The following is a 107,732-nucleotide window of genomic DNA, read 5'->3' as shown; positions in this document are numbered from 1 at the left end:
CATTTTTAGAAACAAATCACAGATACTTTGGTATTCTGAACAAATTGATCCAATTAGCAATCACAGTAGATATCGATGTAATTATTGATTATACTACCTTTTATAGAGAATTAGGACAAATATTTCTTGCCCTTTGATCCAGTTTCTCAGCCTGTTCACTGCGATGGCTAGTTATTCTAGAGCAGGTTTAGTTTTCTTTACATTAGTTTCATTATTTCTCGTCACATTAATTTTCTTCACAATCCGTATCAATAAAAATGTAACTCATCGCGGGCATATCCCTTTTTGGAATAAAATTACGTAAATGTTGGGTACATTACATTTTCATTTCATTTTATTACAGAATGCGATGAAAGGTGCATTCGATATAACGTATAATAAATTTAAAAATATGCAAACCTAAAATAAGGAAAAAGTAACACTAATTGACACTTGAAGAACACAATGTAAAAAAGAAATGATCCTGCTTTTAATTTTTCGTTTATAAATTCAAAAACTTATATATTTAATGATTCTTCATAAAGCATTTCATACTGTTTAATAATCTTAAAAATGTGAAGTTCTAGTTTAAAGAGAAAACAAAACAAAAAAAAAATGACAAAAATAGATGGTTGACATTGTAAAATATTCAAATGTTGTAGTTGTCATTGACTGCAACTGAATTTTCGAATTCATATTTTAAATAATCTTCTGAATCAGTTACAAGTGAGAATGAATTTTTTTAAAAATTATTTGTGAAAATCGTTTTCTTACAATAGTTTAATGTAACTGCCTCAACTTCACTCTAATTAAATATGTCCTGAACATGATTGTTCCACTTTGTTCCGTTTTCCTGATTAGTCCTGATAACAGGATTCAACACGAAATCCAAAAGCGTTGCCATTTTGTTAAATATTGTATGAGAATTTCTTATTCATTGTAAACTGTAACGTTTTGTTCACAATAAAATTCATTTTATAATTTTCAGAACTACCAATACTGTTCTGGAATACTATTGACAGTGTCTTGGGGCATCCCTAGATATTTAAAAACTGTCATTGGAGGTGTCGATTTACTACTTGCACTGCCAGTAAATTAAAAAGATTAAACTAATTAATAGAGGCATTAGTAATTATTATTAACATAATACAATCATCACTGTTAATTTGTTCATGATACACGTTTTTATCACCTTTTACCGCCAGAACTTTTATTTTTTTTAATTAAAAAAAAAAAAAGGGTTTCATCTCCATTAAATACTGTTGATTAGTCTTGAAGAATTTTTTTTATTCTCACTCCTTTTTAATAATCAAACATTTCTTTAGCCCATCTCAAAATACTTCCTTTAACAGCCATTCTGCTACTTGTCAGGTTTTGTGCAATATTGGTGTTAAAACTTTCATTGTGTTTCAAGAATCTATTGTACCAGGGTTTTTGGTGAATAAATTTTCACCAATAAATGTTACTTATTATCGGCAGATACAACCACCCAGACGGCACTTACGTTTTGAAGCTTATCATCAGTGGATGGGTAAGTACCCTGGTGATACAATGATTGGGTTTCACTTATTGTATCACCGGTGTACCTACTCGCCCACCGATGAGAAGCCAACAAGCTTCGAAACGGTGCCGTCTGGGTGCTGGTATCCTCTGAGAATAAGTAACATTGGTGTTTTCTACTGGCGAAGCGTTGCTTATTCGAGGTAGTGCAATATTAAGGCAACTCTTTGTGAATGCATTCACAATATGAGATATAACAAAAAAAAAAAAAAAAACGATGCTATTTCACCTATTAATGTGATTCACTACGAACTAACATGACATGACATGGCGATATCCAGCTCAGGACCCTGGGTGTGCCATGCCCATACTCACCAGATGTGAGCCTCTGGGGTTACATAACACCCTAGTAGTTGACCCTACCACGTCAACTACAGATCTGACTATTCACTAGCAAAATAAACTTTGCTCAATAATAATGTACCTAAAAGACAACGTAAAATAAAGAAAAGAAGATTATGCATCACTAGTTGACATGGGTGCCAAGTGCTACATATATGAAGTCTTTACTGTGCTACCGCTTGACATTCCATATAGATGTAAATACAGAATAGATGTATATAGAACATATATAGATGTAAATAAAAAATTGATGTGTATATATAACCTATATAGATGTAAATACAAAATAGCCTATAATTATCTGTTGGCAATGCCAGCTTATAATTTTGATATTGTGGGGGGATTACCTTTTACCTTTATACTATCTTTATACCTTTATTTTATTCACCTTTCCTATCCTCCACTTTCGCATCTGACTTGTGTACCTCACAGAAGAAATCAGGCTCTAGGGAGTTTCTATATTGAGTATATTCCTCCTTCGGATTTGGCTGGGTGTTCAAAATGACTAAACACAACTTCATTTAAGGCTATGTACAAATTGTTTATTACACATATTTACAGAAAGGAAAATGATCGATATTTAAGCACATATTACAACTTGATAGCACAATCTATATGGTACATGGTATGGATTAATTGGTCATGTTAATTTACATTCATGTGCATCACCTTTCTCTTTACCACAAGGCCATTAACACTTTCATGAATTTCCATTATACTAACTTCTCTAAAGTAAATTAAAATTTTTTTTCTAATGGATCACACTCAGTTTCCACATTCAAATCTTCTTTTTATACAATACTACTTCTTTCTTATTTAGCGATACTAATGACAAACCTTCTCTAGCTAGATTACCTTGATACAATTGAAACCATCTTTTAAACTAGCATTTATCTTATTTATTTGGTTTATACCAGCACTAGACAAAAAAAAACTTCTGACTTGGTCACCACATTACATCTGGATCATCATATATGATAGCATTCATCTCTATTATCCCCTTTAATTACCCCGTCCAAAATTTTTACTTTACATCCATTTATTCAAAAGTAAATTCACCATATCTATATATATTCTTCATTCTTTACCATATTCCAACAACATTATTCTACTCATCTACATTTACATGCATATACCTTACTGTATATTTCCCATATGACCTCTCCTAATAATTCTCTTATCTTTTATCTAGAGTCCTTTAAATTTGTAAAGGAGTACTTACGCTATCTAGGCACTTACTTCTAGTGACTGGCTGGACGTCTCCATTAGGGTCTTCCGTCTTTCCTTATTTAGGGCTGCTATCCTCCGCCATCTAGAGCAGCCATCTTACGGCTTCCGGGGAAATATCGTGCGGACTGTAGGACTGCTACTCAGCTTTCGGGATCTGCTATTCTGCCTGTCGGATACGCTCCTTCTGTTCCAGGGCTGCTACTTTCTATTCCGGGCCTGCTATTTGCCTTCCAAGACCTTTCCTGGATATCATAGCCTTCATCAGTGGACTTGGTCATCTTCTTCTCTCACTTTACTAATTTTTGCAAACTCCCTGACATTCCGACAACCTCACTTTGACATTATTTCTCGTCGACCACCTCCTGACTATACTTCTCTTTAAACCTTCCAAAACTCCTTCATCCTTTTTCTCTCTAATTTTCCCACACTTTCTCTTTTTGTTCCCCGAACTCTACACCGCCCCTAAAGCCTGGCACGCTTACGTTAGCGACGCCAACCAATCCTCCCCTTACTATTTAAATTTACATTACGTTTCATTCGTTAATACCTTTCTCCCAAGCTGTCTCCTTAGTGCGCAAACCAACCTCCTTTTCGAACATTCTTATTTTTTTCTTCCCAGGCAGTATGGCCCTTTGATATCCACCGGCCACCGCCACAAACACTCATTTTCATTTTGCACCTGGCCTTCTAAAGCATCAGAAAATTCACATCTCAGTCAGCCTGTTGCAGGTCTTAATTTGGAACCGAACACTCGACGTGCACCCACTTCCTGTTTATGTCTTACGGTGTTACAGATCAAAGGAGGCGCTTCGTCTAATCCCGTCTCCCGTCCTATTGTTCGTTCTCAAGCAACCCTTTTCACGCCTATTCACAAATGGCCTCCGTTACCTAGTCCTGCTGTCCCTGTTTGCTCTCGTGTATTATGGGAGTTGATAGTTTATCCCTTTGCTACTATTTATTCTCACGCTTAACCCATCACATCACTAAATCTAACTTTCTTCTGATTTAATCTTACCTTGCGAAAAAAACCCAATATCTTTATTTTATTTAATTTGTAACATTTTTCATCGTACAATATCACTATATCTAACGTTTTTCTAATTTAAATCTTACTTTGCGAAAAACAAACCCAATATCTTTATTTAAATTAACTTCTATGATCTTACATCTTACAGTATCACATCAACGCGTAATTTTGAGTAATGCTCCTTGATTATATCATGATTTTTTTAAAGCAGGATTTTCATATTCATATTCTTATGGTTGTTGTTATGGAAATTACTTTAGCAAGGGCCACTTAGGCCATATTGCACCTACTTCTTATTGAGTCTTCCGTGTAGCATAGTGGTTATAATCACCATCCTTGCCACACCAAGTGAAAAAAGCCCGGATCCGAGTCCCGTCAATGATGTGAGGAACTCTTATGGGTTTTGTTTTTTTTCACTTCATAATGTGTAAAGTAAAGTAAAGTAATTAGGGTAAAATTACCAGGAGTGGTAATTTTACCACTCCTGGTAATTTTACCCTAATTACTTTATATACAAATTATTGACTTAAGTTCAGGTCACTCGTAGTCCGTGAAAAATCGTTGACAGTCAATATGCAGAGTTTCATTTAGTGAGCCATATTCTAGAGTAACGGTATTATTTTAATTGTATACACAGGGCGTTTAAAAGATGGATATAAATACTAAGCTTAATACAAAGATGGAGATAAATTTTATGAGGATGTTTGCCCGAAAATTCCAACAAGTGTAGAGATATTTTAACATTTAATGCATCGGTATTGAGTCAATCGATCCCAAACTTTCTTAATGTTAAATGACATTATGAAATATCACGTTTACATCGGTTGATAAATATGACCTAAGGATAGGCAATACACGAAAAAAGTGTTCAGAACTTCGACTTTAGTGAACTACATAGATAACTTTATCTTCCTGTACAATTCAAAGCATCCCGTTTGGAGTATGATCCCATTCCCACTTGATGGCCACCTGTAGAAGCTACGGGAATACAGCTTAAAATATCCATGGTTCTCTTGTCTATATCGACAAACTAGGATGCCCAGTAAGGGTATAAGAGCTTCTAGGATGCCTCATAACAACGCATAGTTTTCCTAGGGCTCCAACTGCTAGAAGTTATTCTAGATCTGCCGTACCGAAATCATAACTTCTGTATTGTACACTTGCCACTTCATGTGTTCCTGCAGACAAAAAAAAATCGATATGGTTTAGATTGAGTGAGCGTGGCTCTCGACGTGACGAATCTTCTGCAGGCAAATCAGAGTTGTTGGAAGTATTCGTTTAACCACACTCTGACCTGATGAACAAAATGAGAAAATACAAACAAAATCTCGTTTTATTCAAACTCGTCAAATGGGATTTTGACTCGCTCTCGTTGTTACCATCATCGACTCTATCCGGAATACTGATGGAGGTGTTGGTAGACACAGTGTTCGGTAAGGTTGGTTCCAACTCTGACTGCCGGTTGACTATAAGGCACCACAGCCACTTCTCCCTGTTGGGAACATCGTTCCTTGAGAATGTGGTATACTGACACACACACACACACACACACACACACACACACACACACACACACACACACACACACACACACACACACACACTAGATATAGACTGTTCTGTACCCCGGAAATCGACAGTAGTGCTTGGTTGCTGTACCTGTAGCGTATCTTTGTCATGCCTTCTACTCAAGGTCATATCGACTGCGTGAATATTCCACTAGCGACATCTTTTGTGCAATCTCTCGATGTCGCAATTCCTGAATAGCCTGTTATGGCTCTTTCCTATCATGTTAATTTAACTGACATAGTCACATTATCGTCCAATAACGACACCACACACAAATACTCTTGATCGTAAATACGTAGTATAAGCCAAGTATTTTTGCAATTGACAGTGACAATTCAGCACTAATTTTATTGTTTATAGAAGTACTGGCATGTTATCTGTGTGTAAAATGATAATGGCTTGGGCAGATGCCTCCGATAACCAAATGACGTCAAAAATTTGAGGTCATGACACGGATGAATGGTGCTAGTTAAGGAAGGGAAACACTTACTCCATAATTTAAAGTTTAATTTACTGAATTACAAACTGAGTGTCCCTGATAGTGTTACAAGTGCACACTTATATACACGTAATTGTATCGCTGATAATTACGAAAAGTTAACATAAACTGGAATGTTGGCAACGTTACTGTCGAATCCTGTCATCAGGCAGAATAAGGCGATTAAATTGTTAACTAATTAATTACCGCAAGCCATGTGAGTTGCAGCCATATATATGTTGACTTGTGAGAATGGGGCGGGAGTGATTCTCCCTTATCATATTCATACTGTTAATATCAGTGTATATAATATGACCTGGCACAATACGACTAATGTAATCAATGAGCCAAAAGCCTCCAAAACAACAACAACAACAATAATAACCCCGTGAAACACTGACATCCATTTTTGAGCAACCTTGTATAGTAGGCAATGCCAGGTACCAATGGTATTCATACCAGAAGAAGAAATCTTTATTGTACAGTAAAAATACAATATATGCCCGCCACGGCCAGGAAGTCAGGGGCTTGACAAGGTTATGGGGTAATATAAAAAACATGTATTACAAATAAATGAGAATTAAACCATGACATTAAATTAAATTAAAACATGCTAGAGATCAATTAATATCCAAATATATAGCTATGAGTACATACATAGTTCTGAGGCAGACCGTACACCAAGGTATACGTACATTTCTACAAAGTAATTACAATACACATATATGCTCATAAAGTCAGCATATTTCACAGGCGTGCATTAAGTTGGTCTGTATATAGTTTCGCATTTTCTTGTGAAAGAGTTCGTCAGAGTAATTCCGAGATGCCGTTCGGCTCTTCATAGCAGATAGCAGGTGGGGATATCACTTTGAATCGACATCAGGGGCCACACAATAGCGAAACAAATTCGGATAGCGAACGCCTGTAATTGCGCTCACAAGGGAATTTCTGGAGTTCTACTCCGATCATTAGCAGGGCTTGTATTATGAGAAGTATTTGGCCGGATAGAAATCTGTCACCAATCTTCAGCCTGTTCCGCTGTAGCTGAAGAAGAGTGGCTCTTAGGGGAGGATGTGGTAGATACCACTGACGTATGTCCCAGAAGTCAGGGGAGTTGGTTTTGCCAACCAGCATTTAGATAGTGGTCGCAATTCTCCTCATGAGGATTATTTGGGGCAGCAGTGGGATTTGAAGTTGATCAGCCATGCTGGTGGTCCTCTGTTGTGGAGAAGCGATGTTTGCGGGTTGCCCACTTCACTATCCAGTATTTGCTGGCGAGGATGGCTTCATGAGAGAAGGTGGCGCGGAGGCCCATATTTCAGAGGCAAGCAGTGCAGTGGAGTACACAACAGTTTGCAGATATCTGATTGTAGTTTTTAAGTTGTTTAACATGTCATATTGAAAGGGTCTGCAAAGGAATGCCCCAGGCCAGGTCAAACTGCACGAGTTAAATCGGCCGTCGAAACGGATTATTGTATTAATTACTGTATTTCAATTATTTAAAATAAGAAAACGCCTCACTTTTCTTCACTTTTTCCTTTTGTTTTCAATAATGCTGCTTATACTACTTACACAATAGGTATCGTACTTATTGTGTAATTCGGCATTGATCCCCTTGGATTGAAGTATCCTCGTCAATATACATGGGGAGGGGGACAGAGTATCAAATGAATGACTAACGTCAATGGCAGGGATGATCACGAATCTATTGTCAAAGATGCATTACAAGGTCATCTTGAAATATAATAAATGGATTACAACGTGGTATTTGCAAAGGGCAAATGTTTAACGAACCTGAAAATTACTATGATGTGATTACACAGGAGTTGGATGAAACATTTTGACAGTATGTAGTACAAGTAAAGGGCAACACAGTTTTGACATTGTAAACTTGGATTTTAGCGAAGAGTTTGACACAGTTCCCCGACTCTATTGGAGTAACGTGCAAGATCCCAATTGATGGCTGAAGGACGGGAAACAAAGTTATTATTAATAGTAATTTTTCAGAGTGGGCCATGGTTATAAGCGGGTCTCACAAAGTTTAGTTTTAGGGGTATTCTCGTTTCTAATTTTCTTGAATGATATACATGAGGGTGATAAAGGGTAAGCGCATCTGCAGAAGTAAAAAAAAAAAAAAAAAAAAAATTTTTGTTTTTACTTCTGCAGCAAAAGGCAAGCTGCCTTGCATTTTTTGACTTTAATGGTGTGCTGTTCTCAATATCAGTAAGTGATTTCAGGAAATTGAAATTTCAGTTTCTGTTAAATTTACAGATGATATAAAGGTCGGGAGCTCAGTTAACAAAACAAGTCAGGATGATTTGAAATGGCTTTGTGGGATGGTCTGGGAAATGGTAGTTACGTTTTAATGCTTCTAAATGTAATGTTTTACCTTTTGAAAATAACTTATATTCTAGGTGAAGTACAGTTGAAGAGCCTAAATGAGGAAACAGACTTTGCTGTTTTCTCATTTAGTGGGCGAAGTAGTGCAATGTGGACAAGTAACTAGGAAGGCCAACAGTGTGTTCTATCAATCATTAATCGTACTTTTGTGCATCTAGCGAGAAAAGAAACTTGTAGTTTCTTTATACGAAGTCAGTTTGTATAAGTCGATTCTGAGGCTGCATTTAGAATATTGTATTCAGGTTTGGAGGCCGCATTTAAAGAAAGTCATTGTGCTTGTTGAACGGGTCTAAAGACGAGCGATTCGTCTGCAGAGAATAGCAAAAGTGGGGGTGGATGGATTACGAAGCATGTGGAGATGGATTACGATGGTGCAGATTACAGAATTTGGAAACGAAACGTATCATGAGGGATCTGTTGAGGCGTATAAGGCACTGATGAGAAAGGAGCAAATTGACTGACAGTAGAATTTTCACTGTGAAATGAAACACAAGAGTCTGAGATTTAAGGAGCAGCTGGATCGGTACCGCTAGTAGTCGGAAAAGAATGACAAAGACGGATACAGGCTGTACAGACAATTTATTTTATTTTTTGGCTTCTGCAGCAAAAGCCTAGCTTCCATGCACTCTTTGAATATATTGATATGTTGTTTACCATATGTTATACCTGTTCAATGAGTGATCGTTAATGTCCACAAACCTCCTTTACAAAACTAAAACACTATTTTATGAATACGGTACACAATATAAATTTGAAACCACGTCCAGGTGATTGAGGATATTGTCAAGATTTTATTCACCAACAAAAAAAAATGGAATGGTGCAGTTTGCCACCACTGTATGTATAAATTTCGAACGCGGTTATAAAGAAGCCACCGAGTAGACCTACAATTCTGCAACGATACGGAAAATTCATAAAGGATGCCTATCTGTGCAATGAAACCGTGCGTTTTGTGTGTTTTTCCGAAAGAAAGTCAGTGGAAGTGATTCGAGGAAGTTTTACTCGAAGCCGAGGGAAATCCATAAGACGTGCCAGTCGTGAGTTTAAAATGTCAAGGCTAACAAGGTCAAGTTTAACGTGCTACATCGTCATCTGAGGACGGAACCATACAAGTTACAGCTGGTAGAGAAGCTGTCTATCAAAGACAAAACCAAGAGGATGGAAAATAGTGAGTTTCTTGGAACAAATCACCTTTAACGATGAGTGCACTTATGGGAAAATAAACAAGAATAATGTGAAGATATGAGGCACAGAAAGCTATAGGAAAGTTTTGAATACGAGCGCGACAGTCCGAGGATAATTGCTTTTTGCGTGATGAGTTATCGCAATGTACGGACCTTTCTTCTTTGTATAAGCATTCTGTCACTGAGGTCGTGTATCTGAGCATATTAGAGAATTTACTTATGCCCAACTGCAGGATGACAATGATGGCGACTTGATTTTTTAACAAGACGGAGCTCCACCACATTACCAAAATAAAGTTCATATATACCTGAAATACACTGTTTCCCGAGAAGTGGAGTGGAAGAGGAGGGCCGATTCTGTGTAACCCATGATACCCCAATCTGACTCCTTTAAATGTTACTCTCTGGGGATTCATGGAAGACCATTTGTATGATTTTCCGATTGTGACACAATGCATTTCTGAGCAATCTGCCACGTTGACAGAAATATGTTGTGCCAAATACGGGATGGATTGGATGGTTATAAAGAACACTATCAAACACAAGATAGGTAGAACATCTGCAAAGTAACTAAAGGTACCAACATCGAACACTTCTTACTAAAACTTGAAATAGTCTCTATTAGCTGGAAGTGTTTTCAGATCAGTATCATGTACACAATGACGCTTTAGTTTTGTAAAAAAGTATTATTAAACTAACAAGCAAAAAATACGGTATTTGCTACTTAATTTAAAAATGATACTTCTCGGGTAACTAGTTACTATATTGAAGGCTAAGCAAAACTTACTATTGTAATTATAAAGGAAGCAAATCTTAATTAAAAACATAAATTTTATGATAAATAAAGACTTCACTGGAATATAGCTTGCCATGATGGTAACAAAAATAACCGTTTCTGTAGTGATTATATCGCACGAGATCGTTACATTTGCAGAGTCTTGGTCTTAATAGTTAAATTTTGGAATGAAGGCAGTGACACAACGGAAAATTGGCACCTCCCATCGCTAAATGAATAAGGGATTCGCTCCCCCAACCTGATTTTATGGTCTCTTGGGGGGGAGGGAAGAGTATCCTACCTTTTAACGAACTTACTGTTGTATTTTTAATGTTTAATGAAGCTTTATTTTCTGTGATATTTACGAAACTATTTGAGGATGCTTTCTTTTAGACGCAAGGATCCCTTCAACACGCAAGGGTCTGTGTGGCCATCTACTGTGCCAGTGAGCAAACTTCATCCAAATGTGAAACTCTCCTCTTCCCTCAGCCATGTTTACTTTTATGGGTTGTTGCTTTCTACATCATCGTTCATATGTTTACCCTTACATGCATTACTGCTTTTGTAGATAAACAGATATCTATAATATATACAGATTATAGATTTGTAAATCTGTAAATATATAATAGTTACAGATAATTATTTTATGCCCCTCCCCATACAACGAAAAAACGTGTTTTCCTGATATTGGGAACAAATACTGTATTGTATATAGTTATCTGAAAATGAGATGGCGTGTTTGTTTAAAAACCTACGGGAATTGTGGAATTTCTATTTAAAATCTGTTTTAAACCCAATTACAGCCTTGCACTAAGAATTCAATAATATAATGCATAATTAAATATTTAATGTAAAAATATATTGAACTATGCGTTGTTTATCAGATAGCCATGGTTTCGGAATTTCAAAACCAAGAAACTGTCTGACAGAAAACGCTTCGATATTTAAAGTTAAATTGTGTTAAAATGCATATTTTAAGATAAACTATAAGGTATGAAAGCCGTAAATATTTGAAATCCGGAATGAAAACACCATCTGCTTCATCCCCAGACAGTGAGTCATTTCCGGTTTTTTTTTTTTCCTTTTTGTCTGTCATAATTAACCCTAGGGACTCACATCTGGTGAGTAAGGGCTTGGCACACTCAGGGTCCTGAGCTGGATATTATCATTCTTCTCTTTCTTGGTGATTCCCTTCTTCTTCTGACTTTTGTTTAAGCCTCAGGCTTCCTTGCACCATGTGACTAATAATAATAATAATAATAAAATACCCAGCAAAATCGACATTTCCTTGCACACTCTGGCCATACGTCATAAGAAACTAATATACGAGTATGTTAAAAACCGTTTACAAATAAAAAATATTGGCAGTGGAAGATATAAGTATAAGTGGAGCAAATGGCTGTTTAGAGCCTCAGAATTTAGGAAGTGCCCGAAATTGCTAAATTTAAGATACAACGTCAAGAACAAGACGTTCTTGACGTTCATTTGCTTGCACTGCGTTTCGAAATTACTTTATTAAAAAAAAAAAAAAAAAATTGTTTATGCAAAGAGGTGTATATAACGTGTTTTCTACCATATAATGTCCCAAAGAATATTGGGAAGGAGATTGGCGAACTTGATGTTGAATTTGTCATGAAATCAATTTGTTGTCACCTTTGAAGATACTTGATAAGGAGGCCAAATGTTTGGCAGAAATTTGGCGCTGTTCTCAAGGTATTGACCAAATATTAAAATTAGCCAATTGCAGGGCATCACTTGTTCTACAAAACCACCTGATACTTCAGTGGATTACAAAAGAGACCAAAGGCCCACCATAGACAGCGACATCACTGTTCAAAGGGGACATAAAAAAAGTACTTCATCACAATCTCAAAAATTTTTTAAACACCCTTATGGACCTGTGACTTAGGTTTAATGTGTTGATGACGCAAGATTGTTTCAGGAATTTATAGCTGTTGAATATGCTCTACTGGAATTTTTTTACAGGTGCGAAATAATGCATATATTTATATTTTTTCTTTTCATGAGTTAATCAGAATAATTTAGAATTTTATGATTCATTATTGATAATCATTGGCGATGTTTCTGATAAGCCAATATGTCTTTCCTCTTCATGCTGTTACTCACAGTTGCCGATGAAGTCAACTACTTCCGTCAAAGTTATGATTAAGGTCCTTACTCAGCACATTTGTTCTCATCTTCGTCTGGTGAAGGTTTTTAATATGCAGTTCTAAAAATTTTTTTCAGCAATGAACGTTATATGCGTATTCAGTGCGTACTTAAATATTATATATATTGGTATGAATGGCCCTAGCACTCATGACCTTAAGTGCATTGCGTCTTAGATTTGTCAATTCAAGGGCCCATTTATATGTTGTGAAAAACTCAGAATAACTAATAAGGGAAAACCTACATCTTCCGCCTGAAATCGGCTAAATACACCTCGAATAAAGAGGACTTCAGAAATTCCTCCAGTCGTCAACGAAAATTGAACTCACACAAACGAGGGGGAAATGACGATGTAGTGTGCGGATTAGGCTGCCGCTGAGGGCATTCAATGTGGACAAAAAAAAAACACAACTAAACTATTATATTAGGGTCACTTGAAAAATTACTTTCACCTACCCACGTGTATATTGTGTCTGTATATTGCGTGTGTTCTCTGGTCGATTTGTCTGCTTTGCTGGACGATAATTCTCAGCTTTGGAGGGAACCTTGCTATCTACACCTGAGACCGACTAACTCGGTCACAGAATGAAAAACCCATAAGTTCCTTGTATCGTCAACGGCATTTCAACCGGGCCTTTTCCACCTGGTGTGGGGAGGACGGTGGCGATACCACTGTGCTACTGCTCAGACCATTCAGTGTGCACAGTATATTTTTTTAGCTTGTGTAGTTTTCGAAAAGAATAAATTTGACCACTTTTCGTTCCAAAGAAATAAAGGACATCAGCTTTCGCCCATATCGCCAACTCCTCGAGCAGGCCTGCGTTCACTTTCTGTCCAGAGTAATTTTAATGCGTTCTAGCAAAAGAAGTTTTTTATTTCTTTTGTTAAATATGAACTTGAAACAATGTTTTAGACTAAACACAAAAATACAGATACTATTACATTGAAAATACCGAAATGCAGAGGTCATGAACTGATATGAATAAACCGGAAGATTACATCATACCATCTAATCTAATCCCTGCTGTCAAACTGGTTTTCCAGTGCAGTTCTGACGAATCGCAACTCAAAAAAAATAATTACAAATTTTCCAATTTTAACTCTATTGATGATTTTACCGCTTTCCTCTCATTAAAATTTTTTTGGCAACGCCCATAATTTATGGGCGCTGCCTGGAGATATCGAAGATAGGAGGAAGAGTGATAAATAGTAGGCTTAAATCAGCACTGATTGAAACACTTACGACCTAGCCATTATAACCGTATATTTCTGTTTATACTCTGATATGACCACGGTCAGGGGAGTTCACAAGATACAGAGAATACTAAAAACAGCACCGTATTTAACAGTCACGGGTTTGAACTCCGGTCACTCAAGCCACTTGTACTTATGCACTCTCGCGCCTCGTTCCGAATACTGGTCCTAAACTAGGTTTACTTTTGAATCCCGAAAACAGGACATCTTTCCAAACAGAATTTTGGAATGATTTTTATGACGTCTAAGGAAATGACCTCACCTATGAATTTAGTATGTTTTTAAAGTGCAAGTAAAGGACTTCGCTAACCAGAACATGAAAATAGCACATCTGGAAAACTGTAAATAATGTAATGAAAACTTAATTCAATTTTAATTTAATTTAATAGTAAAATTTTTATTCGTTATTTGTTTAATTAATAGGTAATTAAAACTAAAGGAGAAAAAGTGATAAGAAAGATTTAAGTATATTTATCAAGCTTGAAGAAATATTAAGAAAGACCACTGGTTAGGAATTGGCTATTTGTAGGACCTTGCTGAGGCTTTCGGTTACATTTACTCACATCTCCAAAAAAAAAAAGAGCTTATTTTTTCTGGGGAATATCTGTACAATCTGAATCGGATATCAAGAATAATGAAGGATTTGCTTGACTCAAATAGTGGACTGTAATGGACATTCTTTATCCGTAGATCGAGTAATTGCCTTGAAGGCCAATCTTTTTTTGTGTAATGAGAAGACCATGCTCTACTGTCCTAATAACAAACAAAACAGCTAAATTTTTTGTGTTCCCTGCTGCATCCCTAACAAGATGGCAATAATTTTAAGTCACCGCAAATTTGCCATTGGCACTCCTTGTAGTTGATGGATTCAATAAGAAGCTTAATTTTATCGTATGATTCTTTCATATGAACCGCAAGACCTATTGGAATTGATGGTAGGATTTTGTCGTATATAATATGTCTGTAAATTGTGTGTTCTGTGGTCGATTTGCTCGTGAAATATCCGTTTCCGGAAATAAAACCATGCTGCCCTCGCCTGAGACCGACTAACTGAGCTACGTTGTGAAAAAAATATCCATAAAAATTGACGGGATTTTACTACCCGACGTGGGTAAAATTTATTTGAATATAATCAATCGAAAGTTATTATTTTAAATGGCTTCATTCTTGTCCAAACTTTTGAACCTTAGCATTTGGGAAGAGGTTACGAAATTCTGCCTGAAAAATATATTTTAATGGGGGGGGGGGGTGTCAACTCAGAAGTGTTTCTTCCTACTAGTCCTACCCCGAGAACTACAGTATTTGTGTTACTCGCAAATAATTCTCCGGGTAGGACTAGTAGAAACACAAATGGGTCTTGGGCGAGTAGATCTCGGGCCGTACTGATGTACACGCATCACACCGGTGAATTCTGTTAAATATTTTCGCATATTTCACCTTTCATAAAAATACGCTATCTTATGACTGTTAGTGTAGCTCATTATTTCTATATATGCTTAATCCTATTAAAGTTGACAACACTTAGAAGGGAGGCGTACAACAAATGTCAGAGAGACTGCCAGTTTTACATGAGTGATTTAAAATCGGACTGGAGAGAGCCAAAAAAATATAGTATTGGTTCATCCAATAAACAAATCGTGGGTATGACTATCCTCCATGTCATCAGTTCCGCAGTTATCGTCTGTGACCAATTATAATCATCTTATTCGAGATTCAAAATTTGAATTATTCACGTGCATGTCATACAGGGGTTTGTACCACTTTTATTTCTAAATCACAATAATTGCGTTATGCGATAATTCCCTTGTTAAATTTTTGGGGATTATCCCAGCCCCTTTAAAAAAAATAGTCTGATAAAATGTAACACTATTTTAACTGGGGATATGACCCTTATCTGAAATTCTTCTCGAGCGAGTCCCTGTTTGAACCCCTCCTAATAGAATTTTAATTCTCTGGTTTGGTTTCCATTACATGATCAGCTTGCTTCATTTATTTAAAACAACAGCTACTAACATATCAATTTGTTGTACTGATATGTTTTTACCATTTCTCAAACAGATATATGCAGTACGAGTGCGTCAAGTTGTTATGAACAATACCCATTTAAATAACATGAATAGCATGCCGCTTTGTACTGTTTTACTAACCATTACCGGTTATGAGGCTTAATACAAAAGAATGAGTCTTTTCGTTCTGACTCATTTGCACATCATCATTCCCATCAGAACTTAGTCACACGGGTGGACTTTCTTTGTTGCAGCTGTAAGAATGACAACTCAGGCTACTGTCTGCCTTTACCACTTCCCTTACACCGTGATTTCAATAACTGGTAATGCAGGTTGCTGCCCTACAGGTTATTGGTGAATTACGACCTTGACAACGCCTCTGTGTTGGCATTCACAGTTACAGAAACTTTCACTCTTCGAAACAGAATATTTAATTTATGATAAATAGAGATGCGATGGAAGATAAATGCAGGGAATAGAATTGTGCTGCTTTTACACTGCGCCGCGATAACTACTTCAGAAGGAACGTTTTTGAAAGGCACCATCAAGAGATCACATATTCTCGCTGAGACAATTTTGTCTCCTGTTCTCAGTGCATTCGACGAGCAAGAAAATTTGTAAAATGAAATAAATGAACACGGCATTAAACCCCCATGAGGACTGGATCATGCAGTTAATCCAGAAACAAAACATATAAGTATTAGTTTACAAAGTTATAGTAATATATATAACAATGGCACACAAATTTTTAGAGGGTGGGGCTAGTACGTTCTACATTGGTAAGAGAGAGAGAGAGATGGTCCAACTCTTATAAAGGAGAAATCAGAAGAAAATTCATACCCTAAGTCGGCAGAGTCTACCCCAGGACCACACGTACCCGAGTGGTCAGGAGCGAGAGTACTCAGCGCGCGTTCGTTTGACAATTTGAGTGGACTGAGGTTCAAGCCCGTGACTACTAAATACGATAAATATTTGTATTGACGATTTATTGTAAACTTCACTGACTAGGTACTCTTGCGGGAGAATAAACAGAAAAATTATTATTAATATTCACATTGGTTCTTCGCAGGATTACACACCATCTATCTACTAACGGGCCATTGTGCCATAAATGCCAAGCTAAATAATATGAGAACCGTAGACGACCCGAACTGTGGATGCGGAGAGTTAGAAACTTGGCAAATGTAATTACAATCAGCATTAGTAGAGGTATATGATGCAAGAAAGCAAGCTTATGCAGCATCAGCAAAAAAAAAAAAAAAAAACCGCACCTATTTCATCCCTCCGTTCGTTCCAAATACCTATCCAGCTCCGCAATAAATTTATTTAGGCTATCAACTTACACAACAAAGGATGGAAGTCTGTTCCACCAACCAACTGCACGCTGGCTAAAGGCAAATTTCGGCATATCTATCCTACATCTGTCTTTCCTCAATTTGAATTTAGGACCTCTCAGGAAGAATCCCATCAGCACTAAGCATGCTCAAACCATTCAAGCCTTTATACACCTCAATCAAATCACCTCGCAGGTGCCTAGTCTCCAGACACTGCAATTTGCAAAACTGAAGCCTTTCTTCGTAAGAGCAACCCTTTGTTCCATTCACTATTCTTGTTGCCCTTCTCTGTACTCGTTCCAACAGCTCTACATCCTTAAAATGAGGCCTCCAGACCTGTATACAGTACACAAGGTGTGGCCTGACCATTGCCTCATACAAGGGGATAATCACGCTAGAAAAATTCCTGTATATCATTGACAAGACACCATGAGCTACTCTTGCAGACCGTCTGCACTGCTCAGAAAACTTCATATTTGCCTGCACAATTACACCCAGGTCCGTTTCGTTCTCTACCACTGTCAGTGTAGTAACACAGACTTGATACGTTTCTCTGGGGTTACTGTTTCCCATATGTAGTACTTTACATTTGTCAATGTTAAACTTCATTTTCCACCTCTCAGCCCATCTGCTCAACTTTTTTAGATCCAGTTGCAGCAGCGTACTGTCATTAGTGTCCTTAATTACCCGTCTGACCTTCGTATCGTCTGCAACCGTTGACATTAAGCGTGATATACTATCATCAATACTATTTATAAATACAGAAAACAACAATGGACCCAACACTGAACCTAAGGGACTCCGCTAATAATATTAGTCCACGATGAGCGGTGCCCATTGATTACCACCCTCAGTCTTCTCCCACTCAAACATCCCTTTATCCATAACAGCAATTTGCCTCCAATGCTACACTGCTGCAATTTGTTCAGCAGTCTTCCATGTGGAACAGTATCAAAAGCCTTTCTAAGATCCAAATATATGATATCAAAGTTATTCCCTGCATCCTGTTCCTTTGTGACCACATCATAGTATCCAATCAAATTAGTCAGGCAAGACTTTCCCTTAACAAAACCATGCTGTGTCCGAGCTATAACTGAAGTCTTGTCTAGATGATGCCGCAGTGCTTCTTTAACCAGTGCCTCCATTAATTTTCCTGGAACAGAAGTTAAACTAACAGGTCCATAATTACTTGTGTCGCCCTTCGATCTTCGTTTGTGAATTGGAGTCACATTTGCACATCTCCAGTCCATGGGTACCTCCTCTGAGTCCAGAGAAGCTCTCATAATTATGGCTAAGGGTTTGCTTACTTCCTTTGCTGCCTCCTTTAATATAACTGGATAGATCCCATCCACCCCGGGTGCCTTTTTTATGTTTATCTTCAACAATTTCTCCTCCACTTTCTTCTCGTTATTACAAAATCATCTAACTCACTGCCAAAGTTTAACTCACCTCTGGCAATCCGCTCCCTGAATAACTCCTCATTTGTGAATGTAGATGTAAAATACTCATTTAGTTTGTTAGCCACCTGAGCAGAATCACCAACAGTTGTTCCATCAAAATCCAGTGGACCAATCTGATTCATCCCTTTCCTTCTAGAATTTACATAGGTAAAGGACTCTTTGCTGTTTTTCTTTGCATCCTTTGCCAAAGATTTCTCATAATCTGCCTTTGCCTGCCTAACCTCCTTTGTGACTTGGTTACAGACCAGCTTATATCTATCATAGGCTTCTGTGTCACGTGTTAATTTATATGTATCCTATGCATTTTTCTTCTCTGCCATGTGCTTCATTAGTTCATCTGACATCCATTTAGGCCTAAACCTTGAACAATATTTCTTAGTTGGTATGTAGCTTTCAAGTAGCCTAGTAGCTTTCAAGATGAGTTCTTTGAATGCTTCCAATTTGGAATTCACTGTTGGTAACATCATCAGTTCGTCACACTGTGTAGAATTTAAATACTGTCTCAGACCATCATAGTCGCCTTTACGAAAGCAATAACCCTTCCCTTTACCCCTGATGGTAGTTACCGCTTTGAGTAAATCCCACTTCAGCACACTGTGATCACTGCCACCTAGTGGTTCGTTTATCTGCAGATTCTTAATGCATGAAGAATCACTACTGATAATGAAATCAAGAGTGCTACTCCTCTAGTTGCCTCCCGAATATGCTGATGAAGAAAACAATCATCCAATAAATCCACAAAACCCTTGCTAGTGTGGGAGTGACCAACCCACAAATTGCAGTCAATATCTGGGAAATTAAAATCCCCCATTATAAGACTCTCTGATTTACTGGCCCACCCTATTTCCCTGTACAGTTTCTAATTATACTCATCATTGATTAGGCCTATAGCACACTCCTACTCTCAATTTTGATCTCCCAATGCTTGTGTCACACCAAACTGACTCGACACTGCACTGTCAATCGATGTCGACTGGCTTCACTTCTCTGGATTTTATGTGTTTTTTAACTAATAGTAGAACCCCTCCTCCCTTCCCATCCTATTCTTCCTGTACACATTGTACTCTCCAAATTCCAGTTCTGCATTCCTTATATCCGTGTGACAGCACGTCTCTGATATCCCAACAATATCCGCCTTTGATGCTTTGAGCAATACCTCAAATTCATCAAATTTATTTACCAAACTCCTAGGATTGGTATATACGCAAGTATACATGCACCTGTTCCTATTCTTAGCTATCCTAACACAACCCATGTGTTTATTTGTACCGCAATGACTCCCAGCAATCTCCTAAATATCCTGCATCTTGTTTTCCAGGCTGCTGCTCTTTCCAATAGGAGTAGTGCAAGAATCACTTTCACCTCTGCCAGTGGCTACTGTTAATCTATTGGTCCTTGTATACCCCCCCAAGCTAGCTGTTTTAGGACCCACCTAACACTGCCTCGATAGCATCAGCAAATATTCTTGCGCCCTTTGTATTTAAGTGTATACCATCCCTGTAGAAGCAGTCTCTCCTGTTAACAAGTACAGACCAGGCTGAAAAAAATTCTACCCCTTGAGCCTTGCACAGTCTTTCCAGGGCCGAATTGATCGACAAGGCTCTCATCATATACTCTCTCCTATCGTGTTTGGGCAGAATTGCAGACTCTTTCAAATTCAACCCTAATTCACGGCTTTTTTTCAACAGTGACCTGTACTTGTTAAGTAATTCTGCCGGTCTCCTATTCTGAATATTATTAGTGCCAACGTGTACAACTATATCACCTTTTGTGCCCTTAAAAGATGATATCCGCTCTACAACGTCATCAACCTTTGCCCCTGGCAGACATACCCTGGTCCTGTTCCACCTATCCTTTTTACAAAGCATGTTCCCCGTTTCCCTGACAATAGAGTCACCAACAATTACTAGTTCCTGTTGGACCAGCGCAATCTGCCTTGGGGGTTGCCGCTGTGTAGCGTGATGATCAAGTGGAAGCTCTGGCATTGATGTGGGCAGCTGAGAGCTTGATGGGCCCTTCAATTTAGATCCTTTGAGGGCATCCACCCTGTCCTTCAAGCTCTCATATAGGCCCATAACAACGCTGAGTTGTCGCCTGATTTCCTCACACTCCTTACATCGCGCACACACAAAGACATCCCCCTTGGCAATATCATGTCCAAGGGGGATGTCTGATTGATCTGATAAACAATATCTGATTGATCCATAAACATCAAGCAAGCAGTGCATTTTAAAAGGCTGTGATTCAGAGGGAAACTCTGCCCCTCCCCTCAGTTCTCCCCTGAGCCACACCACTCCATTTAGCTTGAGTCTTTTGCTTTGCTGCTCTGGTCTGAGTCATGATTTCGATTCAATTTCAATAAAATTTCAATTTCAGTACAAAATTATGACCCTAAACTTGTATCCCAACGCAATTGTAACACTATATATCTATATACATATTTTCAGTATCATGTATTATCTTCGAGTTTCGTTATATAACTTCCGTTTCAAGTTATGTATTAATTAATTATGCTACGTTTGTAAAATCTAAGTCGTTATATGTATTTAACTAAAAAGTACAATTTAATTGACAATGAAGGGTAACAAGATTAATAAATTTTACTGATTAATTGATAATGTTATATACTGTACTATACTATACTAACGCTATCTAGTTTGGGATATAACGTATCCTACAACAACGGCGACACATCACGAACGGTAAATCTACGGACAATTAAGTTTTAATTAACCTCCAAAGCTCGCTGTCTCAATTCAGAATAAACCAAGGATCTTGACTAGGTTTATAAGCTACTTATAGAAAAATAATTTAATATAACAATTAATCAATAAAGCGGCTAAATATAACTAAAACCTGTCCGTTCGCCGGCTCTGCAAAATTTGTAAAACACGTGGATTGGATACCCTTACCGATAGTAAGTAATAACTGACAAAATCTCTAAGTTAAAATTTAAACTAAGTATTGTAACTAGGAATATACAACTACTCTAGAAAATAAGTTAATATGCCAATTTAAGTTAATAAAACAGAAAAAAAATTTCTATTTTCCGGAGCCCGTAAAAACTTCGCCTGCCCAAGGCTACACTCGGTCCCAATGGTGTCTGAATGTGAATACTATGAGGATCTCCAAAGCGTCCTGATAACTAAGACTACGTACCTTCCCTGTTACCAGGAACGCCTTTTACAGGACATGGTATAAGAATACAAAGCGTTGACTAAGTTCGTGCAGAATCTTTTCGCAAGGTGGAGGACATTGATCGCGCTGCATAAGATTAATTAACAACGCAGGAGATTAATAAAGCAGACCATAGACCTGCACCAAACAAATAATTAAAGAGTACCAAGGAACCTAAGTAAGGGAACGGTGCCCCTATCAACAAATCCTTACTGACTGAACTCTCAGAAATGACACCTAAACTTGACGCTACTAAATAAAGAAGGCAATGAACAAAGAGGAGGATGCCTATGGCGACCCGACACTGATGACGGATACGTCCCAAATCAGCCTCATATCTGATGGACTGGAACTTACTAGCCACAACTGAAGTTTAACTTTGACAAATGCAAAGTAATGCATGTGGGTAGCAGTAATCCCAGAGTAGTGTACCAACTGTGCGGTACTACACTCAGGGTAGTGGAGAATGAAAAAGAGCTGGGAGTCATTCGGAGTCAGATCTGAAGTTCTCTGAATAGTGGAGATAGGCTGCCAGGACAGCTCATGGGGTTTTAGTAATAGTAATAGTAGTCATGGCATGTGGTGCAAGAAGTGATCAGGCGTGCGGGTGCATAAGTACACGTGCCTTGAGTGACCGGGGTTCAAGCCCGTGACCACTGAATACGCTGCTGTTTCTTGTATTCTATCTATCTTGTGAACGACCGTTTGGTCGTCCCGGAGTATAAACAGAAAATTTATTTTTTATTTAAATCAAGCGTATGAGCTTATGTAGCATCAGTCAGCAAAGAAAAAAAAATCACACAACAATTCCCTCCAAATGTTTGTCCAGTTCCTCCATAAATTTATTTATCCTATCAACTTCCACCACAACAGATGGAAGTTTGTTCCAGCAATTAACCACCCGCTGGCTAAAGGCAAATTTCCGCACATCTATTTTACAGCTGTCTTTCCTCAATTTGAATTTATGCCCCCTTGGATTCGTAATCTGAACAAGTGAAAGAATCCCATCAGAATTCAGCATGCTCAACCCATTCACGGCCTTCTACACCTCAATCAGATCACCTCGCAGATGCCTAATCTCCAGCCGCTGCAATTTGCAGAAATTAAGCCTCTCTTGTAAGATGATCTCTTCGTTCCCCTCACCAATCTAGTTGCCCTTCTCTCTACATGCTCAAGTAAATCTACATCCTTCCTAAAATGAGGCATCCAGACCTGTACGCAGTACTCAAGGCGCGGCCTGACCTTTGCCTTATACAGAGGGACAATCACCTCCTTTTCCCTGCTAGCAAAATTCCTGTATATCATTGACAAAACCCTATGACCTGCTCTGGCAGCCTGTCTGCATTGCTCAGAAAACTTCATATATGACTGCACAATTACTCCCAGGTCTCTTTCATTTTCTACCACCTTAAGTGTAGTACCACTCAGTTGGTACGTTCCTCTGGGATTACTTCTACCCATATGCAGTACTTTGCATTTTATGTTAAACTTCAGTTGCCACTTCTCAGCCCATCTTCCCAAGTTTTTTAGATCCTGTTGCAGTAGCACACTGCCATTACTGTCATTAACAACCCTGCCAACCTTTGTATCATATGTAAACTTCGACACTAAGCCTGATATACCTTCATCAATATCATTGATAAATATACAAAACAACAGTGGGCCCAACACCGAACCCTGTGGGACTCCACTAATAACATTAGTCCACGAAGAGCAGTGCCATTAATTACCACCCTCTGTCTTCTCCCACTCAACCACTCTTTTATCCATTGCAGAAACTTACCCTGAATACCATTCTGCTCCAATTTGTACAGTAATCTTCCATGCGAAAAAGTGTCAAAAGCTTTCCTGAAATCCCAGTATATGATATCAAACTTATTTTTTGCACCCAGTTCCTTTGAAACCACATCATAATATCCAATAAAATTTGTCAGACAAGACTTTCCCTTAACAAACACATGCTGTGTCTGAATTATTGCTGCAGTCTTGTCTTGATGATCCTGCAATGCATCTTTAACCGATGACTCCATTTTTTTTTTACCAGGAACAGAAGTTAAACTAACTGGTCTGTAATTACTCGTGTCACCCATCGATTCCCCTTTGTGAATTGGGGATACATTTGCACAATTAACATATTGTCAATGATATACGGGAATTTTACTAGCATGGATAAGGATGTGATTATCACATTGTATAAAGCAGTGGTCAGGCTACACCGTGAGTACTACAACAGGTCTGGAGGTCTAATTTTAGGAAGGATATAGAGCTCTGTAACGAGTACAGAAAATGGTTGGTGGAACAGACTTCTATCCCTTGTCGTGGAAGTTGATAGCCTAAATAAGTTTAAGGCTCAGCTGGACAGGTATTTTGAACGAACAGAGGGGTGAAGTGGAAGTGGTTTTTTTTTTTTTTTTTTTGGCTGATGCTGCATAAGCTTGCTTTCTTGCATCAAATGCCTCTACTAATGTTAATGCTAATGGCAATGGGATCGGTGAGTGGAATAAATGGGTGCTCTTACCAAAAATAAGCTTTAGTCTTGGAAATTGCAGCGTCTGAAGACCAGGCACCTGCGGGGTGATTTGATTGAGGCTTTCATTGGTTTGAGCAAACTCAATGCTAATGGAATTCAACCTATTGTTCGGATTGAGGGGATTAAATTCAAATTGAAGAAAGACGATTGCAGAATAGATGTGTAGAAATTTTCCTTTAGCCGGCGAATACCAAAAAGACAATTATAATTTTAAAAGAAAAGAAGGGATCACTGGACAGGGAGGAATGGAAAAAAAATGGAGTTTTGAATTTCTTTACTCACGTTAGAGAAATGTAATATTAGAATATGAAATTAAAATAAATTTCAAAGCTTAGACTACAGATGCCTTTAGAGATTTAAGTTGCTTCTTGAAGTGTCCAGGGGCATCAAACATCCCCAAATTTTTTTGTTGATTAATCTTGCTGTCTTGGTGTAGTAGTTAAATACCCATAATTTGCCCTTGCATAGGATGATTTTAGCAGTGTATAGTTTCTTAAAACTCTGGTCTGTGCATTGAAGTTTATTTTAGAGTAAATTGGGGGTATTTATGCTTCCATTTAACAGCTTGTTAAATAGGAGTAAATTGGCTTTATCTCTTCTTTCTTGGGCTTTTCAAGCCCAAAAAATTTACACTACTCTTGATAAGATTTCTCATTGTATTGTAATACAATTTTAAAACAAACGTATTGCATTGCTCTTTTTTTGGATATTTCAGTTTTTAATTTTTGATTGGCTGCATTGGGAGACCAGATCTGTGAGTCATATTCTAGGCCTGGCCTAACATAAATTTTTCAAAGTAAGAACGAAAACATAAAGTAAATATCCAGTTATATCGATAATAATTTTCGGATTTCTACTGGTACTATTTAAACAGAAAAAAAATGATGTGGGTCAACAAATCGTTTTAAAAGGCCAAAATATAAAATTCCATCAAAATTCATCCACTAGAAGCCGAGTTGTTGCATGATGTGAACGAACCGCCGGACGGACGGACATAGTGAGGATTATGCATTTTGCATATATCCGAACGCTTCTGAAAAGTTTTCATTATCCAAAGTCGTTTTTTTTTTTTTTTTTTTATTCCGTTTATAAATATTATTTTTGGAGGAAAAGGAAAATAAAATAAAAGTTGCTTTATTGCTTTCGCTATTCATAAAAGGTGGCGCATTATCATTGTCTACCCACCTGTTGTGTCGGTATATTGTACTGTGGTCTCACTTGATAATAGCGTGATTTGTTTCTTTCGTTTAATTGGCGGGTGTTCGTTCCCTGTAGGTATTACTTATACGAATACGCAAATGGGTGTGTGACAAACGCTTGGACGAATTCAGTGATTGTTTTTAGGATATTGTTTTTATTGTCCAAAATGTATATTTTTTTTTTGTGTTTGGTTTTTTGTTGACTAGGTGGAAGTAGGCGGCAACATTTGATTTATTTTTATTTTTTAATTTTGTTTCAGTTATAAGCTTTTACGCATTACAAAATGTAAGACTTGTTGGATATTTGATATAAAATTCACTCCTTCGGACACGAAAGATGAAATTGTGTTAAAGAGCTCTTCTATTTTACATAGAAATTTAGCAGAGAAGCCAAATGTCTGGAAGCCGTTTACAGGTAAGAGCTGTTTACGCATTTTTCCACCTGCTGGGTGATTTAAAAATTAAATGATTGTTGACATTTTGTGAAGAGTGAAAGAGAGTGATTCTGTTAGAGTAAACTGTCGAATTACTTAAAACTGAGATTTTTAAAATTGCAAATTAAAAATACTCATTTCGTTTACCCTTCGTTTTTACCAATAATTCATTCTTTGTAGATGTAAACACCGTGGAACAGTACTTTTACACTACATGAAAATATTGTATAAACTACATGTGGGAGGGATTTTAGTTCCAAAATGTATATTAATTAATGGAGAACGTAAACAGTTCATCTAAAACAGTCATTATGGGAGAGGGGAATGGGAATCGGCCATTAAAATTCTCTTTCTCGCCAAAATCAATTTTGTTAATGAAAAATCGTAATGCAGTTGTTTCACCGTACTGTATTGCGTGTCGCTGTTAGGTACAGTTGTACCATTGTGGGATTGGTAGACTAAATTTGCAGTTGCTGTAATATTGTTAAATATAGAACAGTATGAACTTCAACGTAGCATTGTCAACAGTTTTAAATACAATTTATTACAGGCAATTATATGAATAAAGACAAAATGAAGGACACCAGTTTGAACAGGGTTCTAGACAAAGAAAGAAGAGGAAAACAAAAAAAAAAGCATGATTTCAACCTGAGAATTCCTTAACTTCGGTATAATGCCCACAGAAGGGCTGAGAAAGTTGAATCACCCCTCCCCAGAAACGCCTTTGTTTGTTTTATTTTATGTAATTGTAGTACATCAATTTATGATTACACAAAAAAAAAATATATATATATATATACTTTATTTCTTATTTTATGTTTTTTGCTGCTATAAAGAAATAAACTATTAATTTTCAACTGGTGCTATTGCAATAGTTAACAATTAAACATTATATGCACATACATTATTTTACTTAGGGAATGATACTAATCATTTTTGGATGGATGTATTTTTCAGTGTTCTAGACTTAATGACAAGTGATGAGTGTAACTAACAGTTCATACAGACAGAGTGAACCAGTAAATTAGAATGTCTTATAATGATGGATTTTAACTTTCCAGATATTGATTGGAATTTGTGGGTTGGTCAGTCACACATAACAAGACATTTCTAGATTTGCTGAATGATTCTTTTCTACATTATTATGTTAGAGAAGCAATGAGAAAAAGCCAATACTTTTGATCTAATTATTAGCAGAGACTCTTCAATAAGAATCTGCTTATAAGATTTTTATCCTGAAGGATTTACTTAAGGGTATAACTGTTGTCAGTGGCAAAGGAAAGGGCTTTTGTTTTGTAAAGGCCTCAGACAGATTTTAAAAATTGTTCAGTGGAATCAATTGATGAAAGCAGAAGCAAATTCTATATAGTCTTACACACTACTAGGCTTATAATACCAACCAAATGGTACTGTTCAAGGTTTAGACTTGAATGGATATCAGATAAACTGAGGCTAGAGGCAAAGAAAAAAAAATACATGGGAAGCTTATAAATATGTCTTTTCAGGAGATATAGAAACCTATATAGGTATAATCTAGTTTGCATTCAAGTTACAAAGTGGGTTAGCTTAGGCAGATTACAAGACATCTCAGGCAAGTAATGCAAAGAAAACACTAGGAGGAAAGGGATGAAGTCACCACTGGTCTGCTATAGATATGAATAATGTAACTGTTAGTGACCCTGCTCAGGTTTCTGACAAACTTCACATATGAGGAATTTTTGAGCAGTTGGGATGAAGTAGTTCAAATTACAAGGAGTTAAATTATTTTGTGATAACTGAAAGGAAAGTGGAAGAGAAATTGTTGAAGGTAAATGTAAATGAGGCACTTATGCAGATGGATCCATCCAATTATGTTAAGAGAAGCAGCAAAAAAGGTAAGAAAGCCTTTAGCCATGATTTTGAGAACATCTTTCGATTAAGAGTAAGGACCCTATGGACTGGAGATTTGTGAATGGATCCCCAGTTCACCAAGGGAGGGGGGAATCAAAAGATGAAGTGTAATTATAGATCTGTAAACATGGCTTCTGTTCCAGAGGAGATAATGGAGTCGCTGGTTAAAGAAGTAATACAGGACCGTCTAGACAGAAATGCAGTTATATGGCAGTCACAACATGGTTTTGTTACCAGCTGATTTTCTCTGGCCAATCTTATGGTGCTGTAATAAAGTAAATTAATGCAAAAAATAATTTTGACACCATATACTTTGATTTCAGAATATCTTTTGATACTGTTCCATGTGAAAGGCTGCTGTACAGATTTGGTGCCTTGTGGCATTAGGGGCAAATTAATTACTGCAATGGATAAAGGGATGATTGAGTGGGAGAAGGCCAGGTGATTATCAGCGGGCACTGCCCAATCATGAACTGTGGAGTCAGGGCCAACACCAAAATTTGTGGGGCCTGGTTCAAGAATTACTTGTGGTCCGTGGGGTCCTGTGCAAAACTTATACAGGGTGTTTTGTAATAGTGATTTTTTAATGTTTTCAAATTTTACAGTAACTAAGAAATAATTACAATATTGTTTAACAATTGCAGTCATCTCATAAAAATAGGATCATGAATAAATAATAATAGGAACCAATAAGCACACACACATCACACAAGCAATACAGATATTATTGAAAGTGAGTATAACATAAAATTATATTTTTAAATAACTTCCTGTGTTTGATATCAAATGAAACATACGCATTGGGAATGTACAGTAAGTGCTGGTTATAGTGATTATGTTTTCAAATTCAATTTTGATTCTAATAAACGGCAATTATAATAAGTCAAAATTGACAAATTATCCACAGGCTATAAAAATTAAGATATAAAGCACAAATTTGCACTTTATTACCAATTAAATGATGCGTGAAAATTGGAAGAATATTTTCCACAGGTTAGCAAAATAAAAATGAATTTATACATACATGCGTAGCCTAATTAATATACTTTGTAATATGATTATAATTTTAAATAGTTACTTATTTTCGATTGCTTTAAATTATCACTACAAAGCCCACTTATAGATTTTTCGATATTGTATAACAGTCTATATTCACGATCACTTGTACCTGTTTCTTCCAACGCTCTCCTCAGGACAGCTATAACTTCACGAGTTTGCGTTTTGTAACTGGAATTTGTTCGGGTTCATCTTCATTTTCTTCCTCCTTGGCGAAATTATCAGTAATAATGCAAATTTTTTTTTATTGTTTATGGTTGTGACTTTCAGAAATGTGCTTTCAAAAAATATTACAGAGGCATTCAAAATTGACTCTTATAACCGAAGATGTGATTCTAATAAACGATAAAAGTGTAGTGTATTTTATTGATTTGAATCAGTTCTTTGGAATTTGATTCTCTAAAGCGGCCGATTCTAATAACCATTGATCACTATAACCGGCGTTTACTGTATATGCTCTACTTCTAGCAATTTTCACGTCAACTCCCACAAGCGCTCTTATAGTGACAATAATGTGGGTAAGATGGCAGTAGGCTCATTGATAGATATGCAGAAAAGACCACGTGGAGCCCCTGTTTGCCCGAACCGGTTAAATGTGTTTTTCGCCAGTCCTGAGTGGAGTCTCCCAGGGGTGAATTCTGTGGCCATTTTTTTCAATATGTATTAATGATATTGATGAAGGCATGTCAGGCTTAATGTCTAAGATTGTAGATGATACAAAGGTTGGCAGGGTGGTTACTGACAGTAATCGAGGTATGCTGCTGCAACAAGATCTAGAAAAATGAGGCAGGTGGGCTGAGAAGTGGCAATTGAATTGCGAAGTGTTTAGGGCTTTTGGACTGAATGAGCTAAATGCTGAGGCACCTTCCTCTTGCTCACCAGCACACATAGGTGGTATAAAAGTACTGCATATAAGGTACTGCAAATGGGTAGCAGTAATCCCAGAATAACATACCATACCATGTGGTGCAATGCTGGAGTAGTGAAGAACAAAAATGACCTGGGGTGATTGTGCAGACAGGTTGCTAGGATGGCTAAAGGAGTTTGTCAATGGTATACAGTAATTTTGTCATCAGGGATAAGGAGATGATTATCCCACTCTGTAAGGCAATGGTTAGGTCACACCTTAAGTACTTTGTACAGGCCTGTAAGCTTCATTTTAGGAAAGATGTCGATCTGTTGGAACATGTACATAGAATGACAACAAGATTTGTGAGTGGAGTGAAAGGGTACTCTTATCAAGACATGCTTCATTTCTGAAAATTATAGCAGCTGGAAACTAGGCACTGTGTGAAGGTTTGATTGAGGTGTTTAGGGCTTTGGACTGAATGAGGTAAATGCTGAGGCATCCTTCCTCTTGCTCACCAGCACACATAGGTGGTATAAATTAAGGAAGGATGATTGTAGAATAGATGTGCAGAAATTGCCTTAGTGGGTAGTTGATTGTAGGAACAAACTTCCAACTGGTGTTGTAGAAGTGGGTAATTTGAATAAATTTAAGGAACAACTAATTAGGTGTTTGATTTCAGGATATGCAATTTTTTTTTTTTGTTTATGCTGTATAAGCTTGCTTCCTTGCATTATTTGCCACTACAAATACTAAATACAGTGTCTTCAGCATATTCCATGTTTGTAATGCATTTTCTTGAAAGTATTTTATATTCTTTTAGTTGTTCTTATATAATTGATTCTGAAGGATGTAGAGTTGCTAGAATGAGTACAAAGAAGGGCAACAAGATTGGTGAGGGGAACAAAGGGGTGCTCTTACTAAGAAAGGCTAAAAGTTCTGTGAATTGCAGTGCATCAATCAGATCACCTGCGAGGTGATCTGATTGATGTGTATAAGGCCTTGAATGGCTGAGCAAGCTGAATGCTGATGGGATTCTTCCTCTTGCTCAGATTAAGAACCTGAGGGGACACAGATTCAAATTGAGGGAAGACAGTTGTAGAATAGATGTGCAGAAATTTGCCTTTAGCCAGTGGGTAGTTGAGTGGTGGAAAAGACTTCCATCTTTTGTCGTGGAAGTTGATAGCCTAAATAAATTTAAGGCTGAGCTGGCATTTGGAATAAATGGAGGGGTGACATGGGAGGTTTTTTCTTTTTTTTTTTTTTTTTTTTGGCTGATGCTGCATAAGCTTTCTTTCTTGCATCGTATGCCTCTACTAATGCTAATCTTAAAATTCCCTTTTACACTTTTGTATATAGATAACATGGTGTTGTTTTGCATGTTTTTACTTTTCTGTATCTGGTTTTACTTGTGTGTTATGTTTATTCAGTGCATTTTAATTTTAGTTTGAAATAAGTATTATAGTTATGTAACTGTAATGTAAATTCTTTGGTGTAATTAGCAATGAAATGCTTATGATGAAAATCAGGGAAACTTAATGTTAATTGTTTAGTCATGCATGGTGTATGTTTGAAGTATGTGTATATATATATATGTGTGTATGTACTTGTGATATTGATGTTAAATGTAAAAATTAGTTGAAGTTATTAGGAAGAGAGAATATAAAATGCTGAAATTCCCACTATTTAAGTCTCTACAGTTAAATAATTATCCTGTTGCTGGTGTAGTTGAGTTAATTATTACCATTAGTGAGTTAAAGGATGATGTCACATCCTTTAAAACTTTCTAGAAATTAAAACTTACTGTTGTTGCAGATGGTACGCATGTGCTCCACCCACTTGTATATCCCTATCATTTAATCTCCCTTAATCATACGCTTTATCTTGGTTAAAAAAAAAGACAAAAAAAAAAAAGAAAACATTTTATACAATTACTATTTGAAGTGTTGAAGATGAGTATATAATAAATGATGCAGGTCTGAAATGCTCCAAGTAGTTCCTATTCCATTCTTCCTGATAAGAAAGTTTTAATTTAAATTTTAACTTAAAAGAATGGTATGTTAATTATTCTCTACTTGATCAGTTAAGGTGATATAATAAATAAATCTTGTGGCCGATGAGTTAACATCTGAGTAAAACTTTTAGCAACTCTGCAAAGCTGTATAGAGCATCATGGTGACCAGCACTTCAAACTCACTAAATTGAGTTTTCAAGCATTGGTTAAATCATTAAATGCAGATATTATACGTATAACAGAAATATGGTATCACTCTAATATTGGGGATTCAGAATTTTAATTTGGTAATTATAATATGTATTGAATGGATGGACTTGGTGGTAGGGAGGTTATGCTTTTATTTAGGAAGTACATAAACTCTGAAACAGTACACCCAGTGGATATAGGTTGCCAGTATAATATTGAGCCAGTCTAGCATGACTTAAACAACACTGAGAGTTGGAGTCTGTTATAGGCCAAATAACTCTTGAGTATTATTTATTTATATATACAGACTTCTTGCATACATGGTACACAGGTGCTGAATAATGGTGAGAACACTAAGAGTTACAGAAAATACAAAACAGGAATAATCAATACAAAACTAGAATTAAAATATATACAAAATTTAGATTAAGAAAACAGATTAATCACAACATTTAAGTGTAAAATCAACGTTGTGATTATTCAATACTTGAAGGAAACGAAACAGAGGACTACCAAGTAAGTGAGAAATTAATTTTATAACGAGAATTCAAATGGGGTATAGTGAAAGGTATTTGTTCAAGAAGAGATGGAGAATCGATAACAGAGTTTATGATATTGTAGACAAAAAGAGACCCATGGAGCTGTCTAGAGTGAAGAGGAACAAATTTTTAAATGACTACAAAGAGCTCCATAATTTTGACGGTGAAAGGCAATGTGATTTCGTTAGCATAAGAATTTAATTTGAATTCTCTGAAGTCTGAGAAAGATATTCTTGTTGTGGGGACCAAATAATATCACAATAATCAAAAATGGGAAGTATAAGCTGCTTGTAAAGAATAATTATAACTTTGTCACGCTTGAAATTAGAGGAAGAATGCTTGATTAATTCAAGAAGTTTAGAAGCCTGAGATATTGCGTGATCAACATGGGAAGAGGGATGAAAGTCAGATCGAAAGCCTCCTTGTGGCAAAGTGTGGGCAATGGTTGGGCCCAATAGGGGCCCAAAGCTAAATGGTCAGAGAAATAACAGAACATAACACTACACAACATTCCACTCCCCATACACCTTTAAATCTCTGGCCTTCACAGAGTTCTGTGTCACACGTACAAAGAATACAATGTGGAGATGGGGGAATTTACAACAGGATCTAGGAAAGTTGAGCAGATGGGCTGAGAGGTGGCAAATGAAGTTTAACATTGACAAATGTAAAGTACTACATATGGGAAGCAGTAATCCCATAGTAACCTATCAACTCTGTGGTACTACACTGACAGTGGTATAGAATGAAAGGGACCTGGGAGTAATTGTGCAGGCAGATATGAAGTTTTCTCAGCAGTGCAGACGGTCTGCAAGAGTAGCTCATGGTGTCTTGTCAATGATATACAAGAATTTTTCTAGCAGGGATAAGGAGGTGATTATCCCCTCGTAAGGGGCAATGGTGAGGCCACACCTTGAGTACTGTATACAGGTCTGGAGGCCTCATTTTAAGAAGGATGTAGAGCTGTCGGAACAAGTACAGAAAAGGGCAACAAGATTAGTGAATAGAACAAAGGGTTGCTCTTACGAAGAAAGGCTTAAGTTTTGCAAATTACAGTGTCTGGAGACTAGGCACCTGCGAGGTGATCTGATTGAGGTGTTTAAAGCCTTGAATGATTTGAGCATGCTCAGTGCTGATGGGATTCTTCCTCTTGCTCAGAATAATCATCTGAGAGGGCATAAATTCAAATTGAGGAAAGACAGATGTAGGATAGATGAGCGAAAGTTTGCCTTTAGCCAGCGGGTGGTTGGTTGGTGGAACAGACTTTTATTCTATGTTGTGGAAGTTGATAGCCTAAATAAATTTAAGCCTGAGCTGGACAGGTATTTGGAACAAACGGAGGGATGAAATCGGAGCGTTTTTTTTTTTTTTTATTGGCTGATGCCGCATAAGCTTGCTTTCTTGCATCATATGCCTCTACTAATGCTAATTCCCTGGTGCCGTCAGACAATTAACACACTACGCTTTGATCGATATCTAATCAGGAAATGACCTATGTAACTATTTACCTGTGCATTTGTAGTGACGGAATTGCCCCGCCCACTTGTACCATGTGACCCACATTCCCTCTTCTCCCATTTGCTGTCCCACTCTGTGGCATTCTCAAGGTGGAATAAATATCACTATGTAATTATTTGCCTGCATTTGCTTAGGTCACTTAGGAAAAGGCCTTTTGCTTCGGGTTCCATAATGCATGAGGAATACTGTTGCATCCGAAAGAGCAGAACTAAAATATTTAACTAAAATATTTGCAAACTATAAAAATATTTAACTAAAATATTTACAAAATACTAAACTATTAAAAATATACAAACTATTTGGAGTCACTTCATCAGTTGACATTACAGTGGAACATCAGATGATGCCAGGACGTGGTCATGTATTAGACAGTGAAGCACTTGCACTAGGATGGTGAACATTATGGAGGCACTTGTCTTTCAATGCAAGACAATGTAATTATTTACCTGCGCATTTGTAGGGACGTAATTGCCCCATCCTCTTCACCCGTTGGTTCGAAAAAATACCAATAGGAGGAAAACTTTTTTTAATGTATAGAGAGATTATAATATAGTATAATGAACATATAGTATAATGAACAACTATACAGACAAAGAGAATGAGGAAGCAAATTACATTAGCATTAGTATTAATGGTTGCAAAGGATGCAAGAAAGCAAGCTTATACAGCATCAGCAAAAAAAAAAATAATAATAAACGAAACTTTCCATTTCACTTGTCCATTCCCTCCAGTAGTTCCTTGAATTTATTCAAACTATCCACTTTCACAACAATGGATGAAGCTTGTTTAGTAACTTTTCCCACACCTATTTTGCAACCATCCTTCCTCAATTTGAATTTGTTCCCCCCCCCCCCCCCGGCGCCTCCGTAGCCAGGTGGGAAGGAGCAGCAGTGCGTAGCACACGCTTCTTGATTGGACCGGGGTTCGAGCCCGTCACCACCAAATACGAAGGACGCGGAAAGGTCAGGGAATGACCACCGCATATCCCGGAGCAATATGGCCTTAGTTGCTAATGCTCCTAAAAACCAAATAACAACAACAACCCCCCCCCCCCCCTAATGTGGATAGTCTGAGCAAGAGGAAGAATCCATCAATATTGAGTTTGCTCAAGCCATTCAAAGTCTTAAACACATCCGTCAGGTCACCTCACAGGTGCTTAGTCTCCAGATGCTGCAATTTGCAGAACCAAAGCCTTTTTTGGTAAGAGCACCCCTTTGTTCTCCTCACCAATCTCATTGCTCCTCTATGTACATCCTTCCTAAAATGAGGCCTCCAGATCTGTATGCTGTATTCAATATGTGTCCTGGCCATTGCCTTATACAATGATATCGTCTCCTCCTTATCCCTGCAGCAAAATTTCTGTATATGTCATTGACAAAACCCTATGCACTGTGCTGGCAACCTATGTGCACTGCTCAGAGAACTTGATATCAGACTGCATAATTACCCCAGTTACTTTTCATTTTTCACTACCCTGAGTTTCACTATCACACAGTTGATACATTGCTGCTACCCATATGCAGTACACTGCATTTGTCAATGTTAAACTTCAGTTAGCATTTCTCAACCCACTGCCTAATTTTTCTAGATCTTGTTGGAGCTGCATACCTTTTATTACTGTCATTAACCACCCAAGATTGTCTTATGGGAGATTTTAAGCTTTCAGATATCATTTTGAACTTGTGCGTTGACAGCTCACTCAATAGCAAAACATTTCTTGATTTGCTGGATGACTGCTTTCTACACCATGTTAGAGAGGTAACAAGAGAAAGTAATATTCTTGATGTGGTTATCAGCAGTGATTCATTATGTATTAAGAATCTTCAAGTACAGGAATCTTTAGGTGGCAGTGATTTATTAAATATTGATGTGGGATTTATTCAAAGAAATTACTAGTGTCGAGGGTAATTGGAAGAGTTGTTTTTGCAAAGGTGGTTACAGTGGGCTCAAAAGCTCTTTACTTGTGGGACAGACCAACTGATGTTTTTAAAAATTGTAAATGCCAAATTGGAAGTGTTCAGAGAAGTAATCATCGAGCTACACAGTGTAACGACTATCTAAGAGATATTGTTTGAGATTTAGACCAAAATAGATGTCAGATGAACTGATGAGCTTGCGGCAGAGAAGAAAAAATGCATGGAGTCATAAATTGTCAGGGGTATAAAGAATCGTATACTAGTAGAGTAGTGTATAATCAAGACAGGTTACGAGGAGTTTTTTGGCTAAGAATGCAAAGGAGAGTATCAAGGAATTCTTTTCTTATGTTAATAACAGAATGAAAGGGATGAATCACATTGGTCCATGGGATATGAATGGTACTACTGCTGATGATCCTGTGCAGACTGTTGATAAACTGAATAAATATTTTTCATCTACATTCACACAGGGAGTTTTTAGAGATGAAATTTGCATAAGATTACCAAATACTGATTTGGGATTAGGTCCTTGAGGCTGTTGCAGACATTCTCTCAGATATGCCAGACAAGCTGTGCTTGCTACCTGGGGCTGATGGGACTGATATTCAGGTGACACTCAAATCAAGTGGACCCAATTTTGGTGAAGTCCGGACAGTCTGTGACAGCAAAATCCTCTGCTTGCATCTTCACAGTGGTGGAACTGTTAGTAATCCTGGGTATAACCTCCATGTGCAAGCACACTGTGGGTGACCACCTAGGTGTGAACCACCGTAAGCAGGGGTCGAGGTGTGGCACCCACACCAATTTTTTTTTTTTTTTTTGGTAGTTGTTGGGGCATCGGCTTCTGTGGCCATAATGTACCTCCCAAGGTTTTTTGCAGTACTTTGATCCAAGCCCGAGGAGGGATTCGAACCCGCAACCTTTGGGTTGCCAGGCAGGCAGTTTACCCACCTGGCTAACCCGGTCGGCTAACACCAAATGGAGTAATGCCACCCCTCTGTGTTACCAAGCAATACTAGGTGGTAGATGACTGTCATCAACCGGTTCAAGGTTGTCGCATTGCTGCTATTATGTTGTGCAAAGATATGTGATGTACTGATGATTGTTGAACCGCAACAGCACCACTGTGAACATCCAACCTTTTAAATTGAGTCACACATTGGAATGGTTAAGTAATATGTTCATCATTATCCATTCATGTTTCACTTAATATCAATATTTTGGATTGCTGTAAGATTGTGTCCATTTCAATATCTCGAACATCATCCCGTAAACATTGTACATTCTTTGACAATATAGATATACCACTTTGAATGAAATCTTGCAGTTCATCCAGTAGAGATGGCAGCAAATTATTTTTCAAGTGATCTAGTTCAGCACGAAGTTCTATATTACTACTAGCTTTGCTGTGGTGAAATGTGAAATTGTCGTGGGGATTTGTAATATATAAACCTTACAATGAGGTCACTCGAGATAAAGTCACATATACAAGTTGATTTTGACGATCTTTCTCATAATTATATACAACTTTGTCGAAAGTCCTTCCTTGAGATTTATGTATAGTCAAAGCACAAGCACATACTAAAGGAAATTGTGTATATCTACGTGTTAATTTCCTATTGTTCTTGAATGGAATCGTAGTTGATCGTTTTATAATATGTACTGATTGATTAGGTAAATGTTTATCTTTCACATATTGTTTATAATGAGATTGAAGGTTATGTCCTATTTTTTACTTAGGAAATTTCATCCCTACTCGTTTAACTGTTTCGTCTTCCTCAAATTCAAAATATACTAAAGTACCGATTGCACCGTTTACCAATCCATCGACCACATCTATGTTTGTAGTAATCATGTACCATTTTCCTTTCAATGATGGTAGACTGTATGAAAGTCATGCCGTTTCAGTCACTGACATTTTATGAATTTTATTTTGCATACTTGCTAATTGTTTTTCAGAATGATATCCGTGGTATAAATCTTGTGCAACCACTATGTGGGTTTCATCTGCAACAAAAGCATTTGTAGATTTAAATGCAATTTGCAAATATATGACTTTGTCGAAGGTCCTTCCTTGAGATTTATGTCTAGTCAAAGCACAAGCACATACTAAAGGAAATTGTGTACGTCTACATGATAATTTCTTATTGTTCTTGAATGGAATCGTAGTTAATTGTTTTATAATAGGTATGGATTGACTAGATAAATGCTGATCTTTCACATATTATTTATAACGAGATTGAAGGTTATATCCTATTTTTGACTCAGAAAATTTCATCCACACTCATTTAATTGTTTTGTCGTCCTCAAATTCGAAATATACTAAAGTACCGATTGCACCGTTTACCAATCCATCGACCACATCTATATTTGTAGTAATCATGTACAGTTTTCCTTTCAATAATGGTAAAATGTATGGAAGTCCTGCAGTTTCAGTTACTGACATTTTATGAATTTTATTTCACATATTTGCTAATTGTTCTTCAGAATGATATCCGTGGTATAAACCTTGTGCAACCACTTCATGGGTTTCATCTGCAACTAAAGCATTTGTATTATAGGCATTTACGTTACCATTTCTTAAAAATAGTCAAATTCCTTACTGACGTAAATTAGTAGCATCTTCTTTGGAAACAAATCTCAATTCTATAATTTTAAGTTCATTTGGTAATAATGCTTCTCCATTGCCTATTTTTGAAAGAATTTTAGAAAATGTACTATCAGACTGTCGAACAACTTGTACTAATTCGTGAAATTGTCGTGAATGCCATAATTCTGGAGCAATCTCTAATGGGTTGTTTATAAATTCTTTCTATTCCAATATAGAATGAGTAATGTTAGTTGTTATTCCTACTGATTTAAATGCAATTTGCAAATTTTCTGCAGTATGCATTTGCATAATTTTCATTGCATAATTTGCAGATGTTGGGGAGTTATTTCACTATGATCAGATCTACGAATTTCACTCGATGCCATCATAAAGGAAGTAATTTTCAATCAATTTTTAAATTTTCGTGCATGTCCCAAATATATAGCTGGAAACGAAAGTTCTTCCTCACGAATATAAAATATGAAACTTGTTGGAGATGATTTGTGACCCTGCACTAATAGAAATATTTATCTTCAGACCATAATAATGTTTGTTGTTGAATTAACAATAGTTCATCATTTTTGACAGGTTCCACAATTTCATCTGAATGTTCCTGTTCACTATCATAATTTGTCTCCAAGAAATCGCCACTCACTTTTATGCCATAGAATTTTTACAGAGGTGAATTTATCAAATACCGTAACCATAGTGTCACTATTTTCTTCTGCACACATCCTTGTAGATATGATGATTTATGTATGAGTCTTCATTTTATATTTACATTAATGGCATAATCATCGTCTAATTCTCTAGGTAATTGATGAACCATCGTATTTACATTAACTGGTACATTTATTACTTGTCCAATGATCCCATATTGTCCATGTTCATAACGTAAACGACGAATTTGCATAAAGGGTAATCAGGGTGATATCAAACGCTCAGTACAAAACATCCTTGGATTCAAATGAGTAGGATATGTTGGATATATAAATCCATTTGACGTGGCCATAGTTAGTATCCGTCCCTCTTTTATGACATGTATTACATGTCATGAAAGTACTCACTTCTTGTAAATGAAATTCATTTTGAAGTAATTCATATGAAGTTGTTGGAAATGGTTTCAAATCTAATTGAAACCATAAATGATCATAAACATTACAACTAAATCCAAATGAGTTTTGTAAACTAGTTTTTCAAACTCACTGTCAGCTTGTGTAGACACTAATAATGAGATTCCTGATTAATGTAATCAGGAATCTCATTATTAGCCATTTCTAATTTCACTTTTTTTCATGCACAATATTCCTTCATTTGTTCTGCTGGAGTTTTAGATTCCTGATAAGTATCAGGCATAGTAGAACTCTGTGGTTGAATTTCATTATGATTTAGAATAGTTTGAATTTCCTTTTCTTCTGTTATTCCTTCATTATTTCAGCTCGTTTTTTGGGTGCAGTTTGAGAACACCCAGGTATAACGAAACACTTGTTGAATTTCATCTGGATTCACATTTCTGTCCAACTTCCCTTTCTTTCTATCACGATATTCCTTTGAACACTGGGCTGTAGATTTTGGCACAGTCCGTCGCGTATTAATCATTATGCTGATATAACAGTATAACGTAGTGTGTCACTGCTCAGTTGTACTTGTGTCACTGCACTTGTTGTGTACAATTGAGTTTTATTGTGCTCATGCATTGCACGCAACAAATGCAACCTATACGCATCATGTTTCTTGACGATTTCTAGGTAATGTAATGCTTTTTTCTAAATAATTCTGGCAAAACTGTTTTTAATGTCAAAAAAAAAGAAAAAAAAAAAAGAATTTATCATAGGAGAAAGGAAGTTGGAAGAGAAAATACTGCAGTTAAGTGAAAGTACTTGAGGTAGTTGGAATCTATCAGATTATATTAAGAGAAACTGCATGAGAGGTAGTTAAACCTTTGACCATAATAATGAGAGAATCCTTAAATTCGGAAGTCCCTGTAGATTGGAGATGCAAACGTATCTCTTATTTATCAGAGTGGTTTAGAGAGTAAGGTGGATCACTACAGACTTGCAAGTTCAACCGCTGTACCAGGAAAATGATGAAATCAATAGTTAAAGAAGTAACGCAAGATCATCTTGATAGGAGTGGAGTTATAAGGCAATCATAACATGGAGTGGTTAAAGATAAATCTGCAGAGATTAATTTTGACATTATATACTGAGACTACAGTAAAGCCATTGATATTGTACCACAGTGACTACAGTTGTATAAATTGGAGCAATGAAGCAAAGTTACCACTATGAATGAAAGGATGATTAAGCATTAAAAGTCAGAGTGGCTATAAATGGCACTGCTCTTTATGGACTAATTATTAGTTGAGTTTCAGAGCAGTCGGTGTTGGGGCCATTACTGTTCATGTGTGTATTTCAAGTTTGATGTCTAAGTTTGTTGATACAAAGGTGGGCACAATGGTGAAGACAATTGGGGTATGCTACTTTGAGTGTCTAGATAAACTCGGCTAATGGCCTAGACAATGGCAACTGAAGTGTAACAGTGATAAATGCAACATCCCACATTTTAAGTAGTGGTAATCTTAGAATAATGTACCATCTAAGTGATGCCAATCTCAGTTAGGGGAGTAGAAAAAAGATTTAGGGACAAATCAGTCTCACATTAACCCCAGGGGCTCATATCTGGTGAGTATGGGCTTGACACATCCAGGGTCCTGAGCTGGATATCATCATTCTTCTCTTTCTTGGTTGGTGATTCCCTTCTACTTCTGACTCTTGTCCCCCCCCTTTCTCTCTCTCAGGGTAATTCAGAATTTTTTTTTTTTTTTTAGCTGGTGCAGCATAAGCCTCAGGCTTCCTTGCATCATATGGCTGATAATAATAATAAGATTCTCTAAGCAGTGCAGGCAAGCTGTGATGTATAGAATAGCCCATGGAGTTCTTGTCAGTGATGTATAGGAATTTTGCCAGCAGGGATAAAGAAGTGATTATCCTGCTGTGTCAGGTAATGGGCAGACCACATATTGAATATACTGCATACGTTTGGAAACCCTATTTTAGGAATGTCATAAATTTGTTGGAAAGGATGCAGAGAAGAACTATAAAATTGGTTGGTGCCAATAAAGGGTATTCTTACCAGGAAAGATTTCAGTACTGCAAATTGCAGCATCTGGAAACTAGGCTCCTGCAAAGAGAACTGATTAAAGTGTTTAAAGGTATTAAATGGATTGAGTTAACTAAATGGCAATGGCACCCTAGAGATTAGATATGTGAATTTTCTTTCAAAGTCATTGGGAGTAACTGAGTGTTGAAACAAACTCCATATGGTGTTGTGGGTGTAGGTTCAGTTTGAATAAATTTAAGGAAGGGTTAGAAAATTTGTTAGAAGGGATGGACAGATGATGCAGGTAGGTTTTCTTTTTTTTTTTCTTTTTTGTTTGGCTAATGATGTATAGCTTGCTTCTTTGCAATCATTTTACACTATTAGTACTTCATGGAGATAGCAGAACAAACTTTGCATTCACTACAGATTGTGATGTCATTCGTTTTGAAAGGTTAAGTCAGCATTTATAAAAGATGAGACAATGGCTAAATATATATTAACCTTTTGGCAATACTATGTCATCTCTGAAAGGAAAGGTCAATTTATTCATTAACAACAGCAGACTAGGTTTTTTTTTTTTTTTTTTTTTTGTTAGTTGTTGGCGCATCAGCTTCTGTGGCCATAATGCACCTCACAAAGTTTTTGTATTTTACTGTGATCCAAACCCGAGGTGGGATTCGAACCCGTTACCTTTCGGTTGCCAGGTAGGCACTTTACCCACCTGGCTAGCCCGGTCGGCAGCAGACTAGTATCAAATGTCTCAAAGTAATGTTATATCAGGGCAACTTGTGATGGCAAGTTTGAGGATTGAAGCCATGTTTTTTATTAGCATTAGTAGAGGCATGTGATGCAAGAAAGCAAGCTTATGCAGCATCAGCCAAAAAAAAAAAAAAAAAACTCTTCCATTTCACCCCTCCGTTCGTTCAAAGTACCTGTCCAGCTCAGCCTTAAATTTATTTAGGCTATCAACTTCCACAACAAAGGATGGAAGTCTGTTCCACCAACCAACCAACCACCTGCTGGCTAAAGGCAAAGATGCTCTACTTTCATTTTAAGAGATCTTGATATGTAATGTGCAGAATACTGACCTGGAAAGAGTAATCCCAAGTATGTGATTTGTAGTTCTGGTAAGACTAACTCCTTTCCAGTGATGTCAGTAAGCCTAAAATAAATGTCAGATTAACTTTCTGATACCCCCAGGGGCTCACATCTAGTATGGGCTTGGCACACCCAGGATCCTGAGCTGGATATCATCATTCTTCTATTTCTTGGTGATTCTTTTCTACTTCTCTCTCTCAGGGTAATAGGGAATTTTTTTTTTTTTTTTTTTTTTTTGGGCAGTGCAGCATAAGCCTCAGGCTTCCTTGCACCATATGGCTAATAATAATAATGTCATTTGTTTCAAAGTAGCACAACGTCAGGGCAACTCTTTGCAAACATAAGGTGTTCGATGTGAGCATTATTGAAGCAATTTAAATCCTGCTGGTTGCAAAAACCATAAGAGAAGATTGGATAATTTTCCTAATTACATATAATTTTAATAGTATATAACATAGCTATGATGATCAATACGTTCTACATTTATATCAATATTTGTAGAAGAATAAGATAAATTTATTTCAATATGATATGTAGAATACTTCCATATGATACTCTCCAGAAATTAAAACACTTCCATATGATTCCATTTTTAATTTCTGGAGAGTATCATATGGAAGTATTCTACATATCATGTTGAGGTAAATTTCTCTTATTCTTCTACAAATATAATTTTAATAAGTCTATTGTTAGGCTATTTGATAATTTAAGCTCTTACATCATCTACCTTATTGCAGTTAATGTTGAACAACTCCTTCAGTACCATTTTGTGTGTTTATTGTTTTTGAAGCATACTTGCTATCAGATGAGAGACTTGCAGAATGAGATTGGTGAAGATTTGGCATTTTCTGTTTCAGATGGCTATATCTACTCCTGTGTCTGCTTCTTTCCTTGCTATTCACTTCAGCTGTATTCCCCTGCTTATTTATCAAAGGATTTACTTAAGATTATTCAATCCAAAATTAAATAGGCTGTCATAGTACTGTCTCATATTTTAAATAAATGGTAGATTAACCTTTTGGTTGTGACATTTGTTTGAAAGTAACATAGTATCTGGGCAACTAGTTGTGAATGAACGAGTTTTGTTCGCATTAAGAACATTGTATTAACTAAGCAGATTAATTCTGCTGGCTCAAAATAACCGAGAAGACAGGATAGTCCTCTTAGATTCATACGCTTTTCCGTTCATTTTTCTGGTTATCAGCTAATTATTTTATTAATTGTTTTGTAATTTTTGTACCATCAGGCAAAATAATTCCATGAATTCCATCAAAAAGAAACTTGTTCCTTAACAACTTTGAAGTATGTCACATCGCAAAAACCTACATTTTCTCATTCTTGCCAACTGAATATAAAAAGTAAAGTTTTCAGTTTAAAAATGTCTTGCATAACACAATATTCAGGTTACTTCAAGCTTTGTCTTCCATGTGACATCACAACATGCAGGAACATAAGAAGAAAATTAGCCACGAGAAAGTTGGGTATTGCTTACCTTATACAATATTCCACATACCTTGGGAAGAATCTTTAAAGAACTTCATTTGGGGCTGTGTTTCTAGAGCAGAGATTTTAATTAATGGAACCTCTACTCAGGTTAAAAGTGCATGGCTTTCAGGTAAGTTATTCTGATGTTTTCTGCCTGCACAACATACTGATTTGCCCATGAATGTATAATTATAAGGACATAATACACAGTTTAAAAAAGTGTGTGTGTGTGTGTGTGTGTAAAGTGAAAAAAAAAAAAAGAGGGAGCTAGAGAGTGAAAAAATGGGATAGAAGGTAACAAAAAAAATATATGCAATAATGAGATATTAGATAATTTCAAAATTGATAAAATGAGGATGTTGCCACACAAGTTACAAAATCAGCCTCTTGTCGAGTGTCAATGGCCAGGATTGTAAGAAAAATAGCAACTTGGTTGCTATTTTATTTTTATTTTTTTTTTTGTTACCTTCTATCACTCTCTAGTTCCCTTCCTTTTTTTCTACTTTATTGTCTATGGAATGCCACAGAATGCTAAACCTATGCTCTGCATAGGTTTAGCATTTGCTGCCTTCGACTGCACTAGACTACTTCCTCTTTTTTCCATTTTTTTGCCTTCTTGTTTTCACTTTCTTGTTATTAAATTCAACACACATGCTAGCCGTGTGTATAATTCACTGAATTATGACCACCTGCCCACTGTTCTCACAGATAATTGGCCCACAGATAATAGTCACCATTTGCCTAGGCATTGGCTCCACTAGATGTTGGAAGACATTTTCCTACGAATATGCAGCCATGCTGCTTGCAAGGCTCTCTGCAGTGTCAGAATAGATGATGGTTGTGTGTCCGTTCACCTCACTTCCCATTCCAAAACATTCCATAGATGTGCAATTGGATTGGGATCGGGCAGATTTGGAGGCCAGTCAAGATCAGTGATAAAATTGTGATAATATTGTGTTCCTCAAACCACTTGTGCATAGTGCAGGCCTGATGACATGGTGTATTATTGTTTTGAAAGATCCCATTTCTTCCGGGGGAAAAATGCAACTTGGCAGGATACACGTGGTCTCCTAAGGGCTGCTGATAGACCTGGCCAGTGAAACATTGGTCCATACACACCAAGCTCCTAGTTCTTGCCAACAAAATGTGCTCCATATTAAGCAACCACCACTACCTGCCTGGATAGTGGGAACCGTACAATGGGTCCATGGACTTGTGTTGTTTGTGCCGTACACAAAAAGCATCCATCGGCATGTTGCACCATTTATTTGGACTAATCCAACTCATCTGACCAGCATACTTGCTTCCAGTCCTCCACTGTACAACCAGAATATTGTTGACACCACAGCATTCACTGTCAACGATGATCAGCAGTGAGGAGAGGTGTCTCTTGGGTCATCTACTTTGGAACCCCATATGTGTGGGTGTGCGGTGCATCATCATTTGGGATATTGTTCTTCCATTTCCCATAGTGTATTGCAATGTCACCTGTCGCACAGTGACCTGCTGTTGAGCCTGTACAATGTACTGCACACCCTTTGCTCGCCACAAACATTTACAGTTCTGTTGGCAGTAAGAATGCACTGATTAATTGGTACATAAGCGGCTCCTTGGCCGATTAATTGTTAATCGGTTTTTGTCGCTTAATCGGTTTTATTAATCGGCCATTTCCTGCTAAATGTAAGCCAGCTAATCACTACCAAGAGATTCATCAGATAGCTTATAGCCAATTTATTTTTATTAATACAGAAAATACAATGAAAATGAAACCTAACAGGTATTTACATCAAATTTATTACCTTTTTTAACACAGTATAAAGGAAAAAAAACAAATTAAAAGTAGTTTTACGCAAAGTAATCAAAATTGAATACTCTTAAATTGTAATGCAAAAACAGCAGTTTCCCCATTTTGACAGACATAGCCTGTTTCTTGCAGGTTCATATAAATTACCACCAGTATCAAATATTCTTTCATTTTCAACTGATGAAGCTGGTGCACTTAAATATTTCAAAGCCAGTTTACTCAGAAGAGGTAGTTTGTCTCTTATGGTTTTTCACCACATAAATGGGCTATTGTTTCTATGCAGTAATGGCAAATTTAAATACTGATTCAATTCTTGAGTGCAACACTGAATAATGCTTGCTCTCTTTTCTTCTTTTTTTTTTTTTTTTTGAGGATTACTTTTCTTTTGAACTTACTCCGGATGACATTTCTTCTGTTTCTTTGTTTTGAACACTGTCTTAGCAGAAGCTAATTCATCAAACAAATTTGAAAAGTCATAGTAAAACCTGGGGTATCTAGATCTTCAGTAGAACTGGTTGAAGCATATCCTTTTGAAATATCAAGCTTCTCTTACCTCCATTTGATCTTCCTCCGGAGTTTCTAAAACCCATTCCTTTATTTTGTTTTTCATATCACTTCTTTGAAATTTCATCTTAAATCTATACAAGTAGATAAACACAGATTTATTTTCCCTGTATTTTCCCCGTAAAACCTTTTCACAATTGATGATTTAAGTTCCTCAACTGTGGTAAGAATTCCACCAAAATTATCATTTTGGACAGCTTTGGGCAAAAATAAATTGAGTCAAAATTGTAGAGATTATTATTGAAATGTAGATTATCTTTTACTAGCTTCATTAGTGATTTCTTTAAATGGACCTAGGAGTAGGACAATTTTTTTCTACAAAACCTTAATGTTGGAATATTGTTATTTACAGCATATGTTGTTGAGAGCTTTTCGCTGTTCTGTTTCTTTCCAGCATGTAATAAGTTGAATTCCAACGAGTGGATACATCTTGAATTAATTTATGCTTCTTTAAATTTAGCTGCTCCTGTATTTCCATTAATTTGTTAACTGCTGAAGCAGAATGGCTGAAATATTTTACAATATTCCTATTAATGGTAACAACAGTCCTTACAGCCTACTGGGCAAACATGGAGTCATTTATTGAAAGTTTTAATGTGTGTATGAAACATGATTGTGACTGTAAACAGTGACACCAGCTACCATATTTGCTCCAGAATTTCACAGTGTGAGGGAGACTGCTTTTTGAGATCTTATATTCTTCTAGCACATTGTTCAGCTCTTCACTGATCCGTATCCCTGTATGAGAGCCTGAAAATAGAAGAATTCTTCAGACGGCCCTGTATTGTTCAAATTCATTTTTAAGCCAATGGCCTGTAATACTCAGAAACGGAGAACTATTTGTAGTAGCTGTCCAAATATCAGTGGTTAAAGACATGTTGGTGGCTTTATCAAGGGATGTTTGAAGTTTTGTTTTTACCTTCTGAAATATATCTGCAATTATCAGTGAAATATTTTCTACTTGGAATACTGTAATTTGGGCAAATTTTTTTTTTAATAGCCTTTGGAATGAATCGAATGTCATGTGTTACAGAACATGGTTGAAGGTCAACAGCTATCATTTTTCCAATTAAATAATGTATCTCTTTGGACTTGTGGTCATTAATATCCCAAAGCTTCTTTGTTAATACTGCTTCTATAGTAGTTTGCACTTTAGCAGGTGGTTCAATGGTGCTGCTACTTCCTGAACATTCAGCACATGTCCTTTTCAACTTATCTGATGCTTCTGTTTCTTTTGACAATTCTTCCGGATGGAACATTTTGAGATTATTCATCATATTTGTGACTTCTATGCGACTTCTGTGGAACCCCTTGATATGGTCATATCGCATAAATTACATATGCAAACAGTTTTGTCCTTTGCATTTATCGTAAAATACTTCCATGCAATACTTGGTGCCATAATGGTCACTTTGAGAATTACTTAAATCCACGGCTGTAATGGAGGGTATATGCCATATACCAGCTTTTTTTTTTTTATGTGAACCCCAAACACGAGAGGTATTAGAACCTATAGTACTTAGTACCGTGCTTGGGTTGGAGGTTGAGAAAACGAAACAATATTTGTTGACATTGGACTTGAACTTCTGTAGATTGTAATTTTCAGGAAATACGTATGAAGGAAGGTTGTTGCAGAAAACGGCAGTTCAATGAATAAATGAGGAAGATGAAAAGTTGGTTCTGTGGGTTTGAAGTTGGACAGTAAATGGATGTTGGCTGGGGGCGGCACGGGTTCGGACTGTTTTGAAAGAGAGAGCGGGAATTATAGAAGCCAATTCAGAAGAACAGTGCCCATGGAAGTATATGTAGAAGAGGCATGCAGCAGAAACAGTACGTCTATGAGAAAGTGAGTGGAGAGACTCTGTTAGAGATGAATCATTAATTAACCTAACTGCCCTCTTCTGAATGGAATAAAGAAGCCTGAGAGAGGTTTTGGGGGCACCACCACCACCCCAGATGTGGGAACAATATTCCATGGCAGGGCGGATTTGCGACTTATACAGAGTGAGCAGCTGTTCGGAAGAAAAGTAACGCCGAGAGCGAAAGAGAAAACCAAGCTTTTTAGATGCAGAGGAAGCAATATATGTAATGTGCTTGTGTCAAGAGAGATTAGAAGTCAGGGTAATTCCCAAAAGAGATATATCATTTTGCCTAGAAATCAGAGTGTCACTAAAGATAAGCATAGGAGCAGAAGAATCCTTTTTGCGAGATGTAAGACAAGACTGAGTTTTAGAAGGGTTGAAATCAACTAAGTTGCCTTTGCCCCACTGGAGAATTACCTGATGATCGGCATTTAAGGAATTGGTAGCAGATTTTCGAGAAGTTGAAGCTGATCGAGCAGGACAAGGTTTCTCAAAATGGAAAGTGGAATGCAATGTGCTATCATCGGCAAAACTATGGATAGGATTTCCAGTCAATGGAAGAAGGTCATTAATATACAAGAGGAAAAGAGTGGGGGAAAGAACTGAACCTTGGGGGACACCAGCATTAGTGGAGAAGTTAGAAGACAGAGAGCCATCTACCATCACCCTCAGTGAGCGATTAGAGAGAAAACTGGATAACAAATTACTAAAAACAGTTGGCAAACCATAAGATGGAAGCTTGTTTAGAAGACCTTTATGCCAAACACTATTAAAAACCTTTGAGATGTCAAGAGCAACTACTTGTGTTTCACCGAACCTTTCCATTGAATTAGTCCATAAATGGGTAACATTAGCCAGAATATCACCAGTGGATCGACACTGACGGAATCCATACTGGCGATCGTTGATCAGACGGAAGGTTTCTAGGTAGTTTAAGAGTTGGCGGTTAATTGATTTCTCCATTACTTTAGAAAGAGTAGAAGTAATTGCAATGGGATGATAATTGGATGGGAGGGATTTGTCACCCTTTTTAGGAACTGGCTGGATATGAGCAAATTTCCAAGCAGAAGGAAAAACACCTTTGGAATACGAAAGTGAAAAAAGGCAGCAAAGAATAGGAGTAAGTTCAGGAGCACAGGTTTTGAGAACAAGTGGAGAAATACCATCAGGACCTGGAGCTTTCTTAGTATCAAGATTCATCAAAATCCTTCTGATATCTTTATGACGGAAAACCACAGGAGGCATTGAATGGAGCGTGTTGGGAATGGTGGGAGGTGTTTTACCAAGATCATTAATACACGAGCTGGAAGAAAAATGAGATGCTAACAGGTCAGCTTTATCCTTGGCTGAAGTGACAACAAAACCATCTGGTTTGGACAGAGGTGGGAGCAGAGATGGGCAGAAGTTGCGGCCAGTAGCTTTGGCAAGAGACCAGAATGCTCGGCTACCATTAGGGCAAGAAGCAAGTTTTCTACTCTTAGCCTGTTCAAACTCTAGTTTGGACTGATTAATAACTGCTTTACAATTGTTTGGTGTAGGCAGAAAATGAAACTGAAGAATTAGAAACAAGCCAGTTACAATATGCAGCATTCTTCTCTTGAACAGCCTTAGCACATTTATTGGAAAACCAAGGTTTAGATAAAGGACGAGATTTTAAAGTGGTGTGTGGGATAAAGGATTCCATTCCTGCAAGAATAATTTCACTGACACGATCTGAGCAAACGTTGACATCAGATGTTTTGAAACAGTATTCCGACCAAGGAAAAGAAGAAAAGAAGTCTCGCAGGTCATCCCATTTTGCATTCTTGTAATGCCAAACAACACGAGGTTGGGAATAGCCATGAGATAAAGGTTCCATTGGAGAAGAGACAATCACCAAGTTGTGATCTGAAGTGCCTAAAGGACCTCTCACTTCGACCGTGTACTTAGAAGGGTTGTTTGTGAGAAAAAGATCAAGCGTATTGGCTGTATGATTAGGATTGTCCGGTATTCTTGTAGGTAAATGAACAATCTGTGCTAGGTCATTAGTAATTGCAAAAGCCTCAGCATCTCGACCTGCTGGGTCGGTGTGATTAGAAAACGGAAGCCAGCTGGAGTTGTGAACATTAAAATCACCAAGGAAAATTACCTCACCGTTAGGAAAGTTGGACTGGAGAAAGTCAAGTTGCAAAGAGAGGAAGTCAAAGAGCTCCAAGTGATTAGTGGAGTTGGGAGAGCGGTAGAGACAACAAATGAATTTGACACAATGAGGTAGAGAGATTTTGAGCCAGAGATCAAAGAGAGGAGATTCCAAATTGACAAGTCTCTGACAGGGAATATCAGAAAGGACATATGCACAAGTACCACCTTTGAGGCGAAAGGAATCATACAGCGAATAATTTGGGCATCTGAGATGAGCAGTAGTTGAATCAACCGATAACTGAGATTCTGTCAGAAAAAGTACATGGGGTTTGGCAGACTGCAAGTGGAAATGGACATCGTTGAGATTAGAATTGAGACCACGTATATTTGTGAAATGAATTAGGAAGTGCTTGGGAGATTTAGATCTTTTCGCAGATAAGCTTGCTCTATTAGTTTGACAATTCATGGTGTATTCAATAGTAAGAAAATGTGGGTGGGACATGCTGTATGAAGTAATGAAATTTTTGGATATGGCGTACACGTGTGAAGAATATACCCAGATCCTTGACATAACGTGGCCTCGACAATGCTCCCTGCATACACACTACTCGGACTCCCTCCAGTCACTATCTGGCAGAGTAGAGGTAGCAAGATTATACACTAGCTGATCTGGAAGCCTCCTAGAGAGTTGCCAATAGGTTCGGTCTGGTGTACTAACTAGTGGCCGGCCTGCGAACACCGTTTTAGAGCTCTACCCTCGAAATGTAAGGAATATTGGATCTCGCCACGACGTTCATCATAACCTCAAAAGTCATCAATCATACTGCATGATGGAAGAGATAGGGAAGGGTTGACCGGAACTTAGCTCTAGAGACTAAACATGGGTTCCACCACTTCAAGCCTCCAATCTGAATTTTTTTAGGTGAATAGCATATACCTTATGGTTTTTGAAAAACTTGAAAAAACAGATATTATTAAAATATTTACTGAAAATTAAAAAATATATATATTAGAATTTGATTCCTAAGTAATACATATGCAGCCAAAGCTAATTTCTATTAATAAGCTTGATATGCACAGTATACTCTCTGCTTTTTGTAACATATTAGTATAATATCAGTGTGTAGATACACCATAGACAACTCTTAAAAAACTACAAAGTAGTTGTTGTGGGCATCATTTGCTCTTTCTCATATTGTGCTCTGCCTTCACGACGAGTTGCCATGATAATGCACTACCTCGAATAAGTAACGCTTCACTAATAGAGAAGACTATTGTTACTTATTCTCGGTGAGTACCACCACCCAGACATGTTTCAAGGATATTGGCCTATCATCAGTGGGTGGGTAGGTACCCTGGTATTGCAGACATGATGACCCACACACAATATAATCATACAATATGAGAGATGCCAAAAGGTGTATATGATAATATTTAAAATAACTAAATGCACAAGGCATAATACATTGAGTTTAATATCTATATAATATCGGTGTGTAGATACACCATAGACAACTCATAAAAAACTCCAAAGTAGTTGTTGTGGGCATCATTTGCTCTTTCTCATATTGTGCTCTGCCTTCACGACGAGTTGCCATGATAATGCACTACCTCGAATAAGTAACGCTTCATTAATAGAGAAGACTATTGTTACTTATTCTCGGTGAGTACCACCACCCAGACATGTTTCAAGGCTATTAGCCTATCATCAGTGGGTGGGCAGGTACCCTGGTATTGCAGACATGACGACCCAGTTGTGAAGATAATCACACAATTTTAGAGATGCCAAAAGGTGTATATGATAATATTTAAAATAACTAAATGCACAAGGCATAATACATTAAGAGTTTAATATCTATATAATATCGGTGTGTAGATACACCATAGACAACTCTTAAACTACAAAGTAGTTGTTGTGGGCATCATTTGCTCTTTCTCATATTGTGCTCTGCCTTCACAACGAGTTGCCATGATAATGCACTACCTCGAATATGTAATGCTTCACTAATAGAGAAGACTATTGTTATTTTAAATATTATCATATACACCTTTTGGCATCTCTCATATTGTGTGATTATCTTCACAACTGGGTCGTCATGTCTGCAATACCAGGGTACCTGCCCACCCACTGATGATAGGCCAATAGCCTTGAAACATGTCTGGGTGGTGGTACTCACCGAGAATAAGTAACAATAGTCTTCTCTATTAGTGAAGCGTTACTTATTCGAGGTAGTGCATTATCATGGCAACTCGTCGTGAAGGCAGAGCACAATATGAGAAAGAGCAAATGATGCCCACAACAACTTTGTAGTTTTTTAATTGTCTATGGTGTATCTACACATCGATATTATTTAGATATTAAACTCTTAATGTATTATGCCTTGTGCATTTAGTTATTTTAAATAGTAACATATTAGAAACACATTATGGATTAATAAGGTGTACAAACAAACTGAATACAACATGGGGGCGAAGGTAAAGAAAGCAGACATGAGAACCAAAGGAAACTAACCAATAACACACATCATCTGTTTACCAAGAATGCAGCAAGAAACTGTGGTAGCTGTAAAGCAGTTTGTGAAGTAAGTTTCCAGTAATTTGCTGTGGTTCTTGTGTTGGCTTTCGTTCCAAATTTCCAGCATCCCCCCCCCCCCTCCTAAATGACTTTTTCAAGTCCTGTCCCAAGTTTGACAAAAATAACCATCAATATGTATTCTAACACCATTATTAATACTGCAAATAACAAAATATCACTTCAATTTACCTATAAAACCATTAAAGATCATTAAACTCATTGGTGTTGAGTAGAATTGTCAAAGTCCCCAGTGCTGCTGATAAAACTCCAGTTTACTGTGCCCTTGGACGTGGTCAACGACCGGTTTTTGCTTGAATCCCTCCCGAAGTTGCGCAAAAACACGACCCCTCTTATAATTGGTGTTTTTTTTGTTTTTTTTTTTCCACTTCTAATTAAAACTATTTTTCTCAGTTCATGTCCTTCATGCAACCTTCTGTCTGTCACATAGCAAAATACGAGGGGTACCATAATCTGGAGTATAGCCATGCTTGTCAAAAGTCCAGAATGGTAGCAATGTAGAAAGATTTAAGTAGGAAAAAAAAAAAAAAAAAATTTTTTTTTTTTGATCCAAGAGTTGCAATTTTTCTTAGCGGGTTCAAGTGACATGTATAGACTATTGAAGTAGGGATCACGTGACTGGCAGGGAAGTGCTTGTGAGGTGTGAATGATGTATCAGTGTTCCCCGGATACAAAAAATGCCACTGGAAGCTGGTCTAAAAGAACTAGTTACAGATATATAACTAATTCTGGGGCTTAGAGGGGAACAGGTATCCTGTGTGTTATCAGACACTCAGCCTAAAACACTGATGGATCCAATATCTCTCTATTACAGAAGATTTAGGAGAAGTCCGGTTGGCCTGCCTCCCTAAAATCCACTCATGCACACCTTCTCGATGGTAAGCCCTGTTACGTCACTTAGGTGGCAACGAACGTGTAGAGTGGTTCTCTTCAAGACGCCTGGTCAGCGTGAAGAGGAAAAGACCAAACCCTCCAGCAATGAGAGCACAACAATACAAATGGCCCTCAGTCCCCAGCAGCTTTCACTCTCCCTCTTACGGCAGCGAGAGGATCAGAGTGGAAGCAGAGGGTGCTAAGAATCTCTGGGTACGACCAGGCTGCCATGCACGGAAATTGAACTTGGCCTGTTATAACGTACGATCACTCATCGGTGAAGACAGGATATTAGAGCTGGAAAAGGAATTAGAAAATGTGAATTGGAATATCATCGGTTTGGCTGAAACAAGAAGAAGAAATGAATCACTTATAAGTTTATCAAGTGGAAATCTGCTGTACACCAATGGAAACAGTGAAAGGAGTGAAGGTGGAGTTGGGTTTCTGGTCCATAAAGATTTTAAAAACAACATTTTGGAATTCAAAAGTACATCACCAAGGGTGTCAAGACTAATACTCAAGATTTCTAAGAGGTACAAGCTAAAGATTATAATGATTTATGCACCAACATCGAGCCACGATGATGAAGAGGTTGAAGAAATGTACACTGAAATTGAGTCTTCTAGATGAGCAGAAAACCCACTACACTATTATTATGGGGGACTTCAATGCTAAGGTTGGAAAAAGGCAAAACAGTGCAGAAAGAGGAACTATAGGAAATTTTGGAATTGGTGAAAGAAATAAAAGAGGTGAAAGACTTGTGGAATTTGCAGAATCTCAAGGAATGTCAGTAATGAACACTTTTTTCAAGAAAAGGGTGAACAGAAAGTGGACATGGAAGAGTCCAAATGGATTAACAACTAATGAAATCGACTTCATCCTCACTAACAGAAGATATATTGTGAATGATGTTACCGTCCTGAATAAGGTAAATGTTGGAAGTGATCACAGAATGGTAAGATGTACACTTGATATAGATGTAGGAAAGGAAAGGAAAAAACTGACTCGAGTAAATAATACAAAGGTCTTTGAAATAACAGAGGAGGAGAAAAAGCAGTATGTACTGGAACTTAAGAACAAGTTTGAGCTTCTGCAGACTGCTCAGGACCAAGATATCGACAAGGAATATTACAACTATCTGAAAGTGATAAAGCCCAAGAAACCTATAGGGAAACAGAAATCCAAAGAAGAAAAAATTAGTCAAGAAACACTTGTCATGATGAACCAAAGACGACAAATGAAGAGCAAGAAAAACACTGACAGGGAGAAAATTGAATATACTGAGTTATGCAAAGCCATTAGAAAGAGACTCAGAGAGGACATAAGAAGATTCAACACAAGAAAAGTAGAACAAGCATTAAGGGAAAACAAAGGATTTAAATCAGCAGCCATGAGCAGTAATACAGAAAGACAAATGATACTGAAACTGAAGAATAGCGATGGTGTAATTATAAACAGCAGAGAAGGCATAATTCAAATAGCAGAAGACTACTATAGGGAATTATACAAGCAGCGAGGGAATGATACCAGCAGTGGAGAAGATGGATTGCAGAGTAGCAACACATACGACATACCCGATATTCTTCCTGATGAGGTAGAACATGCATTGAAGAAAATGAAGAATCGGAAAGCCCCGGGGGAAGATGAAGTTACTGTAGAGTTGTTAAAATTGGGAGGAAGAGACATAACACAAAAACTGGCAAGGCTCTTCACAAAGTGCATTAGAAAAGGTGTGATGCCTAAGCAGTGGAATAATGCAATCATAGTTTTGCTGCATAAGAAAGGAGATAAATCAGAAATTGGAAATTATAGACCAATTAGCTTGTTATCCCATATCTACAAGTTGTTCACAAGGGTCATTACTAACAGATTAGAAAGAATACTTGATGAGAATCAACCGAAAGAGCAAGCTGGCTTTAGGACAGGATTCTCAACTATGGATCACCTTCACGTAATATCACAGCTAATGGAGAAAGCAAATGAATATAAAACACCATTATGCCTGGCATTTGTGGATTATGAAAAGGCATTTGACTCCATACAGCATAAGGCAATGTTTCGGGCACTGGAAAGACAAGGCATAGATAATCCATATATTATGATTTTGAAGAAAATGTATGAGAGTGCTACATCCTTTATTAGACTAGACAAAGACAGTAGCAAATTTAAAATCGAGAAAGGAGTTCGACAAGGAGACACAATATCTCCGAAGCTGTTTACTGCTGCCCTTGAGGAAGCTTTCAGAAGATTAGACTGGTCGCAGAAAGGAGTCAATGTGAACGGAGAGTACCTAAACCATTTACGATTTGCAGATGACATTGTGGTCATAAGCCACGATCCCAAAGAATTAGAGGAAAATCTTAATCAGTTATGTACAGTTAGTAAGAATTTTGGACTAAAGATGAATATGGCTAAAACAAAAGTAATGATGAACAAGTATGCCACGGAAAGGGAAATAATGATTGAAGGAGCAGTAATTGAAAAGGTGGAGTCATATACTTATCTGGGACAAGTTATTAGCTGTAAAAATGATAAATGGCTGGAAGTCAAGAGAAGAATAAATTTTGGATGGATAGCATTCAGGAAATATAGTCACATACTGAAGAGCAATATCCCAGTTTGTCTGAAATGTAAAATAATGAATCAATGTATACTCCCCACCATGACTTATGGAAGTGAAACTTGGGCACTCACCAAAAGAATGGAAGAGAAGCTAAGAACTACACAGCGAAGAATGGAACGAATTATATTGGGAATCAGACTGTTAGATAAGAAGAGAAACACATGGATTAGGCAGCAAACTCAAGTAAAGGACATTCTTATCAAAACTAAAGAACTAAAATGGTCTTGGGCAGGACACATAGCTCGAAGACATGATGACAGATGGACTAAGAAAATAACAGAATGGTACCCAAGAGGAGCTAGAAGAAAACCTGGAAGACAAAGGCGGAGATGGATAGATGAAATTCATGAGTTTTTGAGTAGTAAATGGATGGCCAGTGCTCAAAACAGAAGGAACTGGAAAGTTGCTAGAGTGGCCTTCATCCTGCAGTGGATTGAAAATGGCTGATGATGATGATGATGAACTAATTCTGTAATTGAACACTCTGAGACATGAATTATTGTAATATTCCATATATTAGTATTATTTAGTTGATATTTGACTGTGTGTACTGTATTGTAATTAAGCAATATGTGATTTTTTCGGTGGGCTGCTGACTATTAAGGTGGGAAAGCATAGTAATGACTAATCTCCCGATTAATCAGTAATCTGACAATTTTCTTATCGGTGCAACTTTAATTGGCAGGAAGTGGTTTGACCCATTTGATACCATTCTTTACACACCTTGATGATAGTGGGCCATGAGCAATCGATAAGACATGCCATTTCTGATATGGAAGCACTCAATACATATGCTCCCACAATCATACCCTTTTGAAACTTCACGATATCTTTACTGCATCCCATAACTGCTACTTTATCTACCAAAGTAGAGTACAAAAAATATTTACTGGGAGGAACCAAGTTCTACAAGTGTACTTAGTTGTAACCCAGAAATCAGTTTATTTATGCATTATTTATATCAAATACAAATATGATATAATTCAATATTTATAAGCCAAACCTACTTTATTAATAATAAAATTATTGGTGGAATTTTTATTTTGAAAATTTTGTGTTTAAAAATGATTTTTATTTCTTTATTTATGCTATATCAATTCTTTTGTAAATGCTGAATAATCAGGATACAAAGCAGCTTTGGTAGCAATGATTAAAAAAATGTGACTTGGCTGGTAATTAGATGTTGAAACTTCCCTTGGAATTCCACATTGGAGATATATATATATATATATGTGCTGAATTTTATATCATGTGTTTGTGTATATTTTTTCCACAAGCCTACTTTTCAAAGTTAATAGTTACCTATTCATCATTTGATATTTAGTGAGATTGTCCAGCTTTAAATTACTGCCATCTTCTTAATTCTGTTTGTACATGACTGCATTCCCAGTAGGTGCAATAATTTATCTGTTATTTTATTATTATTATTATTTATTTATTTATTATTATTTTTTTTGCCTATGAAAATATGTGCTGCATGAAAGATTTTTACATACTTTTAGCTAGTTTCCTGTTTCCACTGTTTCCTTGAAATTGCTCTACCTTTATATATCCTGTCTTGCCTTGTGTGCTCTTCAGGTAGTTGAAGAGAATAGTTGATGTAATTCTGTCATAAAATTGTGTCAGCTGTGGTATGTTGTCTTTTTTTTGTCAAAATGTTTTTTTTTTTTTTCACTTCATTTCATTATAGGTATTATATATTATACATGAGAATTACTTTGAATATGGAATGATTGTAGGACAGAGAGGGTAGATGCTGCTGTCACTGCAACACACAACAGCCATGGTGGCATATTTGGGCATAACAATAACTGCTACTGCTACTTTATCACTTTGACTTGCATGACCAGATGCAGATTACCACTGCTTTAGCATACAAAGCTGTTCAGCCTTTTATACTATAAGCTATGTGGCATATCCAGTAAATATGGGTGGGTGTTCATAATTCAGTGATCCACCAGGCTTGGCATAATTCAGTGATCCACCAGCATTTTTTATATAACTATCAGAAACTTAATTTTTATTGTAGTATTTTAACTTTATTTTTATAAAAAAAAAGTTATAAATTGTAATAACTGAACAAACATCTTGCCTTACAAACTGTGATAAATATATGTCAGATAATGTATGTTCATTTAATTTCTTCCTCTAAATTGCTTGGCAGCAATGAAGAGGAAGAAATTAAAATCTGCAGCATCTAGATTTAGTGTACATCTTCTGCTCTCTTTAAAAGTCACAAACTGCATGCTTCGAAGTCACAATTTTTTATGGTCTCAAACAAGCACAAGTTCAATAACACAGAACCCAAGGATCTCCCAACAAAATACAGTGGAACCCCGCTTAGATATAAAGCACAAATTTAACTCTATTAACTTACCAATTAACAAAGTTAAATGATATGTGAAAATCGGAAGAATATTTTCCAGTTAGCAAAATAAAAATAAATTTAGGCTTACATACATAGCTTAATTAATACATACTGTAATATGTTACATACTAATTGATATTTCTGTTCACTGGCTTTTGTTTTATTGTAAAATTTAAAACAGTAAAAATGATAAGCCATTAATAACAAAGAACACAGCACGCACAAGTGAGATGCGGAGTAATGAGTTTCTGAAAATTTATTTGTTTTTTATATGATTGAATATTTCATGGAAGGGGAAACACATTTCACTATAATAACATGAAAACCCACACAATTCCAGCTATCGGTATTATAGCAAATGCAAGAAGATAGAGTTTACTACCCGTTTATAATTGAAAATGTGCTTTAGAAAAATACCATGAAGGCGACAATGATTAGCGAGTCAACAGTGGGGATTCACAAAAAGGAATGGAAACTTTGAAATTACATCTAAAATAATAGCAGCATTTTCCCAGTACAAAAGCTCAAAAATGCCATGTTATGCGGGATTTCCTGAGATTCTCAAACTATGTTAGAGCGAAACCGTGTTAATTAAGTACCATGTTGTGCAAGGATTGCCACAATTCTCAAACCGTGTTGTAGAAGTACCATGTTATATGGGGTTGCCTGTACAAACATGTGGTTATATTCACTATTTGCCCAATGTTTATTTTAATTTAGTATATCTTGTTTATCTACTTATATAAAACTTTTCTTTTTTTAATGAAGTAACTTTAAAGTAGATTACAAGCAAATGCTTCAGTTTCAAGTATCGACCCTGGTATATTAATTAAGTTACCATTTACTTACAAGCTAAGTTACCATTTACTCTGCTTATTGTGAGAGCAACATTCAGATAGCTACTGCAGAGATCTTGTCATCAGAATCAGCATTAGGATTGTTACCCATGCACATGGTAATACAAATGATTCTTGTGCAGGATATGCCACATGCAAGTGGATCATCCTATTTGTGTGTTTTAACTTAATGTACTGGAACTGTGCTTAGTTTTTTCTGCATGCAGTTTAGGTTTCTTTTTACCTGTTGCATTTACAGTGCACACACAAATGGCCACAAAACTGACAGATTAACCTCTCCTTCTGCAAAAATAAATAATAAATAAAAGATACCTTGGCTCAAACTAGTGTGCATGTGTGTGTGTGTAATCCATTGGTTCTTCACATAAGAAATGATATGTGCAAAATCATGAATAGGTTAAATCCTTCATTTCCCGAACACCACTCTTTGGAATGATAATGTGAAACGCTATGTTAAGCTCCTAGTTGAAATGTTTAATGCAGCAGTTTGTGATGTTCTTTCCTTTGTTACGTGGATTTATCATTCAGCATCTTATTTTCTGATGCACCTTTCTATCTTTTTAATTTATTTTTTATCACAATTTTTTCTCCTAGTTTAGCAATTAATTTCACAGGTACACTTTCCTACCTGATAAAGTATGTTTTATTGGTTTATCCATTGGGGTAGTAGTAGAGGAATGTGATGCAGGAAAGCAAGCTTATTTAGCATCAGCCAAAACAAAAACCATTTCACACATCCATTCCCTCTAAACGTTTGCCTAGTTCCTCATTGAATTTATTTAATGTGTCAGCTTCCACAACCACAGATGGACGTTTGTTCCAGCAATCAACTACCCACTGGCTATAGGCAAATTTCTGCACATCTATTCTACAACTGTCTCAACTTGAATTTATGCTTCCTTAGGTTTATAATCTGAGCAAGTGGAAGAATCCCATCAGAATTCAGGGTGCTCGACCCATTCAAGGCCTTATACACCTCAATCAGATCACCTTTACAGGTGCCTAGTCTTCAGCTGCTGCAATTTGCAGAACTTAAGCCTCTCTTGGTAAGAGGATCCTTTCGTTCCCTTCACCAATCTTGTTGTCCTTCTCTGTACATGCTCAAGCAAATCTATATCTTTCCTAAAATGAGGCCTCCAGACCTGTACGCAGTACTCAAGGCGTGGCCTGACTATTGCCTTATACTAAGGGATAATCACCTCCTTTTCCCTACTCATAAAATTCCTGTATATCATTGACAAACCCCATGACCTGCTCTGGCAGCCTGCCTGCACTGCCCAGAAAATTTCATAGCTGACTGCACAATTACTCCCAGATCTTTCATTTTCTACCACCCTATGTGTAGTACCACATACTAGGTATGTTTCTCTGGGATTACTTCTACCCATATGTGTACTTTGCATTTTTCAATGTTAAACTTCAGTTGTGGCTTCTCGGCCCATCTGCCCAACTTTTCTAGATCCTGTTGCAGTAGCACGCTGCCATTACTGTCATCAACAACCCTGCCAACCTTAGTATCATCTGCAAATTTGGATATTAAGCCTTATTTACATCCATCAATATCATTGATAAATATACAAAACAATAGCAAAAAACAATATACAAAACAATGAACCCTGGGAGACTCCACTAATAACATTAGTCCACAAAGAACAGCATCCCTTGATTACTACTCTGTCATCTCCCACTCAACCACTCTTTTATCCATGGTAGCAACTTGCCCTTAATACCATACTACTCCAATTTGTATAGTAGTATTCCAAGTGCAACAGTATCAGAAAAAATTAAGTTTTATAGCCCTGCCTATAAAAAAAAAAATACTTCTGGAATATAGTAACAGGAATGTAAATTGCTTTAAAATACAGTTCATTGCATTTCTTACTAATATACTCATGCACAATTTTTTTTTTTTTTTTTTTTTTCCCCTCTGTAAAATTTAGCACTTTAGAATCTGGAATACTTTAAAATCAGCACATTTGAGGGAGGGGGGATTACATTCCGGAAATATTAAAGTAATCCAGCACTAGTATCAATGATCTGATTTATCTTTAAAAATCCATGCAAGAAAGAGTGACATTTCTTTCTCTATAAGATGTCTTCTAGAGAAAGAAATGTCTCAACACAAAAAAAAAGTTGTAAAGAAGTTGTTCAACGTGTGCTGTCATGCGATATATGAAATCGGTTTTCAAAGTTGTAATATAACTACAAGTCTACAACTATCTGTTGAAAGTGAAATACCAGGACAACTCATTACAAAGGCAAGTTTGTTCTACTGAGAAAATTAAGAATATTACATTATCCATGCCATGCAATTTAATTCCTGCTGCCCACAAAAACGTTTGAAAGGAAAAGATTGTCATACATGTTTACAGATGTAATTAAGTTCAGTTGTGGGTGCTCTCCTGAACTGCTGAACTACTAGGTGTACTTATCTAAAACTTTTAAAAAAAAAATTAAAATCCAGCACCTCTCTATTCCTGAGGGTACCAGATTTTAGAGTTTACTATATTTTTATTAATTTGAAAGAAGTGTTCAAGAATGCTAGTCTGATCTGTATTAAAAGTTATAAACTTTTGATTTTTCAGAATTAACAAGTATGACAGTTTCTTGATAACAGTAAACTAGTCATCCCCAAACAATTTTTATCTGCTGTTAGATTTTAAAATAATTTTGTGCATATACACACTTGTGTGTGTGTGTGTGTGTGTGTGTGTGTGTGTGTGTGTGTGTGTGTGTGTGTATATATATATATATATATATATATATATATATATATATTTTTTTTTTTTTTTTTTTTCAGGATTTTTGAAATACCAAACAAAGATTTCATTCAGCCATGCCCCTTCCTCCACCACCACCTCCAGCACCACCACCGCCTGCAACTTTTGGAAGAGAAAATATAGAAAAGCCAAGGTTAACCAAATCAGAACATGTAGACAGGGGTGCACTTCTTAAGGAGATTCATAAAGGTGCTAAATTAAAGAAAGCAGTAACAAATGACAGAAGTTCACCAATACTTGCAAGTATGTATGTTAATATGTTTGTAAAAAAGTTTTAGTCAGAACACTTCTAATTAGCTGCCTATGCACCGATGAGCCAAAACATTATGACCAGCGAGTTGTTATGCAAATCGAAGCAACTGCAGATGAACTACAGCACATGCACGGGTCGGGACATGGTATAAAAAATACCTGATACTGAGTTCCATTAATTAGTGTTACCATTGTTCTTCAGATGGGAAATGCAGCGGACAAGCGAGTTTGACAAAGGCCAAATTGTAATGGCCAGACGACTGGGTCAGAGCATATTCAAAACGGCATGGCTGGTGGGGTGCTCATGGTCAGCCATGGTTAGTACCTACCGAAAGTGGTCTGAGGGGGGGAAACCCACGAACTGCCAGTGAGGTGTTGGACGACCACGGATCATCAATGCTAGAGGTGAGCTAAGGCTCTCCCAGATGGTACATGGCAAGAGAAGGACGACTGTGGCACAACTGGTTGGAATGCTGGTGACAGGAGTAATGTGTCACAACACACAGTACATCGAACCCTGCTAAAAATGGGGCTGCGTAGCCGCAGGCCACTCTAAGTGCCCATGCTAACCACAGCTCACTAGCGACAGCACCTACAGGGGGCACGCAAGCATTGAAACTGGACCTTGAGTGATTGGAAGAAGGTCGTCTAGTCCGATGAATCGTGTTTCCTGTTGCACCCTGTGGAGAGTATGCGTGCATCGTTTACCTGGGGATGTGATGGCGCCTGGATGCACTGTGGGACAAAAACAAGCCAGTGACGGCAGTGTCATGCTTTGGGCGATGTTCTGCTGGGATACCCTGGGTCCAGTCATCCAGGTGCTGGGGCGCCTCTGTAGCCAGGTGGGAAGGAGCAGCAGTGCATAGCACACGCTTCTTGATTAGACCGGGGTTCGAGCCTGTCACCACCAAATACGGAGGATGCAGAAAGGTCAGGGAATGACCACCGCATATTCCCGGAGCAATATGGTCTTAGTTGCTAATGCTCCTAAAAATCAAACAACAAAAACCAGGTGCCGGGCACTCTGACGTCTACCACCTACCTAAACATAATTTCTGACCAGGTACATCCTTTCATGGCAACGGTCTTCCCCTCTAGTGGTGCAGTCTTTCAGCAGGATAATGCGCCATGCCACACCGCCTGGATTGTTCGAGACTGGTTCACGGAACATGAGGAAGACTTCCAGGTTTTGCCCTGGCCTCCAAATTCCCCAGACATCAATTCCATCAAGCATCTGTGGTTTGTGTTGGAACAGAAACTCCGATCTGCGACGGCTCAACCACAGACCTTACAGGAGTTAAAGGAGCTACTGGTTATGTGTTGGTACCAGATACCACAAGACACATTTATAAACCTTGTAGCATCCATGCCTCGCCGGGTGCGAGCTGTTTTGGCTGCACGTGGAGGACCAACATCATATTAGTTAGGTGATCAATAATGTTTTGGCTCATCAGTGTAGCTATTAAGAAAGACAGTATTAAACCCCTGAAATGGAGTTTAGTATTGGATGCTTTTGATAGTATGAATCAGAGCTGTAATACTCAATATGTCCTACGTTGATAATAATATTTGTAAAATAATAAGAGGAGTTTACCTCAATATAGTACGTAGAACACTTCCATATGATACCCTCCAGAAATTAAAACGAAAAAATCGACAACTTACCGGTACATTAGAGTAAAATATAAATAATTAAAAAGCCAATTCAAATCAATTTAAAGCAAGTAAAATCAAATTTTACTCTAATGTACTGGTAAGTTGTCGATTTTTTTTTCCGTTTTAATTTCTGGAGGGTATCATACGGAAGTGTTCTACGTACTATATTGAGGTAAACTCTTATTATTTTACAAGTATTGGATGCTGTATGTGGGTTGCACCCAAGCCTGTCTAGCCAATAATTTGTCTACCAAAAAAACATTTTGTTCCTTTACATCAATGATTTTTTCAGTAGATGAGAAAGACACGTTTCTATTTTCATTCAAATAGGGCAAAAATTTTTGTTCTTTGGATGTGCTAATTAGCCAGCATAAATGAATTTCATCTATTTTAGAAGGGTTTCTTTCTTCTGTTATTTTCTCAGCAGTGTTCGATAATTATGATTTGTGCATATGTGCTATGTAATTTTATGCTTTTAATCAGTTACTCCAGATTCCATTCAACTTGCACTTATTATTTCTAGTAATCCAAGCGAGGCAGGAATGCCTTGGATTTGCACATTATTTATTTAGTGCTATTTTACAAATTTTGAATCTCAACATGGTTTTCTGTTCAGTATTTTTTCTCCATTTATTTCAATGCATTTAAAATTTATCAAAAAGTTATTCCTTGTTATATTTTGCAAATTTAACTTTTTAATGTCACACACCTTATTTTGATAAAAGGTACTTGCTGTGATGTTTTGTAAATTTTAAGAATGGTTATTACAAGATCCACATCAAATGCTTCATTCAAGAGTATTGTGACTCGGACAAAAATGGTGATTCTCATGTGAGTCAACTTCATTGCTTGCATAGCCTTTGGCATGTATTCAAAGATCAGTCTGGTTGCTAATCATAACTCAACTGACAATTCATTTTGTTCCCAGTATAAAGCATATATTGATCTCAGATTGAAACATAGTGCATTACTGGAAGGATTTGAGTCACTGAAGGAATGGTTACTTGATCTAGAGCTAGATGTAACTGGAATCTCATCAAGAATTTAAGGTTCTAGTGATTCCACAGTGATTCAGGCTCCCTGAACTGAATAATCAAGGCAAACTGGTCTAGTTGGGAAATTGCATTGTCAGGGAATACATTTTTTGCAAAGAGGATAGTCAGATTAGAACCAGGGAGTGTCTGCCATGGACAATAATTAATAATGTCACCAACAGGTTGTCTGATTTTAGGGGGTAAAACCAGAATTGTTATTCATTTGGGGAATAATGATATTAAGCACACACAAACTGATGATTTGTTGGAGAAATATATAGGACCATGCTGAAAATATTGTAAGTTAGGTCAGAACATGTATGTAGCTGCAATTCTGTCCAAGCATGATAGAAGCTATTGCAGTAATGAAGCTAAAGCTAGGTAGATTAACTCAAGACTTGATAGACTCTGCAAGGCTTTTGGGGGAAAATTTTTAGCAGTTTAGCCTACACTTATAGGCAGTAAGAATATGTTTTGTAGAGACAGGATATACTTGAACATAATTGGCAATGGTTTTTGCCAGTATCATTGAGGATACCTTAAGGGTTTAGGGAAGTTGCTGTTGCAGGGGGTGGGGGGGGGGGAATATTGGTTAGATAATTATGCATTTATCTGATATCAGTCAAAGTAACACTCTTGCACACATCTCATAAACTCTTCTTGATTATTGTTGCAATAGTGGATATTGGCAAGATTTTCCAAGGTAATGGATGTTGTTTAAAATGAGTGGAAAGCTAAGAAAAAAAGCTTAAATAACTTCAAGAAGTGTATCGGGTTGGTAAACTATACAAGAACACACAATCTAAACTGCATATAAAGTAATGTCGGGAGCGTTGTCAATGAAATGATTGAGTTTGAACACACCAGGTTAAGACACCTAATGCTGACATTATAGGACTAACAGAAATATAGTACCACCAGAAATAAGGTATGATGAGTTTCACTATGGTATGTAGAATGTATTTAGAGAGGATAGGGGAGATAGAAGTGGAGGGGGTTAACATGCTTCATGTCAAAAGCCGTCACAGATTTACAAGTTACGCATGCTAGTACAAAGTTGGTGTCATCTGAGTTAGCTGAAAGTAAAGGTACAGTGACAGTAGGAGTAATTTAGAGCAGAAAAAGGTGGCATGGAAAAGTACAGAGATTAAAAAAAAAACCTGAAGCTTATAACAGTGTCAGTATTTTTTTATTTAAAAATTTTTTTTTTTTTTAATTACTGGTTACAGATGATAACAAACTGAACTGATCTTAAGTACCATAGAAAAGGTTAGGCTGCTAAAGGCAGATTATGTGAAATCACTGGCTGTGGAGCAAGAAAAAAAGCAGAGTCCATGAATTTTTCATGTATGTGAATCGAAAGAGAAGAATAAATGAGATCAAACCTTTGTGTTAATGGGTATGGTGAAAGTCTTAGATAACTCAGTTGATGTTGCAGATGAATTGAACAGGCACTTTGCACAATCTTTACAGAAGAAAGACCCTTCGTGGCTAGAAGAAATTTGCAAGTGAAGCTGGGAAGCATGAAATTAACCCTTTAGAAATTTCAGATTATTAGAAAAACTTTCAAGATGAAAGGCAAGTAAGGCTCCTTGAATTGATGGCATATAAACAGTAATCTTGAGGGAAGTGGCAAGAGATTGCATTGAAATTGAAGTTAATTGTTAATTGAAGTTAAAATGCACTGCTTGCATGATGTTTGTGGAGCAGTCGGGTACGGGACATGATATTGTGATGGGGGATGCAAGGACTGTAACAAAATCGGGCGACAACTCAGCGTTGTTATGGGCCTATATGAGAGCTTGAAGGATAGGGTGGATGCCCTCGAAGGATCTAAATAGAGGGGCCCATCAAGCTCTCAGCTGCCCACATCAATGCCAGAGCTTGCACTTGGTCATCATGCAACACAGCAGCAACCCCCAAGTCAGAATGTGCTGTGTCCCACAGGAACTAGTAGTTGTTGGTGACTCTATTGTCAGGAAAACAGGGAACATGTTTTCTAAAAAGGATAGGTGGAACAGGACCAGGGTATGTCTGCCAGGGGCAAAGGTTAATGACGTTATAGAGCGGATATCATCTTTTAAGGGCACAAAAGGTGATATAGTTGTACACGTTTACACTAATGATATTAAGAGTAGGAGACCGGCAGAATTACTTAACAAGTACAGGTCACTGTTGAAAAAAAGCCGTAAAATAGGGTTGAATTTGAAAGTGTCTGCAATTCTGCCCAGACACGATAGGAGGAAGTATATGATGAGAGCCATGTCGATCAATTCGGCCCTGGAAAGATTGTGCAAGGCTCAAGGAGTAGAACTTTTTTCAGCCTGGTCTGTACTTGTTAACAGGAGAGACTGCTTCTACAGGGATGGGATACTAAAATAGAAAGGGTGCAAGAATATTTGCTGATGCTATCGAGGCAGTGTTAGGTGGGTCGGAAAACTGCTAGCTTGGGAGGATACAAGGACTAATAGATTAACAGTAGCCACTAGCAGAGGTGAAAGTGATTCTTGCAGTGCTTCTATTGGAATGAGCAGAAGCCTGGAAAACAAGATGCAGGATATTTCAGAGACTGCTGGGAGTCATTCCGGTACAGTAAACACGTGGGTTGTGTTAGGGTAGCTAAGAATAGGAACAGGTGCATGTATACTTGTGTGTACACTAATGCAATGCTAGGAGTTTGGTAAATGAATTTGAGGTATTGCTCAAAGCATCAAAGGTGGATATTGTTGGGTTATCAGAGACATGGTGTCACACAGATATAAGGAATGCAGAACTGGAATTTGTGGAGTACAGTCTACAGAAAGGATAGACAGGATAAGAAGGGAGGAGGGGTTATGCTATTAGTTAAGAAACACATAAAATCCAAGGAAGTGAAGCCAGTCGACATCGCTGGACAGGGCAGTGTCGAGTCAGTTTGGTGTGACATAAGCATTGGGAGATCAAAATTGAGAGTAGGAGTGTGCTATAGGCCTAATGACTCTGATGAGTATAATAAGAAACTGTACAGGGAAATAGTGGGCCAGTAAATCAGAGTGTCTTATAATAGGGGATTTTAATTTCCCAGATATTGACTGGAATTTGTGGCTTGGTCACTCAAACACTAGCAAGACTTTTGTGGATTTATTGGATGATTGTTTTCTACATCATGTTCGGGAGGCAAATAGAGGGAGTAATTACGCAGTACTCAAGGCGTGGCCTGACCATTGCCTTATACAGAGGGATAATCACCTCCTTTTCCCTGCTAGCAAAATTCCTATATATCATTGACAAAACCCCATGACCTGCCCTGGCAGCCTGTCTGCATTGCTCAGAAAACTTCATATCTGACTGCACAATTACTCCCAGGTCTTTTTCATTTTCTACCACCTTAAGTGTAGTACTACACAGTTGGTACGTTTCTCTGGGGTTACTTCTACCCATATGCAGTACTTGGCATTTGTCAAGGTTAAACTTCAGCTGCCACTTCTTAGCCCATCTGCCCGCCCAAATTATCTAGATCCTGTTGCAGTAGCACACTGCCATTACTGTCATTAACAACCCTGCCAACCTTTGTATCATCTGCAAACTTCGACATTAAGCCTGATATACCTTCATCAATATCATTGATAAATATACAAAACAACAGTGGACCCAACACCGAACCCTGTGGGACTCCACTAATAACATTAGTCCACGAAGAGCAGCACCCATTGATTACCACCCTCTGTCTTCTCCCACTTAACCATCCTTTTATCCATTGTAGCAACTTGCCCTTAATACCATTCTGCTCCAATTTGTACAATAGTCTTCCATGCGCAACAGTGTCAAAAGCTTTCCTGAAATCCAAATATATCAAAATTATTTTTTGCATCCAGTTCCTTTGTAACCACATCATAATATCCTATCAAATTCGTCAGACAGGACTTTCCCTTAACAAACCCATGCTGTGTCTGAATTATTGCTGCAGTCTTGTCTAGATGATCCTGCAATGCATCTTTAACCAGTGACTCCATTATTTTACCCGGAACAGAAGTTAAAATAACTGGTCTGTAATTACTCGTGTCACCCTTCGATCCCCTTTGTGAATTGGGGATACATTTGCACATCTCCAGTCCGTGGGAACTTCCCCTGAGTCCAATGATGCTCTCATAATTATGGCTAAGGGTTTGCTTAGTTGCTTTGCCGCCTCCTTTAATATAACTGGATAGATCCCATCCACCCCAGGTGTCTTTCTTATGTTTAATTTCAACAATTTCTCCTCCACTTTGCCCTCAGTTATTACAAAATCATTAAGTATCCTGCTACAATTTGATAACCTTCTGCCATTTTCAAACCTTAATAATTCCTCATGTGTGAATGTAGATGCAAAATACTCATTCAGTTTGTTTGCTATCTGAGCAGGATCATCAACAGTCGAACCATCGACGTCAAGTGGACCAATCAGATTCATCCCCTTCCTTTTAGAATTTATATAAGTAAAGAAATCCTTGCTGTTTTTCTTAGCATCGTTTGCCTAGGATTTCTCGTAATCTGCCTGCCTAACCTCCTTTGTGACCTGATTACAGACTATCTTATATCTGCCATAGGCTTCTGAGTCGCTTGATAATTTATATGCATCCCATGCATTTTTCTTCTCTGTTACGAGTCTCATTAGTTCATTAGATAACCATTTTGGCCTAAACCTTGAACAATATTTCTTAATAGGTATGAAACTTTTAGTAGCCTTCCACGATTAATTCCTTGAATGCTTCCCACTTAGAATTTACTGTTGGTAACATCGTCTGTTGATCTCACTGTATAGAATGTAAAAACTGTCGGTATTTAAATTCTATACAGTTGGACCAACTGATGATGTTACCAACAGCAAATTCCAAATGGAAAGCATTCAAAGAACTTATCTTGGAAGCTACTAGGCTTTACATACCAATTAAGAAATATTGTTCAAGTTTTAATACTGAATGGATGTCAGATGAACTAATGAGACACATGGCAGAGAAGAAAAATGCATGGGATACATATAAATTAACACGTGGCACAGAAGCCTATGATAGATATAAGCTGGTCTGTAACCAAGTCACAAAGGAGGTTAGGCAGGCAAAGGCAGATTATGAGAAATCTTTGGCAAAGGATGCAAAGAGAAACAGCAAAGAGTTCTTTACTTACGTAAACTCTAGAAGGAAGGGGATGAATCAGATTGGTCCACTTGATATCGATGGTTCAACTGTTGATGATCCTGCTCAGGTAGCTAACAAACTAAGTGAATATTTTACATCGACATTCACACATGAGGAGTTATTTAGCGAGGGGAAAGCCAGAGGTGTATTCAACTCTGGCAGTAAGCTAGATAATCTTGTAATAACTGAGAGTAAAGTGGAGGAGAAATTGTTGAAGATAAACACAAGAAAGGCACCCGGGGTGGATGGGATCTATCCAGTTATATTAAAGGAGGCAGCAAACCCTTAGCCATAATTATGAGAGCTTCCTTGGACTCATGGGAGGTACCCATAGACTGGAGAAGTGCAAATGTGACCCCAATTCACAAAGGAGGATCAAAGGGCAACACAAGTAATTATAGACCTGTAAGTTTAACTTCTGTTCCAGGAAAATTAATGGAGGCACTGGTTAAAGAAGCACTGCAGGATCATCTAGACAAGACTTCAGTTATAGCTCGGACACAGCATGGTTTTGTTAAGGGGAAGTCTTGCCTGACTAATTTGATTGGATACTATGATGCAGTCACAAAAGAGCTGGATGCAGGGAATAACTTTGATATTATATACTTGGATCTTAGAAAGGCTTTTGATACTGTTGCACATGAAAGACTGCTGCACAAATTGGAGCAGTGTGGCATTGGAGGCAAATTTCTGCTATGGATAAAGGGGGAAAAGACAGAGAGTTGTAATCAATGGACACTGCTCATCGTGGACTAATGTTATTAGTGGAGTCCCTCAGGGTTCAGTGTTGGGTCCATTATTGTTTTCTGTATTTATAAATAATATTTATGATGGTATATCAAGCTTAATGTCCAAGTTTGCAGATGATACAAAGGTTGGCAGGGTTGTTAAGGACACTACTGACGCTATGCTGCTGCAACAGGATCTGAAAAGATTGAGCAGATGGGCTGAGAGGTGGCAAATGTGAAGGGGAAACAGCAACCCCAGAGAAATGTATGAACTCTGTGTTACTAAACTGACAGTGGTAGAGAACGAAAAGGACCTGGGGGTAATTGTGCAGGCAGATATGAAGTTGTCTGAGCAATGGAGACGGGCTGCAAGAGTAGCTCATGGTGTCTTGTCAATGATATACAGGAATTTTTCTAGCAGGGATAAGGAGGTGATTATTCCCTTGTATAAGGCAATGGTCAGGCCACATCTTGAGTACTGTATACAGGTCGGGAGGCCTCATTTCAAGAAGGATGTAGAGCTGTTTGAATGAGTATAGAGAAAGGCAAGAAGATTAGTGAATGGAACAAAGGGTTGCTCTTATGAAGAAAGGCTTAAGTTTTACAAATTACAGTGTCTGGAGACTAGGCACCGGCGAGGTGATCTGATAGAGGTGTATAAAGCCTTGAATGGTTTGAGCATGCTCAATGCTGATAGGATTCTTCCTCTTGCTCAGAATAATCACCTGAGAGGGCATAATTTCAAATTGAGGAAAGACAGATGTAGGATAGATGTGCGGAAATTTGCCTTCAGCCAGCAGGTAGTTGGTTGGCGGAACAGACTTCCATCCCTTGTTGTGGAAGTTGATAGCCTAAATAAATTTAAGGCTCGGCTGGACAGGTATTTCGAATGAACGGAGGGGTGAAGTGGATGTTTTTTTTTTTTTTTTTTTTTTTTTGGCTGATGCTGCATAAGCTTGCTTTCTTGCATCATATGCTTCTACTAATGCTAATTATGAATGTGTTGCAGGACGCTGAATAAGATTCCTTATGTTGGAGAAGTGCCAACGTATCACAGTTCTAAGAGAAATAGGGACCTACTAACCAGCCAGTCTAACTTGTAAGGAAAATCATGGAGACAGTGATCAAGAGTGCAATAAAGATCATTTAGATAGAAATGAAATTCTGAATGAAACACAATGCAGTTTTGTAAAGGGAAAATCATGTTTAACTAAGCTGGTTAGCAATTTTGATAGTCACTATTGAGCTGGATGCAGGAAACGATTTTAATATTAATTGGATTTCATCAAAACATTTTACTTAATCCCATATGAGAAGTTACTACCCAAGCCGAAACACGTTGGAATCTCAGGGAAAACCTTAGATGGATCACAGGACAGCTGTGTAGAGCAACAGTCAGAAGAGGGTCATTAATTTCTACAGATTGGGCAAAGTAAGAAGTGGGTTTCTCAAGGATCAGTACCAGAACCACTGCTTATTTTGATTTTTCTTAAATAACAAAGGGATAGAGGCTGTGATGTCAGAATTTACAGATGATATCAAGATCAGTTTACGATCTTTGCGAAGCAAGGCTTCTTCAGGATGACTCAAACTCAGATGATCAGGAAAGTGGCAGCTGCCTTTTAGCCCTAATGGGTAGCACACTTGGTGGTAGGATTGCCATCCTCCCCCTCACAGAGTGGAAAAGACCAGAGTTTGAGTCCTGCCAATGATGTGAGGAATTTTTATTGGTCTTTTTCACAATATGGCTGACTTATTTGGTCTCAGGCAAGAGTAGCATGGTTTTTCATCCAGCAAACAGGAAATTGATCTTAGAAAACACTCAATTTACAGACAATATATATGGAGCAATATGGCCTTAGTTGCTGATGCTCCTAAAAAGCTCTACTACAATAATAACAACAACTGTCTTTCAGTGCAGTAAAATTCAAAGTCTTGCACTTGGGAAATAGCAACCCCAAAAGAACTTACCCACCCACTTGGTGGGATTGAAATAAAAACAGTAGAGGAAAAAAGATTAAGGTGTTACGATATAGACAGATATGAAGTCTCCATGCAGTGTAGACAGGAGGCCGGAAGGGGCCCATAGTTCCTTGTTGATGAGTTATCGAACATTTGCTTATAAAGATAAAGTCATAACGTCACTATATAAGGAAATTGTGAGGCTAAACTTGGAATACTGTGTCCAGCTGTGGAGACTGCACGTAAGACATCGAGCTTCTTGAAAAGGTCCAAAGATGGAGAAGCGTGCATTGTGAGATCAGCAAAAGGGCATCCATATGTGCAAAGACTTAAGGATACAGAACTTTGATACTTGACACCTCTGGGGATAATTGATTGGGTGTATAAGACTCTGAGAGATGAAAGTGATATGAACAAGGGTGAAATTTTCACTGTTATGATTCCAGACTATGGACCATAAATTCAAATTATGGGGGGAAAAAAGTTTAGAATGGATTACAAGAAGTTTTCTTTTAGCCAGTGAGTTTAGTACTGAAATAGGTACTTCCACTCTGGTATTGGACTGGTAGCTGGAATTGACAACTGACAGCTTGCGGAAGTTTGAAGATCAGTTATATAGGTGAGGAGCGAGTCAAATTGGTAGTTTATTTATTTTTAATTATGCTTTTGTTTCATTTTATTGGTCTTGGCTGGTGCATAAAAAGTCTAGGGCTTCCTTGCACTATATGACTAACACTAATTTATATTTATTTGTTAAGCAGCTAGCAAAAAACCAGAATATTTAGACAAGTTAGTCATATTATTTATTAGTGTTTCTACAAATTTTACACAGCTTGTATATAGTTGGCAGTAGCAAAAAGATGGTTTGATTTGCATAGAGCAGGAGACAGCTACGCTTTCCACCATATTAGCTATTTTAAAAATAAATAAGGTGTCAATTTATCTATACAATATTTTTAGTGTATTTCTGTCTGAAGTAAAATATGCTGGTTGTAGAATTTGTGTGTTGTTTTTCTTTTGAATAAAAAAAAAAAAAAATGTAGGGGCATTAAAAAATTTGAAGCAAATTTAATTAGAGGAAATTAAGACTTTTGGCATTGGAATGATTAGCTATATATATATTTTATGGACAACAAAGCAATAAAAAATACTTTTTAGAATGTGACTGACAATGAAGAACTAAAGTGCAGCATACTATTGAAAATACATGTTGTACTGAGAAACATGCTGTGGGTTGCCATTTAACAATCGGGTCAGTCACAGCAACCCACACATTATTCCCAGACTTTGGTACTGATAATGGTATTCATTAGTACTGTGCATGATTACAAATTCTACAGATGTTGATTTTTGGGGAATGTTTGGATTGTTTTTTATATGGAAGTATATTTTTATTTCTATTTATTTGACGATTTGTCAACTCTTATCATAGTGACTTACATTGATGCCTTAAAAAATCTTTTCAAAATAATATCATTAGATATGACATCAAATATATGACATTATTTAGTCTGCAAATTGTAATTTGTAATAGTTGCCAAGAAATTTATATTTGAATTTAGAATATTATTTATATTTGAATATCCTTGAATTTAGATATTATAAAAAAAAATATTTTGTATTTTTGGCTAAAGAAAAGTCCAAGCACATTTTAAACAATTCCCAAAAGAATTGTCATGTATTTGACATCCAATTTTCAATAAGAATTATCTTGTTGCAAATTGGATGTCAGCCTCTTTTTTTAAGGCTGAGGTTAAATAAGCTTGAAAAAAGAGAGAAGGCAACAAAATTAAATTACCATTTAATCTTGTTGTTCTACAAGATTAAATGGTAATTTGTTCCACTTAGTTAATGACACTTAGTCTAAAAAAAAAATTTATTAGGTCCATCTACTTCCCATAATTTTGGTGCAAATTAAGGATGATTTTAAATTTTCTGGGATTTAAATTCAGAAGTTGATTAAATTGAATTGGATATTGAAAAAAAAAATCATGTATTTTACTGCATTAATGAAAATTAAGTGATCAGCTAATAGATAGCGAATAACTGAGAAAAGGCGGAAATTTTACAGACAATTTTTAAACCAATTATTTTGAATTTTGATGATAATCTCAGTAAAGTTTTTCACTTAATATTGGACTATAAAAACCATAATAAAATTTTTGATATTTAAAAGCATTTACATACACAGCTTATTTTTTTAAAAATTCCCAAATTGGAAAACACTTTGGGGGATGCACCATAACAAATTCACTCCAAAAAGAGTTAAACTTATGGGTATGTATTTGCCCATTTCAACACTGGAACTACCTTCTTAAATTCGGTGGCATTTGCCCCCTCCAGTCTGTTTGGACTTCACCTTGGTTAAGAGATGGACCCATTATAATAGCTAAAGTTTGATAATGCCTTGTTGCTGCCTTTAACATCATAGGATAAATGCCATCAGTTCCTAGAGCACTTTTTCAAATTAAAAGTGTGGTAATTGCTCTTCCAGGCTAATTTCTCTGATCAGTGGCAGTGCCCCTTCCTCTACCAGATGATCCAACAGCCCCATGTGATCCTTAACAACCATACTAAACCAGTTCTTGTCCCCCCCACCCTTCCACATGGTGGCAGACCTAGCTGTATGGTAGTTTTTCTTACTTCCTAGTAGCCAATATCTGGACTAGTAGAACTGTTGAATCTAAACAAATGCTTACACTGGAGTTCAATGCAAGAACATCACTTAAGTTAATCAGCTGTCTGGTTAGAGTCATCAGCAAATTGACTAATTTCCTATAATGGATCAGTACAGTTTCCTCAATTCTGTTTGTTTACATATGCAAAACTATACAGTGGATCTCCATTCACTGTATGATATGTGGTAAGCATCGGTCATTGTGATCATGTTTGCGAATTGAATTTTAATTCTATTATATAGCGATTCTGATAAGCGAAAATAGGAGGAATATTATCCATAGGCTATAAAAAGGTAAAGAGTATAAATTTACACTTACGTACAAAGCTTAATCACTATTGTAATTTGTACATGCTAATTGATATTTCTGGTTACTGACTTTTTTTTTTTTTTTTTTTTGTTGTTATAAAATTTAAAACAATAAAAAAGATAAGCAATCAGTAACAAAGAACACGGCATACATAAAATTGTAACTAACACGATACATACAAGTGAGATACATGGTAGCAAGTTTACAAAAATTAAAAAATAGCAATGAACAGAAAATTCTGAAAATTTATTTATATTTTTTATTTGATTGAAGATTCCATGGAAGGGGAAACATTTCACCATAACTTAAAAACCCACAGAATTCCAGCTATTGGTACTATCGCAAATGCAATAAGATTGAGTTTAGTGCCAGTTTTTATAACAGATTACACTAACCCTAAGAAAAGTCCAGTAAACTGCAAACTGCAAATTGTTTTTTATTGTTTTATGGTCATGACCTCCAAAAATATCACAAAGGCATTCAAAATTGATTCTTATAACTGAACATATGATAACGATGAAAGTGTAGTGCCTTTTAATGATTTCAATTGGTTTTCTGAAATTTGATTCTATAAAGCGGCTGATTCTACTAACCAGTGACCATGTTAAGAAATGCCTGCTCATTTCACTTTACGATGGGCTTGGCTTAAGATTTTCTCTGACGGGACCACGTGGTGCTTCCTCTCAGCCAATAGCAGTCTTTCTAAACCTGTTGGCTGCATGTTTTGTTTTTGCATTCATTAGTTGAAGTGATTTTTTTGGGTTGTGCTTTAATCAATTTTCATTATAAAAATCACCTTTTAGAGAGATAAATAGCTTAGTTATACAGGGTGATTCACTACCAGTGTGACAAACTTGCAAGAGGTGTAGGGGGCATAAAGACAAATCGGAATCACATAGCATTGCAGGGTCCGAAATGTCTTCGTCATGCGGTAGAGGACGTTGAATGGGAGGTCGCGTGAACAACGATCCCGCTGGAAGTCAGCATTTGCGAGGCAGTAGGATGGACGAGTATTCAAACTTTGAACTGGCCGACATGCACCTCGCGTATGGAGCTGCGGACTGTAACGGGCGTGCTGCTCTGCGCTTGTACCAGGATCATTTCCCGCACAGGCATGCTCCTCATCATACGATTTTCGCACGTGTGCACAGAAGGTTACGTGAGACTGGTTGTTTCATGAGAGGTACCATGAATCGAGAGCGAACGACGAGGACGCCAGACAATGAGGAGAATGTCCTAAGTCTTGAAGAAGGCAATCTGAGTAAGAGTACTCGAGCGATAGTCCAACGATTGGGTATTTCCCAATCCACTGTATGGAGGATACTGTCAACAAACCAAATGAGTTCATACCATCTGCAACGCGTCCAATCATTGGAGCCTGTGGATTATCCACTCCGGAGGACTTTGCTACTTGGTTTCTTCAACAGAAACGGTTCGCAAATGCTGACTTCCAGCGGGATCGCTGTTTACGCGACCTCCCATTCAACGTCCTCTACTGCATGACGAAGTCATTTCAGACCCTGCAATGCTATGTGATTCCGATTCGTCTTTGTGCCCCCTACACCTCCTGCAAGTTTGTCCCACTGGTAGTGAATCATCCTGTATAGCGAAACTTTCAACTTCCGAGGTCTTGGAACGAATTATCAAAAAACAATGTGCTATTGGGTTATGATGGTGTCTCCGGAACAGATTAATATAAAGTGGGGGCCCATTGTATTCACTTTGCCTTCTTCCAGAGTCTTTTAGAAGCCTAATTTATTCATGTCTTTCTCTTTGAATAACTTTACTACAAATTCATTAATGCTTCTCATCATGTTGGCAGCATCTCTTGATAATTTATATTCATTCCATTCAACTTTTTTTTCTATTATTCACTTTAGGACCGTGCAAATGGGGGGTGCATTGGATGCACTGCACCAGGGCCCCCAATCTAAGGGAGGGCACAATAGATGGAGCCATCGATGTCTCAACATAAATAAACTAGGCCCCCACCTTGACCTCTTTTGCATCCGGGCCCCCCAAGTACCTTTGCACAGGCCTGACTGACTTAATCAGTTCAGTGGTCATTCAAATTCATGTAGACTTGAAACAGTAATGCTTTATAAGTACAAAAAAGGTGAACAGATTCTACAATTACTTCAGTGAGCATTTCCCCTTTATTACTTGTTCAATTCAACAATTGTTTTCATTGAATAGAATTGAAATAATGCCAAGGTCATGATAATTATCAATGTGAAAATTTAAGCCCTTGTTGTATTTTCAGTCAAGTCAACTCAGAATGAACGGGGAGCAGATAATAATACAAAGCCAGTTAACAACAAAGGATCATCAAGTCCTGTTGGATTAGGAAATTTATTTTCTAATGGTATTCCAAAGTTACGTCCAACTGGAAGCAATTTTCAAATAACAGGTAAGTATTCTTATAATAAGCATTACAGTGTTTAAGGTTGCTCTTCATTGTTGTACTTAAAAATAGGGCCATTAGTTCTGAACTAAACTGAAGATTTTGGAATCTTTAACTTCCCATTTTTCAGTGTGAATCAGGAAGAGAAAGTTAACTCCTTGAAGTCATTATGTAAGGTACTTATGTTTATTATAATAGTACACTGCACATCACTGACTTTTAAATACTTTTTTAATAGAATAAAAAATATGAAATACTTTTGTATGCTGCTAATTAATGCATGCTGGTTTTCAGCACTTGTTTCAGCTGGATGCAGTACTTTTCTCTAGTAGACCATGCGTGTTTTAAGAATTGTAGGTTCAGTAAGCAACAGAAGTATGTAAGCCATTTGTTTATAAATGTTTTTTGGTATTAGGTGTTGGTGCATTCAGAATTGAGTAGAGCATCTGTTGTCTTCACTGTCTGTCCATCCATCTACATGTATAAGCATTACTCTACCTCTATGGGTGCAATTTCTTAATTTTATGTTTGGATTTTAAGTCATCTCAAATGTCATTAGCATTGTACAAATAGAAGCCTGAGGAATATATGGGCAATACAGCAAATGTGCAGAAAATAAATTCTCTTTTTGGTTATCATGCACATAAAAGTGCCTGATTTAAAGAGTTTAATTTACTAATTATATAAATAGTGAATTATAATTTGTTTATTTTATTAATTGCAAATTCCGCTAAATATATCTATTTCAAATACAAAGGGCTACTTTTACCAAGAAAGGCTTTAGTTCTGCAAATTGCATCATCTGAAGCCAAGCATCTGCGAGGTGATATGATTTTGAAGTGTTTGACTTTGAATGGATTGAGCAAGCTCACTGCTGATCTGATGGGATTCTTGCTCCGACCACACTTGGGGGGATCACAAATTCAAATTGAGGAAAGATGGTTGCACAATGATGTGCAGAAGTTGCATTTAGCCAGCGGGTGGTTTTGCTGGAGAAAACTTCCATCTGTTGTGGAAGTTGATAGCTTAAATAAATTCAAGGAAGAAAGAGGCAACTATTGGAGAGAGTGAATAGGTGAAATGGGAAGTGTCTTTTTTTTCTTTTTTTTGTTGTATAAGCTTGCTTCATTTGCCATAGCTAATGCTAATTTCATTAAAATAAAGGAAGAAATAAAGTACAGGAAGTCCTTGCTGTTCATTTTGTTAATTTGTCACTGCTTGTTTATCACATGTACACTGTGGTCTGTGACAGTAATGGCATTCACCCTGTAGTACAAAGGAAGCCACAGACTTTTGCTATGCCGCCCCGAAAAAAAAAAAAAAAAAAAAAAAAGTAGATAAAATACAAATTGTGCTTTCCCCCCTCACATAGGTGACTATCTAATTGACTTTTGAATTTATTCAAACTATCAGCCTCAGCTACCTGTGATGGCAACTTATTCCAGCAGTTGATGACTCGCTGACTAAAATAAAACTTCCTACAATCTGGTCCAAACCTTTTCTCCTGTAATTTGAATTTATGGTCCCTAGTTCTGGAATACTTTATAACAGTGGAAATGTCACCTTCATTGATTTTACTAATCCCTCTAAGAGCATTATATACATCAATCAGATCACCTCTCAGGTGCCTGTTTGCCAAGCTCTGTGCCCACATAATTGGAGTCTTTCCTTGTACAGTCACCCCTTTTGCCGATCTTGCTATGAGAGTTGCCCACTTTTAGACCCTTTCAAGAAGCTTGATGCCTTTTTTCAGGTGAGGTCTCCACACTTACAGTATTCCAAATGTGGTCCTACAATTGCCTTATACAGTGAATTATGACCTCCTAATCTATACAGAATACTATTTGATAAATCATCAATAGGACAGCATGGGCTTTCCTGGCTGACTATTTACACTGTTCAAAAAACTTCATATTTGCCACATCGTAACTTTCTTCCTCTGTTTTTAATTCAACTGCACCAAGTGTATAATTTATTTTGGAGTTGCTATGCCTCAAGTGTAAGTAAGACCTTACATTACATTTTGCTGTATTATTAAAACTTAGCTGCCACTTATCTGACCTAGGCCTATTAAATCTGACAAGTATAACAAACAACTATACAGAGAAATAGTGGGCCAGTAAATCAGAATTTGTTATAAATGGGAGATTTTAAGTTTCTGTATATTGACTTGAACTTGTGGTTGGGCACTCGCACGCTAGCAAGGCTTTTGTGGAATTATTGGATGATTGTTATCTACAGCAGCATGTTCGAGAGGCAACCAGAGGAAGTAATACTCTTGATCTGATTATCAGCAGTGATTATTTATGCATTAAGATTTTGCAGATAAAGGAACCAATAAGTGACAGTGTGTTGGTGTGTGATGGTAGTTATATCTTTATTTATAGATGTAACTACCAACAGCAAATTCTAAATGGGAAGCATTCAAGGAATTAATCATGGAAGCTACTAGGCTTTTCATACCAACTGAGGAATACTGTTCAAGGTTTAGGCTTGTGACTCGTGGCAGAGAAGAAAAATGCATGTTATGCACATAAATTATCATGCGACACAGAAGCCTATGGTAGATATAAGCTAGTCTGTAATCAAGTCACAAAGGAGTTAGGCAAGGGAAGGCAGATGATGAGAAATCTTTGGCAGAGGATGCAAAGAAAAACAGCAAAGACTTCTTTGCTTATGTAAAGTCTCGAAGGAAGGGAATGAATCACTTCACATTGATGGTTCGACTATTGATGATCCTGCTCAGGTAGCTGACAAACTGATTTTAAGATTTTCCCCTAACAAAACCATGTTGTCTGTCTTTCAGAATGCCATATCTATCTAAATATTCCTGGATTGCATTCTTAATCAGTCTCTAAGATTTTCCCTACCACTGGATTCAGACTAACTGGTCTGTAGTTACTGATTTCGCTCTTAGAGCCGCTTTTATGTATTGGCAATATATTGGCACTTCCCCAATCCAAAGGAAAACCCCAAGTCCAAGAATGCCCTCATAATTAACCTCAATGGTTCAATATACTCCTTGGCAACATCCCTCAAAATTAATGGGGTATATGCCATCAACTTCAGAAGCCTTGCTTGCCTTTATGCTGAAAAGTCCCCCCCCCCCCTAATAAACAGTCATCTTCAGCACTGCAAAGGAAAAATAAAATATTGTCAGATCTCAACTAAAATTTGTGTGGTTGCCATAGAGATTTCAAGATATCAAACAAAAAAATTTTCATCCCTCTATCACAGCTACTTTTGGGTGAATACTTTTTTTTTTTTTTTTTTTTTAACTACCTTCATATTAAGATCATGAGTAAGATCCTTAGATGGATTATAGGATGGCTACAAAACAGAATCAGAGGGTTATAGTTAATTGGTATCTTCAGAATGGTTTAAGATTAGAAGTGTGGTTCATCAGGGATTGTATTGACACTACTGCTTATGATTTTCTTAAATGACTTTGACAAAGCTGTACAGCATATGGTATCAAAATTTGAAGGTCGTGTGAAGATAGGAAGAATAATTAATGACCAGGGTCAAACAGTACTTTTTACAATGTGGATAGGCTCCAGGGATGATCAGTGGGAGCTATGTTTTAGGCTGCAGATGCTGAGGGTGACAGCATTCATAAAATGAATGTGTCACCCTCATTCATTTTATTAATCCCCCTTAGGGTCTCATGTATAGTTTCCAATCTCCATTGCTCTTCTCTGTACCCATTGAGAAGGGTTTTTTTTGGTTTTTTTTAAGAGGCAACTTTCAGGATGCATACAGTATCCTGAGTGGTGCAGTCTTGCAAATGATTTAAACTCCCTTTTAATTACATGCAAAGGTATCTTCTGGCAGCCTGTTTTCATTGCAGGAGATTTTAAGTCTGTTTGTCTTAGCAATCTCAGATCTGCATTGATTGCCTTTAACTCATCTACCATTTATCTGTAAGTTTCCCTTTATTTTGAAGATTGTTTTGAAGTAACATAGCCTAGTTATTGTTTACTACTCTTAGCCTTCATATAGATTCTAACAGTGTCCCTTTATGCTTTGATAGCATCATTTAAGAAAGTTAGAAACAAGAGGGATTCCCAACACTCTTCCCTGATGGACACCACTTAACTTTGGTTCACACTAAAAAATGTCCATTTGTAACTTTTTATCCTTAATCTTTTATCCATCCATTGATCAACCTGAGTAACTCATCTGTAATCCCAGCTTTCTCCAGTTTGAACAGTAGCCATTCATGAAGAATTATGTCAAAAAAACTACCTTAAATCCAAGTATGTAATGTTGAAGTTGCTTCTTTCATCCAACTGCTTGGCTGTAACATCTTGATAATATATCATGTCATACAAGCATAATTTTTGTATATAAACAAATGATCTCTTGAGGATGTCATTCTTGTCAAAATCTTGCAATTCTGTGTTCTCAACTGGCACTATGTGATACACTTGGGATTCTGTGCTGAGAAAAAAATTTGGTATAATTTATACAGGCAGTTCCTGTTTTACGAGTTTTTGCTTTACATGTTCCTGGGTTTATGAGTTCTTTTATCAAGTATCAACAAAATGGAAAATGAACATTAATTGCAATAAATAAATGCTAAACATTCATAAATACGGCATTTCAAGCCACATGGTTAGCTATAAGTAATACTGTAGTATTGTATAGCTATGTGTATTACTGTGCATATTTTTGTTTGGTCAGGCAGACAAGAGCATCTCACTGACTTGCATAACATAAAGCAGTTACCATGCTGACATTACAAAGAGTTGTTGTGTTACTTTTCATTTTTGCTGTCTTGCCTTATTTCAATCTCCCATATTAATACTGTACAGTATGCTAAAACAAAGTAATGCTGTGTAGAACAATGTTAATAAAAATAAACAGCAAAGAGGAATAACATTGGAAACAATGAGATCGTAAGAAACATGATCTCATTCTTCATCATCATCAGTCGATGATGATGAAGAATAAACATTCTTTAACATTTGTAGGACAGAAATAATTTCTTTATTATTATAATTTGCTTGATTATAAAGGCTATGATTTCAGTTCTTTGGATAAATAAATCATTGTTTAAGCATAAACTATTGTTTTGTTTGACCTTTATTTAATATTACTGTGGTCAAATTTCATTGTTGAGAACATAACCCCTGTTAAAAACCGGAGTTACATTTCCGCTTTACAAGTTTCCACTTTATGAGCGCATGCTAGGAACAAATTAACTCAAAGTCGAGACCTACCTGTATGTATTGCCTTTATAAATATCAGAGATCTTAGTTCATTTTCTGGACTGATTTTACGCTGCTGTAATATTCATATATACAGTAAAAAAAAAATTGTTTACTAAAGGTCAAGGAACATTCTCAACCATCGCATCATATAGTTTTTTTTTTTTTTTTTTAAGTACCAGAAAACTTGTATATGTAAAGTATTTCCATTCTTTATAAATGATCTTTATAAATTTTTTCACTGAAAATTGGACCATTTTATAGTATTTAAAATAGTGTGTGGGCTGGAGTAAACCTTAGCTTGTATATGCTACCACTGCTAACAGACTAAAACAGAGGTTTAATTTTTGAACTGAAAGCTGTAATTAGCAAACTATGAAGTCAGTTCTGAGGACCTAGAATCACCTATGAATTCACCGCCTAACAAACTATTTTTCAGTCCTAGAGGAGGGGAATATTTGGTTTAATTTTGTAGTATTTTTGAATAATATGGTAGAGGATTTACTCTAGCTCTAAACTAAAATGGTTAGGGTCCTTATAGGAGGACAGATTCCATGATTTCTCCATTCTACATGCAGAGCTAAATTCTTCCTGAATTTTCAATTCAGATAAAACAATTTATTATAACTGGGACACTTCCTTCATAAAATCAATTCTAAAAGTATGCTTTGAGATCTTTCCCAAAGGGAAAAGCCCTAATAAACAGTCTGCTTTTAAATGAATTTTCCAACAAAAATTTTTACTTTGGTTAATCTTGTTCTCAGAATAATTTTTCAATATGTGATCTTGTAATTAATTGGAATTTTCTTTCAGGTCATTCACAGAAAACCAAAAATTTCTCTCTTCCACCAAATGGGTTCTGTAATAGTGAAGCAAAAGTGAATCAGAATAGGTTTGCATCATGTAATCCAGTTGGTCAGCATCACACAATGAATCCTAAGCCTTCAAGTATAAAGGCTGTTGACACTTCTACAAAATTCAATACTGTGGGACGAAAGCAAGTTAATATTGCTAAAGATCTATCTTCCATAACACTTAAGCCAACTCTTTTGACCCAGTCTTCTGACAAGTCGCCTGTACGTAATAATTATAGGCGAACAGAAAAAAAATGCATTAATGGTACCTGGACTGGTTCTGCACCAAATCTTGCAGAAGATACCACTGATTCTCCAAATTGCAAATTTTCACCACATAATAAAATGCAGAAAAGTCCACAAATACTAAAGAAAGATCACCCAACTCTGCCTACTAAACCTTCGCATCTTTTACCTAACAATATTAATTCCTCAAAGGAGACTAAATCTGTATGTGTAGAACTTAATAATAATGTCAGCAAAGAACCAAAATCAAATGTCTCACAAAAGTCTAGTTCTTATAATAGCTTGCTTATGAAGTTTGAATCAATTCCATCAGGATCCAAAGTAAATGAAAATAGCAGAAGCAATCAAGGAAAAATATGGCCTAATGGAGCATCTCAGACATCTTCATTGCATACTTCAAATTTTCGGTCTGCACATAGTGCATTGCAAGCTGGATTGCAAATGCAGAATAAAACTGTTCCAGCTCAACCACCACCTCCTCCATTACCTCCAAGGAATGAGGATCAGTCTCCACCATCATCTAGTGTACAGTTGAATGCACCTTTGTCTTCTCATCCACCACCTCTGCCTGCAAGAACTGCTGCTGTTTCTTTCAAACTGCCGTCACCATCTGTTTCTCAGCCACCACCATCTGCTCCAGTGAAAGTTCAAGCACCTGCTGCCATCATCAAGGCACCTCCTGTGAAAATTCAAGTTACAGCTCCTGCTCCACCTCCACCCACTTTTTTGCCTCCACCACCACCCTCACAGGTGGTACATCACCAAGCATTTCTGCAAAATAGACCCTTGCCACCTCCACCACCAAATTCTTCACCAAAGACTTCAAGAATGAGGGTAGCTTCTGGTAAGATACTCTTCAACATTAGTTTTTAATGAAAATAGACCACAAAAGAGCTTTTTTTTTTTTTTAGATGTTCAGTTTAATTTACATTAATTGGCAGTTAGGTTATAAGCAGACTGCCAATTTTGCTATTACTCATGGCAAAGTTGTTACTTAATTACTTCTGATCTACATTTACAGTATGATACAGCATTGGCCTGGAACTACATACGTACACAGAAACAATATCACACCGAATTTTTGATTTTTCATAATGAAGAAAACTTGTTTCATGTATTCCAAAAGCTTGACAGTAGTAGTATGATGCAGTCCTATATATTGCAATGTTCTTTTTTAGTTTTATCCATAGAAAAGGAGACACATCCGTGAAATATCTGATTTTTGTATATTTAAAGATTAAATAATCAAATTTATATTCATGCAATTATTTGTCATATCTATAAGATATGACAAATAAGAACAAATAACGATCTGAAAGACATGGTTGCGGATGCAGGAACTGCATCTGCAACCGTGTCTTTCAGATCTTGCATAATAAATGGCATATTTAATAAACTGCCAAATATATATAAGGTATGTAGTATTGCTCATTATAACATTACTTCACATTTACTTAGTTTTATCACTTTCCTCTTCATTTCTAATGTAATAGTTTTTATGCTATATTTCTTTATGGTGCCCATCATTTGAATAGTATTGACAAAATAAGGCATGGAAACAAACTTATACAGCATCAGCAAAAAAAAAAAAAAAAAAAAAATACCTACTTTATTTGCCCATGCCCTTCTAATAATTTATTCATTCCTTTAAATTTATTCAAACTATCCAGTTCCACAGTACTAGGTGGAAGATTATTCCAACAATCAGTCACTGTCTTGCTGAAGGAAAATTCTCACACATAAGGGAGCATACTCTTTTGTGTCCCAGCTAATCTCATTGCTCTTCTCTGCAGCCATTCCAACGGTTCCTGTGTCCTTCCTAAAACAAGGTTTCCAAATCTGTGTGAAGTATTCAGGATTGGCTACCATTACTTTATACATAGATGCCAATGAGTTTTCTGGATTTGTGATGCAGAATGTCTTTTTTTTCTCAATTTGGCACGTCATCCTCCTAACATAGTTGGTGACAGGTTTCCTCATCTTTTTAAAAAAACTCTTGTCCTAGCTAATCTTTTTGCTCTTCTCTGCAGCATTTTACTTTTTATGAACATTACACTGGTTACCCATGATGACTGGATGCACTGCCTTAGATTTAATATGCTTCTTAACTAAGAGCATAACCCTTCCACCCCTCCTGTCCTTTCTGTATACATTGTACTCCCCACATTCAAATTTAGCATCACTTATGTCTGAGTGATACCATATCTCTGTTATTCCTATAATCTTAATCAATACTTAAAATTCATCAAGTTTATTTACAATGCTTCTGGCATTAGTGTACATGCAAGTATACATGCACATGTTCTTACTCTTAGTTACCCTTACACAGCCCATTTATTCACTTATTCTATGATAACATACAGCTTGGCCTGAAATTCCCAACACCTTGCTTTCCAGACTGCTTGCATTTTCCAATAGAAGCAGTGCAAGAATCACCTTTACCTCTGCCTGTGGCTCTGGTTAATCTATTAGTCTGTCAATTCTCTCAAGCTAGCAGTTTTCTGACTTGCCTATCGCTGCCTTAATAGCATCAGCAAATATTCTTGCATCCCTTCTATTTAAGTGTATCTCATCCCTGTAAAAACTGTTTCTTCTGTTAACAGTTATTGTTGCCTGTCTAGCATGTTAGTATAGTCATTTAGGAAATCCAGAAATGTTATACTTTTGCTTGTGATGGCAACAGAGGTTCCATTCAGTATCTGGAAAATTAAAATCCCCCCCCATGATAAGACATGATTTTCTGTTCCACTTTCTCTGTATAATTTTTCATTATACTCACCACCGTAGTTTGGCCTAATATATACACCTACTCTCAATTTTGTTTTTCCGGTGTTTTCTCACACCTTGGTGACTCAGTAATACACTGGCATCCTGTTGTCTACTGTTTGTACTTTTTTTAGCTTTCTTAATGAAGAGTATAATTCTCTCTCACAACCCCTGCCATGTTTGTTCATTCTATATATATTGTATTCGCTACATTCAACTTCTGCATCCCTTATACTGGCAACACCATGCTTCTGATATTCCTACAGTATGAGCATTTTATGACCTAAACAATGCTTCAGATTTATTCACCTCTTAGCATTGGTGTATAATCAGGTATGTATACCTGTTCATGCACTTAGTAACTTGAATGCAGCTTGTAAAATTTGTAGTCCTCTGAGAATTCCCAGTTGGCCTTGATTTTGCCCCTCACTTAGCCCCTCATTTTGCCCTTCCCCTCCAGTTTCTGTGATGATGCATGTCACAGTAGAAGCAGTTCAAGAATCAGTTCCACTTCTGCATATGTATTAGTCTGTATATGGAAAAGGCCTTTAGTCAGATCCTATTATAAGAGGATCAACTTTTTTTTTTTTTTTTTTTTTTTTTTTCCCATACTGTCACGAAGTTACTCTTGCAAGAATTGCATGGTTTTTTCTTTTGCAAATCAGTTTTTTATATCATAGTGGCAACTTCCCGGCATACTATATTGATGTATTAGTTGCCCTTAGCACAAATTCAGAACAACTAATCAGCCAACCAAACCATCACTTAGCCCTGACCTTTCCTTTTAGTAGCCATTTTTAAGAATGATATAAAACTGTCAGCATGACAAGTGTGGATCAGACTGCCATAAGTGTATGTCTTAAAACTTTAAAAATAATCTTTATATTAACCTTTGAGTGGTTATCTGGGATATTAAAAACTCTCCAGCAATTTTTGAAAGTATCCCACAGAAATGCAGCATATAGTAGTTTTCAGAGGCCTTATAAAAGGCAATTAGGTGTCAGTAAAATAATGTTGGGAATAGCATCCTTCATATCGAGGGTTTGGTGTTAGACGATGCTAACTACAAAATTATTTTGTAGTAAACGTTTTTGTAATTAACCAAGAAAAAGTCATTTAATATTTTCTTGGTTTACTGGAAATGTGCTTATAGCACAAGCTAACTTGTAAACTACTAGAGAATTACATTTCTATGACATGATATGCATTGTTATTTGTATAAAGTTAGACTAAAGTTTTCTCAAAACAAAAATGCAATTTTGTAGTTAACGTTGTCTGACACTAAGCCCTCGATATTGAGCATTGAATTGCACTTGATATCTCAATCTTCTCTGGCAGCCACTTGAGCAAGTTTAGTCAAACTCACTCAGTGGTTGCAGAGAATTGCATTTTAACAGAGAATATTTTTTCTCATTGGTTTTTTTTTTTTTTTTCATTTATTTTTTCATAGTAATTTTTTTTTAAATACTAATGGCAGTAATGGAAAAGGTTCAGTGCTGAGCCCATTGTTCTTTTGTGTATTCATCAATGATATTGATGAAGGTATATCAGGATTAATGTCCAAGTTTGCAGATGATACAAAGTTGGCAGGGTTGTTAATGACAGTAATGGCAGTGTGCTACTGCAACAGGATCTAGATAATTTGGGCAAATGGACTGAAGTGGCAACTGAAGTTTAACATTGACAAATGCCAAGTACTGAATATGGGTAGCAATAACCCAAGAGGAATGAAAATCTCTACCCATTAATGCTAATGGATAGCAATAACTGAAGGGAAACTTACCAACTCTGTGGTACTACACTCAGGGAAGTGGAAAGTGAAAAAGACCTGGGGGTAATTGTGCAGTCAAATATGAAGTTTGCTGAGCAGTGCAGACCGGCTGCCAGGGCAGGTCATGGAGTCTTGTCAATGATATATAGGAATTTTGCTAGCAGGAACAGGGAGGATGATTATCCCGTTATACAAGGCAATGGTCAGGCCACACCTAGAGTACTGTGTACAAGTCTGGAGGCCTCATTTTAGGAAGGATATAGAATTGCTAGAATGAGTGCAAAGAAAGGCAACAAGATTGGTGAGGGGAACAAAGGGGTGCTCTTACCAAGAAAGGCTTAAGTTCTGCAAATTGCAGCACCTGGAGATTAGGCACCTGCGAGGTGATCTGATTGAGGTATATAAGGCCTTGAATGGGTTGAGCAAGCTGAATGCTGATGGGATTCTTCCTCTTGCTCAGACTAAGAACCTGAGGGAGCACAGTTTCAAATTGAGGAAAGATAGTTGTAGAATAGATGTGCGGGAATTTGCCTTTAGCCAGCGGGTAGTTGATTGGTGGTACAGGCTTCAATCTTTGGTTGTGGAAGCTAATGGCCTAAATAAATTTAAGGCTGAGCTGGACAGGCATTTGGAACGAATGGACGGGTGAAATTGTAGCTTTTTTTTTTTTTTGGCTGATGCTGCATAAGCTTGCTTTCTTGCATCGTATGCCTCTACTAATGCTAATACTACAAAATTCTATTGAACATCCTACTAAAAAGAATTACCCCATTTGCTGAAGATAACATAGATGAATACCAAGCAGCAGGGCCAGTTTAGCTGTTAGCCACCTGTGTGCTAGAGATATTTGGCCGACCCTATCAATGCGGATTGCGAGTAGATTCATAACTTAACCTAACCTTTGGGAGCCTATTAGTATGTTTTTATGACAGTTCCATATAGTTGACAAGGGTAAAAAAAATCCATAAAAATATTTGATATATTTATTTTAATTTTATTCAAATCAAAAATGTACAAGATATCAAACAGAAGTAACTAAATGTACCCATAAAGTTAGAACTGCACTCTTCTTGCTTTCTTATTTGCCAATTCTTCAATAACATCTGATAATTCTACTTTCACACAATTCCTTTTCTATAGCTAGCAGTCTTAGATCATTAAACTTTTCTTGAGTCATTGACGTTCTTAAATATATCAGGGTAACTCGGGAACTTTTTTTTTTCTTGGTGCAGCATAAGCTTCAGGCTTCCTTGCACCATATGGCTATTAATAATAATATTTTTATAAGTTTGAGTTTCGAAAAACTCCTTTCACTTGATGCTACATTAACTGGTAATGTCAGAAAAATTCTCAAAGCTATAAACATATTAGGAAATGATGACATCATGTTATTTTTTTGTAATGTTTATTCAAGTTTTTTAATGGGTCTGCAATTCCACTGCTCAAAATTCTATATGTTATCAGCTCATTGAAGAGCTGAACACCATCAATATCCTTAATACTTGTGCTTCCTTTATTACCATAATTTGAAGGGAAACATGTAAATCAAAACAAGATTTTTTAATTTCCTCTTCAGTAATTTCTCCAAATTCACAAAGAAATTTAAATACATTATTACATTCATTTAGATTTTCAAACCTTTCTTGAATGGAATTTAAGGCTGTATCAACAATTGTTAGATAAAATTATATTTTAAACAATTCTTTTGGATTTATAATTTGTTCATCAGGACTTTCATAATCAAAATGGCGAACTTTAGTTCTACTCCTTACAACTGGAAATTCTGGCACTACATTTACTTCTGCAGCTAAAACTTTTGCATCCCTAATATATTTATTAAATGCCTCATCAGATCTGGCTGCACTTAGAAATTTAAAAAGCTCATTCAACACATTAAGAGATTCATTTATTTTGGATTGAGGGCACTGCAACATTTTACTTACAATGTCAATTTTTGACAGAATATCGTTCCATATAACGACTGAGCAAGAGAACTTGAAAGTTGCAACCTGATCTAACAAACATTGAGCTGTATATTTTGTTTTCATGTCTCTGGAATTATCTATTATGTCATTTAAACTTTTCAAAACTTCACTTAATTGCAATCTGAGAGGTGACACTGCTTTTATTCTACTCTCCCATCTTGTATCACTTACAGATTTCAGTGTTAATCTAGTGATATTACGATTTAGTATATCCCATCTGTAAGGGGATGCAGAAAGAAATGTGTACAATTCTTGAACAATGTTAAAAAAATTAACTGTTTCAAATGTTACTTTGGCAGCATCATTTACAACTAAATTCAATGAATGAGATGCACAAGGTACAAAAACGGTTCTAGGATTTATATTCCTAATTTTGTTCTGCAAGCTGCTATGCTTACACTCATATTTGCCCCGTTATCATACCCTTGTCCATGCATATCTTGAATATCTAATTCATAATCTGTTAAGAGTTAACTTAAAAGATAATTACATAAACCTTCCCCTGTAGTGTCTGATACTGGATAAAACCCAAGAAATAATTTTCGAACTGCAACATCAGAAGTGCCAATCTTTAAAATTCTTACTACAAATGCTATCTGTTCAGTGTGACTGGCATCTGGCGTGCAGTCGAGAATCACCGAAAAATATTTTGCTTTCTTTACAAATTCCTTGATGTTTGATTTTATGCCACTTGCTAAAACAGACATGATTTCATTTCGAAAAGCATGGCCTTAAGTAATGAGGTATATGACTTTTAGCAGGTTGAGATTGTGTTATGATATTGACATGCTGTGAGATAGTGGGGTCAAATTTCACCAACATTTCTATAGTCTTTAAAAAATTTCCATTGTTTGTTTCATAAAATTCATCATTTTTACCTCTGAAAGATAAACACTGCCCTGCTAAAAACTGGACAATTGCAATGATTCTTTCAATAATGGCTCACCATCGTCTTTTTTCAGATTCAAAGTACTGTTGCTATTCTTTGTCAATTGTACAATTGTTGTCAAGGCATGCTTTTAATTCATACCACTTTTTACAATTTTGCATATGTCCTTCGCTTGTTTCATGCTGTGATAAATGAGTGGCTAAATGTTGCCAATCTGAAAACCCTTGACTATCTGTTACCTTGTTTTGCTTAGCAAACAACTTGCAACAAACGCAAAACATACTATTCGATTTTGTAGGATAGATTAACCAAATTCTTTGAACTTTTTCACCGTTAGGTAAAAGTCTCATATATTGGGATGCAGGAAATGATCTTCCATTGTTATCTTTAGGAAATTTCATATTTGGAGGCGTTTATAGGTCCCTTCTAAATTATGAGTTCTAATAACCGATTATTAATAATTGGTGGTCGGCTAAACGGATCCCCTATATCATATTTGGCTGTCAATTCAACACAATTATTATTTTCTAAATTATCCTCACCACAGCTTGATTCAGGCACTGATATTTCTTGTCAAGGAAGGAAAAATCACCTTCCTTGACGAAATGGAAGGTGATTTTTCACCTTCCATTTTGTCCTTACTGTCTGAAATGAATTCCGAAGTGACTGTGTCAATGTCGACTGATGTCAGGTCACCCTCGTCCAACTTTACGAATTTCAGCATGGATCCTTGTAATTTTTCTTTTTCCTTATCACTTTCATTCTTCCACTTGCAATAAAAAGCACTAGACTGATGTTTTGTTTTCCTATCTGACATATCTGAACCTATAATAATGCTTTGCTTACAGAGCACAAACTATTTTTTCTCTTTTCTAATGTATAAAAACTTTGTAATGACCCAAACCTGACTTGCACCTTTCTGTGCAGGTGCCCTAAATTAAATTACACTAAATTAAAATAAATAGGCACAAAATGAAAACACGTACCTGTTATGTTTATTCTTTATCAGCAAAAGCTCTAATCTCGCACAACAGTTTCTTAGGTTACATTTATGATTTATGCACCCGTTGTCCATCCACATACTTCTCACCTCACTGCTCACTCGGTAGTAACGAATTTTTTGCTGTGAAAATGTTGAAGCCGGTCGACAAGAGAATTGATTTTTGGGTGAATATTTTAATTAATAACGCTAGTGCACATTTCTCTCTTTATTTAAATTTCTGTCAACAATTAAAACAATGATTTAAGATTAAGACGCTTTAAGATTAACGGTACGGGAATAAAGGCCCATTCACAATGAAAATTAAACATAACATAAGCATAAAACCTTGTACCTATGTTATTTAATGAAACCATTCACAATGAATTACGTAAGTGTAACCTTAAACTTCATCATAAAACGTTAATATGAAAGTTTGCAAACTCCAAGCTTTTACACTTTTGTTTACGTGGTTTAAAACAAGACATAATCATAGAGGTTATGGAAGTTCCCATTGTCGAATCCTTCTCTGGTTCAACGGATGAAACCACCATCGCCTGTGCTTGCACTTCTAAGTTTTCTGATGCAAAACACTTAACATGTATGCTTCGGCAGTTATTTATAACCATAAACTGCACAGTTGTATCATCCGTCATCATGCAGACATCAATTTTTTGAAGTATGAAAGAGCATGTTGTTTCCATGGTTATCAAATATGTTTATGGTCATGTTTATGTTTCCATTGTGAATGTTGGTATGACTTCTTAATTTTACGGTAAGTATACGGTAACATTTGTTACATTATTTTTATGTTTAATTTTCATTGTGAATGGGCCTTTAGAGAATACAATATTTATTAACAATGCCACGTCTGCTATTTCACCGCCGACCATGGTTTAAAATAATATTAAATTACATTTTAATTTTATTCTTTAAAGTGCACTATCAGCTGCCCTAGGAATTTGGCTGCCTGCGTGCCATGCACGCCTACCAGAACCGGCCCTGCCAAGCAGGATTCTGAAGGAATAGATCTGCTATAGACCAAATCTTTATTTGAAGACAAATTTTGGAAAAGAAATGGGAATACAATCAACCAGTACATAACATTTTTATAGATTTTAAAAATGCCTACAATTGTGACCATAGATAAAGCTTATAGAATATTCTAAAACATTTTGGTATTCCCCAAAAATTGATAAATCTGATAAAGATGTGCATGGATTTTAGTAGGGGTATTATTCTTTCTAATGGAACAAAATCAGAAGGATTCAATATCACAACAGGTTTACGACAGGCTGATGCCCTTTTATGAATCCTTTTTAATCTTGCTTAAGAGAAATGTATCAGGGAAGTAAACAAAGAGGATACAGATAGAACAATGATCCTAGGATTTGCAGATGACATAGATCTAGTTAGCGACAATCTGGAAAATGTAAAAAATACTTTTAAAAATTAAGAACAGCTTCTGGAAAAATTGGACTACAAATTAACCAAGAAAAAACTGAATATTTAAAAGTTGCAAGAAGTGATAACAACAAAGACAAATTTTATAATTGATAATTTGAACTTTAAAAATGTAACCTCATTCAAATACCTATTTTCAATGATAAATAATGAAAATAATACCAGCATAGAAGTTAAGGCTAGAATCCAGGCAGAAAATAGAGCATATTTTTCAATTCAGCATCTTCTGTCGTGTAAAATTTTTATCACATAGACTTATACAAAACCTGCATTAGACTCATAGTGCTATACCGAGCAGAAATCTGGAACACAACTATCCATGATAACAATATGCTACAACGATTTAAAAACAAAATACTTAGAAAGATATTTGGACCCATCAAAGACAACCAAACGGAAGAATGGAGAAGGAGACATAATATAGACCTCTACCGAAATTATAAATCGCCACTGATTGTTTACAAAATGAAGGAAATGCGACTGAGATAGTTAGGACATTGAAAGAATGGAAGATTCCAGTGCAACCAAACAAGCATACCAATATATACAAACAGGTAAAAGACCAAGAGGACGCCCCTGTCAACAATGGAAGGACAACGTGTGGCAGGACCTAGAGGAGCTTGGAATAACAGACTGGACAGATCGAGTGAAGGACAGAAAGGAAAGGAAGAAGATTGTGCTTGCTGCCAAGAACCTTGGAGGTTCACTGAGCTGAAGAAGAAGAATATTTTGTTTTTGTAGGAAAACAAGCAGAATTAAGGATGAGTTTTGTTGAAGTATTAGTGACTGTATTAAGGTTAGATTAATCCAGAAACATTATGGAAATTTCTATCTTGACAATCAACAATCCTATAACAGTTACCAATGAAACAGACTGGTTTGTGATTGTCCATGTGCATGAAAACTGCAAAATAGCCAGATGCACCCTAGTGTAACCAGTATGCCCTGCCCCTTCATTTACACATGGTCTTAAACACAGTATGTATCAAATTTGATCATTGGACAGCTCACAGTTTGACATAGATTATTATTATTATTATTATTATCAGTTATATGGTGCAAGGAAGCCTAAGGCTTATGCTGCACTAGCCAAAAAAAAATTCCTGAGAGAGAGAGAGAGAGAGAGAGAGAGAGAGAGAGAGAGAGAGAGAGAGAGAGAGAGAGAGTCAAAAGTAGAAGGGAATCACCAAGAAAGAGAAGAATGATGATATCCAGCTCAGGACCTTGGGTGTGCCAAGCCCATACTCACCAGATGTGAGCCCAAGGGGTTGAGATTTTCAAATATATGTATATACAGGTAGGTATGTATATTTATTTTATTATTATTTTTTTTTATGTAAACCTCAAACACGAGAGGTATTAGAACCTATAGTACTTAGTACTGTGCTTGCGTTCGAGGTTGAGAAGATGAAAGAAGATATTTGCTGACATTGGACTTTAACTTCTGTAGACTGTAATTTTCAGGAAATACGTATGAAGGAAGGTTGTTACAGAAAACGGCAGTTGAATGAATAAATGAGGAAGATGAAAAGTTGGTTCTGTGAGTTTGAAGTTGGACAGTAAATGGATGTTGGCTGGTGGCAGCACATGTTCAGACTGTTTTGAAAGAGAGAGTGGGAATTATAGAAGCCAATTCAGAACAGTGCCCATGGAAATATTTGTAGAAGAGGCATGTAGCAGAAACAGTACGTCTATGAGACAGCAAGTGGAGAGACTCTGTTAGAGCTGAATCATTAATTAACCTAACTGCCCTCTTCTGAACGGAATCAAGAAGCGTGAGAGAGGTTCCCACAGATGTGGGAACAATATTCCGTTGTAGGGCAGATTTGCGATTTGTAAAGAGTGAACAGCTGTTTGGAAGAAAAGTAACACCGAGAGCAAAAGAGAAAACCAAGTTTTTTAGATGCAGAGGAAGCAGTATTTGTAATGTGCTTGTGCCAAGAGAGATTAGAAGTCAGGGTAATCCCCAATAGAGATATATAATTTTTCCTAGAAATCGGAGTGTCGCCAAAGATAAACATAGGAGCAGAAGAATCCTTTTTGCGAGATATACGACAAAACTGAGTTTAAGAAGGATTGAAATCAACTAAGTTGTCTTTGTCCCACTGGAGAATTACCTGGAGATCGGCATTTAAGGAATTGGTAGCAGATTTCCGAGCAGTTGAAGCTGATTGAGCAGGACAAGGTTTCTCAAAATGGAAAGTGGAATGCAATGTGCTATATCGGTAAAACTATGATTATAGGATTTCCAGTCAATGGAAGAAGGTCATTAATATATAAGAGGAAAATAGTGGGGAAAAGAACTGAACCTTGGAGGCCACTGGCATTAGTGGGGAAGTTAGAAGACAAGAGAGCCATCTACCATCACCCTCAGTGAGTGATCAGAGAGAAAACTGGATAACCAATTAAAAAACAGTTGGCAAACTATAAGATGGAAGCTTGTTTAGAAGACCTTTATGTCAAACACGATTGAAAGCCTTTGAGATGTCAAGAGCAACTGCTTGTGTTTCACCGAACTTTTCCATTGAATTAGTCCATAAATGGGTAAAATAAGCCAGAATATCAACAGTGGATCGACTCTGACGGAATCCATACTGGCGATCGTTGATCAGACGGAAGGTTTCTAGGTAGTTTAAGAGTTGGCAGTTAATTGCAATGGGACGATAATTGGATGGGAGGGATTTGTCACCCTTTTTAGGAACTGGCTGGATATAACCAAATTTCCAAGCAGAAGGAAAAACACCTTTGGAATAAGAAAGTGAAAAAAGGCGGCAAAGAATGGGAGTGAGTCAGGAGCTCAGGTTTTGAGAACAAGTGGAGAAATACCAGTGGGACCTGGAGCTTTCTTAGCATCAAGATTTGTCCACATCCTTTTGACGGAAGACCACAGGAGGTATTGAATGGAGCGTGTTGAGAATGGTGGAAGGTGTTTTATCAAGATCATTAATACATGAGTTGAAAGAAAAATGGGATGATAGCAGGTCAGCTTTATCCTTGGCTGAAGTGACAACAGAACCATCTGGTTTGGACAGAGGTGGGAGCAGGGATGGGCAAAATTTGCGGCCAATAGCTTTGGCAAGAGACTAGAATGCTCGGCTACCATTAGGACAAGAAGCAAGTTTTCTACTCTTAGCCTGTTCAAACTCTAGTTTGGACTGATTAATAACTGCTTTACAATTGTTGCGAGCTTTGGTGTAGGCAGAAAATGAAACTGAAGAATTAGAAACAAGCCAATTACGATATGCAACATTCTTCTCTTGAACAGCCTTAGCACATTTATTGGAAAACCAAGGTTTAAATAAAGGACGAGATTTTAAAGTGGAGTGTGGGATAAAGGATTCCATTCCTGCAAGAATAATTTCACTGACATGATCTGAGCAAACAGTGACATCAGAAGTTTTGAAACAGTAATCCGACCAAGGAAAAGAAGAAAAATCTCGCAGGTCATCCCATTTTGCATTCTTGTAATGCCAAAAAATATGATGTTGGGAAGCCATGAGATAAAGACTCCATTGGAGAAGAGACAATCACCAAGTTGTGATCTGAGGTGCCTAAAGGACCTCTCACTTCAACCGTTTACTTAGAAGGGTTGTTTGTGAGAAAGAGATCAAGCGTGTTGGCTGTATGGTAATTGTAATTGCAAAAGCCTCAGCATCTTGACCAGCTGGGTCGGTGTGACTAGAAAACAGAAGCCAGCTGGAGTTGTGAACCTTAAAATCACCAAGGAAAATTACCTCACTGTTAAGAAAGTTGGACTGGAGAAAGTCAAGTTGCAAAGAGAGGACATCAAAGAGCTCCAAGTGATTAGTGGAGTTGAGAGAATGGTAGAGACAACAGATGAATTTGACACAATGAGGTAGAGAGATTTTAAGCCAGAGAAGATCAAAGAGAGGAGATTCCAAATTGCCAAGTCTCTGACAGGGAATATCGGAACGGACATATGCACAAGTACCACCTTTGAGGTGAAAGGAATCATACAGCGAATAATTTGGGCATGTATGTATTAGGTGCATCTCCTTGTAGCAACTATACCCAGCACTGGTGATATTATGATATTATTGTTCAGTGTAGTCTTTTTTTTTATCAATGATATTTTAAAACAATGGAATAAAACATACATCTATCATTTCATTAGTTCTTGATTGATTTACATCTGAATTGTATTTGTACAGAATTTATTTAAAGAGCAGTGTTGCTAGAATTGTATACTTCTAGGGAGACGAATTTGCTTGTACAAAAAAGGTGTGCATGTGTGAATAAACCATAAATAGTGTTTTACAATCTTTTGTAATGCAAATTAAAATATGCATTTTTTTTTTTTTAATTTTATTTAAACAGACTTATGTTTTGCCATTTTTGAAAAGTAGAATTTCTGTAAAGTGTTTTTACTTATCTTTTAGATTTTGAGTCAAAATACATTGATAAATTCCATAAACTGAATGAATTTCCATCTCCAAGTCAATGTGTAATCAAGAATAAACGGTATCCAAGTAGAGGTAAGGTTTGCCTTTTGATAAGCAGCTTATAAATATTAACTTAAAATAGTTTTCTGACTTTCTTAATTCAGCATAACTCTGTTTATGTGCGAAAAAATGTATTAAGAAAATGAAGTTGTGTGTGTGTGTGTGTGTGTGTGTGCGCGTGCGTGCGTGTGCGCTTTATAGTCAGCTGTTCCAAATTGAAGTGTTATTGTTCCCATTACTAAACTATTGTTTCCAGAGGAGGTTGTCCTTTACGTTTAGACAGTCATAGGCTACAACTTTGTGCCTTTTTTAAAATTACACAATATGCAAATTTGATCATTTATGTTCAATAAATACAGAGTTATCAAGAAAAACTGCAATAGTAATAGTGGCATGTGATGCAAGACAGCAAGCGTATGAGCTTATGTAGCATCAGTCAAAAAAAAAAAAAAAAAAAATTCACACAACCATTCCCTCTAAAAGTTTCTCCAGTTCCTCCTTGAATTTATTTTAGGTGTCAACTTCCACAAAGACAGATGGAAGTTTGTTCCAGCAATTAACCACCTCTGGCTAAAGGCAAATTTCTGCATATCTATTCTACAACTGTCTTTCCACAATTTGATTTATGCCTTCTTAGGTTTGTAATCTGAGCAAGCGAAAGAATCTCATCAGAATTCAGCATGCTCAACCCATTCAAGGCCTTTTACACCTCAATCAGATCACCTTGCAGGTACCTAGTCTCCAGCTGCTGTAATTTGCAGAATTTAAGCCTCTCTTGGTAAAAGAGGACCCCTTCGTTTCCCTCACCAATCTTGTTGCCCTTCTCTGTACATGCTCAAGAAAATCTGTATCCTTCCTAAAATGAGGCCTCCAGACCTGTAAGCAGTACTCACGGTGTGTCCTGACCATTGCCTTATACAAAGGGATAATCACCTTGTCCCCCTGCTAGCAAAATTCCTGTATATCATTGACAAAACCCCATGACCTGCTCTGGCAGCCTGTCTGCATTGCTCAGAAAACTTCATATCTAACTGCACAATTACTCTCAGGTCTTTCATTTTCTTCCACCCTAAGTGTAGTACCACACAGTTGGTACGTTCCTCTGGGGTTACTTCTACCCATATGCAGTACTTTGCATTTGTCAATGTTAAACTTCAGTTGCCACTTCTAGGCACTCTATAGCCTCAGCAGCTTGTGCGCCATTAAACCCTCATCACACACGCGCGCACACACACACACACACACAGTTGCCACTTCTCAGCCCATCTGTCCAAATTTTTAGATCTTGTTGCAGTAGCACACTGCCATTAATAACCCTGCCAACCTTTGTATCACTTCAAACTTAGACACTAAGCCTGATATACCTTCATCAATATAATTGATAAATATACAAAACAACAGTGGGCCCAACATTGAACCCTGTGGGACTCCACTAATAATATTAGTCCACAAAGAGCAGTGTCCATTGATTACCACTCTGTCGTCTCCCACTCAACCACCCTTTTATCCATTGTAGCAACTTGCCCTTAATACAGTTCTGCTCCAATTTGTGCAGTAGTCTTCCATGCCCAACAGTGTCAAAAGCTTTCCTGAAATCCAAGTACAGTTGATTCTGGTTATTTGCGACACATCCGGACTAGTGCATTTTGACCCGATTAAGCGGCTGCCCCAATTATCCAAAGTTTCATGTAATTAGTTAAAAATACAATGGACCCTCGCTTTAATTTGTTCACCGTACAATCAAATCACGTTACGATGGACTCACCATAGTAAAGTACCGTTCACTCTTCAATGTGTAGTAAGCGCTGGTCATTGTGATCATGTTTGTGAATTGAATTTTAATTCTATTAAACAGCAATTATAATTAGTGAAAATAGGAGGAATATTATCCATAGGCTATAAAAGTAAAGTTATATTAAGCACAGATTTACCCTTTATTACCTTACCAATTAAAACATTAAATGATGCGTGAAAATCAGAAGAATATATGTGATAATCGGAATAATTATTATGTACGTACTAACTAGCTAACATTTCTGTTCACTGACATTTGTGGGTGGGGGTTAAAATCTTAAACAGTAAAAAGATAAGCAATCAATAACAAAGAACAAGGCACACACAAATTGCAAGTAACACAATACGCGCAAGTGAGAACGGAATAACAAGTTACAAAGCTTTAAAAATAGGAATGAAGAGAAGATTCTGAAAATTAATTTTTTATATAATTAAAGATTTCATGGAAGTGTAAACACATTTCACCATAATGACCCACAGAATTCCAGCTGTTGCTATTATTGCAAATTCAATAAGATCAAGTTTACTATCCGTTTATGATAGATTGCACTAACAGAAAACCTCAATAACTAGGTGACTGCTAATTGTTTTATGGTTGTGACCTCCAGAAATCTGACCGAACCACGTGGTATGGTTGGAGATAATCATAGGGTAATCTCCAGTGCTACGGTCTCCTGCCCCGATTAAACGGCATGTTGTCCCAATTAAGCAAAGTAAACCCTGGCTATTTTCTCAATTGGATTCTGTTTTTTAAGATTTTCCCCAAATAAATGGCTGCTCCGATTAACCAGTGGCCCAAATAATCAGAATCCACTGTATATGATATCAAAACTATTTTTTGCATCCAGTTCCTTTTTAACCACATCATAGTATCCAATCAAATTTGTCAGACAAGACTTTCCCTTAACAAACCCATGCTGTGTCTGAATTATTGCTGCAGTCTTGTCTAGATGATCCTGCAATGCATCTTTAACCAGTAACTCCATTATTTTCCCCGAAACAGAAGTTAAACTAATTGGTCTGTAATTACTCGTGCCACCCTTCGATCCCCCTTTGTGAATTGGGGATACATTTGCACATCTTCAGTCCATAGGGATTTCCCCTGAGTCCAAGGATGTTGTCATAATTATGGCTAAGGGTTTGCTTAGTTCCTTTGCTGTCTCCTTTAATATAACTGGATAGATCCCATCTACCCCGGGTGCCTTTCTTATGTTTAACTTTAACAATTTCTTGTCCACTTTGCTCTCAGTTAATACAAAATCATTAAGCACCCTGTTACAGTTTTATAAACTTCTGGCATTTTCCTCCCTTAATAACTCCTCATGCGTGAATGTATATGCAAAACACTCATTGTTTCTTAGCTATCTAAGCAGGATCTTGAACAGTCGAACTATCAATATCAAGTGGACCAATCTGATTCATCCCCTTCCTTTTAGAGTTTATATAAGTAAAGAAGTCCTTGCTGTTTTTCTTAGCATCCTTTGTCAAAGGTTTCTCGTAATCTGCTTTCGCTTGCTTAACCTCCTTTGTGACTTTATTACGCACTAACTTATATCTGGCATATGCTTCTGTGTCGCCTGATAATTTATATGCATCCCATGCATTTTTCTTCTCTGCCACGAGTCTCATTAGTTCATTTGACAACCATTTAGGCCTAAACTTTGAACTATATTTTAAAATCGGTATGAAAAGTCTAGTAGCTTCCATGATTAATTCCTTGAATGCTTCCCATTTAGAATTTGATGTTGGTAACATCAGTTGGGCCACTGTACAGAATTTAAAAACTGTGTGAGACCACTGTAGTCACCTTTACGGAAGCAAAAATAGTTTTGAATGTATGTATGTTTTGACTTATTAGGCTGGCATTGGTGAGTTTATGTTATTGAACACATAAGTATGGGGAGTGTTTCTTGTTGCTGATGCACTCTGGTAAGAAAATTTTTTAAGCAAGGTGGAGTACATTATAGAGCAGTGTTTTGTCCTCTGAAAAATTCATCAAACTGGCAATTTTGTTACAGAGCAGTGTGAGTTTAAAGTGGGATTTGATTGCAGAAAGGAACCAGAAAGGAGCAATTTTGAGGTTAGGAAAGAAGTTTTAACAGTCAGATTCTGTAGTAGACAACCAAAAGCACATTTTTGGCAGGAAGAAGTGCAATAGGATTGCTGAAAATGTCATCTATGTACAGGAAATGATTTTCCATACCATAAGGAAATCTGAGATGCAATAACTGTGTTTAAAACAAATATTCACTTGAAGTATTGTTTAATAAGCCTTAAAACTATTTCCTACAAAATGCAGATGCAAAAATTCATAAAAAAAGTTTTGGCAAATTTCTGCATATCTACAGACAATAAAAAAATAAAAATAAAAATAAAAAGACAATTCACCTTTTGGTGATTCAGTTTCATCAGTACAATGTTGCAGTCATTTACATTGAATAAACACAGTAACAGTACACTTCCACCTTATTGACTAACTGTGCACAAAATATATTAATGTAGGGCAATGAGCATCCCTATAGTCATGGGAGACTTCTTTGCATTCTGAAAACTGCATGAAGTGGTGCACATTTTCATCAGCTGGAATTGTCAGGTTTTCCTTGGTGATACAGTTAATGTGATGTTGCCTGAAACTTCAAGACCATTTTGTTCCAACTAGTCGAGGCATGGTAGTAAATATGGAAGAAATATTTTCCTAAGAAGATGGAGGCAAGGCCACATGGCAAATATAACTCCATTTCTGGAAAGAACATTTTAATGATAGAATGATATATAATTGATATCCTGGATGTTATCAATTAGAGATGAATTATTAGAGGGGATGGATAGATGAGATTAGATGGTCTCTGGCTACTATACTTACTGGATCTGAATCTCTTGTTTCCTGTGGAAATATTCGAAGGATAGTTTGTAGAGGAATAATACACATACCGTTGAAGAATTGTAAAGTAAAACCAGCTGCTGTGGAGAGCATCTCAGAGGAAACACTAGCCGGAGCATGGTAAACTTAAATTAACACCTGTAAATGGCATTGGATGCACGGAGATCACATATGCAATTTGTTTTGAATGAATAATATCTTCCATATCTTATTTGTTTAGTGATTCCAAACATATTACTGCAGTACATCAAAAAATACAGACACTGAAACCCATTTCTTCTTTTCTTGATGACCTCGTGGTAACTGTTGAACTGTCTTTAAGGAAAGGTACTAATAAATGTGCTAGTGAAACTTTGAAACATTTGTAACCACTTGCTTTTAAGATTTATGTACAACATGCAGAAGTGCTTGATAGTATGAACCACAGCTATAATGCGCAATACATTCTACGTTGATATCAATATTTGTAAAAGAATAAGAGAAGTTTACCTCAACATGATACATAGAACACTTCCGTATGATACTCTCCAGAAATTAAAACTTTCAAAAACAATTAAAAAATCGAAAATCTTGCATTACAGTAAAAAATAATTAACAATAATTAAAAATCAAATGAACACAGTTAAAAATCAATTTAATGCAATTAAAAATTAAGTAAAAAATTAATTTAACAAAAAAAATTATTTCTTACTGTAATGTAAGATTTTTGATTTTTTAATTGTTTTCGTTTTAATTTTTGGAGAGTATCATACGGAAGTGTTCTACGTATCATGTAAACTTCTCTTATTCTTTTACAAATATGCAGAAGTGCATAATAATGAGGACTACAGACTTATCATAAAGTAACTCTACAGAAAACAAGTGTAAATATTTTTATGCAAACATATTAAACTACATAAAAAAAAAAAAAAAACATAAACAAGTTTTATTGCTGGGTTTCAGAGGAAAGGAAAATATCCAAATATTGTATATAGCACTAAAATTACTTCAAAGGTAAACATTGAAGTAATAAGGCTTTCAGCCACAGAGTGATTGAAGGTTGGAACAAACTTTCATCTGATGTTGTGAAAGTAGGTATTTTTAATAAATTCAAGGAAGAATTAGACAATTTATTATAGGGAATGAGGTGGGTAGTTTTTTTTTTTTAATTTTTTTTTCTTTGCATAATTTGCTAATACTAATGCTAAGGAAAGATAAGCTTCCTTCTTTGCATAATTTGCTAATACTAATGCTAAGGAAAGATAAAACAGTGTAGTTTATAGTTAGTACAGCGATGCTCTTTGTATTAACATTTCTATTGCAATTATTAGAGAAAGGATAATAAAGTTACAGCTTATATATATCTTATATATCTTGCATATTTCTATATTTGAATCTGACCTGTCATTCGTGGGTTTAGATGAGGATGATGGTAAAAATGGGAATTTGAATTACATAAATCAGAATGGCAGTTGCAATTAGGAAATAAAGTATGTAAATTTGTGCAAAAATACTTAATTGAAAAACCATGTTTGAAATTACCTTGACATCTAATCTAATAACATATCTCTGGCAGAATGATATGTTCTGTGATATACAGTGGCACATTATGGCCTTACCAACAAAATCGTAAACACCTAAATCAAATAAGATCTGTGATCTTCATGTAAGTAGTGATTACATATTCTTAAATCTAAAACTCTATACAATGCAAAATATTTTCCAGTTATTTTTCATTTTTGATGCATTGCATTTTCTCTTGATTTTAGTGAACTTTATATAATGTAATATAATCACATTTTTATTTTTTGTGTAATTGAAATTAATTTAAAATTTTCTTATAGGAACAATACAGAAGATGAATTGCCCACCTCCTTTACCAAGTCTGCACAATCACAAAATGGCAAAAAGCTAAATGCTCATATTGATTGTATTATTGATATTTGTGCTTGAACATGCAAATATCAGTAAAATACTTGTGGTCATTTATGTAAACCAGTAATATCTTCATATAGATCTTAAAGAATTGAGCTGGTCTCGTTAAAGGTTTTTATTATTATTTTAATTGGAGCAGATTTTCACTTTCTATGTTCAGAAGTTGTTGGTTTGCAAGGAGTAGTTGTTTGGAATATTGTAAATATTTTAATTCATAAAAATAGCTTGTTTTATTAATTTTAAATTCCTGTTGCTTGTTGAGTTTGTTTTTTGATTGTTTTGCGGTCATTTTTTTTTGTTACATAAGTGCCATAAAATATCAGAAATGTATAAGTGTTATAAATTTTTTTTTAATCCCTTTGTGTATTTGTAAAAAAAAAAAAAACAATCTGACTGTATCATAGTATATTAGAACTTATCCAGAACGAATGTTTTATGATAAGGTCATATTGTGTTAATCACAGATTTCAGTTTTAGTTTAACTCTTTCACGAGTGAATTTCCTGCACATTTTCGGCTCCTTGTAGTGAGTTTTTGATTCTGTGGACCAAGTTTCCTTTTGAAGGTTTGTAAAAATGAAAACTTAGCACAAAAATGCTTTAAATATTAATTTCTTATTTTTATATGATGTGATTACCCATCATTAAATTAAAGTTAAGTAGTTATCAAAAATGGACCTAGAATTTAAATTTTTTTTTCTTAAATCTTAAAAAGCTTTTTTTTATGCTATAATATATTCGACATCTATTGTATATGTATCACATAATTTGATTTCATAAACTTCTGGATCTAAATTCCAGATAACTTTTTTGCTTTTGTAAACCAGAATTGGACAAGAATTGGCTATCAGGCAGGATTTACTCCTGGCTTTCAAACCTATTTTCATGCTGCTATATACTGAAACTTATATTACGTGGAAACACAGATAAGAAATGAACAGAAGAACATACAGGAAAAGGTAAGACAATTTATTAAGTAAATGAATGCATTATTTGAAATGTACTCGAAATGACATTTCAGAAATATAGATTTACATATGTGTACTCTCTGGCCCAAATATGAAAAATAATCAACATATTCACTCCTGAAAGAGTTAGTCAGGTTAACCTTAGTAAATGTTTTATGCTGATACCTAAACTTATTACATTTAGAGATGAAGTGTATAGAAATTGTAAAATACTGCACTTTGAATTGTATAATTTCCCTTCTTCTAATTAAAATAATTGTAGTGAGCAAGATGTTGTTAGTAGGAAATAGACTGACTATAATTTATCTAAATTTTTTATTAGCTATGTGTTTTCACTTTTAAATAAAGCTAATAAGCACTGATATAAGTCTAACAATTTTGGTTTGACATCGTTCAAATTTAGGATCATAGTACATTTCTGATATCATTAAAAGATTGATATTTTCTCCTTTTTTTTTTTTTTTGCATACGTCTATTAACTCTTTCAATGTGGACTTCAGCTAGTATAATTTTTTTTGCATGAAGTGCAAAGTTTAACTTTAATCCATATCCATTAATATGTTTTGCTTCACTAC

General features: G+C 36.6%; 1 protein-coding gene across 2 annotated transcripts; it reads left to right on the top strand.

Annotated features, from left to right (window-relative positions):
• Window positions 1-25,697: 25,697 nt before the first annotated feature.
• LOC150091057 (uncharacterized) lies at window positions 25,698-106,248 on the top strand. 2 transcript variants are annotated; one of them, XM_090381462.1, is made up of 6 exons: window positions 25,698-26,088; window positions 62,817-63,039; window positions 78,832-78,978; window positions 84,999-86,129; window positions 99,540-99,635; window positions 106,101-106,248. In XM_090381462.1, the coding sequence occupies exons 2-6, from the start codon at window positions 62,853-62,855 to the stop codon at window positions 106,169-106,171; spliced, it is 1,632 nt and encodes a 543-aa protein (XP_090237588.1). In that variant the 5' UTR covers window positions 25,698-26,088; window positions 62,817-62,852; the 3' UTR covers window positions 106,172-106,248. The 2 variants fall into 2 exon arrangements, with proteins under 2 accessions (XP_090237588.1, XP_090237598.1); XM_090381472.1 differs by lacking the exon at window positions 25,698-26,088 and adding an exon at window positions 58,340-58,422.
• The last annotated feature ends 1,484 nt before the right edge of the window (window positions 106,249-107,732 follow it).

This window comes from Mastigoproctus giganteus, chromosome 1, assembly GCF_048544385.1.
Source record: "Mastigoproctus giganteus isolate SK-2022 chromosome 1, ASM4854438v1, whole genome shotgun sequence".
Classification (NCBI taxonomy): Eukaryota; Metazoa; Arthropoda; class Arachnida; order Uropygi; family Thelyphonidae; genus Mastigoproctus; species Mastigoproctus giganteus.
This window is presented reverse-complemented; position numbering and strand designations above follow the sequence as displayed.

Bases quoted from the DNA above. Each gene is read 5' to 3' on its own strand.
- LOC150091057 (XM_090381462.1), top strand. From the start codon at position 62,853: ATGCCCCTTCCTCCACCACCACCTCCAGCACCACCACCGCCTGCAACT. The intron at 86,130-99,539 runs GTAAGATACTCT...CTTATCTTTTAG, and splicing joins AAGAATGAGGGTAGCTTCTG to ATTTTGAGTCAAAATACATT. The intron at 99,636-106,100 runs GTAAGGTTTGCC...ATTTTCTTATAG, and splicing joins TAAACGGTATCCAAGTAGAG to GAACAATACAGAAGATGAAT.